This window comes from Leucoraja erinacea, chromosome 13, assembly GCF_028641065.1.
Source record: "Leucoraja erinacea ecotype New England chromosome 13, Leri_hhj_1, whole genome shotgun sequence".
In the NCBI taxonomy this organism is placed as follows: Eukaryota; Metazoa; Chordata; class Chondrichthyes; order Rajiformes; family Rajidae; genus Leucoraja; species Leucoraja erinaceus.
The window spans coordinates 28,766,001-28,877,695 of NC_073389.1; the positions used below are offsets into that span (position 1 = coordinate 28,766,001).

Below are 111,695 nucleotides of genomic sequence, written 5' to 3' on the forward strand. Positions count from 1 at the left end.
CATTTTCTCTGTACTTGAGAGGATATTTAGGGCTCAGGCTCAACATTTCATGCAAAAGACACCACTTCACCAGAACGGAGCAGTCCCTGCCCCATGCTTGTGTCTTTATCTGATTTGATTAACTAGCACGCACACAATAATACATCTAAACCTAAACCATCGCAATACATATTACAATATTCTCCTCTTGAGAGCATGTTAGACTTTTGTACTTTTTGCTGAAAGATTGGCCCAAGTGTTTACATTATCAGTACTGCAACTTGTTTTTTGGGGAGTAAACATTTGTCTGTATGAGTCAATGTACCATAGTCTGTTCCAGCAAGTTCATGAACGGTTCTTTCATTCTGAACCATGTTTACCTTTGACAAGAAAGATCTAGCTGGGACTGTAGAAGAAATTTGTACTTCACAGCAAAAGTTACTGTCAGTTTGGGGGTTGATAAAGTACAAAGCTCAAAGAAGACTCAAGAAACTGCAGTTGCTGCAATCTTGAGTAAAAATCAAAATGCTGGAGCAACTCAAAAGGTCGGGCAGCATCTGTGGAGGAAATGGACAGTCAATGCTTCAGGTCGGAAGCTTTCTTCCGACTGATTGGACTATGGGGGAGAAAGCTGGAAACGAGAGGTGGGAATGGGACAAAACCTGGCAAGTGATAGGTTGATACAGATGAGGGGGGAAATTAACTAGCAGAGTTGATTGAAAAGTGGGTGGTGTAAGTGACAAAGACAGGAGGTGAAAAGGAGGCAGAAGAGTGTCAGATAAGGAGAGACGAGGAGGAGTGAGATATTGCCAGATATGGATGGAAAGGGACATTGTGGAGGGGACCCTGAAGAAGAGTCATCTAACCATTTCCTCCACAGATGCTGTAACACACTGTTCTCCTGCTCGAGTACTCTATTTTTTGTTTAATAACAAAGTTAGTTGAGTACACAGACACAAAATCAAATCAAATATTGGGAAATCTCTTTGATCCCTTATCAGTGTCTGTAAACATTGCCCAAGAGATTGTTTAGCTGCAGCAACGTTGTCCTTTAGCTCTTTCCCACCATCAGAAAGAATTCCAGCTAATCTTAACTGCATTCCATAAATCATTACATTTCATAGTTCTTTGCCCCTTTTGTCAGATGCGAGGGGGATATTTTCACTTGGAAGAGTGTGTACGGTTAGATGTAGGTGAGGAGGTGGATGTTGAAACCAGAGACCTACTCAGCAAATCAGCTCCAACCTGCTGGCTTTTGCATATGACTGCAGCAATTTAGAGTGGCTTAATAACAATCACATGTTATATGAAAAGTTAGGCTGATATTGACATGGATTTTCTACCTTAACTCTGGGAATCAGACTCAGGATAAATGCAAGGATCCATGAGACTGCGGGTGCTATAATATTGAGCAAAAAACAAAGTGTTGTAAGAACTCATCGGTTCGGGCAATATGAATGAATGAATACGTTAATTGGCCAAGTATGCACACATACAAGGAATTTGCCTTGGTGCTCCGCTCACAAGTAACAACACGACATACACTAACAATTAAGAATGATACATAAAATATTAAACATTAATATTAACATTAAAACGTTATAGTTTAAACATGTGAATGAAATAAAATACCAGAGCAAAAGGAGGCTACAGACTTTTGGTTATTGAGAGAGCTGCTACTCGTGGAAAAAAGCTGTTTTTATGTCTGGCTGTGGAGGCTTTGACAGTCCGGAGTCGCCTTCCAGAGGGAAGTGCTTTAAAGAGTTTGTGGCCAGGGTGAGAGGGGTCAGAGATGATCTTACCCTGGCCCTTGCAGTGTACAGTTCATCAATGGAGGGAAGGTTGCAGCCAACAACCTTCTCAGCTGATCGGACGATTCGCTGCAGCCTCCGGATGTCGTGCTTGGTGGCCTAGCCAAACCAGTACCACGATGGAGAAGGTGAGAACAGACTCTATGATGGCAGTATAGAATTGGAACATCATTGCCTGTGGCAGATTGTGTTTCCTCAGCTGCCGCAGGAAGTACATCCTCTGTTGGGCCTTTTTGAATGTGGAGTTGATGGTGGCCCCCCCCCATTTCAGCTCTTTGGAGATGATGGTTCCAAGGAACTTAAAAGACTCCACAGATATGGCTGTGGTGTTGTTGATGGTGATTGGGGGTGAGGGGAGGGGGAGCTCCCTTAAAGTCTACTTTCAATTCCAATGTCTTAAGAGCATTGAGCTCCAGGTTGTTACGAGCGCACTGGGACACCAGATGTGTCACTTCCTGTCTGTAGGCAGATTCCTCCCCATCCTGGATCAGTCCAATCAGGGTTGTGTCATCCAGAAACCTGAGAAGCTTGACAGTGGAGTCTTTGGAGGTGCTGTCATTGGTGTAGAGAGAGTAGAGGAGAGGAGAGACTGCGCAGCCTTGCGGTGCTCCTAGGCTCAGGGTCTGCAGGTCCGAGGTGTGCTTTCCCAGCCTCACATGCTGCTTCCTGTCTGTCAGGAAATTGGTGATCCACTGACAGAGAGATTCAGGCTGTGGAGGAAAATGGACAAATGATGTTTCGGGTCTGAAGAAGGTTCCTGATCAAAAATGTGTCTGTTCTTTCCATCCACAGATGCTCCCTGCCCCACTGAGTTCATCCAGTACTAGGCTTATTGCTCAGTGTATGTTAATTTGTCTAGTGTCTCGCAGGTTCTCTGCTCCCTGTTTGTAACAAAGGTTTCTGTATTGGTATTTATGTTGAAAGATTTGCATATTCTGCAGGTCAGGAATGGCGATCATTAATATAAGTGGGCGCTATGATGGATTTCAGATTAGAACCGCAGTGGTAGAGTTGTTACCTTACAGCTCCAGAGATCTGGGTTCAACCCTGACCACAGATGCTGACTGTACAGATTTTGTATGTTCTCCCGGTGACCTGCGTGGGTTTTCACTGGGAGCTCCGGTTTCCTCCCACACTCCAAAGACGTCCAGGTTTGTAGATTAATTGGCTTGGGTAAAATTGTAAATTGTCCCTCGTGTGCAGTGTTTGTGGTGGAGATTGGTGGCACGGAATTGTCCCTCGTGTGCTGAAAACCAAAGCTAATAAAGTTGTTGCGAATGCCATTCAGCTACACCGACTGATCGCTAGAAACATAGAAATTAGGTGCAGGAGTGGCACGGCCCTTAGCCTGGGCCATTCGATAGATCATGCCTGATCATTTATTACCTGCCTGTCCATACCCTCTAAACTTGGCCAAAGGGCCACAAACTCCCCTTAAAAAGCCAATGAACTGGCCTAAAGTCTACAGAGAGGAGCAGAATACCAGAAAAGAGCTCATTCAGTTTTAAACACCCCCATCCTTAAGCTGTGACCCCTTGTCCTGGACTTCCCCAACATCGGGAATGATCTATCTTTCCCTCTCAGCCCCATTCTCCTGCCTTCGCCCCATAACCCCTGACACTCGTACTGCTCAAAGAGCTGGTTTTCAGGAGAGACAGAATCAAAAGAGAGGTGCTGTTGACAGGCGTCCACATCTGACCCTCGGGATTAACAGGAGAGGGTTGCACATGATGTGCCTGAATATCAGTGACTCGGCAGGAAGTCACTTGAGAGTCACATCAAGAGGTGGCAGACTTTTGCAGCCCACTAGAATGAGACCTATTCACAGAAGACACAAAAAGCGGGAGTAACTCAGGGGTTCAGACAACATCTCTGGAGAAAAGGAATAGGTGACGTTTCAGATCTGAAGAATGGTCTTGACCCGAAACACCATCTATTCCTTTTCTCCAGAGATGCTGTCTGACCCGCTGAGTTATTCCAGCTTTTTTGTGTCTATCTTTGGTTAATACCAACATCTGCAGTTCTTTCCTGCACATCTAGCCTCAGTTGCTCTGCTTTACTCGTGCCTATCAAAGACACCACCTTGCTTTTCCTTTGCTTCTGGTCATCTAGGGTTCCACCAGAGATATTTTCTGAATTTACAATCAGCATGCGGTGCATTGCCCAAGGCAAGGAACAGATGACTAATTTGCTTTAATACAACAATGGAGGAGTGAAGTCTGAGTGTATGGGTACTAAGGTTGAGAACCATGGCCAACTTCCCAGCGCTGTGGAGTGTCACACACCTAGCAACAGGGCATCTCAGGCCTACCACAAATGTCCATAAACAGATTGTCTTTTAATCCACAACCTGAGCTGAACTGTAACTAGAGATCTCCTGCAACTGTCCTGGTAACTACCACACTGTATTTACTCCTGGAGTTGTCTACGCTCCATGTGACAATGCTGATCCGTCAAGGAACAAAGGACACTTAAACGTTTCACCTTACAAAAACATGAGGAATTAAGCCCAGGAAAGCTTCCATAAATATGAATCAGTATCAGATAATGTATCTATTCTTCTGGATCTGGCCTTCGCTGGCAAGGTCACCATTTATTTCTTATCCATATTTGGCCTTTGGAAGGCAGTGGCAGGCCACCATTTTGAACTGTGCATCCTCCTGTTGGAGTGGGAGATTCAGAATCTGGACACAATAACAATAAAGAACTGGCAATATTATTTTCAAATCAAGATGGTGTGCAACTTGGGAGGAACCAAGGTGATAGCATTTCCCTGCATTGTTGCCATAGTCCTTCCTGGTGGTGGAGATCATGGGATTGGGTGGTGCCGTTCAGTTTAGTTTAGTTTAGAGCTACAGTGCGGAAGCAGGCCCTTCGGCCCACCGAGTCCGCACTGACCAATCCCCAAACAATAACACTATTCTACAGACACACACTCGGGACAATTTACATTTATATCAAAAAATCCAACCTATATTTCTTTGGAGCGTGGGAGGAAATCGAAGATCTCGGAGAAAACCCCCACAGTCACGGGAAGAACGTACAAATTCCATACAGACAGCACCGTAGATTGGTTGATTATGTCAAAGAGTCATTATCCACATTAATTTCTATCACCAGTACATAGTGATTCAAGTACTTATCAAGATACTTTTGTGAAAGTCTCTTTTTCTATCATCCACTCAATCACTGCATTTTCCATCTTACCAACTCCTCAGGGTAGCACAGTGGTGCAGCTGCTAGAGCTGCTGCCTCACAGCACCAGAAACACGGGTTTGATCCTGACCTCGGATGCTGTCGGTGTGGAATTTGCATGTTCTCCCTGTGACTGCGTGGGTTTCCTATGGGTGCTCCAGTCTCCTCTCACATCCCAAAGACATGCAGGTTTGGAGGTTACGTTGCTCTGTAAATTACCCCCAGTGTGAAGGGAGTCAATGGAAGAGTGGGGTAATATAGAACTAATGTGAACGGGTGAGTGATGGTCGGCATGGAATTGGTGGGCTGATGTTTAGAGATGTGTTTAGCTGCTTCCATGCTGTATCTCTAAACTATCAATATTGTCCTGCAGTTTAACACCATCCTCCTTGCTATCAACAGCACGCCCAGTTTTCTTGTTACCTGTGAGTTTGCCTTTTGGCCTTCAGCCAGACTTTTTTTTTTGCTTAAGGTTCCAACATCTGCAGTTTCTTGTGTTTCCAGCCAAACCAGTCTCTTCTCATCTTGCAATCTTCCATCTCAGGCAACATTCTGGTTAAAAAAGACACAGATTGGAAACTGATGCGTTTGTTATCCTTTTGTGTTCTATATATTGTTGTGTGCAGTTTCAGCTCTCTCTGTCTCCCTCTTATGGCACCTCTGAGTACATCCCTGCTTCCTCACATTGCAGGGATGCTCAAGATTTATCTATAAGGGTATTTTCTTTTCAGGAAGAATACTACAGGCCAAAGTTGTTCCAGGATAACTAGTTCAGAAGCAGCTCAGATCAGAACATTTATGGCAAATCACATATCATGAATTGAAATTACTGCACATGGCTGGCTCGGGCCGATTTCTATGCTGTGCTCATTGTGAGAACATTGAAGCTGGTTCTGGTGAGAGGACTGCAGTCTGCATTGTATTAATAGCCACTGCTACACGGGGTATTGTCAGAGAGCACAGGCATCCACCTTACTCTTGGTAGGAGCCCAATCCCTGAGCAGAACAGGTCCTATACTCATTCATGAAGCTCATTCCAGTGAGAAAAACTATGTGTACATTTAAAAAAAACACTCCAGCCATCATTCTGAGAATCACTCAATTTCAGAGGTTTCTGGTTTCACTCTATCACAGATCATATAGGCGCAAATTCTAGACCAAACTCAGACATTCTACCAATGGCGGCTCTGTGACTGATAGATGGGCCATCTTACTGTATGCGTTGCTTCATTTGTTATCTCAACTGAGCCCCGTACAGTTCCAATGAAATTGCACACCCCTTATAATTCCATTGTTGTGAATGTGGAAAAATAGTGGAAGGCAATATAATTTCAGGTCCATGTGGCAACTGAATCATCCTACCACAACCAGAGAGCAGCGCTGAACTACTATCTACTTCATTGGTGACTCATGGACTATCCTTGATCGGACATTGCTGGCTATACCTTGCACTAAACGTTATTCCCTTATCATGTATCTAAACACTGTAAATGGTTTGATTGTAAACATGTATTGTCTTTTGTTGACTGGATAACAGATAACAAAACGCTTTTCACTGTACCTCAGCACACGTGACAATAAATTAAACTGAACTGAAACTGATGTGGAAAGATACACGAAACTGCAGTTACTAGAATCTTGAACAAAACACAACATGCTAGAGAAACTCAGCAGGTCAGGCAGCATCTTTAGTTTAGATTGGAGATATAGCATGGAAACAGGTCTTGCTGCCCATGGTCCACACAGACCTACAATCACCCATTCTTACTACTTCTATGTTATCCCACATTCTCATCCATTCTCGACACATCAGGGAAATTTTACAGAGAACAACTAATCTACAAACCCACACGCATTGGAATGTGGGAGGAAACCGGAACACCCAGAGGAAACACATGTGGTCACAGAATCTGCAAACTCCACACAGACAGCACCTGAGATCAGAATTAAACTGAGGTCTCTAGCGTTGTGAGGCAGTGGCTCTAGTGGCCACACCACTGTGCTGCAGAAGAAGGGTTCTGACCCCAAACATATCTGCCCATTCCCTCCACAGATGCTGCCTGACCTACAGAGTTCCTCCAACACTGTGTTTTGATGTGTGAGAAAACCTTGTAGTGTTAAAGGGTCCATGAAATTGCTGTGCTTGTCCTTCTAAGAGCAGAGGTTGTTTTCCCTGTCTAAAGATGGAAAGCCCTGACATGTTACTAATGGCCCACACAGCCACCAGTGCTAAGGAGGTTGTTTTCAAGCATGGTGCGTTGCTCTAAAAGATTTTTTCAACGCCTTTGGTATTGCTATCATCGAGTAAATGTCCAACAGTTGGCTCGAGGAATGCAAATGGTGAAATGGTTTAACAAATTAAGGATTCCTTTTTCCAACAGGCACTTGTAGAGTTTTACAGCACAAAAACAGGCCCTTCGGCCCAACTTGCCTATGCCGACCAAGATGCCCCACACGACCAACCTGCTCACGTTTATCCCATATCTCTCTAAACCTTCCCATTCATGTATCTCTCCAAATATCTTTTAAATATTATTATAGTACCTACTTCAACTACCTCCTCTGGCAGCTCATTCCACATTCCCACCACCCTCTGGGTAAAAAAGTTGCCCCTCAGGATTCAATGAAATGTCTCCCCTCACCTTAAACCTATATTCTTCATTCCCCATCTCTGTGTAAATGACTCTGTGTGTTCATCCTGTCTATTGCCCTCATGATCTTATACGCTCTATAAGATTACCCCTCAGCCTCGTGTGCTCCAACAAATAAAGTCCCATCCTGCCCAACCTTTCCCTATTGCTCAGACTGTCATCCTTTCAATTTTGTGTATATCTTCTCTTCACTCTTTCTAGCTTAACAACATCCTGCCTAGAGCAGGGTGACCAAAAACTGAACTCAATTCTCCAAATGCTGCCTCACCAATATCCTATACATGTAGCCACTTATTAAAGTCAGTAATCACCAGGGTGTTTCAATATCAAAATGGGATATGCAATGTGAATAGAAAATGATCATGTTTCCTGCTGTTGAGATGGTCATTGGCAGGTAGTTCTAAAGAAAGCCCCTCTTACTGCATTGTTGCTTGTCATCTTCTTCTCAGACAGAGCTCCATGGAACCGAGCATGTGGACCACCTGCAGTACAGAGCCATGGAGCAATGGAGGTGGACGCCTACAACAACTTTGCTTGGCCAGACCGATCCTGCAACGCCAACAGAACAATGGGCCTTTATGGCCAGCTGCATGTAAAGCAGCTTTACTTTGAAAATAGCACCAAAACCCAGAAACACTAGTATATTGTCACAGGGAACTAGTTCTACACACTTTGTACTTAATCTTTGTACTTGCGCTTATGTATAGTAATACTTTGCTGAACTGTATGCAAAAAATAATAGTTTCACTATACTTCGGTGTGACAATAAAGAACCAATGAAACATTCTTCCTCCCACTACAGTGGGACAGTGGACAAGCAATATACCCTTGATATACCCAAATTGTAAAATATACCTGAGGTGTCAACAAAAGAGTGTACCATAGCACACTCCTGACCAAGTAAAGCAAACACACTCTTGGATTCAGGATCTCAGAGGTTGTCTTATGGTGCCTTATTCCAGCATTGTTTGTTTTGTTCTATGTTCTATTTGATCAGTTTCACTACCTGCTGTCTTGCTCCAATGCTAATAACCACACACAAATCCCTGCTAGATTAGTTTAAACCACCCGAGTTGCATGACCAAATCTCTCTGCAAGAATATTGATCCCCCTACAATTCAGGTGCAACCTGTCCTTGTGTAGATCTCTTCTACCCCAGTGATTTGCACCAGATATATCCATTAAACTTCCCCTCTCTCATCTTAAAGCTACGCCCTCTCGTCTTTGACATTTTCATCCTTGGAAAAATATTCTGACTGTTTACTCTTAGCATGCTGCTCAAAATGTTTATATGCTCCTATCGAGTTTCCCTTCAACCTCCGCTGCTGCGGAGAAAGTTATCTTAGTTTGTCTAATCTCTCCTTATAACTAGTACCTTGAAAACCGTAACGGCATGGAATGTAGAGGATAAATCAAACCAGTGGGGAGAGTGGATAGAGGCAGTGTAGGGAGCATGGGGGAAAGTGTCTGTCTGTCTCGACTGCATTTACTTACCAGAACATGGTGAGCCTGAATTCCAATTGACTCTCATTAAAAAGGCTTGATTTTATAGTCAGGAGCAAGTCAGTCATTTTTATGAATGTAATTTATTCTGAAAAAAAAATTATAATTTGCACAAAATTATACCCAAAGATGATGCCAAGCAAGGAGCTTGCAAGTTAACATGGGCCTTAATTGTTGTGGCCTGCCTCAATGTTATTTAAAGAGCCAAGCATTGAGTGGGCCATGTTGGTCCACGTAGTCCATCTGCCAACCAGTAGGTTTCTCTTTTAGCTTCCAATGCAGTTATTGTATTTTGCCTGAAACCCCTCAGTAATTACCTCTCCTGACCAACCTAACTCAGCAATCCTCTTAAACCCAAATACATGAGACCTTAAGCACTCTGGAATAACAGCCTGTAGTACCGCACACAACAGAGGCTTCTGTGCTATAGGCTTTCCTTTTGCATATTCAAGGCCAGACCTGCCACTGCAGTGAAGAGCAAACCCTGAGGCTATAAAATAAAATAACCATCAAGGAATTCAGAAGAAACCACTTGAGCCGATGAGTGGTGCATGTGGAGATCTGATACTGAAAATGGCTTAAATGGATATGAGTAGATAAGCCTCTGAGGAGGAAGACAGGAGAGGGCGAGGCTGGTAGATTCAGATAAGTTCCGACAGAGGAGACCCAGCTTTTTGTTAATTGTGTTGATACGTTTGGGACAAGGAGTGCATCACTCTCTCTCCCTGCAGACAGAACAAGGATAGAGTTCCATTGGTCCTCACCTTTCACTTCACCAGCCTCCGTATCTCACATATGCAAGTGGGCCACTCTGCAGCCTCTGCCATTTGACCACCAGTCACATCTTCCCATTCCTCCTGCTTTCCGCTTTGGTTGGAGACTACTCCCTCCACAATTACTTGGTTCACTCATCCCTTCCCAACCAACCCACACCCTCCCCGATACTTTCCGCTGCAGCCACAGATGCAACAACTGTCTCTGCACGTCCTCTATCACCTCCATCCAGAGATGCCAGAAGCTATTTCAGGTTCACGTGCACCTCTTCTAATCTTATCTACTGCATTCAGTACTCCTGATGTGGCCTCCTTTACATCTTCACCGAACACTTGTGCTCTGTCTGCAATGGCCTGCTCAATTGCCCGTATGCTAACCATTTAAACCCCCACACCCCCCTTTCCAATTCCTGCCCTTGACCTTCTCCATAGCCAGAGTGGGCCCACACACAAACTGGAGGAACATTCCGCTTAGGTAGCTTACAACCCCATGGTATGAACATTGAATTTTCCAATTTGAGGTAATAATCCTCTTTTCCTTTCATTCCCCTCACCCCATCCACAAACATTTCTCGCACCATCTTCCACCACCTGGTCACCCTGCTGCTCCTCAACCCCTTTATCCCTTGTATCAGCCTATCATGTGGCAGGCTTTTTCCCCGTCTACATCTCTCTTTTTCTCTCCTCTAATCAGGAGGAAGAGGATCCTGACCTGACATGTCATCTGTCCATTCCTTCCACAGATGCTACCTGACCATTTGAGTTTCTCCAGCACTTTGTGTTTTCAACTGAATGTACAATTTTTACTCTAGGTGTTGTTATTGTCCGGTCTGGAAAGTGCACTCAGTGATGCATTGAATTACACTAATGCAGAGGGAGGTCGCTCCCACACCCAGGCTTATTATTTGAACCCAAATTACTTGTCAGAGAATCATGCAAGCACTGTCGTGAAAGTCAGCTCAGAGTATGTCGGCTGGATGTAATGACTGACTGCAAAGATAAACAATCCCTAGGCACTGAACTTTAAACCTTACTGCACAGTCTAGCTTTAGGAGAGAATGAAGCTGGAAAGTTTTATAGGGGTATTATCCACAATGCTTTGGCTTTTGGGGTTCGTGCTCCCATCACTTGTTCCCACGGAGGCAAATCAACAAGGTCTGTCCCACATGGAGTGCGCAGTCAATTTGCGTCGTGCCTCCGTGGTTCAGCCGTGTACTTTGTTGATAGAAAGCACTGGCTTTTAGAAATAACACCAAATCTCCTCTCAGTTTTCCTCCCCAGTAATGCTGCCCAAGGACTTTTGAGCAGACAGAAACGCAGGAACTTCCTGCTGGAGGAGCTCAGACAAGGCAACTTGGAGCGAGAGTGCATAGAGGAGCAGTGCAACTTCGAGGAGGCAAGGGAAGTGTTTGAGAACGAAGAGCAGACGGTGAGTAAACCACCCATACTATCAATCTCCCTTCGCCGTTCATGTTAATCAGCTCTGGGACAAAGCGGTAGGGTTCAGCTTCCCAATAGACCACATTCCACACACCAAAGCGCCTTCACTAAAACCATCATTAATTAAATTAAGATTATTTACTTACAACTAGCATCAATACATCTGCAACAGCTTATTAATATTGCCTTTAATAAAATATACATTTACCCTTAATGCTTTAAACTTTAATCAATCTTAATGTAATGTGTTTATTTAATTTTCCTTAAACAATTTGCACCAATCTGTAAAATAGTTTCTGCTGCTTGTAATTGTTCAAAGAGTAGTGGAAGGAGAGAATTTTACAGCAGTGACGGAGGCCTTTGTGTGGTAGATTAAAGGTGTTCCATTCGATTTAGTCTTATTCTTCTGCCCTTGTGCATTTAAGTGCCCATTTTCAGTTATTTATTCAGTTATTTATCTTGTATAAACTACTGTGGACTCTACAGCTACTCACAACAAAATCTCTAATTTCCCAATCCTGCAGCATGGAAACAGGCCCACCAGCCCAACACCCATGCTGACCAAGATGCCCCATCTACACTAGTCCAACCTGCCCACGTTTGGCCCTTATCCTTCAAACCTTTCCTATCCATGTACCTTTCCAAATGCCTTTTAAATATTGTTATAGTACCTGATTTAAATACCTCCTCTATCAGCTTGTTCCATATACCCACCATCCTCTATGTAAAATGTTGCCCCCTCAGCCAGAGGTTGCATGTATTGGCCACGATTGGACAATGACATAGAAGCCATGGCAAGCAAATGCAACACCTGTCAGAGTTGTAAAAGCAGGCCTGCCCTATGCAAACATGGTCTTGGCCTTTTCAGAGGATTCATGTGGATTTTTGTGAACCCGAGAATAATAATTTTCTTGTTTTGGTAGATAGCCACAAAGTGGATTGAGATGATACATATAGATACAAACACAAGAACAGTAAGAACAATAGACGCATGGCAATCTGGATTACCTGAAGATTATCAATCAAACAGCTACCCTATGATCAACAGACAAGGAGGGCTAGTGCCAAGTTTAAGGTGTAGGTACTCACATGACAAATGGGTTTGTAGTAAATGCAAATTCTACTACCAATTTAGTGGCATGATTGCCATGAAGGATCGCACTCTTGCCTCTGTCATAAATATATACCAATTCATGTTCCTACTCAAGACTTTATTGCTGATTGGTGTTCAACAAAGCTAGGAATGAAATGGAAAACTATTATAAGTCCATCATTACTCTCAAACAAAGTACTTACTGACAGATTGTGCCATCAAGCATATAAAGAAAATCTGGATAATCATGGCAAAACATTCACAAGAATATTACTTCCTTACATCAGGTAACACTCTTTTCTTTTCTCTCTAGTGGGAGTTCTACAAGACTTACATGGGTGAGTGACTCCACAGAACAAGTTATTAATGACTGTGATCTATATCAAGGTTCTCTCTCTATGCTAACGAGGAGCTTAGTATAATAGTTTATAATAAATCAGCCAAATTTCTTGGACTTTCAAATTAATATATGATTATAGTGTTGACTATAGGTCAAATATGTACCAACTGAGGTAGAGGTGCCCTGGACATCTTTCCGCAACTCCTTGGAATAAAGGAGGATGAGGGGCGATCTTATAGTGTGCAAAATCATGAGAGGAATAGATCAGGCAGTCTCTTATAGACAAAGGTACTGGAGAAACTCAGCGGGTGCAGCAGCATCTAAGGAGCGAAGGAAATAGGCAACGTTTCGGGCCGAAACCCTTCCCCAGGCAGTCTCTTGCCCAGAGTAGTGGCATTCAGACCAGAGGACATAAATTTAAGGTGAGGGAGGAAATATTTAATAGGAACCTGAGGGGTAACTATTTTGCACAAAGAATAGTGGATGTACGGAACGAGCTGCCAGAGGAGGTAGTTGAGACAGATAATATCGCAACATTTAAGTAATATTTTGACAGGTACATGGATAGGACAGTTTTGAGGGATATGGGCCAAAGGCAGGCAGGTTAGACTAGTTTAGATTGGGCATGTTGGCCAGTGTGGGCAAGGGCCCAAAGGTTTGTTTCCACGCTGAAAGACTCTTTTGTTTTGTAAATATTATTATTGTTAATATATTTTTTAAATTATTTTAGCTAAAAAGAAAGGTGACTCCTGTCTGTCCTGGGCAAACTACGATTATCCTGATATTTTTACACCATGGTGATTTGTCTAAATATTTGCCCCTCTATGTCCTGCTGACCATTAAGATGTCTATAGCACGCGTCTAGCAAGATGATGCTGCTTAGATGCTCCATTCATAGCGCCTCATTGGAATTTGTAGCTCTGGCAGAGAGAGTACATTTTATAAGTTAGTTGCATAGATGGGAGAAAGCAAAACAGGTTGAATGGGCATGGCAAGAGTGAGGTTGAATGTTACAATGGAAAATTAACACTAATCGGGTATTTAGTTCAACATATTTTCTATTGTAACTTTTGCATATTTCTGTATAATAAAGCAATATTTGGTTATTTTTATACAATTGGTACCAGCACATTATTCACAAATTTTGTTCTGATTATTTGGTTTATACTTTTTTGTTTCAGTTGCTAGCAATATTACTAACAATCTGTGTAAATCTGCTCCTTGCTGGAATGGTGGGACCTGTCACAACACTCTTAGCGACTACAACTGCACATGTAAGACAGGCTATGGTGGCAAGACCTGTGAGATTGGTAAGACTACTGTAACTGGTTGTCCTCAGAAACTGTCCTGGGAATGAGTTGGTAATGCTAACTGATATTGGAAGTTAATTTAGAGGGGGACATCACTGAAATCCCACTGATAAGGTCCCTGAATCCTATGTGCATTTAAACACCACGTTGAGGCATCTGCACTCAACGCTGAGATATCTGGTCAATCCACAGTTACAAAACTGACCCCTAGCTTCAACCTGCCCTCAGGTCAGCATGATCCAGCAACAGAACCCGGTAATGTAACAAGGTTCAGCAATCAGCTGATTATCCTGCTATTATCAGTCGCCATCCCGCGTCAGATGACTGTCAAAACATTGTATCTTCTGAATATTTCATTCATTCCAAAACGTTTATAAGATACTAAAAACAAACTAGTAAAGATTTTTGATCTAAATTAACCATTGTAAAAATTGGAAAGCAATACATCTATACATTTAAAAAATAAAGACTTTTATAAACAATGTAAAGAATTTAAATTAACAAAGTTATGTCCCTTGGAACTGCTTCTCTGAATGAGGCTGCTGTTACCAGGCGCTTTTGCAGAGTTAATTCTGCCAGGTTCCTCAGTAATAGGCTGCAGAATTTGGGCAATTTTGTTCCCACTGCTGTATTACAATGTTGAATGAATAAATATTCAATCTGGGCCTCCGTCCTGTCCCTTGCTTCTCTCATACTCCTCGACTCACTTACCCATCAAATGTCTGCCAATCTCAACCCTGAAAATATTCAATGACTCAATTTCCACAGCTCTGTAGAGAATTTTTAATGTTCCAAGTGAAGAAATTTCTCCCCCTCTCCGACCCCTAATTCTGAAACCATGCACTCTTGTTCACAAGCCTCACAGTGCCAGAGACCCGGGTTCTGTCGGTGTGGAGTTTGCACTTTCTCCCAGTGACTGCGTGGATTTCCTAGGGGACCTTTGCTGATCGTGATATATACAGATGACCTAGACACAAAAGTGTAGATGGGTTGGCGAGGAATTTTGCTAACAACACCAAAATTGGAGGAGTTGCAGACACTGAGGAAGGCTGTCAGAAAATACATTAGGATAAAGATCAGCTACAGAAATGGGCAGAGAAATGGCAGATGCGGTATAATCTACACAACTGTGGTACTGCACTTTGGGAGTTGAAATGTAAGGGGAAAGTACTATATACAGTTAATGGCAAGACCCTTAACAGCTATGATTTGCAGAGCAATCATTGAGTCTAAGTTCATGGCTCACTGAAGGTGGCAGTACAAGTAGATAGGGTGGTAAAGGTGTATGATGTGCTTTCGTTCATTGGTAGGGGGATTAAGTATAAGAGTCAGGAAGTCAATTTATTGCTCAATTGGACCTTAGTTAGGCTTCATTTTGAGTATTGCATGCAGTTCTGGTCGCCCCCATTACAGAGGTTTGGAGGGTTTGGAGTGGGTGTAGAGGAAGTTTATCAAGATGCTGCCAGGATTAGAGGGTTTCAGCAACAGGGTGAAGTTGGATAGACTTGGTTTGTTTTCTCTGGAATGTCAGAGTTTGAGAGACCTGATAAAAGAATGTAAAATTATGAGGCATAGATAGGGTAGATAGTCAGAACGTTTCCCAGGATGGAAATGTCCTACACTAGAGGACTAGAGAGCATAGCTGTAAGGTGAGAAGGGAAAGGTTTAATGCAGATTTGCGGAGCAAGGTTTTACGCAGGGAGGTCTGGGACTCGTTGCCAGCGGTGGTGGTGGAGACAGATACGATAGTGGCATGTTTTGGGTAGGCAATTGGAAGTGCAGGGAATAGAGGGGTATGGATCATGTACAGGCAGATGAGAACAGTTTCATTTACCATCATGTTCAGCACAAACATTGTGGGCTGAATAGACCGTTCCTGTGCTCTATTGTTCTATGGTCTAATACACACCAACCTACTCAACATTTCTTCATGTGTCACCCCATTCATCCCAGGAATCAACCTAGTAAACCATCTCTAACTTCCCCCAAAGAAAGTGCTTCATCTTTAAATATGACTTTTCGGGTAGCAATAACAAATATATATTTGTATTGGCCATAAGAATGACCTCTCTTATATTGTGAGATCAAGTCCAGGATAATAAACTAACATCTGCTAAGCATAAGAACCATCATCAAGGAGGTTTATATTTTCATATTTAGCATTTTCATACCTTTCTCCTTGAGGTATCCCTAATTTAGAGCAACTGTATGGAATGGAATATTTTATTGTCGCATGTGACAAGGCACAGTGAAATTCTTTGCTTGCATACCCAAGGTATACAACAAGGTTGATCCCAGAAACAGCTTCTCGCTTCAACTCAGTTACTGGTAATGGTAGTTCCTCACTATCTTTGTTCCTTCAAGAAATATCCTGGAAGGCAGTATGACAGGATTCCAGATCACTGACACATGCACGAGCAACATGGCGAGAAGGTTGGGAAATTAACAAAATATAATTCCTGCACCAGTTTCAGGAAAGTCAGTTGCCCTCTGTTTCACCCCTATAGTTCAATTCCATTTGGAGCAAGTTTTCATGCTGCTATTAAGCTTTTTTTATACAGTGGAGACCTGCCAATTCTGCAGTAACACCAAGATGCCTTAGCCTGGGCAGAAGCCCATTTTAAGTGTAGGTAAACAGAAATACCACATAGAGCATTGTGGCTACCTACATTGTGGCTGTCTTGTCCAGATGCCTAAATTTGGGAGAAGTATGAGACTCCAGATTTTGAAAACGTTTGAATCTAACTTCAGATATGACTTCAGTAACACATATTAGAGAGCCATCTGCTCAATGGCAGCATCATGATATATAAACACAAAATAGCAGCAGAAGTCGGACACTTGATCTGTTGATCTTGCTCTGCACCAAGTTCAGTGCCATTTTCTCTGAATCCCTTGATTATTTTAAATTCCACCATTCTACTGATCCCCGGTTTGAATGAACTCAATGGAACTACATTTGAAACTATGATTTTTGAATAGACCCTCCGTCTCATCTAACAAACTTGAGGATTTCATTGTGATTATTATAATCTCTTAATTTACTTTTGAAATTGCAATTTCAGTTTTCTAAATAAATTTCATGATAAATATATTCTTCCAGAAAATGATATGTGTGCATCCAGCCCATGCAAGAATGGAGGATGGTGTTCCAAAGAAGCTACACACTATAAATGTTCTTGTGAAACTGGCTATTATGGTCAAAACTGTGAACATGGTAATGTATCTCGAATACTTTTATGTCGTGCCAATGTTGCTCATATCTGTTCACTTAGAAGTTCAGAGAGACAGGGTTGTACACGCTAGAATTTAGAAGATTGAGGGGGGATCTTATAGAAACTTACAAAATTCTTAAGGGGTTGGACAGGCTAGATGCAGGAAGATTGTTCCCGATGTTGGGGGAAGTCCAGAACAAGGGGTCATAGTTTAAGGATAAGGGGAAATCTTTTAGGATCGAGATTAGAAAAACATTTTTCACACAGAGAGTGGTGAATCTCTGGAATTCTCTGCCACAGAAGGTAGTTGAGGCCAGTTCATTGGCTATATTTAAGAGGGAGTAGATGTGGCCCTTGTGGCTAAAGTTATCAGGGGATATGGAGAGAAGGCAGGTACAGGATACTGACTTGGACGATCAGCCATGATCATATCGAATGGCGGTGCAGGCTTGAAGGGCCGAATGGCCTACTCCTGTACCTATGTTTTAAAATATAGCAGAGAGAGAATTCATGTAAATATGGGTCAACCTGGCTTTGGGAAAGCAATTCAATCACTCCAGATGACTCAAACTCTCAATGTTTCTAACACTATGCACTATTTTCAATTTCCATTTTCACTTGGTCAAAGCTTATAGAAATAAGAACTTAAAGCAACCAAGGGCACATGCAGTTCTTGTGGGGGAGGTGACAAGGAAGGAGACAACAAAGAAAATGCTGGACATTGGTAGAAACAAGTGTCCTAATAATAAAAAAGATATTGCAGCACAGTGGACCTGCAGCAAGCCACGACCTCATGCGGGTACAGTTTGCTAATTCTCCCTGTGATCATACAAGCTTCCCCCAGATGCTCTGGATTCTATCCACATCTCAAAATTGGAGGGTGAATGGGTTGCTGGAAATGTCCTCTTAGTGCAACAGTAACTTGGTTATTTGGATTTAGGACTAGCTTATTCATAGAAGACAGAGGGTTGTGGTGGAAGGTAGATATTCTGGCTGGAGGTATGTGATCAGTGGAGTTCCAAGATATATATATATATATATATATTTAAAAAAAAGATATATGTATATATATCTATATATATATATTTTTATATATATTTATATGTATATATATATATATATTTATGTATATTTGTATATATATATATATGTATTTATAGTGTATTTATATATATGTATATATATATATTTATATATATGTATATATCTATTTATATATATATATATATATATAAATATATATATATATATCTTGGATATATATATATGATATAAATGTTGTTGGATTGATGAGCAATTGTGCTGACGAGCTGTAGATAATGAAGATGATACAGCAGGATATAGATCTGCTGCAGAAATGGGCGGAGAAATGCAGATGGGGTTTAATCCAAGCAAGTGTAAAGTATTGCATTTGGGAGTAAATGTAAGGGAAGAGTATACTGTAAATGGAAGACCCTTATTAGTATTGATGCAAGGAGGGATCTTTGAGTCCAAGTTCATAGCTCATTGAACATGGAAGCACAAGTAGATAGGGTGGTAAAGAAAGCGTATGGTATGCTTGCCTTCATTGTTAGGGGCTTTGAGTGCAGTATGAGTCAGGAAGTCATGTTGCAGCTCTATAAGACTTTGGTTAGTCCGCTTTTGGCGTATTGCATGCAGTTCTGGTTGCCCCATTATTTGAAGGATTTGGAGGCTTTGAAGAGGGTGCAGCAGAGGAGGTTTACCACAATGCTGCCTGGATTAGCTGGTTTCAGCTATATGGATAAACTTGGATTGTTTTCTCTGGAATGTCAGTGGATGAGGGGAGACATGATAGAAGTATATAAAATGATGAGAGGCATGGAATAGGTAAACAATCAGAACCTTTTATCCAAGGGTGGAAATGTCCAACACTGTAGGATACAGCTTTAAGGTGAGAGAAGGATCATGTAACGGATGTATGGGGCATGTTTTTTTTTTACATTAAGAGTGTGAGGGCCTTGAATGGATTGCCAGGAGTGGTGGTGGAGGTATAATAATAATAATAATAATAATAATAATAATAAATTTTATTGTCATTGCACATAAGTGCAACGAGATTTGGGTTTGCATGTTCCATCCGATGTCATACTTAAATAATTAATAAAATTTAGATTTAGATACCCCGAGAAACATGGTTTGTAAAAATAACATTATAACAGTTCAAACAGACTAAAGTGCTGATGTGTCTGTGCGATGTGACCATCCGAGGGAGACAGTCCATGGGGGGCACTCAGCAGGGCCGGTTCAGAGCCGCTATAGCTCTGGGAATGAAGCTGTTCCTGAGTCTGGAGGTTCGGGCGTAGAAGGCCTTGTAACGTCTGCCGGAGGGAAGTAGTTCGAACAGTCCATTACAAGAGTGTGAGGAGTCTTTATGGATGCTGACGGCCTTCCTGAGGCACCGTGTGTGGTAGATGCCCTCCAAGGCTGGTAGCGGTGTCCCAATGATTTTCTGCACTCTGTGGACGACGCGCTGAAGAGCTCTCCTCTCCGCCTCCATGCAGCTGAGGTACCACAGAGAAGCCATACGTTAATATGCTCTCTGTGGTGCAGCGGTAGAAGGTTGACAGCAGCTGTTGGGGCAGACCAGTCTTTTTTAATGTTCTTAGGAAGAACAGTCGTTGCTGTGCCTTCTTGACCAGCGCAGCGGTGTTGGTGGACCATGTGAGATCCTCTGAGATGTGAGTGCCCAGAAACTTAAAGCTGGACACTCTCGCCACACTGTCCCCGTAGATGGAGATTGGGGCGTATTCTCCATTATGTGACCTCCTGAAGTCAATAATCAGCTCCTTGGTCTTGGAGGTGTTTAGTGACAAGTTGTTACGTGCGCACCAGCCCGCCAGGTTCTGCACCTCCACTCTGTATTTAGTTTCATCACCGTTGGTGATCAGCCCAATCACTGTTGTGTCGTCTGCAAACTTGACAATGGTGTTGGTGTCGAATGCAGGAACACAGTCGCGTGTGAAGAGGGAGTAGAGCATGGGGCTCAGTACACAGCCCTGTGGTGTGTCGGTGCTCAGGGCGATAGTGGAGGACAGGTGTGGGCCCACTAATATAGTGACATTAAAGAGATTTTGGATAGGCACATGAAAGTACAAGGAATAGTGGGATATGGATCATGTGCACACAGGTGTGGCATCATGTTCAGCACAAACATGGTGGGTTGAAGGGCCCATTCCTGTACTGTATGGTACTATGTTCTATAAGTGGAATAAATAGGGTGATTGCAGTTATTTACCCAGGGTAGAGAAATCAAGAACCTGAGAACATAGGTTTAGGGTTAGAGGGGCAAGATTTAATAGGAACCGGACGGGCACCATTTTTCACTCCGAGGGTGGTGGATATGGGAAACCAGCTGCCAGAGGAGGTAGTTAAGGCATTACCATAATAGCATTTAAAAGATACGTGTACAGATACATGGATTGAAAGGTTTAAAGGTACATGGGCCAAATGGGACCAGCTGAAATAGTGCATCTTGGTTGACATAGACGAGTTGGGCCAAAGTGCCTGTTTCTGTACTGTATGATTGGTTCAATGACTAACCGCCCAGTCAAATACAGTGAAAGGTGACAAAGCAGCACAAGAGGACCAATAGCTGAATGGTTGACACTAAATCACCATGCCGATTGTTATAGTGGACTAATACAGATCTGTAGAGGCTTATACTTCAGATCTTACTACATTAGGATATCACAATATTATTCTCGCCATTCTAATCCTGTAGAGCCTGAAGCAACTGTTGCTTTCATGCTGATCTCCATTCTTCAAATTATTATTAATAATTTTCATTGTAGAGCTTCAAGGGTATATCAGCCAGCATGGGAAACGATAAGTGGGACAGTATTGTTTTTTGCATTGTTTTCCTCGTGACATGTATCACCTTGCGGTGCGATGAGAGATTATGTTATCAATTGGTTGAATTTCAGGTCCCCAGGACTGTTCATCACATGGGCAAAGCTGTGATCAGTTCTGCAAGTTTCGGCACTATAACTATGTCTGTTACTGTGCCCAGGGATATAAACTTGGGAAAGATAAGAAGAGTTGTGTTCCTGCAGGTAATTATTAATGCTGTTCTGCACATATAATACTACACTGCACACATCAGTGCACAACTCTGATCCAGAGCTGTGGGGTTTAAAGAGTAGAAGGGGGAATCTAACACTACTTCGTGCTAGCAGTTATGCAAACAGCAAAAAATACATTGACATCAGAGACCACAGATGCCGGAATCTTCAAGAAAAAACTGCTGGAGGAGCTCAGTGGGTCAGGCACCGCACACCGCCTCAGTGCAGCAAACCGTGCATCACAATGCCTGAGCAACAAACACGTATCATATCTTGTTGCCCCCGTTCAGCAAACACTGTGTCGTACATTGAATACTCAGTACAGCTTTGCACTGCAAATTGAAACATAATGCAGAGAACCATGCAGTGCAGCAAATACTGGGACCAGGATCGTACCTTGGGTGTTTCAGGATGGTACGTGACCAAACGTACAGTGGGTGGTGGAGGCAGGTTCTCTGGATGTTTTCAAGAGAGAGCTAGATAGGGCTCTTAAAAATAGCAGTCAGGGGATATGGGGTGAAGGCAGGAACGGGGTACTGATTGGGGATGATCAGCCATGATCACATTGAATGGCAGTGCTGGCTCGAAGGGCCAAATGGCCTACTCCTGCACCTATTGTCTATTGTCAAACTCTGAATGCCTGGAGCTCAGTGCTGCTAGTGGGTATCACGCATCCCTGGGTGGCAACAAGGTTGCGATCTCTGTAGTTGGGTTTGTACTCTTTCCCCTATGTCACCATATGTCCCTTATTGGGCTCTGTCCAGTGTTTGTAAATTCTCTATCAGCTGAGTGGTCTCTTCACCAACCCACCCTGCAGATGGGAGCCTCAAGCACACCACTGCTTGGCAAGAATTATTCTGAAGTGGGTGCGCATTGCACATCTCCAAGCAACGTGGCAGGCAGCCAGCAAAGAACGAGCATGAGTGTGTGTACGACCTGTGTGACAGAACAACTTGGAGAAGGAATATATATATTCTCAGCTCATTATTGCAACTCTAACCCCACCACTGACGTCTTTGTGTTAAACAGTGCCTTATCCATGTGGAAAGCTGTCGGTCCCTCTAGCAACTGATGATTCTGACCTGATCATCAGGGCAATCATTGGTGACCAGCTATGTCAAAGGGGTGAATACCCGTGGCAGGTAAGGCTATAAACCTAGTGCACGGTAACACAGATTATGTGACTGGAGTGGTTGAATCTCACCGTAGCAGCTGGAGAATTTAGATTCAAATATTTAAATAACATTTGAACAATATAAACCCATAAGATTGCCATTAAATCCCTCACAGGTTCTCACGAATGTCCATAAGGAACTAAGGATAGACACAAAAAGAGTAACTCAGTTGGTCAGGCAACATCTCTGGAGAACTGTATTCTGGAGAACTATATTGGTTTAGGTTTATTATTGTCACATGTACCGAGGTAGAGTGAAAAGCTTTGTTTTGCATGCTGTCCAAATATCAGATATACCATACATAGGTACAATCAGCTCAATGGAAGTACACTAGATAGAGGAAATCCCTACAGTTTAGATGACCTTTAACTACTTCCTTAGTATAGGGCATGGGAGATGGGCACCAAATGACAGCTCTGCCAGTGGGACCTAATACATGAACCAGCAAATAATTAAAATGTCCCACTCTTAACCTAGTTTCTCCAGATCCTTACACCTGATGTGTTTGGTGCATAGGCTGTGGAATAAGTAATCAGATCACATGGGCATTCAAGCGCATTTGAAAACAATTCAAAATGACATAAGAAATGCAAGTACTTATTAAAATGTGTATGACCAAAAATCACTGATATGATTTAAAACACTAATGCAGATAAATAATTAAAACTATGCTGCTCACCTTGTTTTCTCAGAGCCCAATAGTCACCAACCATGAGAAATCTGCACCAGGTATAAACCAGGCACAGGATTCGAGAGCAGATGCCCTCGGTCTCTACGAGGCATACATAGGGTAGAGTCAGAACTTATTTCCCAGATTGGAAATGTCAGACTAGATGGCATAGCTTTAGAGTCAAAGGAGAAAGATAATGTTTTTTTTATATACAGTGGTGGGATCCTGGGTGGTGGTGCCGTTTAAGATGCTTTTCGAGAGGCACGTGGATGTGGGGGATATAGATAACGTGAGGGCAGTGTGGAAAGGCACCATAATGTCTAAATTGTACCAACAACTGACATTAACCATAGCCTTGAAACTCCCAAACCTGTCCAATGCATTTGACTTATCCATGATTTTCCCTACATTTCCATACATCAGTGCATCATAAGCAATAAGATTTGACTTTCTCGGCTGGGAATCGACTTGATTCCCATGACCAGCATTCAGATTGTTTTGATGTGTAGGGTCTGAGATGGTTTGCATATTTCTACCACAGGTGCTAGTGAAAAATGATGATGAAACAGTCTGCGGAGGTGCCATTCTGAATGAGGACTTTGTGCTGACCTCGGCTGCCTGTGTCAAGCACATGCAATTTTCCACAGTTGTCCTTGGTGAGTTCCTGCAGTTTCCGTTTCTAAATGTTCTAAAAATAAATTATAATTAGATAAAACAAGGGCGACTTCAAAGTAAAATATTTTTTCCCCTAACACTACCTCAACGCAAGTAGGTGCATTAAGAGCCTTTCTGGCTGTCCTGTCATTCAGTAAAATCAGGGCTGATCTCCAACCTATGAGGAAACAATGGACAAACAACCTATGCCCCTGGATACCCAATCTCTGCTGCCTCGAGGGTTTTTGGCCCCCTGTGTGCCTAATCAATGGGCTTTGGCCAGGGTATGCGATACACTTGCCACAAGCCTCACATGAGCACATTAGTGTGAGAATATTGATAATCAGCAGGAACCAGTCAGATCTTTTTTCCTGTAGCCACAACCTATAAATCGGAACCAGCTGCTCTCCAAACTACCAGATTAGAATAATTATCCAAGAGGGTAAATTGGCGAATGAGTAAACAGGAACGAAGCCTGGGGCAAAGGGCTAGTGTTTGGGATGTAAATAGTGTGCACAAAGGAAATTAGATGAAATAACATGGGAAGATCTTATGGATCATGATCACAGTCATAAACATACTGCATCTGCAACTGTATTATAAATGTTACCTGATTGCCAGAATTTAGAGGGCTATGGGCCAATGCCAATGCGGGCAGTTACGACTAGTGTCAATGGGGTATCTTGGTTGGTACTGGCAAGTAGGGCCAAAGGGCCTGTTACCATGCTGTATGAATTAATTGGCTGTGAAACTCTTTGGGGCATCATGAAATTGCAAAGACCTTTGTATAAATACAAGTTCTTGTTATGTCACAGAACAGGATCTTTCTTAACTTTGAAAATATGCACTTCTGATAGATAAACATTTGTTTTGACCATCAAAATAGGAGAGCACAACCTGGAGGAAGAAGAAGGCACTGAACAAGTAATTAACATCAGTCGAACATACATTCATTCACGGTACTCCCAGGTGACCTTCGAGAATGATATTGCATTACTGCAGTTAGAGATGCCGATTCAGTTTAACAACTACACCAGCCCCATCTGTCTCCCCGAGGTCGACTTTGCTGAATTCTTTTTGATGAACTCCGAGTATGGGGCGATAAGTGGATGGAAACTGAAACAGGGTCGTGTTGAGCAGCCAGTTATGCTTGGTGTCCCTTATGTCCCATACATTAAACATGCCAGTTGTGAAGGGGTACAGTCTTTTCCTCTTGTAAATCGAATGTTTTGTGCAGGGTTTGAAGAATTAGAAGATCCATTATGTTCTTTAATCAGAGGAAGTCCCCTTGTAACCAGCTATAAGGGTGTATGGTTCCTGACAGGCTTGAGTTTAGGTGCTGATGAATATAATTGTAATAAAATACCAGTATACACTAAAGTTTCAAGGTACATAAATTGGATTAAACAGATAATGAGGAAAAAGCACACACGTCACTAACTGTACATGCAATATACCCAGCTGAGATGGTGCGCTTTACTCCCTAATGTTGCATAGACAGAGGTACAGAAATAGAGAATTAAAAATAAATTAATTAATTTGCTGACATGTTCTACTGCTGCTTCCTAACTTTGTGAAGAAAACATTGAAGGTGGAATGTAGTTTAAAATCATTCCAGAAAACATAGAACTGTTAATAAAATTATGTCATTAAAAATGTGATTGAATTCACACACTAATATCATTGATAAAAATGTTGACAACTGCGATGACAATTCTGAGGATCATCATACTGCAAATGACATGAGTAACAATGGTGGATACAACAATTTAAATTCTCCTCAGAATTCAAGCAATTATATTTTTATTTGATATTTGTGACCATTAACCTGAGTTTTACCACAGATATTGCATGAATTGGCCAGTGAAATACCAGCAAGAGTAGGAATATTTATCAGTCAGTTCCTTATGGAATTCCTAATCCTAATCTTGGTCCTGGGCAGAGTGGTTTCACAGCATACCCAATGGCCAATATTGACACGGATGCAGGTGGCCAGGTCAGGAAAAGCTGGAAGCATATTCAGTGGCAAGACAGAAACATTTGTTTCTGCATTCAGGAAGGATGTAGAGACGTTGGTGGGAGTGCAGAAGAGGTTTACCAGAATGTTCCCTAGATTAGTGGGTATTAACCATAAGGAGAGGTTGGACGGACTTGGATTATTTTCTCTAGCATAGATAGGGTAGACAGTCAGAACCTTTTTCCCCAGGACAGAATTTACAAATACTGGAGGGCATTGTTTTAAAGTTAGAGGGGCAAAGTTTAAAGATGCGTGTGGTGATTTATTTTTTACTGGAACGCACTGCCACGTGTGTTCTATGTTCTATTCAGCGTCCAGGCACAAACAGCGACAAAAGTTGGGCCAGTGCCAGAAAAACAGAAGTTTGTTTAAACCTGTTGATTTCAAAAATGTTGTCAGATTTGAAAGTTTTAAAATGTTGCTTTCAAAAGTGTTCTGCACTATATTTCGAGAGTGTAACAGAGGACATTTTCTTAAATCAGTTAGAAAATCAATTTGACCACACAATAAAAAACATGTCCGTTTCTATTTTACTGCCTAACCATATTTTAAAGAATTAAAATATTGCAGTTAAGCAACAGAACTGCAAATGGATAGAATTGCATTAGAATTGGATGAGAATGGATTAAGAATTGCATTCAAAAGATTTAAAACATGCTTAAAGATATCTTTAATTTTAAGGAACTGCCCAGAGGCCCAAAAACAAGCGTACCTACGGTAGTAATTTATTAAATGTGGCTAGTTTTGTTGTGAAACCCAATTCCAACATTAAGTTTAGAGCATCTTAGATAAGATTCCAAGTGTCCCTTTTACTGAAGGATGCATATTGCTTTTAGATTTTGATTAGACTTTGATCGAACGCAATCTCTGTCATACAAGTTCCTTTTCAAAATATGTCATACATTCCAGCAGGCACCTCTGCTCAAAGGTCAGGAGAAATTTACAGAAAGTGCACTTTGAGGAATATCAATTCTCTTGCATTTACACCCATTCATTACTGCACCTGTTTAGTGAACAACATTTGAGCTGAGGATTGTAAATTGAATGAGGAATCTTGGTCAGACAAAGAATAAAGTTTAGCCAAAAGGTCCACAGCCAATTTTGTATGGAATTTATTATCAAGTGGGAGTAAAAAATGAGTGCAGGTTAAAAGTAGCTTCCCTATTTCAATTTTTGGTAATCTGAAACACTTTAGATAAGATGGAAATTACTCCTTTTGAAACAATGTATCGAAACTCATCTGTGACAGATAAAGATTTAAAATTCTTCACAAAAAAAGTTTATTACAATGTCTGCATCATATAACACAGTAACAAAATATACATGGTATTATATCTGCATCCTTAGAGACGTACGGAATTACTGCAAGCCGACAATTGAGCCATGCAAGCACTAGCACCCTCAGCTTCACTTCAGATTGTTGATAATGAGACCATTAGCCACCACCATGCATGTTGAGGAATTGCCAGGAGAGAGAATACACAAATGGCTGGCCTCAGCTGGTTAACTCACAGAGGACAGAGATGGGAAAGGGTTCTGTTTACTGACCACAAGCTTCTGATGCTGGTGAGAGATGTAACCCTTAATATGTCCCTGTAAAACAAAGAATGTATGTGACAACCTACACATCATTTAAAGGAAATGGAACAAAGTTGTGCTGATATAGTGCCTTTTGTGACTTCAGAACCTTCTTCCCACCCAATGATCTTTTAAAGTGTGGTCACTACAGTAATGTAGGAAACGATCCAGCCAATCTGCACAAGGAAGCTCCCACAAATTGAGATGCCTGTGACAAGATACATTTTTTAAGTGCTATTGGACAGTGACATTTTGGTCAGGACGCTAAGCAGAGCTTCCAAAGTCTTTACCCAAAGGCATTAAGCGATCATTTACATTTAAATGAGGGGGTCAGAGGAAGCTATACTTAAAATCTCAGTCATAAAATATCACATCAAATAGAGAATAGGCCACAATGCGGCCTAGCTAATATCTTTAATGTTATAGTGTTTCAACAGTTAATTTTATCTCAATGACCCTTTATTTAACACAAAATAAACATTTCAGTGAGGGGAGGTCAGCCAATTCAGTCATACACTCTCTGGAGCATCCAATCCACTTCCCCACTTGTCGTGATCTGGTTTCTTAATATCCTGGAGTAAGGCACAGCCTCCTCGCTGATTTTGCCTTACAATATTCAAAAGACATTTAGACAGGTACATGGATACAAAAGGTTTAGAAGGATACGAGCCAAATGTGGGCAAAAGGAATTGGCTAAGATAAACATCTTGGTCAGCATAGATGATTGGACCACAGGGCTTGTTTCCATGCTCTATGACTCTTTTACCATAATCTCATAATGGCGATCTCATAGGTTCGTGCAGTGGAAGTGGTTCTAATCAGTGCAATAACCATCACTGTCAGGTTGAAAGGATACTAATGTTGCCTGGCTGAAGACCTGCGTTCATGTCTCAGACCATCAAATAATGAGTGGACCTCAAATGTTGCCATGAATGGGAGTGACCCAATCTACCTTAACAAGTGGTAAATACTTTAACATGCAGAGGAGGCAGCCTCTGGACATCTACAATCAAGTGTAATATAATGTAGAAGACTATTTGGCTCATGGTGGCTCTGACAGCACTTAGAAAACATTATCCAATTTGTTGCACAAACTCTCCTCATTTAATTATATTCCTAAAATCTAGGAATAATCCTGACATCTTGTTTAACAATATTTTGCCCAGCAATCGCAAACTGGGAAACAACCTAACCTAAGGTGACCCAATACATACCATGTAGATGAGGTTGGCTATAATACACTGGACTTCATCGATATCAACATCCACGATCTGCATGGATCTAAGAGCAACCAGGAAAGCATCAAGTGGCAGTTGATGCGTTCGGAGTAATAAATACCTGGAACAATAAAGTCAAATTGCAGGTCAATCACTAAAGACAATTCGTGAGAAGACTACAGACATACACATCATATAGCACAATACAATGTATGCTCTGCACTTACACTTTCTTGAAAAGGTTTCTGTAAGTTATTATCTTCAGTTTCTCAAGTATTAGAAAGATTCCACAGCGAATGAAGAAAGCCTCATGCTTCGTCAAAGCTTCATTCAGGAGCAGAAGGTTCCCTTCACTAATTAAAAACAAGACAAAACAAGGACATTACATTTCAAAACTGGATATGTTATTTTTCCTCAATCCATTGACTTCCATTTTCCTGAACCTATGCCTCCCTCAACCATCATCGCTCATTCTTCAATGAGCGTTTGCAACCTTTAACAGAACTGATCAGCCATTTTCCTTCAATGTATTTTCTCCACTGTATGAATGCTTGAGACGGCACTAGTTTGATTCTTTCTCAAAGTATCCAGCTGTCATCGGGGGTCCTCTGCAATGGATTTCTCTACCAACACCTTGTCATCTCTGGAACCCCCCCATGGATCTATCCTTGATCTCGATTTCATCAAACGGGGTGGGAGATTGCAACATTCACGTGGTCCGCCCTGTTTCGACATGCAATCAACCCGACATGCACAATCAAATAGAACAAGTTGTCCGACAACTTTAGGCTGAGCACGACATACGCAAGAAGAAGATGCCATCAAACTCCTCTACTTCCATTTTTCATACTCATTTGTGATGCCATTATTTAAGTTATTGATGTTCTATATGTACCCATTATAACATCCTGATATACCTCTCCAAACTCCTCCACTGCGTGAGCAGAAATGTATATTCGGTCAGGACATTGAGTACTAGAAGGATATGATGTTCTTAAGTTTATTATTGTCACGCGAGATGCAGTGAAAAGGTTTGTTTTGCATGCTATCCAATCAGATCAGATAATTCTATACATAAATACAAATACCTCAAACTAAAGGACAGTAGGTTGAACAAAGTGGAAGATGGAGTGCAGAATATAATTCTCAGCATTGTAGCACAACAGATCTATACATAATGTCTAATGTCCACAAGAGGGTTGAGGGGATTCGGAGAGTACCCTAACTTGTGGAAGGACCGTTCAGAAGCCTGATAACAGAGGGGCAGAAACTATTCCTGACCTTGGTGCTGTGCACTTTTCAGCTTCTGTACCTGATGCCCGACAGGAGCAGGGAGAAGGGGGAATGACCCTGGTGGGTTAAGTCTTTGATTCATTCTTTCTTTCTGTGTCATTCGTAACTGTCACTGCGTCATGTTGTTATTTGTGGGCGGAGCACCAAGGCAAATTCCTTGTATGTGAATACTTGGCCAATAAACTTACTTACTTACTTATGTTGGCAGCTTTTCCGAAGCCACAGAAGGCTGGAGGCCGTCAATGAATATTTTTAAGGTAGAGATATATAGATTATTGACTAGTTCGGTTGTCAGGGGTTATGGGGAGGGCAAGAGAATGGGATTGAGGGGGTGAGTTAGATAAGCCACGCGACCATGATTGAACGGTGGAGTAGACTTGATGGGCCGAATGGCCTAATTCTGCTCCTATCACTTATGAATCTGGTGTAGATAGAAGTGTAGTTAATGGTGGGGAGGCTGGTCTGTGTGATGGACTTGACTATATCTACAACTACAAATCTGCACGTATTTAGAAGGTGGGAGGAAACCAGAGTACCCGAAGAAAACCAAAGCGGTCACAGAGAGAGTGGGCAAACCCGGCACTATAAGCACCCATAGTAAGGATCGAATCTGGGTTTCAGGCGCTGAGGCAGCAACACTACCACAGTGCCAATGTGCTGCTGGAGTTCCAGGCCAGAGAAAGCATCTGCTAGGGAACTGTTGCAGTGGTAAACAAACTGCAGCTGTCTGTGAGGTTGGAATTAATATACGTCATACGCATGGCAGAACGTTTCCTCCCTATCTCCACTTTTAGCAATGGTTCATTCTTCTCAACCCTCTGCTTTTGATGCACTCATTACAATAGTGTGGAGGTATGGTTACCATATCAAGTATTTTGTGTATTTTCCAATTTATGGATGTCTGTACAAATTACCTAGGGATAGTCTACAGAGACCTGACCTCTGAAAACTTCAAAACTTAGATTTTAAAAGTTTTTATTTTTTGTTATGAAATGGAATTCAAGTTTCAAAACATTTAAATAGAGTTATGATATAATTTAACTGAATGACAGCACAGGCTTGAGGGGCTGAATGACTTATCCCATACCTGTGGAAAAAAAAAAATGGATGGTTGATTTATCCTTCAAGAAAAACTCTGAACATGAGGTTATTTGCTGACAATCAATACACAATTCAAAGAATCAAATCTCTTTAAAAATCATACCCAACTGCTTTGGTGACATCAGAAAACTGAAGGAGGTCATATTTTCGCAATAGCTGCACTGTTGGCATGTGACCCTGCAAAACAAGCGCACCATGTTGAGAGAAAATGAAACCATAATCATAATTTATTAACCAAGTATGTTTTGCAACATACGAGGAATTTGGTTTGCCATACAGTCATACCTAAAAAGCAACAAGACACCAAACTACACAAAAATTTGACATAAACATCCACCACAGCGGCTCCTCCACGTTCCCCACTGCAATGGAAGGCAATAGTCTTATCTTCTTTCCTCCTTTTCTCCTGTGGTCGGGGGAGTCGAACCGGGGTCTGCAGTCGGGGCGATTGAAGCCGGAATGAGGGACTGAGAATACAGGGCAGGCATCGGCCTGAAAGGCGCAAGATTGAAATTGCAGCAATGTTGCTGCTGAGATCTTTACATAAGGTAGATGTAACGAGTGGATAAGGTTGCTGTATGGAGAGGTCTATCTTTTGAGCTGAAATCTTCCCCGACTTGAGCAAATGAAAAAGTAAAACAAAATGATAAAAATAAAAGTTTGAAAAGTGCACTCGGAGAGCTCCGAAGGAATTCACATCCAACAAAGTACTTTTCCTGTAGAATGCACATCCCTTGCTATGTCAGAGCTCCAGGACTCTCCCTCAGTCATAAAGGACCACGAAGGGGCTGGAGCTCCATATTTGAGAGCTTGAGCAACAGCCAACGTCACTGTAGTGCATCCATGGGGCTGAGTGCTCGGTGGACAGCACCTTTCAGGCAGTGATCAAGAGAAGGACCAGGTGACTGCCAGGCTGAAGGATAAAGTGCAGGCAGGAAGGTCAAGAAGCTTCTGAAGATATCTTGCTCTCTGGTTTGTTTGTAACTGTTGGGGAAGGGTCTTCCCTTGGGCGAAGGGGAAAGAGGGGCTGCAGCTACAGCCAAAATCATAGAACCATGGTTAAGACAAACAGGTTAAGACAAATATGTTTAGGAACGTTTCAAGCAATTCTTTTATGAGGGGAGCAATATTTCTGGCTCTTCAAGAGGCCAAGTGGCAATGCTGAACCTTGTCCTGAAAAATTAATTAGGCCAAATGCAGCAGGTATCGGTGAGGGAATATTTAGAAAACAGCAATTATTTCAAAGGTATTTTGTCACGTACCAATTAAGGTACAGTGATATTTGTATTGCCACACAGCCATACTAAAAAAACAAGACACTCAACTACATAAAAGTTAACATAAACACCCACCACAGCAGATTCCCCACATTCCTCACTGCGATGGAAGGCAATAAAGTCTAATCTTCTTCCCTAATTTTTTTATTATAAAGTCATCATAACACTCAGTATCAATACTTTAACAACTGCTGTTGCCTCCCAAGATGTACTTGCTGAGCTTTATTATCAGTTCTTCATGAGGTTTACTTACAAGAAGCATTTTCACAGGTAGCAAATAAATCAAAATCATCCGCTTATTTTTCTGGGTGGCCCTGTGGCAATGGCAAAACGCAAATGACAGATATTCTTCAGCTGTAAAGATTGAAAATGTAATGTTTTTAGAAAGCATCACCACTCTACAATGTGCATTACATAGTAGGTTATCTGCTGTTCCTATCTTAAACATTTTACACGATTAATAGAATCTTATGCATGGAATAAATTAACACAATTTGTTGTTTTTTTTAGTTGGTCATTCTAATATGGGACAAATGATTCATTCCTCACCTTGTTTAAAATCACTGTCAAACATGGCTTTCCTTCCAACGTAATACTTATACGTCACTCTTTGCGCCATACTGTATTCATCCTTTAAGCTGGAGCTATCAATTGCTCGGATTAAGGGTTTACACAAATGGAGTTTATTGATCTATAAAATATAAATGGGTAGAATATTGAACTCTACTAATCTCAAGCAGACTTCATTTTACGCTCAGAGAAAAGCATTTATTCATAGAAATACCTGCTACCCAGGGTTGGATGCTAGACACTTGAAAAATGCCTTTAACCAGTCACGCATGCATTATACTCACTGCCATTTGTACTATGACAATTAATCCAACAGATAACTGACCAACAGTCATGTATCTAGAGGTTGGTGAGCATCAACCTATGAACTTGCCATCTAAATAGACAAGAGACAATAGGTGCTGGAGTAGGCCATTCGGCACTTCGAGCCAGCACCACCATTCAATGTGATCATGGCCGCCTTCTCCCCGATCATCCACAATCAGTACCCCGTTTGCAGCACAACAGAATATGTAAACATAGTACATAACGTATTGATGCGCAATAATCCATTCAAGCACACTACATCTTCTGGATATGGGACCATTGGTTCAATTATCTGTTGCATTAGTTGCCACTGTAAAAATGCAGTGCGTCCAATGCATGCATGCACGGCACATTAAAGCCATGTTCCAGGAAGCAGGCAGAAAAGGACAGCAACTGCTGCAGGCTTCCCTTGCTAGGTGCTTGAAGTCAAAGTTCTTCAAGCCTGAGTTCTGCCCCCCTTGAGGAAGACTATACTTCCCCTAGGCCCCTTTGTGGCCTGCTTTCATACCCGACTTTGTTCATGACCCATGACAAGGAGTGCACAGCTACATCTTACTGCAGCTTGCTCTTCCTCCATATGGTCAGCTGCTGGGCACAAAGACAAAGTCCCGCTGTGGCCCAACATCCTAGTATCCCAGCCTAGCCATGTCATTTCGCACTTTACCTCCTTCATCTTATATTAACACAGAGTTTACACGGAGAGCGCTGTTACAAAGCCAGAAATACAAATACGTTTTCTCACCTTAAAGTATATTTTGAACAGCTGATTGACGAGAAACAGCATTCCCCATTTCTTAGAGTCATCGATTCCTGCACGGCTAATTTAAAAAATAATTTGGTAAATTTATTTCTGTCATAAAAAGCTATCAGGAAAACCAGACAATAATCCTACACAGCTGCTTTGATGCTGCACAGGTATACTATGTTGTGTGATATGACATTCTATGGTACATATATTTAGCATCTATAAACAGTAAGCAGCAATGTACTTTGCCACCAGTGGCATTCACCTACCATCCACACTGATGTTTCATAGTAATCATTTCCTTCTATTCTGATGTATAGTTTAGAAGTTTTCATATGACACCACACAAGTCATACTACAGTGCTGCATGAAACCTCATGGTTCACAACGTGCTGCTTGAGGACAGAAAATCTGGAAAAGTTTAGTATGATGATATAACTGTGGAAATAGCCTGAAGCAATTCCACGGGTTAAAAAGGAAACTGCTCTGATAACAAGGACCATTTGCACTGGTTCATCTCCCCTTTCCCAGTGGGCAGAAGATACATAAAGCACATACCATCAGACAGACACAGCTTTTGCCCTGTTATTATCGGACTACTTAGTCTTCTCATAAGCTACGGTCTCGTCCCTATCTCCCAACCTATCTTATTGCAGTCCTTGAGCTTTATAATTTTTTTTTAATCTTTTGTTGTAGTTGTAATGCTATTGTGTTGCAACATTATATTTTGCAGTCCAATAGTAATTTTTCTCTTTGTACTACCTGTTGTACTGCTGTGCTCATGTACAGTATCATATGCCTGGAAAACACATAAACACATTTTACCCCTGTATCTAGCTAGACGTGATGATAATAAATCAATACTAATAACAGAGGCTGTAACTGCGAAACAGATTTGAGATTACCTTTGGCCCCAGTTTTGCATCCTTACCTATTTGTGGCCACATTGGTTTTAAAATCACTGCTCACAGTTCAGACATTAGCTTTTATATGCTGGCCTGAAGTCAGGCCATCTATCACCATCATTATTTAACAGAACTTGTTATTGAAATACCTACTTGTCACTGGCACAAATCCGGAAACAGCTCATCAGTAGTTCTGCAGCTTTCTCCAGCATATCTCCAGTCTTGCCCTTTCCTTTCTTGCCCAACTGTTGGTCAGCCTAGATGCGAGTGGAGGTGGGTAAATTAAGAAAATAAAACTAGTTAACAGTTTTCCAATAATTTATTTCAGGTTATAACTGCATTTATGTCTTTGATGTTAAATGTTATGTATGTCACATCCAGCCTGTTTTTTCTCTAGAGGTGCATGTGTATGACGACATTATATCATTACATTGTGTAGAGTTTATATAATGACCCAGGACCATGTTATAATCCGGTGGTGGCGATTGGCAGGAGGGAGTATATTGGCAGGAGGGAGTCTTGCAATATTGATCCTAAACCACATGAAACACAGTAATCAGAAACCTGTCAGTGCAAGAAAGCCTCCTCCTGATTCCAACAGGAGCCAAGTTCATCACACCTTGGTTGATGCAGTTTCACAGGAGTAGCACTACATTAATTTCAGGGTATTCCAATGGAATGGGAACAAATGGACATTCCTGCAGTCAAAGATATAATTCAAGGATGGCATGTAGTGTTAGGATTGAGTAAAGTTTGTGAAGCTGCAGCTTCGATGAGTCGCCGGGTTCAGTAACCTGAATGCCCAAGAACAAGAGACTGCAAAAAGTAGTGGACATTGCCCACACCATCACGGGTATTGACTTTCCCATCATCGAAAGTAACTGAGAGCTAATGTTTTTCTGTGAGACTGATGGCCAACATGCTAGCCCAAGGGAAAGAGGCAGAACTCCTTGTTGATGTGGCTATTGGGTTTTTAGAGACAGCCTTATGGTCAAATCAGTAATATCAGCTTTGTAATTCCCAGACATCAACAGGTGGACACAAAGCACTGGACTAACTCAGTGGGACAAGCAGCATCTCTGGAGAGATGGAATGGGTGACGTTTCGTGTTGAGACCCTTCTTCAGCCTCTGCATGAGTGAACTTGTCAGTGCAGTGCTCAATGCGAGGAGCTGAGAAATGCTGCAGGTCCTGTAGATTTGCATCTGTCAATCAAATGTCTGTCATGTAACAATGACATTTTCACCTGGACTGAGCACGTGCTTTCACCAGAACCTATGAAACTCCTGCAGGAAAATAGCAGAATAAAGGCTGTATTGCAGTGGATGTTCCAGCAAAGGAGCATCCATTTAAAACAGCTTTGTAAACTTTGCATTACTCACACTATTTGCAAAGATTCGCAGGTCCAGAGCTACTGCATACATAATCGGTAAAGCCCTATGAAGGACAAAAGACAAATGTCAAAATCAAAAATAAACTATCAAAATACAGTAATCTACAACTGCTCCTTCTCCAAGCTCTTCAGCAATTCATGTTTTTTCCCCCAAAAATGGCAGACACTAACTATAAAAAATATTTCCTCCCATTTTTTTTATTACTTTAATCATCCAATTTAAAAGACAATGAGGAGAAATATGGAGGAGTTAAATCTTCCATGGTCTGTTTATTGTCACGTGTACCAATTAAGGTACAGCGAAACTTGATTTACCATACAGCCATACCAAAAAAAGCAGCAAGACACCCAACTACATAAAAGTCGACATAAACATCCACCACAGCATATTCCCCACATTCGACACTGTGATAGAAGGCAATAAAGTCTAATTTTCTTCCCTCTTTATTCTCCGCGGTCGGGGGAGTCGAACCATCCGCAGTCGAGGTGATCGAAGGGGCGATCAAAGTTCCCGCAGTCAGGGCGGTTGAAGCTCCTGCGGCCTGGATCTCCCGAAGCCTGTCCCTAACTAGGGACTGTGAGCTCCACGGTGTTAAAGTCCCCAGCTTCCAAGGTCGATCCCCGACAGAAACCGCCAGCTCCCCGATGTTAAGTCTGCAAGCTCCCACAGTTGTAGCTCCCCAACAAGAGGCCGCCAGCATCACGATGTTAGGCCGCAGTGCAGACGATACAGAAAAAGTTGTATCTCCGTCATGGTAAGAGATTAAAAAAGGTTTCCCCCAACCACCCCCACACATAAACCAAGCTAAAGAACATTAAAAAGATGCATTTAACACATACTGTAAAACAACGAAGGAAAGGACGAGACAGACTGTTGGCGAAGCTGCCACTGCAGCACCACCCAGTGATAATACACCAAAAAATACACGGTGAAATTGAGGTTGTACATTATTTGGTACTAGTTTACCAAACTAACTACTATGTCCCAACTCACTGTGGAGTTTGTGGTAATCTATTTGGCTATCTGATCATGCAGAGCAAAATTACCCAGACGTCTGTTAAGGGTACGGGTTTACAAGATTAAACTGATTTAAGATATTTTTAAATTTAAATAAAGGATCCTGAAACTTTTGTCATTTCTGGCCAGCAGGGCAATATGCTGTGGAAGTGGCTTGAAATGCTCCAAGTAATCAGCACCCACTACTGGCCGTTTACAACTGCCATAACCTTCCTCATCATCACAAGGGTATGACTCTTATAAGTCGGAGTCACAGTACAGAAATGTGCCAGTCAACCCACCAGGTCCGCGCTGACCATCAAACACTCATTATTCTAATCCTATGTTAACTTCTACGACATCTACACCAAATGTGTCAACCAACGGAACATAGATCAAATAAGATTTTTCATAAATCTTCCAGGTGTCCTCTTTGAGTAAACATAATGATGCTTGGTGGCAAAAGGTATTGTAATATTATGAAAAATTAAGAGCTCTGTCAGACAATGTCTGCCTTTCTGTCCTGCAATATATAATTCCAATTTCATATTCCAATCTTAGAGTTTCAGGCTGTCAACCAAGAGTGCTTTACAATTCTTGATGCAGTTTGGAGGGTATAGATTGACCACAACTTGTATGCCACAACTTGTATTTTAACATTACCATCTTGCATCACATCATCGCACATTCTTTCAGCCTTACACATTATAGGTTCTCGTACTTCTGATAGTACAATTGTCACTTAATAATGTACCTGTCAGCCTGAAATATGTGCTCACTCAGAGTTAAACCATGTTACTTATGTGAAACATACCACAAAGGGCAAAAATAAAATCATTGATCTGTATACAAATCTGTATAAAAGATGAGGACAAAAAGATGAGGACAAAAAAAGGACAGTACAGAAACTCAATTCAAAACAGTGATATTAGAAGACATCAAGAATGTCCCAGTTAACAGCTCTGACTTACCAGTTCTCTTCTTTGTGAGCTTGGAAGGCCTTCAAGAATGATGTTTTGCAATTAAGGAAAATACAATTTATGTCATATTTTTTAAATAAACAGAGAACCAAACCATCATCATTTCAATACTAATAAACTCTCTGTGGCAGTGCTTCAATCTGAAGAGGTGGAAGGTTAGTGCACCCACAGTTTCTGATCAAAAAAGAGGGATAACACCGAAATACCAAACAAAAATAGTGGGAAGAAAGGCAAGAAATTAAAATTAATGGTCATAGGCTTTTTGAACAATCATTAATTAGTTATTATAGCAAAACAAAATAAAACTTGTCACTGGACCACATGATAAACTGAACTGACTAGGAAGTGCCAGCAACAGGGTGTCACTATCAGCATTTCCCAACATAACTACCAATAAATTCAGGTTACCCAAAAGAATGGTGGTCTCAAAATTGTTTGTTGGTCTTTGATAGGTTCTTCTTCTTTTTGCAAATGAAACATAAACCAAAGGAATAGTTAGATCTCAAGCCGGGTGTTGAGCAGCCAGGTTGTTGTCTCTGCGTCAATGTCTGCCAGGCCCTGAGCTCCTTTTGGTGGGTGTTAGCACCCAAAGATGACATGGTTGGCTGTCTGTTGTCCTGCTCCGCATTCACAGGCTGGGCTCTGGCGGAGCCCCCATCTCCACATGCTGGCATTGAAACGTCCAACTCCAGTACGAAGTCTGTTCAGCTTCATTCCTTCGCCTCTTGGGAGGTCAGACCCTGGACAGCTTTTATCTGGTGAAGAGATGTAGCTGTGTAATGTAGATGGGGTTGCCTTCCACTCCTGTGACCACTTGGTGGCCATCCAGTGTGCTTTTGGTAGGTTGAGGTGACTATGCTCAGTCATTATATTCTTTGGAACAAATGCCTAGATACTGAATTGCCTAACAAATGATGAATGCAGTACTAATATTGACAAGATCCTCTACAAAGATATACAAAGTTGGGAGAAAATATGTAAGAGCTGCAGTTGTGCAGCGGATAGTGCTGCTGCTGCCTCACAGCGCCGGAGACTGAGGTTCAATCCTGACTACGGGTGCTGTCGGTCTAGAGTTTGCATATTCTCCCTGCGACCACATGGGTTTCTTGCAGGTGCTCCGGTTTCCTTCCACACCCCAAAGACGGGTGGCTTTGCAGGTTAATTGGCCTCTGCAAATTTCTAGTCTCCAGGACCATGCCTGTGGCAAGCGACGACGCAAAGATCTTCATCTCCCGCGGTCTCCTGTCTTGCCCCTCTCAATAACCCGAGATAAATCCCATCAGGTCCTGGGGAGTTATCCGCCTTCATGCTCTTCAATAACCCCAACACCTCCTCCTCCTTAACCTCAAACTGCCCTTGCATATTAGCATTCTCCACATTGATCTCATTGTCTGACATGTCCTCTTTGGTGAAAAAGTGGATGCAAAGTACTCGTTTAGTACCTCACCTACATCCCAAGAATCCAAGCAAAAATTCCTCTTTTTCCTTGAGCAGTCCTATCTTCTCCCTGGTTACCCTCCCTTTTTAACGTAGGTGTAAAAAGTGTTATGATTTTCTTTAATTCGACTTGCCAGAGACATTTAGTCCAGGTTCAGATTCCTAAAAAGATTTCAAAGTTGTGAGCGGTCAAGCTAATTAGAAGAAGAATTATAGGGGAGATGAGGAGGAATTTTGTTTAGAAACTGTCAAGGACAGCAAATTGTAGCAGATCAAAGTATAAAAGATTGGTACAAATTGGGCAAATAGTGTACAACATCAAGCTCTTACGTATAAGAACCCGAGGTAGTAGAAAATGATATTAGGTGAAAATTCAGAACAAAAGCAACACTTTCTAAAAGAAAACACACAAAAACATGTTTCTTTGAATTCCTTTTCACCACGTTTCAGTATTCTGGTTTAAGGATATTGCACTACAAATGTTTGGTATTTATATGCCTCTACAAAATCATGATTTGCCACTGCAAAAGCGCACCTGTGAAGGCAAAAAGAATAAGATTATTCACTGCATTTTACCTCAATCAAATAGCACATGCTGCCTTAGGCCCGATTATTTATTTCTCAGATTTTTTTCTCACTGCTCAAATCTTCCATATACAATTAATATGTCTTGGTTAACAAAGCAACAATAGAAAAACATTTACCTCAAGTGATTATATGATGACCAAAAATCTTGGGTTCTACAGGCAATAATTTAGTAGATAATAAGATTTATAGTAGGGTTATATTTAAAGAGATGTCAGAGAACAGCAACAGGACACGGTGTTAAAGATTATAGATCAGGTGCAGAAATGTGCGGAGAAATGGCAGATGGAGTTTAGTCCGTGCAAGTGTGAGGTGTTGCACTTTGGGAGGTTGAATGTAAGTGGAGGGTATACAGATAATGGCAAGACACTTAACAGCATTGATGTGCAGAAGGATCTTGGAGTCCAGGTACATGGTTCACTGAGGTGGCAGCCCACTATATAGGGTGGTGATGAAGGTGTATGGTATGCTTGCCTTCATTTCTAGAGGCAGCGAATATAAGAGTCAGGCAGGCATGATGCAGCTAAGACTTTGGTTATGCTACATTTGGAGTATTGCATGCAGTTTTGGTCGCCCCATTACAGGATAGATTTGGAGGCTTTGGAGAGGGTGCAGAGGAGGTTTACCAGAATTCAGCCAAGATTAGAGGGTTTCAGCTACAGGGCGATGTTGGTATTACTTTCTCTGGAACTTCAGGGTTTGGGGAGAGGCCCGATAGAAGTATATAAAATCATGAGAGGCATTGATAGGGGAGAGTCAGAACCTTTCCCCCAGGGTGGAAATGTCCAATACTAGATGGCTATAAAGAGCGAGGGGGCAAGTTCAAGAGGTATGAAGATTAACAAATATTTTTGTAAAGTGACAAATGGTAGGTCTCAACGATTCACGTGATGCGTTTGATCTGTTAGATATCACAATAGTGAGCCATGCAATAAAACACATAACAGAGGCAGTTGCTTCCCAATAACAGGAGAAATGGGACAGTGACAAGCTAACATGCTCATAAACACTCATACAGTGACATTGTAAACAATATGTTGCATGGGTACGTGAACAAAAAATATTTCCAAAGAGAAAAATAAGTTGCAAAAAATGTTAATAATAACCGTGAAGTTTTACTTTACCTTAAATGAGCTGCTACCATTTCATCATAAGGAGGTTCTAGGATCTGCTGGCATCTCTCCTCTGGATTTGCTAACTAATTTCAAATACAAAAAAAAAGGTTAATTTGGAATCTCTGAAATTGATTTAAAGTAACCATCTGAACAGTTTGTTCAAAATCAAACAAAATAAATAAATGCATTGTGCAAAACATTGTGTTGGACTAAGTGATAGATGCTTAAACAGCAACTGCTGCTAGATCATTGAATCACTCAATACTTACATCACAAAAGATCATTTGGTCCATCATGTCTGTACCAGAGGAAAACTCTCCAGCCCCTTCTCTGTAATTTTACAATTTTTTGCTCATCATATATTTATCCAATTCCCTCTAAAGACCCGAGTGGAACCTGTCGCAGGAAGAGCATTCCAGATTCCAACCAAATGCTGCGTAAAAAAAGTTTTCCTCCTTTCACTCTCTGTTCTTCTCCCTTCATTGTATAGATAAAGGAACAGATAGGGTGAGTGGACAGAGTCCTTTGCCCAGGATAGGGGAATTAAAAACAAGAGTGGTTAAGATGAGAGGGGCAAGATTGAATACGATCCCGAGGCACAACCTTTTCTCTCAGAGGGTAGTGGGTACATGGAACAAGCTGCCAGAGGAGGTAGGCGAATATTATAAATACATTTAAAAGACACTTGGACAAGTAGATGGTGGGAAAGGTTTAGCAGGATATGGACCAAATGGGACTAGGCTGGATGAAGCATCTTGTTCGGCATTGGGCCGAAAGGCCTGTTTCCATGCTGTATTACACTATACCTGTGACCTCTTATCATCAACCCCTGTTCCAATAGGAACAACCTCCCACAAAACACTCTTTCCAAACAATGCATAATTTTAGATACAAAATGAACACCTATTTTCCAGCACCCTCGGTTCCAGAGCCTTTCTCGATTACCCATTTTTCTTACAATACACTGCTGGCCCGCTTATGACACTCTTCTACGTCACTAAAGGTCCATGGAGTGCCAGAAACTTAAATAAAACTAAATGGTGTGGGAAGGAGGGCAACTGGACAGAGTGACGGGAGAAGCAGTCGACGGCTGTTGACAAATCCACCGCTGACATCAAGAAACATCAGCAGGCTAGAGGGGAGGGAGCCCCACGGTGACTGAGCGTGTTAGCCGGTGGCGGCACCCCAAAGAAAGCACTGTCACCAGGGGCTACACCAACAGCCGTATCACAGGAACAGTGTGGGTAAAGGACTCACTGGTCCACCTTGCGAGTCAGGAGTGGGGTCAGAAGACACAACTCTAAATGGCCACGGAGACAGTGGGATCCAGGGATGGGTCAGCAGGTCCCTCCTCTATATCTGAAATACCTGAGGGGCAACTTTTCACACAGTGGGCGATGGGTGTATGGTCTGAGCTGCCAGAAGAGGTAGTTCAGGCAGGTATTATCACAACTCTTAAAAGACATTTGGACAGGTACATGGTTTAGAATGATATCGGTCAAACACAGGCAGGTAGGACCAGTGTAGATGGGCATCTTGATCAGTGTGGGCAAGTTGGGCTGAAGGGCCTGTTTCCATGCTGTATAACTCTATGACTAATTGAGCGCTCATGTGTCTTAATATGTGTCTTATTAATATGCAATATGTTGCGATTTCCTCTTAAATACCATATCTCCACTGAATTATGTTCACAAAGGAAGCACTTGATCCTACCTGTAACCTACGATTTGCAATGTGAGGATGTTTAAATGATAAAAATTCAGCACAGGATTCACTATCTCTGCTGTCGATGAACTCCAATACCTATTAAAGAAATAAGTAATCAGATGTTAGAAATGTAAGTGTCCATAAATAAGCTCCACACCCTGGTAATTGGATGAAACTGAACCAGAATGGTTTCACATTAAGCAAACAACTCAGCAGGCTAGGCAACTGGACAGACGATGTTTCGGGTTACAACCCTTCCACAGACTAAAGATGAGCCCTAACCCAAAATATCACCTGCCAATTTGCTCCACAGATACACAGAGTTTCTCCAGCACTTTGTTTTTGTGCAAAATTCCAGCTTTGGCTGTTTCTTTTATCTTCTGGTTTCATATTAAACCACATCCATACAAACACTAAGCTTTCTTATTTCCTCCTGTATAACAGTTATTTCAACATCTCATCTGCTGCTTATAACCTCATCACTACCTTCGCTATCTCCAGTCAACTCCTGGTCATCCTCCTTCATTCAACTTTCTGCAGACATAAAGACACCCATAACTGCTGTATAACAGCCGTGACCACTTAATTCTCCCAAATACATTGTCTCCACTGCAATTGAATTCACAGAAGAGATACTATGTCCTAACTGTACCCCTTCCATTTAGCAACATTTTCACCAGGTTCTGATAAAATATAGAACACATTGGTGCAGTAGTAGAGTTGCTGCCTTACAACGCCAGAGACCCAGGTTCAATCCTGACTACGGATGCTGTCTGTACGAAGTTGATATGTTCGCCTTGACCGCACGGGTTTTCTCCGGGTGCTCTGGTCTCCTCCCACATCCAAAGACGTGCAGCTTTGTAGGTTCATTGTCTTCTGTGAATTGTTGAGATTCTGTAGGTGTAGGATAGATAGAAACAAAGAAAATAGACGCAGGAGTAGGCCATTCGGCCCTTCAAACCAGCACCACCATTCAAAATTATCATGGTTGATCATCCAAAATCAGTACCCCGTTCCTGCTTTTTCCCCATATCCCTTGATTCCATAGTATATGGGTGGCTGCCGGTCGGTGGGCCAAAGTTGCTTTTTCCTACGCTGAATCATTAAAATTAGAACACCACCATGGACTTGAGGCTTACCTGCTGATAATTTCCTGGATTATTCCTACTTCCCTTCTTGAATAAAGAAACATTGTCTTCCAGGACTTTGCCCGTGGATGACAAAGACACAAAGGTTTCCTTCAGCAATCTCCTCTCTTGCCTCTCTCAGTAACCTGGGATAGATCCCATCAGGCCCTGAAAGCACCTCAATGCCTTTCAAGTGACGCATCACCACCTCCTTCTTGATCTCAAATTGCCGAAACATATTAGTATACCTCTCAATGTTTACTCCAGTCACTTGCTGACTCCTGGTTAAGCAACGTGTAGGTTTGGTTTACATGCCTGAATGGACACACATCTGGCCTACTTGAGATTTCTGCGTAACTCCATCTCCATCATTCCCACGTTTAATTACTCTGCCAGTTGCATACACAAGTTCATCTGCCACAGCCTTGTTCTGGAATTTCCTCTCTAGACTGCTCCAACTCTCTTTCCTCCTTACACTGCAAAACCCTAGCACGTTGGTCTTCTGCTTTGATATTTCATGTGACTATCAGTTCGTGATTTAATAATGCTCCTGCCCACAAACACAATGAATAGTTTAATTTAGTTGAGAAATACAGCGCAGAAACAGACCCTTCAGCCCATCGAGTCCGCGCCAACCAGCGATCCTACACACTAGGGTCAATTTACAATTTTTACCAAAGCCAATTAACCTACAAGCCCGTACATCTTTGGAATGTGGGAGGAAACTGGAGCTCCTAGAGAAAACGCACACGAACACAGGGAGAACTTACAAACTCCATACAGATAGCACCCAAAGTCAAGATCAAACCCAGGTCCCTTGTGCAGTAAGGCAGTAACACAATAGCTGCGCCACCATGCCGCCATGATACAATCATTGAAACCATGGAAAATGTGTAATAGTGCTGACATTGCTCAGTGACCACTATTAGATTGTCTCATTTCATTCGTATTGTGTAACCCCCAAATCTATTATAGCATTACCTGTTGCAAATACTGATTCACAGTGATGTGTGCCATTGTTGGCAGAATGGCAGTTCAGATACTGTTGAGGTAAAATGACAGATCACCTGAGGAGATATTCAAAACAAACAATCAATTGAAGAATCTGCTGTCACACTGATAGGGATGCCAAATATTATTCAGGTATGAAATACAAAGATTAAATAATATGCCTTCCTTTTATATACAAAAAATATCATACATAAAACATTTGTATTTCTGAGTTTTATATCCAATCACCAATATAACTGCAAAATATTGACTAAATAAATCTGTAGAACCTGAATTATGATATAAAAAAGAAAAGTGCTGAAAACACTTAAGTCAGATAGCATTCGTGGGAGGAGAAACAGAGAACGATTCTGAGCTGAAGTGTCCCGGACCTGAAAAATTAACTTTCTCTTTCCACTTTGGTAGTTTTTCCAGCATTTTCTGTATTGATTCCAAGTTTATTGGACTAGAAGAGGCCAAGATTTGGAAACATGATTTCACCTTAACGTGGCAGATAATTAATTTAAATTCAGTTAACAAATACATCTGGGATTAAAAAATGTCAAATAGTAACCAAACTACATGACCAGAATCACTAACATCACGTAGATTGTAGAACCACACGATCACGTTTAACTCCTATACAGGACTTTAAGATTTGTAAATGAAAGCAGAGTGTGCATGAGCTATGAAGTCACAATAAACCTTTATACTTGTTTAACCACAACTACAGTATTGTGTTCAATTATAGTCACTGAACATTAGGAAAGATGAAGAGTCATTGTATGACTATAGAGGAGATTCACTAGCAGAATTCGAGAGTAAATGAATTTTCATTACATGGATAGGCTGGCGAAGTTTGGGATGGGATAAAGATTTCTGTTAGGCCTTAGACATAGCTGATACAGAAATTGTTCATAATGGCATAAGAACCAGAGCCATAATGAAAATGATCGCCAAAAGAAACAAATTTGTTATGAAAAATAACTTTTCACTTTTGTTCATGCAGCAGGTGGTACAATCTGAATCCAGTGCAAGGAGGAATAGTGGAGACTGATTCAATTGTGGCATTGCCACAGGAACTAGACAGAAACTCGAAAATAAATAATCTGCAGGAACATGGTGAGAGGGTAGATGAGTGAAACCTGCTGGATGTTTTTAAACTGAGCTTGATTGGCAAGTGGTTTCCTTTCCTGTTCTAACCCTCCTGTGATTGGAATTCCTGCTAAAACACATCACTGCCATACATTGACAGCCAGTTTTAGTGTTTGACAACCTCCTGTAAAACAGCATCGGTTGCCTTACCATGCTACAAATATATGACTACAAGTTGTTGTTGTTTATACATACACATACTCAAGTTTATTATTACAGGTCCTCCCCAGGGAGCAAGTCCTTCCCAAGACCTGTTTGTAACCCAAGAGTCAAAAATGTTACTGCCCAACAATATACAGGTTGAACACCGATTTTCCAGCAATTGATGTTCCTCCCACCCTTATAATCTGGACAAAATTACGAGAGCCTACTGAAATTTCCAGAGCAGCCACAGCTGGCATTGCGAGTGGCGAGCACCCTTTCCAGTGTGTCCCTCCGACGTGATAGATTCAATTATGCTCTCAATATTCTCTCCTAACTGTTTCGCAAAGTTAATATAGTAAACCTTTGTTTTAACGACCCCATTATAATAGATGTCAGATACAGTGGACGGATCTGCCATCTCCCCGGCCATTTAGAGCCCTGGCTTCCGACACCACTGCTGGCTCGCACGGTGCTCCAACAAGGCCTTCTGCACCCACCGAAAGGACACAAAGGAGGTGACCCAAAGAAAGCTCTGTGAGCCGCATCAACAGCCATGTCACTGGAATGTGCAGCGAGTGAAGAAGGGCCCGCTGGTGCATCTTGCGAGTTGCGAGTCGGAAGCCAGAGCTCTAAACGGCCGGGGAGACAGTGGGAGCTGGGGATGGGTCGGCAGATCATTCTATTCACATTCAGTTTATTTTATATTTGTTTTATTTATGTTTCTGGCACTCCATTGTGCTTTAGAGACATAGGAGGAGTATCATTAGTGGGCCTGGGGTGTATTATCGTTTCATTATCAAGCGACCTCTGTTGATCCAAAAAAAAAACAGATAATCCAGAAAGGCTACGGAACCGAGGGTGTTGGAAATCAGTGTTCAACCTGCATATTTAAATAGCCAAAGTTGAGGTTTAACTCAATCCATTAGATATTGGCACAAATCAAATTCCCACATATTAGGAGATGCCTGCAGCCCTGCAGTAGCCAGAAAATGCATCCAGCTAGTCTCCAACTCACTTGTTCATATGTATAGGCTGTACAAAAGCCAGGCATTCGTAACCTGGGTAGGGCTCTGCATTGTAAATTACACCTACCATGGGTGAGAAAAGATGTTATTAGGCATAAAGTCATACATCACTGAAACTAGTCTTTCAGCCCATTGACCAAAGTCAATCACACACATCTATGTACTACATCTTATACTAAGCCAGTTTGTTTTCCCCCGCATTCCTATTAATTCACAACCTATACACACCATCCAATTTATCGACCAACGTGAACACCTTCTGGATGTGGGAGGGAAACAAAGCCTCTGGGTGAAACCCACGTCACAGGAAGAACATGTAAACTCCACTCAGACCGGATTAAACCTGTGTCTCTGGAATTGTGAGGCAGCTACACTACTGTGCTCCCCCACAAGAAAATAAATTGCAGGAAAATTGGATTCCTCTGACTGACAGCATAGATTCAATGTACCAAATGTCACAAAGAAAATGAAATAGGAGCAACTGGCATTTAGCCAATGCCCAGATATTACCACCTCCTGCCCGCTTTTCCTGATAAGCAATTTCTTCAAGCTAACACCATAGGTACATTGGGTGAGGAAGCCCACAGGCGTATTGTGTAAACAAAAGCAATGTCATGACATCCATTTAAAACCCATCAACCATGGTGCTTCGCTGAAGGGTGCGTAGTCTGTATCAATGGTGCTGAAGTGGAGATGGGTAAGAGCTTCAAGTTCCTATGGTATAAACATCACCAACAATTCATCCTGGACTCGCCACGTTCCTCAGAAGACTAAGAGTATTTGGCACATCTCCAACAACTCTTTCCAATAGAAATAATTTTATCAAGATGCATCACAGCTCAGCAACAGCTCTACCAAAGACCACTAGAAGTTGCAGAGAGATGTGAATGTAGCCCAGTCCATCACACAAACCAGACTCTCCCTCATCTACACTTGGAAAAGTAGCCAACATCATCATTCACTCTGGGCGTTCCCTCTTCTTCGAACAGCAGATATGAAAGCTCTAAAGTGCGTACCAGCCGATTCAGGAACATCTTCTTGCCCGCAGTTATCAGACTTCAGAACGGTCCTCCCATAAGCTAGAGCATAGGCCCCCATCTCTAAACCGACCTCTGAAACTGCAAAATATTTTCTGCAAACTATTCTCTGTGCACAACCTGTTGTACTTGTGTAGGAAGGAACTGCTGATGGTGGTTTACACCGAAGTTAGATACAAAAAGCTGGAGTAACTCAGCGAGTCAGACAGCATCTCTAGGGAAAAGGAATGGGTGACGTTTCGGGTCGAGACCTTTCTTCAGAAGGGTCCCGCCGACCTAAATGACACCTATTCCTTTTCTCCAGAGATGCTGCCGAACCCGCAGTTACTCCAGCTTTTTTTGTGTCTACCTTCTGCTGTACTTGTGTATGGTTTATCTGCATAACATACAAAACAAAGTTTCTCACCACATCTCACTTGACAATAATAAACCCTGGCCAACGTCAGTGCATACCTGCCACTCAGAGAGGACCGCCGCGGTGCTCCGGCGGCAGCCTAAGCGCTTCACCCGGGACCCACCAGCAGACTGCAGCCGAGGCCTCGGGCTCTTCGCCGCCCTCCGCTCCCTGTCGCCTCCCCTCTGCTCCTCGCTCCTCTGTTCCTCTCTCTGCTCCCCCCCTCTTCCCCTCAGCTGCTCTCTCTCCCCTCTCTCTGCTCCCCGCTCCTCTCCACTCGCCGCCGCCGCTCTCTCCTCCTCCTCCTTCTCCTTCTTCCTCTTCCTTCTTCTTCTTCTTCTCCTCCTCCTCCTTCTTCTTCTCCTCCTCCTCCTCCTCCTCGCCAAATGTGTTCCTCGCCGCTCTCTGCTCAGGGCAAACGGAAGCGCAGCGCCCCAGGGTGAGAGGTCAGGGGTGCGGTTGTTTACTTCCGGCGGGCTGTTGGCTCCTCACGCCGCGTCTGGACAGCGGGGCGACCCGGGGAAGAGGAGGCGCAGGTGAAGGCCGCGGCCGGCAAGACAAGGCAGGGCAGGGCAAGGCAAGGCAGGGCAGCCAGCGCAGGGAGCGGTGCGATCGCTGGCTTGGTGAGGTCGGGCCTGCAGCGCGGTCCCGGCGCAGCCGCCGTTGATGCTGCGGCCGTCGGCGCCCTGCGACAGCTCGCCGGACGAGGAGCGGCGCGCCGATGTCAGTGGCCGCGGACACCCCAAAAAGAGAGTGCGGATCGCCGAGCCCGAGCAGGCGGTGGCTAAAGCGGCCTCGGCGCAGCTGCTCGTCCTGGCCGAGGCCGGCCAGGGCAGGAAACGTGTGCGGCCGGCACAGGCCCAGGCCCAGGTCGAGGGGGACATGGCGGACGACGGGCAGCGGAAGGCCAACTTTTCGGCGCTGCTCGGTCACACCAACGGGCTGAGCCGTGCCGGAGGCAAACCCGCCGCATCCAGGAAGCTACTCATCAAGAACTTTAAAGGTGGATGCCTCCCCTCCTCCCTTTCCCCATGCCATTCCCCATCCTCATCCCCACTCCATCCCCCTCACTATCCCAATTCCAGAATTTTGGCTGTAATTTTTAAATATTTTTGCTCTGCAGCAAAGGATACATTTGGCTGCATTAATGAACAGAATGTGTTTCCTGGTTGTCTTCCAACAGATAAACCTAAATTGCCAGATAACTACACTCGGGACACATGGCAGAAGCTCCATGAAGCAGTTGGGACAATTCAGAACAGCACATCAATAAAATACAACTTAGAGGAACTTTATCAGGTAACATACCACATTGCTGCTATTGGGTTTGTCCATAGAAACTAGGAACTGCAGGTGCTGGTTTATGGAAAAAGAAACAGTGCTGGAATAACCCAATGAGTCAGGCAGCACCTCTGGAGAACATGGAGAGGTGGCGTTTCTGGTGGTGAGATAATGGGGTTCACTTTGCTGCTTTAAGGAATTGAATATAAATCCTGGCCATCTTTCAACAAATAAATTAAAATTGCCTCTAGCCTGACCCGAAACATCGGCAATCCTTGTTCTCCATTAAGTTTGTTCGCCTGTACAATATCTCAGATAAGGTAAAAAAAAAAAAGGAATAGAATAAACTAAAACAAAAATCATTTTATTCATAATTTTACGTAACAGATGCAAAGAAAACCAGAGATATTCCAAATAAATAAAGACCAGCAAGTTAAATGTCAATGGGTTATTAATTTATTAAATGTCAATTGGAAGTTATTAATTTATACCTAGAAAGGCAGAGCTTAATCAAAGATTAATCAAAGTCTCTCTTGGGATAAATCTTGTCTGACTAATGCGATTGAATTTTTTCAAGAGATAATAAAGTGTGTTGATGTGGACATCATGATCACAGTGGTCTATACAACTTCAATAAATGTTGGAACCCATTGACATGTTTACCAATTGGATACAGAATTATCTAGGTGATAAGAGGCAATGGGTGATGGTTCTGTGATTGGAAGCCTGTGCCCCGAGATGTACCAGAGGGGTCAGTGCAACAACAGTTCTTGCTTATAACGTACATTAATGCTTTTGGGTCAATGTAAGTGATATAAGCGTTCAGTGACACAAAAATAGTTGGTGATGTTGATGAAGTGGGTGGTATTAAGCTGCAGAATGATTTTGATCAGACTGGTGGCCCAAGCAATAGCAGGTGATATTTTATCCTGGTAAATGTGACGTAATGTATTTTAGGCAGATTACTAATATGCGGTCATACAAAATGAATGGTGGGGCCTTTGGAAAATTGAGGAACAGAGGGACCTTGATATATATTAACGTCGTCAGATCTTAGGGATTTATTGGCTTCCATTAATTTCCCAATGCTTTATTTTGCAAATGCAAAATATGTCCTATCATTTTCTAATCCACTACTGACCTGCAGCTCTTCATTATTTCTGAGAGGATTTCTGTATCTTCTATAAAGACTGAAATATTTGTTTCATTTTTTTGACATTTCTGTAAACCCCAATATTTATCCTAAGTGTGTGATAATGAAACACGTGGAAAATAATATGAGGATTAGGCAGTATAAATCTGTTTGACAAACATGCTGGAATTTCTTTTCTCCCATCTGTCTGTATGGAAAATTGGTTCTGTTTTTCTCAAGCTCATATTCGACTTTCCCTTTTCTTTGAATGCCTTGGTCCTTTACTGAATTGTGAAATGTTTGCAATCTATGGGTATGCTGTGATCATTGACTACATCCTGAGCCCTTTCATTTTATCTAACACTATCAAGGCTGGGCCACTTACTCAGGATTTGTTTTTGCCTCAAGCGATTATATATTTCTTGAATCTATAGATGATACACACAATGCAGGTGGAACTAAGCAGGTCAAGCATTATCTGTGGAGGGAAAGAACAGGCAATGTTTCAGGTCTGGACCCTTCCTCTGAATTGAAACCATGTATTGACTGTATGAAAGTTAAATTTAGTTTAGTACAGAGATACAGCGCGGAAACAGGCCCTTCGGCCCACTGGGTCCACGCTGATCAGCGATCCCCGCACATTAACACTATCCTACACCCACTAGGGACAATTTTTACCTTTACCAAGCCAATTAACCTACATACCACTGATGATCTCAGAGAAAACCCACGCAGGTCATGGGGAGAATGTACAAACTCCGTACAGACAGCACCCGGTCGGGATCGAATCCAGATCACCGGCGCTGCATTCGCTGTAAGACAGCAACTCTGCCGCTGTGCCACCGTGCTGCCCTGTTGCAATTTAATTCATTTACTTCAAATTTCAGTTGAACCTTTGGTTCCAAAGGTTCCAAAGTCTGCATTATTTTGATTCAAGAAGCTGGTTTCAGATTGAATTAAATCACTTTCAAACCTTGGATAAAATTATATTATATTATGACTATGGTCTCCTTAAGACACTTGGCTACCGTATCATCAATTAACTTAAAAAAAAAAAATCCACAATACCTCATGCCTGTTCCCTTGTTGATTTCTCTGCCTACTGATCTTGAAAATACCCATACATACTCTACCAAGGTTGGGCCTTCACATTCAAGCTATTGATGTATATCACATTCATTAATGTAATGTCTATTATATAGATTAATGACCTGGATGTGAATGTGGCAGATTTTGCCATTTGCAGATAATATGAAAATTGGTAGGTGTCATTGATACTGAGGAAGATAGTTTTACACTACAGAAGAACATTAAATCAACAGGTAATTTGGGCAAAATAATGACAGATGGAATTTAATCGTAAGTGTGAGAGGGATGTTCAAATAAGTCTTGGACACCATGAACGATACAGTCCTAAGGAGTATTGAGAAATATCTTGAACTTTGACGTCCTAGATTCCGATGTGTCCCACTGTACGAGCTAATTCAAGAGCTCTCCCGAGTTAAAAAAAAAAAAAAATCAAACTTGTGGTAAGCACGTAGAATGTATGTAGTGGGTACGTCGGAGCTTGGGACGTCTCTTAAGCGGCTCGAAACGCTAACGGCAGGTACTCTGGAAACGCGGAAAGCTTGGGAAGACTCGTGAAGATTTTTCAACGTTGAAAAATGTCCACCAGAGCCCCGAGTACCTACGAGCGGCTATTACCCTAATTCTCCGAATTCGAATCAGGGGAAACTCTTGAATTAGCTCGTACAGTGGGACAGCCCCTTAAAGGTGGTAACACAGGTCGATAGCACGATGATTTATTCTCCTGGACATGGGGTTGAAGAGCAAGGAGGTTTTGGTACAACTTTATAAAACATCGATTAGACTGCAGCTGGAATATTATATGTTGTTCTGATCACCACACTTTAGGAAGTACATCATTGCATTGGAGTGGGTGCAGAGGAGATTCACAAGTAGATTGCCTGGATGGAATATTTAAGTTACAGTGGTTAGGCTAGGTTTGTTTTCTTTGAAGTAGTGGAGGTTGATGATGACCTGGAAGTGGTGTACAAAACTGAGATGGCTATATTTAAGAGGGAGTTAGATGTGGCCCTTGTGGCTAAGGGGATCAGGGGGTATGGAGAGAAGGCAGGTACGGGATACTGAGTTGGATGATCACCCATGATCATATTGAATGGCGGTGCAGGCTCGAAGGGCCGAATGGCCTACTCCTGCACCTAATTTCTATGTTTCTATAGGGTAGATGTGGAATGTGTTCTTTTGAGCCTCCCAACCCTTCCAAATTCTTCCACTGCTCCCCTTGGCTGTGCATTTCCAGACATAACCATTGACTTTGTAAACAAAAATATTTCCTTGTGTCACTTTAGTTCCTTTACAAATCAACTTAATTCTATATCCAGTAACACAATAGGTGCAGGAGTAGGCCATTCAATCCTTTGAGCCAGCACCGCCATTCAATGTGATCATGGCTGATCATTCCACAATCAGTACCCCGTGCCTGCCTTCTCCCCATATCCCCTGACCCCGCTATCTTTAAGAGCCCTATCAAACTCTCTCTTGAAAGTATCCAGAGAACTGGCTTCTACCACCCTCTGAGGCAGAGAATTCCACAGACTCACAACTCTGTGTGAAAAGGTGTTTCCTCATCTCCGTTCTAAATGGCTTACCCCTTATTGTTAAACGGTGGCCCCTGGTTTTGGATTCCCCCAACATCGGAAACATGTTTCCTGCCTCTAGCCTTAATAATCATATATTTCAATAAGATTCCCTCTCATCCTTTCAAATTCCACAGTATATAAGCCCAGCCACTCCATTCTCTCAGCATATGACAGTCCTGCCATCACGGGAATTAACCTTGTGAACCTACGCTACACTCCCGGAATAGCAAGAATGTCCTTCCTCAAATTGAGACCAAAACTGCACACAATACACCAGGTGTAGTCTCACTGGGGCCTTGTACAACTGCAGGAGGACCTCTTTTCTCCTATTCTCAACTCCTCTTGTTATGAAGGCCAACAAGCCATTCGCTTTCTTCACTGCCTGCTGTACCTGCATGCTTACTTTAATTGACTGATGAACAAGGACCCCCAGATCCCGTTGTATTCCCCCTTTTCCCAACGACACCATTTAGATAATAATCTACCTTCCTGTTTTTCCCACCAAAGTGGATAACCTCACATTTATCCACATTAAACTGCATCTGCCATGCATCTGCCCACTCACTCAACTTGTCCAAGTCACCCTGCATTCTGATAGCATCCTCCTCACAGTTCACACTGCCACCCAGCTTTGTGTCATCTTTAAATTTGCTAATGTTACTTTGAATCCCTTCATCTAAATCATTGATGTATATTGTAAATAGCTGCGGTCCCAGCACCGAGCCTTGAGGTACCCCACTAGTCACTGCCTGCCATTCTGAAAGGGACCCGTTGATCCCTACTCTTTTTCCTGTCTGCCAATCAATTTTCTATCCATGTCAACACTCTACCCCCAATACCATGTGCCCTAATTTTGCCCACTAATCTCCTATGTTGGACCTTAACAAATGCTTTCTGAAAGTCCAGGTGCACTACATCCACTGGCTCACCCATGTCCATTTTCCTAGTTACATCCTCAAAAAATTCCAGAAGATTTGTCAAGCATGATTTCCCCTTCGTAAATCCATGCTGACTCGGACCGATCCTGTTACTGCTATCCGAATGTGCCGCTATTTCATCTTTTATGATTGACTCCAGCATCTTCCCCACCACCAATGTCAGGCAAACTGGTCCATAATTCCCTGTTTTCTCTCTGCCGCCTTTCTTAAAAAGTGGGATAACATTAGCTAACCTCCAATCCACAGGTACTGATCCTGAATCTATAGAAAATTGGAAAATGATCACCAATGCATCCACGATTTCTAGAGCCACTTCCTTAAGTACCCTGAGATGCAGACCATCAGGCCCTGGGGATTTATCAGCCTTCAGTCCCATCAGTCTACCCAACACCATTTCCTGCCTAAAGTGGATTTCCTTCAGTTCCTCCGTCACCCAGATCCTCTGGTCACTAGTACATCAGGAAGATTGTTTGTGTCCTCCTTAGTGAAGACTGATCCAAAGTACTTGTTCAACTCATCTGCCATTTCCTTGTTCTCCATAATAAATTCACCTTTTTCCAGTCTTCAAGGGTCCAACTTTGGTCTTAACTAATTTTTTCCTCTTCACATACCTAAAGAAGCTTTTACTATCTTCCTTTATATTCTTGGCAAGATTACCTTCGTACCTCATCTTTTCTCCCCGTATTGCCTTTTTAGTTATCTTCTGTTGCTCTTTAAATGTTACCCAATCCTCTGGCTTCCAGCTCATCTTTGCTATGTTGTACTTCTCTTTTATTTTTATACTGTCCCTGAGTTCCCTTGTCAGCCACGGTCACCCCTTACTCCCGTTGGAATCTTTCTTCCTCTTTGGAATGAACTGATCCTACAGCTTCTGTATTCCCAGAAATACCTGCCAATTTTTAATCTTTCTGCAAAGGAAAAAAAAATCTATTTCATCTGTCCATACACTTCATGATGTTTGAGGACCACTGTCAATTTTTCTCATAGGAGCTTCTGATCCAGGGAGAATGGCCCAGTTTGTCCAGTCTATCCACACAAACTAAATGTCATGATTGCTGGAATAATTTTAATAAATTTCTATTGCGCAATGCGTGTTTGTGTCTTTGCAAAAGTATGACATCTTGAACTGAGCACAATACTTTAGCTGCTGAACAACCAATTATTGCTGCTAATAGCAAGGTTGTAGAACATGCCCAGCAAACCAAGCTATCCTCATGAAGAGTGGACAAACTGAGCCACAACTCATCACATAGCCAAACACAATGTGTTTTGAAATATAATTAATCCATTTAATCTCAGCCTATCTATTTCCTTTGTTCTAATCACTTCCCCACCTTCCCGAGTACTGACAGGTAATTTGTTTTCTCACATTCCCATTTCTGACGAAGAGTCTCAGATCCAGACCATTAACATACAATTCAGCTGTTTATATTTCAGATTTCCAGCATGTGCAGTTTTCTTTTGATTTTCTCCCAAGAAGCTTCCTTATGGAAGCAGACATTCATGTCTCCTAGTGATATGAGAACCTCATCTATTCACTTTGGTTGCTTAAACCTTCGAATTTTCATCTAAAATCCATTAATGTCAAAGTTTTGAAATTTTGGGGTGAATCCACCTTCAACTTTCCATTGAAAGCATTGATACAGATTTCCAACTGCATGTTCTATTAATTCCCTTAAACCCCCACAACTTGACCAAATCTACCAGGCTGGATCAGAAATATCCATGAACACTGTGGGAAATTAGAGAGGAAATTGTGGGAGCCCTTGCTGAAATTAACCAGTTGCCAATAAATACTGGAGAGTCTCACAAAGGGTGGTGGATGAATGGAACAAGCTAAGCTGCCAGAGGAGGTAGCTGTGGCAGGGACTATTGCAACATTTAAGAAGCAGTTAGACAGGTACATGGATAGGACAGGTTTGGAGGAATATGGACCAAACACTGGCAGGTGGGACTAGTGCAGCTGGGACATGTTGGCCAGTGTGGGCAAGTTGGACTGAAGGGTCTATTTCCACACTGTATCACTCTATGACTCTAGGTGCTGGAAGACTGGAGGGTGGCTAATGTGGTGCCTCTATTCAAGAAAGGCTGCAGGAAAGGGTATTGAACTACACACCAGTGAGCTTAACAGCTATAGTCAGAAAGTTACTGTAGAGTATTCTGAAGGATAGGATATGCATGCATTTAGATGGACAAGGGCTGGTCATCATGGTATTGTTCATGGGAGGTTGTGTTGTGAAGAAAAGTGTATTTTGAAGATATGACCGAAAAGGTTGATGAGGGCTGTAGATGTGTACAGTGCATTTAGACCCCTTCACTTTTTCCACATTTTGCTATGTTACAGCCTTATTCTAAAATTGATTAAATTCATTTATTTATCATCAATCTGCACACAATGCCCCATAATAAAAAAAGCAAAAACAGGTGTTTAGAAATGTTTGCTAAGTAATTAAAAATAAATAACCTAAATATCACATTTACATAAGTACTCAGACCCTGTTCCTCAGTATTTTGTTGAGGCACCTTTGGCAGCAATTACAGCCTCAAGTCTTCTTGAGTATGATGCTATAAGTTTTGCACACCTGTATTTCGGTAATTTCTCCCATTGTTCACTGCGGATCCTCTCAAGCTCTGTCAGGTTGGATGGGGAGCATCGATGCACAGCTATTTTCAGGTCCATCCAGAGATGTTTGATCGGGTTCAAGTCCAGGCTCTGGCTGGGGCACTCAAGGACATTCAGACTGGTCACAAAGCCACTCCTGCCTTGTCTTGGTTGCGTGCTTAGGGTTGTTGTCCTGTTGGAAGGTGAACCTCCGCACCAGTCTGAGGTCTAAAACGCTCTGGAGCAGGTTTTCATCAAGGATCTCTCTGTACTTTGCTTCGTTCATCTTTCCCTCGATCCTGACTAGTTTCCCAGTTCTTGCCGCTGTTAAACATCCCCACAGCATGATGCTGCCACCCACCATGCTTCACCGTGATGAGCGGTGCCTGGTTTCCTCCAGACATGACATTTGGCATTCAGGCCAAAGAGTTCAATCTTGGTTTCATCAGACCAGAGAATCTTGTTTCTCATGATCTGAGAGTCCTTTAGGTGCCTTTTGGCAAACTCCAAGTGGGCTGTCATGTGCCTTTTACTGAGGAGTGGCTTCCGTCTGGCCACTCTACCATCGAGGCATGATTGGTGGAGTGCTGCAGATATAGTTGTCCTTCTGGAAGGTTCTCCCATCTCCACATGGGAACTCTGGAGCTCTGTCAGAGTGACCATCGGGTTCTTGGTCACCTCCCTGACCAAGGCCCTTCTCCCCCGATTGCTCAGTTTGGCCGGGCAGCCAGCTCTATAAAGAATCCTGGTGGTTCCAAAGTTCTTCCATTTAAGAATGACGGAGACCACTGTGTTCTTCAGGACCTGCAATGCTGCAGAAATTGTTTTATACCCCACCCCAGAACTGTGTCTCGACACAATCCTGTCTCGGAGGTCTACAGACAATTCCTTCATCTTCATGGCTTGGTTTTTGCTCTGACATGCACTGTGAACTGTGGGACCTTATATAGACAGGTGTGTGCCTTTCCAAATCATGTCCAATCAATTTAATTTACCACTGATGGACTCCAATCAAGTTGTAGAAACATCTCAAGGATAATCAGTGGAAACAGGATGAACCTAAGCTCAATTTTGAGTGTCATAGCAAAGGGTCTAAATACTTATGTAAATGCTATATTTCAGTTATTTATTTTTAATTACTTTGCAAAATGTTCTAAACATCTGTTTTCGCTTCTTCATTCTGGAGTATTGTATATAGATTGATGGTTAAAAAAAAATGAGTTTAATCAATTTTTTAAAATGGCTGTAACGTAACAAAATGTGGAAAAAGTGAAGAGGTCTGAATACTTTCTGAATGCACTATATATGGATTTCAGCAAAGCATTCAACAAGGTTCCACAGACTAGGCTACAGTGGATGGTTAGATCACTTGGATCTGGGGAAAGAAAATGGAATGGATAGAAAGTTGGCTCTATGGAAGGAAGTAGGTTGATGGTGGAAAGTTATTTTTCAGATTGGAGGTCTAAGACTACTGGTGTGCCTCAGGGCTAGGAGCTGTGCCCATTACCAAAGATTATAGAGCAGAGCAAGATACTCTGTGATAAAAAGCGTATGACAGTATGACATGACGCCATTTTATTGAGCAGCAATTTACAATAATATTAATAAAATTGACAATAATATTAACTAAATATGTGAAGTGATCGATTATATATAACACACTTTTCCCTACAACACTGATTACACCAAACATGATAGAGCGGATCAATCTTTGGAACAGATTACATCAAAGATACTAGAGGAGCATTGCCCACTGCCTCGGGAGCGCCGACCGCGGGCAGACGCTTGAGGCTCTCCCGCCGACCGCCTTCATCTGGTATCGGGGGGGACCGAGAATCAGTCCTGGATCAACTCAGGAGTGCAGGAAACGTCCTCTTTCCCCCAAAGATACTAGAGGAGCCTCTAATATCTTTGCTTTTCCCTGCGACCTGATGTAAGAGCAGATTTGATAACTGTGGAGTCCGTCCCTGCTACCAAAGATGTCGCGTTTGGCATAAACAAATGGCGGCCGTGACGTTCCGTTACGTACTACACGTCAGCCCATTGGATTTTGGAGGAGTGGTCTATCTTGCTCTGCTCTATAATCTTTGCCCATTACTGTTTGTCATCTATATCAATGATTTGGATGAAAATGTACATGACAAGATTAGCAAATTTACAGATGATACAAAAGTGAGTGGTAATGCAGATCGCGAAGTTGTTTGTCAAAAATTGCAGCAGGATTTTGCTCGGTTGGCCAGGTGGGCTGAGGAATGGTTGATGCAATTTAATACAGGGAAATGAGAGGTGTTGCATTTTGGAAAGTCTAACCTAGGGAGGACCTACACAGTGAATGGTATGGCTCTGGGAAGTGTTGTAGAGCAGAGGGATCTCGGAGTGCAGGTACATAGCAGAGGTTGCGAAGCGTTTTTGAAAGTGGGGGGGGCTGAGCGATCACTGATCACTGGCCTTGGGGGTACCCGACAAAGGAGTGGAGTGACCAAGTGGGGGGGGGGGGGGGGGGGTAGGGACTTTTTGAAATTTTATGTGTTGAAATCGTGTTTTAGTGTATTGTAGAAGTATGATTTCAATGTTTTTTGTTTGAAGTATTTTGAGATAATGTAGGGCCTACATGAGATAGGAGCAGGTGATTATTATTTTTATTATTGCTCGACCTCCAAAAAATGGGAGGTAATAATACAGGCCATATCGCCCACCTCAAAAAGTGGGGGGATATATCCCCCATCTAAATGCACTGAGTCTCTTGCCCAGAGTAGGTGAATCGAGGACCAGAGGACAGATCTAAGGTGAAGGGGAAAAGATTTCATAGGAACCTGATGGGTAACCTTTTCCACACAAAGGGTGGTAGGTGTATGGAACAAGCTGCCAGAGGAGGTAGTTGAGGCAGGGACTATCCCAACATTTAAGAAACAGTTAGACTGATACATGGATGGTGTGGCGGGACTAAGGGTCGTTTTATACTCGAACCCCTCGGCACTAAATGGCCTAGTCCCCGGTCCTTATTCTAAAACTGGGTGATCTTCCCCTGGTTTGTTTGTGGACTGCCCCTAACATCCCACGCACTACATTGGTGACCCCGACGATCTTAGTACTAAATGGCCTACCCCTTATTCTTAAACTGTGACCCCTGTTTGTGGACTCCCCCAACATCGGGAATTTTTTTTCTGCAGTTACTGTATGGTTACACTCCCTCCCCCCGGTTCCGTGGCCCATTCATAGTTCCTTAAAGATGACATCGCAGGTAGGTAGGATGGTCAAAAAAGGCTTTTTTTCAGTCAGAGTATTCAGTATAGAAATTGGGAGGTCATGTTGCAGTTATATAAGATGTTGGTGAGGCTGCATTTAGAGTATTGTGTTCAGTTCTGGGCACTATGTTATAGCAAAGATGTCAATTTGGAAAGAGTGCAGAGAAGATTTACAAGGCTGTTGCCAGGACATGAGGGACTGATCTACAGGGAAAAGTTGAGCAGGCTGGGACTCTATTCCCTGGCATGCAGGAGGATGGGGGCTGATTTTTATACATAGAGATGTATAAAAAATGGGAGGAATAGATCAGTTAGATGCACAGAATCTCTTGTCCAGAGCAGGGAAATCGAGAACCAGCCATGTCGAAGCAATGACCAAGAAAGCACACAATGCCTTTACTTCTTTAGAAGGCTTAAGATGTTTGGCATGTTCCCAACAAACCCCATCAACCTCTACAGTTGTGCTGTAGCAAACATTTTATTGGGATGCATCACATGCTGGTTTGGGGACACCTTCAAGACCGCAAGAAATTGCACAAACCATGATTGACTTGGCCACTCAAGAATTTACAATTTTTTAGCTTTGAAAAACTCCTTTGTTGCTTTAGCATTATGTTTGGGATCATTGGCTTGCTGTAGAATGAACTGCCGGCCAATGAGTTTTGAGGGATTTGTTTGAACTTGAGCAGATAGTATGTGTCTATACAGTTCAGATGCTGCTACCATCAACAGTCGTATTATCAATGAAGATAAGTGAGCCAGTACCTTCAGCAGCAATAGATGCCCAGGCCATGACACCCCCACAGATAAGGTTTGGATCTTGGGCAGTTCCTTCTCTCCTCACTTTGCTCTGGCCATCACTCTGATATAAGTTAATCTTTGTCTCATCTGTCTACAAGACCTTTTTCCAGAACTGTGTTTACTCTTTTAAGTATTCATTGGCAAACTGTAACCTGGCCATCCTATTTTTGCGGCTAACCAATGGTTTGCATCTTGCAGAGTAGCCTCTGTATTTCTGTTCACGAGGTCTTCTGCGGACAGTGGTCATTGACAAATTCAGACCTGACTCCTGAAGAGTGTTTCTGATCTGTCGGGCAGCTGTTTGGGGATTTTTTTTAAATTATAGAGAGAATTCTTCTGTCATCAGCTGTGGAGGTCTTCCTTGGCCTGCCAGTCCCTTTGCGATTAGTAAGCTTACCAGTGCTCTCTTTCTTCTTAATGATGTTCCAAACAGTTGATTTTGGTAAACCTAAGGTCTCTAACAGTTCTATTCTTGTTTCTCAGTCTCATCATGACTTCTTTGACTTTCATTAGCACAACTTTGGTCCTCATGTTGCTAAACAGCAATAAAAGTTTCCAAAGGTGATGGAAAGACTAGGTGCTGAGAGCTCTCTTATACCTGCATTAAGGAGGTATTTAAACACACCTGAACGATTGCAAACACCTGTGAAGCCATGTGTCCCAAAGATGGTGTCCTGAAATGGGGGGGACTATGTATAAACATAGCCGTAATGTCTACATGGTGAAACCAAAATGTATAAAAACACTCTTATGGAGGGCACTGTATACTCAATGCCTTGACTGATGAAGGGCAATGTACTGAAAGTCTTCTTGACCACTGTATCTGTAGCATGCAGTATCTTATCCAATGCCTTGCTGAAGTCCATATATGAAACCTCTTTGACTTTTCCCATGTCAAGCTTTTTGGTAACTTCAAAAAACTCAATCTGATTCACAATAGACACCCATCTCCCACATCCTAAACCAAGCTAGACAAAAATGCTGGAGAAACTCAGCGGGTGAGGCAGCATCTATGGAGCGAAGGAATAGGTTATGTTTTTCGGGTCAAGACCCTTCTTCAGACTGATGTGGAGGAGGGGGGGGGGCGGGGAAAAGAAAGGAAGAGGCGGAGACAGTAGGCTGTGGGACAGCTGGGAAGGGGGGAGAAAGCAAGGACTGCCTGAAATTGGAGAAGTCAAACCAAGCTGACTTTTCACAAATGAATTGGTCTCATGGACATGTTTCCATGCTCGGAGTCTAAAATTAGACTCTTAAAAATGTGATTTTTGTGAAGTGGTGGTGTAAAGTTTTGAGCAGTGCCAAACCACAAAAAGTAGAGAATTATCTAGTTGAGATCTTTTCAGCATCACTTAATAAACCATTTCTCTGCACATTACTAGATCCTGTAATTTTGGCACTGTGCTGTTGGGTTGAGCCATGGTTGTGTGACTGTTCATTTGCACATCTCCAGAGCACATTGAGATTGGAATCTGGTTCGTATAATGGATTATTTTGTTTTACACAGGCTGTTGAGAATCTGTGTTCTTATAAGGTGTCAGCAACGCTATATAAACAACTGCGACAGGTGTGTGAAGACCACGTCAAGGCACAGATTCAACAATTCCGAGAATATCCTTCTATTTGGCCATGATTTACTTAGTCCCCCATTTAGCTGTGAGTGTTTTAGCTTGAATTGTGTTAAATCTCAGGTAAGTACAATTGTTGCAGTGAAAAATACATCCATGTCTGCTAAAATTGTTAAAATGTCAGTAGGATACTGTGATTAAACGTGTATCGGTTTTGATCCTTTTTTGGAAAAAAAACTACTTTTTAAATGAACCCAGGTTTCAAATAAGGTTATTTTATTGAAATATTGAGCCGGATTCACTAACTATGTAGAATTTGCTGTGCGCAGTAGATATGTGACCACCGGAAAAGGGAGTAGGCAGACTGTGCAGTAGTCCCCAAGGGCAATTCCCCACAACAACAGAATTACCCTTTGGGTATTGTTGAGGGGGGTGTCCGATCATGGAGAGCAGCAGCAGTCAGGCATGTGGCGCCCAGACCTGGCTCTGAGACACAGCAAGAAAGCGAAAAGCGCCATTTTCATTGGAGAATTCATTAGTTAGGTGGTCACATAATACTGTGTACTGCAAATTCTACTTAGTAAAATTAAATAACCTGATGGGCTGAAGAGTGTTTCCCTCTCTCCCTCTCCCTCCCTCTCTCTTCCTCCCCCTCGTGCACCAACTCCTCATCCATGTAGTCATCTGTATTAATTCACTATTCTCACCCTCACTGACACATAGCACTTGGAGTAATTCAGAGATTACCACCCTGGAGGTCCTGGTTTTTAATCTTTTGCTGAACTCCCTATATTCATTTTGCAAGACCTCGACCCATTTCGTACCTATGTCATTTGTGCCAACGCACGACTTCTGGCTGCTCGCCCTTCCCCTTGAGATTGTGATGCAGCTTCTATGTGACCTGGCACCAGGAAGACAACACATCATCCTGGATTCTTAATTGCTGCCTCAGAATCGCCTGTCTGTGCTCCTAACTAACGTGTCTCCTACCACTATGGCTCTGCCTGACTTCACCCTTCCCCACTATGGCCACAGGGGACTCCAGTATTCTGTGCTTAATCCCTTTCCTGGTGATCACCCTTCTACTTTTCTGCCCCTACCTAAGGCACGTCCACCTCATTGTAACTCCTATCTATGACCTCAATCTCCCGGATGATCCTGATGTCACCTGGCTGTTAGTCCAGTGCCCTAACGCGATCTGTAAGGAATTGTAGCTGGATAGGTGTAGTCCTCTGGCTTCCCACATCCTGCACGAGGAGCATACAACTGCCCTTACCACAATATATACTGCAGTATGCCGTGGTGAGGAAAAAAGAGACTACCTTATCTCGCAGTCATCCTCAGCATCAAAGCCTCTCAAACTAAAACATCACACTTAGTCAACACACTTTACTTGGCCTTTGCACGGCTGCTCAGCCCAAATCTACCTTCCTTTCATACACTCTATAAGGAGCAGTCACACCAAGATGCAAACTCCAGTTTGTATATTAAAGAAGATTATTTTTAAAAGCTTTGGTCCACTAGTTTGTTTGGTGAGTTGAGACTTGATGTCTCAGTGAGTTTGACAAATTAATAATGTAAGACAAAGAGATGGCAGATGAACTAAACTGATATTTTGCATTAGACTTCATTTTTAAGGGTAGCATCCCAGAAATATCCGTGCCTTGGAAGGGAGGCAGGAACTTGGGAAGATTACGAGCACTGGGGAAGTAGTTCTAAATAATTAGTTGAATCTGCCAACTAATGAGTCTCCAGCTCTTGAATGTCCATCCCATGATCTTAAAAGAAGCTATTGAGATAGCTAATATATTTTTGATTTAAGAAATCCCTGAGATATTGTGATGATTCAATTAGAATGGAAAATGGCAAATATAATTCCTTTTTTCAAAAAGAGAGGGAGACAGAGAGCAGGAAATTGTAAGCCACTTAATTTAACATCTACTGCCAGTGTGAAGAGGGCACTTCTATGTGCTTTCTCTATCCAAGGGACCACTGAACAGACTTACTCACTGAGTGAGGCCAGTTGATGGCCATTATTCCCTCGCTCTCCCCTCACAACTGATCCTATCCTACACAGTGATTTTGATCACCTTCTAACTTAAAAACAGTTCAGGTTACAAACAGTTCTGAAGAATAGAAGATAGACACAAAAAGCTGGAGTAACTCAGCGGGATAGGCAGCATCTCTGGAGAGAAGGAATGGGTGATGTTTCTGGATGAGACCCTTCTTCAGAACAGAAAATAATAGAACTAGTAACCCGAGGACTGCCTGCAAAATGTTGGAAGCCATTATTCAAGTCATTACATTTATATATTTAAAAATAAGGTAATCTGGCAATGTCAGCATGGTTTTGTGAAAAGCAAATCAGGCTTGGACAATTTATTGAAGCTCTTTGAAGAAATAACATGTCTCTGGAATGGGTGGAGGTACTGACATTTCCAAAAGGATGTTCCAGGAAATAAAAGGAAATAACATGTTGGTGTGGACAGAGGGCTGGCTAGCTAACAAGAACCAGAGCAAGCACAAATCAGTCTTTTTCTGCTTGTTAAGATGTGACGAGGGAGCATGCCATTGGGATGATTGCTGCTGTCTCAACTGTTAACAACTTGGATGACGACCTGGAATGAGGCAGCAAAGGCAAGGTTGCCGAGTTTGCTACATTTTCTGATGTTAACTATGAGTGGACTTCAGAAATCTGTTAAGGAATGTAGATAGGTTATGTGGGTGGGCAAAGGTCTGTCCTATAGAGTACAATTAATGAAATTGTGAAATTGTCTTTATTGACAGGAAAAAATAATCATTTTCTAAATGCTGAGAGTTAAAGTTCCAAGCTGCAGAGGTTATTTGGGTGTTCTCGTGTATGATTTGCTAAAGTCAGTAAGCTTGTACAGTTAGTAATTCGGAAAACTAACATAATGTTATCATTTATTGTGTGGGGAATTGATGCAAAGATGGGGAGGTTATGATGCTACAATTATATAGGGCATTGATTTGCACCACTTCTGGAATTCTGAGTACAGTGTTGATCTCCTTATTTAAGGAAAGATGTTAATGTGTTAGAAGGAGTTCAGAGAAAGTTTATGGACAGATGGCTGGAATGGCAGGTTGCCTTATAGGGAAAGGTTGAAAGGGCAGTGCGCCACGAGTCTTTACTGTGCTCTGGACTGTTCGACTGTTAACCTTGAGCATTTGAGCTGATACGCTCAACATCTGAATGCACATCATGGTGCTTTATTCTGCCTGCCCCAGATACATAGGGCTTGATTGAAACATTCGGTCCTGAGGGGGCTTGACAGATTGGAAGTGAAAAAGACATTTCCTCATGGGAGAATCTTGAGCTAAGGATTACTGTTTAAACATAAGCTGTGAGATAACCTGCAACAAGGCTTTTTTAAATTCTCGCTGAAGTTCACAGGTCTCTGGAATTCTGAGGACCAGATGTGGAAGTAGAGCCATGGAATATATTTGGGGTTGAAGTAGTTTTCAGCTGAATACATTTAGATTTTATGTTCTTTAAAAATGATGGTGCATGTATAAATGTTGGTGATTCGAGCTGGTGTATTACTAAGGAGCAGTGCCACACTGATGAGTGAAGTCATTAATGAATTATAACATTGTTAACCGGAGTTATTACGATATTGTTCCTTAACTTTGTTTACCACGGATTCACTGGATAGCAGTCTGTTTTTGAAGAAGATTAACAAATGTTGGCAGGATCATTGTCGACAAATGGTAAGTTAGTCCCTCTTGAATACCACACATTTCTATTCTTGGGGAATGTTTGCCCTTGTGTTTTGGAATATAATAATATTTACTTGTTGCATGGTCGTATTTGTTTATATTGTTTCTATTCATCTGCAGATAATGATCCGGAGTATTTTCCTGTTTCTTGACCGAACCTATGTCCTCCAGAGTTCAATGCTTCCATCTATCTGGTGAGTGCAATGCAAAAAGGGCAGTGTGCCACGAGTCTTTACTGTGCTCTGGACTGTTAGACTGTTAACCTTGAGCATTTGAGCTGATACACTCAACATCTAAATGCATGATGCTTTATTCTGCCTGCCCCAGATACAACTAACTTTTGTTAGAAATTAAGGATTACCTCTGGTGTATGAAATTGTTTTCAAAGCAATTATTAAATTAATTGTTCTGGTCATATCTTATGCCATCACTTGGTTAAAAATGCCTCATTCTGGTTTATCAAGTTGAATTATGTATTTAAATGCAAATTGTTAAACCAATTCCTTGCAAATGTGGTTTGTTTGTAGCTCTCAAAAAATGATGCTGATATCTATGGGAACATACCCAAAGCACAAAATATGATGCAGTTATAACTAACTCATCAATGTGTGTAGTTGAAGCCTTGGGCCCATGGCGAATGACGATAGACCCAAAATGCTGGAGTAACTGGCAGCATCCCTGGAGAAAAGGAATAGGTGATGTTTTGGGTCAAAACCTTTCTTCAGACTGAGTCAGGAGGGAGGGTGTAGTGACAGATTTTACTTCGGAGTCACGTGAGTGACTACGTGAAGAACCCACCCAGCGCGCAGGCGCGGCATTACGTCAGCAGTGCAACAGCGGCAGCAGCTGGAGCCAGGCTCTCCAGCTGCAGCATAAAGACGAGACCTCAGGTAAGTGCCTTTTTTGTTACAGAGTCGCGCTAGAGAGAATAATGGCCTCTCGCAAGCGACCAGCCAGGAGGACTGCCTGCCCTACTCCACCCGAGGACGGGTCCATATCGGGACGGCAGCCTCTCGCAGCAGAGGAGCTTTTTCAACGCTCCCGCTCACCCGACACCGAGCCGCCCCCAGTGCTGCAGATTTCAACGCCCCGCACAGGGAGGAAGGCGACACATAAAACCGACCGGCCGGTGTCCTCCGATGAATCGGAGGAACGGGAACACTCTCCCCCACCGAAAAGGGGAGACGCTCGGATAAGCTGCATGAGGCAGCTCCTCGAGCGTATGATTAATGAGGAGATGCGGCATCTCCCAGGAGGACGGGCTTTGGCCTCCTCCTCTCCACACCCTTCTGTACCCTCTATGTTCGAGGGCAGTAAGGGAGGCCAGGACTGGGCTGGCCTATCCCAAGGGCAGGCGGAGGATATCGTCAGCATGCCGGGCGTGCCGGAAGAAGAGCTACTGGGTGTAGTGGGCCGATATGCGGCACCACCAACAACTGGGATGGTGTTGCCACCCAGAATGGCGGCAACTATAAACAGGCTGTCCAACAACCCGCTGCAGGACAAGGCTGTCCAGCAGGCCCTTGACAACTACATCGCGCCAGAAAATTGCGAGGCGCTGAGGGTCAAGACGGTCAATGGGCAGATCTGGAACCAGCTGGGGCAGCAAATAAGGGCTCAGGAGGTCAAAATGCAGCGAGTCCTGAAGCTCCACTCAGCAGCCGTCACCGCCTTTGCTCGGTCCGTTGGGGATGAAGACCTGACCATACCCCAGCAGGATGCCCTCGCACTGATGTGCAGCACCACGTATGAGCTAAACAACCTACGGCGGGACAACATCAGGCCTGCCCTCAACCCAACATATGCCGGCCTCTGTAAAGCTCCAGCGCCCGAACGACAGGCGCTGCTATTTGGTGCGGATCTGGCCAAAAGGCTCAAGGAGTTGGAAGGAGTTGTTGGAAGAGGCGGCAAAACCAGTAGGCCTCATGCGGGAAGGGCAAGGACCGAGCAGGGTGACGACACCCAGTTGGCCGCCCGCCTCGGCAGCCACCAGCAGATACCGAGCTGGTGAAAGCCTGGTGACCGCCTCCCACTACCCCCAGTGCTCTTTTTTAGAGCGGGGCCCAGGGCGGAGCCGTGGGAAGATGCGCCGCCCCACCGCAGCACCAACACGGACAACCTTGGGCCAGACCCACCGAAAACGACCCCACAAGTGAACATGGAGGTAGGTGGGTCTGGTTCCTGTCAACATACACAGACAAAGGGTGTAGTATTAACAGGGGGACGTTTGAGGTTCTTCAAGCATGTTTGGTGCTCCCTTACTAACAATCAGTTTATACTCAACAGTATTAGTGGATACAAAATTGAGTTCAAACCAGGCGTAGAACCGCCAGTTCAGCACATGCCCCAAAGGGTGTTCCTTCCCTCGGCAGTTGAGAAGGTCGAAGGACAAGCTGAACTTGATCGGCTCGTGGCTAAAGGCATCATAGAAATGACCACACACGAGCCGCAAGAATTTGTATCAAATATTTTTCTCAAAACCAAAAAAGATGGTGGATGTCGCATTATTATTGATCTGACATCACTCAATCAGTCTGTTGAGTATCAACATTTCAAAATGGAGACATTTGTCACTGCCAGACAACTGATCTCCAAGGGATACTACATGGCAAGCATAGATATCAAAGATGCTTACTATTTGGTACCCATTCATAAAGATTACTTTAAATATCTGAAATTTATCTGGAGGGGCCAGCTATGGCAGTACCGAGCTTTGCCCAATGGTTTAACGACAGCTCCCAGACTATTTACGAAAATTCTTAAAGTGGCCATGAAGAAATTGAGAGAACTAAAACATTTAGTAGTGGCCTATCTGGACGATGTTCTCATATTAGGAAGAACACGGGAACAAGCTGTCGCAGGAGTGTTAGCCACTAAACAACTCCTTGAAACTTTGGGTTTTATCCTTCACCCAGATAAATCAATATTGGAGCCTACTACTAACATGGATTACTTAGGCTTCACTATTGACACGATTCACATGACTGTCACTCTGCCCAGAAACAAAACAGTTTCACTCATTGAAGCTTGTAGCCATTTAATTGCTACACCGCAACCTAGAATACGGCATGTAGCCAGAGTTATTGGCTCTATAGTAGCAGCATTTCCGGCTGCCCAACATGGGCCCTTGCATTATCCAAATCTACAAAGAGCAAGGACTCATGCATTACGCCTTCATAGGGGGCATTATGATCGCAAAATGGATTTACCCGCTGAAGCCAAATCAGAACTTCAGTGGTGGGTTGACAATATTTGGCACAGTCACAGTCCTATCGCCGTAACCAATCCTAACATAACCATTGCAACGGATGCCAGTGATTTAGGCTGGGGAGCTACTAACTCCATAGACAGCACAGGTGGCAGATGGACTAACTCAGAGGCATCGCTACTACAATCACTGGGCATTAACTTTTTGGAAATGCTCGCCGCCTTTTATGGGCTAAAAGCATATGCATCTGATATGCGGCACGTGCATGTTAGAATTATGATCGACAACACTACGGCAGTATCTTATATCCAGCACATGGGTGGCATTAAATCAGTATCATGCGACAAATTAACTGCTATAATCTGGCAATGGTGTGTCGAGAGACATATTTGGCTATCAGCTGCCTATTTACCAGGCAAGCTAAATTTAGTGGCGGACACCAGGTCACGAAAATTCAACGACAACATCGAATGGATGTTGGACCCAAAATTATTTGCTAAAATTGTCAAGCAATATGGTACGCCAGATATAGATTTGTTTGCGTCTAGGTTAAATCACCAACTACCCATGTATGTGGCTTGGGAACCAGACCCAGAGGCAGCAGCGGTAGATGCCTTCACGCTGGATTGGGGAAATTTCTTTTTCTATGCTTTCCCTCCCTTCTGCCTCATCAGTCGGGTACTCCAGAAAATTCAGGCAGACTCAGCCTCTGGCATTCTGGTCGTGCCCGACTGGCCTACCCAACCATGGTTCCCAATGTTCCACGACATGGTGGTAGAGACACCAATGGTCCTTCAACACCACCCCCAATTATTGACTCACCCGGTAACTGGCATTAGCCATCCATGCCACCAAAAATTGAAACTCCTGGTTTCCAGATTTTGAACAGGCCTTACCGGGGATTGGGGTTATCAGACAGAACAATCACCACCATGTCGGCATCCCTGCGAGTTTCCACCAAGAAACAATACCTGACCTTCATCAGGAAATGGGAACAGTACTGTCTGGACGCAGGGACATCCTACAAGACGGCTTCGATCTCGGATGTGCTGGAGTTCCTGGCCCACCTGCACCATGATCTCAAGATGAGCTACAGTGCCATCAATACGGCTCGGAGCGCACTGTCCGCATACCTCATGCCGATAGAACAGCATAGTGTGGGATCCCACCCTCTGGTCATCAGACTCCTTAAGGGGATCTTTAATACCAAACCCCCTACACCTAGATACACTCACATGTGGGATGTGAGTGTAGTTCTGACACACCTTCGAGGTTGGCCTCCGGTGGGATCCCTGAGCCTGGAACAGGCCACTTATAAAACCCTCATGCTCATGGCGCTTGTCTCAGCTCAAAGGGTTCAGTCGCTCCATCAGCTAAATCTGAACTACATGGTGACCACCCCAGATACCATTACTTTCACCATGCCGGGGTTGGTAAAACAAAGTAGACCAGGTACATCAAACTCCCCGTTGATCTTCCGGGCTTACCCTCCAGAACCTAGGCTGTGTGTGGTGACCCACCTTCATCATTATCTAGACACAACCCAAACGCTTAGAGGGAGAGAGAAAGCCTTATGGGTTAGCCACAGAAAGCCTTTTGGACGGGTAACCAGCCAAACATTATCCAGATGGTTGAAACAGGTCCTCAGCATGGCAGGGATTAACACAAATGTTTTTAAATCCCATTCAACCAGGGCAGCGTCCACCTCAGCGGCGGATAGGATGCAGGTTCCCCTAGACCACATCCTCAGAGCAGCGGGATGGTCAAGGGAATCGACATTCCAACGATTTTACAAGAAACCGCTGATGGAACAGGACGTCTTTGCGGATACCATTTTAAAAAACCGCAAAGTTATGATTTAAAGCCCATGGGAGCTATTTTTTGTTATAGTTAATAAACATTTCTTTTATAACTAAACAAACTTGTTGGTCTCTAGCTACCACTTCCTCCCTCGATGATCTTTCGGCAGTGAGTGATATAACTGTTACACGGTTTGAAATCACAGACCTTTGAAGTCTTCACGTAGTCACTCACGTGACTCCGAAGTAAAATAGTAAGATTAAACGAGTACTTACCAGTACGAAGTTTGATCTGTATTTTATGAGGAGTTACGATGAGGGATTACGTGCCCTCCGCTCCCACCCTCATTATATAGATCAAATTCGGACTAATGTCTCGTTGGTCTTTACTATCTTTACTTCAACTAGTGTCTATCTGTGATTCCACACCGCTGCTTGGAAGTATGCCGCGCCTGCGCGCTGGGTGGGTTCTTCACGTAATCCCTCATCGTAACTCCTCATAAAATACAGATCAAACTTCGTACTGGTAAGTACTCGTTTAATCTTACTATTTTACATCGTCTCAAGGATTTAGTCCTGATAGTCACTTTAATTGATGACCGAGGATCAGAAGGTAATGTAAACGCACTCACGAGCTCTCCACGAGACATTCAATGCCGTTGAAAGATAAATCTTCCAACAACAGTCTCTTGATAAATAATTTCTTTATTGTAGTAGTACAAACAGTAAGATAATGAGATGAAGGTTTCTTCTTGTATAAGTACATTTCAATCATACTCGTGGTCATGCTCGTGCATGGTCAAAAACTATGTCTCTCCCACGACCTTCATCGAACTAAACTAAACCTCCTTGGAAGTCTCCGCGAGAATCCCCGCCACAAACACGCCTCAGACTCCGTATAAATCCCACCCACACAATTACAGGCAGATAAAATTTAAAAGGCAACTGGTTATAGTTATAACTAGAGCCAGGATGTTTAGGCGCTAAACAACTCTGAAATAGGCAGGCAAAAAGACAAAATAAAATTGCAAAAAAGGCATGAAAAGGCACATTGACAAAAAAAAGCATAAAATAGGCATGTATTTACACCCCCAAAATATGGTTAAAAATGATAATATAAAGGTATTCTACATTAAATGACCAAAGTTGCCTGGTTGCACATTTTTTCAAATTATCTGGCGTTAAATTATGCCGCCGCTCAGACAGAATATTCTTCAGTTGTGAAAAACTTATTTCTACCTCAGCTGAGGTCACTGGTGCATACCCAAAACAAGCTACAGACTATATTCATGTCGATATATTGTGCATTACAACTACGTTTGAGAACTTTAGCTATATTTTGTATTTCTTCAAGAACTTTGTTAGCTAAAATCACTCTCACATTTTCCTTGCATATCTTTACCTACATCGTCAGGAATTATACGGATATCGTCAGTTACTTTGTTGAAAACCTGCAAGTTTTTCACTAATGTTTTGCCACATTTGTCAAGGGAAGTGATAGCTTGTGGGATGTTTGCAAAATTGGAAGCAATAAACACAAGATCGTGGTGGAGGAACTTTTTCTGCATGATTTCACTGACGATCCTGACTGCAGCAGATTCCTCTTCAAAACAGTTGACAAATTATTTTATGTTTTCGAAATTTGCAGCATAGTAGAGTACAGCAGAGAGCCATGTACCCCACCTGGTCAAAACGGGCTGAGGAGGTATCGGATTCTCGGGTGCCATTTCCTTGAATATGCTTTGAGGAGGATTTTCTTGACATTGGAAACTAGGCGATCGACATTTGGAAACAAACTATGTATGTGCTTGACAATTCTATGACGTCCTTGAGCTAAGCATGTCAAATGCAACATTTTGGGGGAATAAAACGTTAAGAGCACGAGCAGCTTTTTTCATGTTCGGAGCTGCATCAGTCACAAACAGAAGAACATTCTCGTGTTTTATATATTCTGGCCAAAGATCAGCAAGTGAAGATGTAAACAACTGAGTAATAGTTGAGCTGTTTGACGTCTCCAAAACCTCCAATGGCAACAAATACTCCTTTGATGGTTGACCTGCCTCCAGTGTACCAATGACCACATTGGCAACATATCTCCTCACAACATCGGATGTTTCATCTATTGAGATCCATATTATGTTGCATGCAACTTCAACTCTAATTTTCTGCACAACAATGTTGAAGTTGATGTCAATATAATTTTTCCGTAATTATGACTCGCTTGGTATATGTTCCTCTGTGTATTTCTCGAAAAAACTGAGAGATTTGTTTTCCAATTTTCAAATGGAATTCCAGCATCAATGAATGCCTTGCAGAGACCACTCGAAAACTCAGATTTGCGACTGGAGCCAGCAGTAAATGTAGGGAGGCGACAAGCTTGGGTATTTCGCTTGTGTAGTCCACACCCCAGCGATACCAACATTGACTTCTCTAATTTTAGATAGCCCTTGTCTTCTCCCTCCTCCCCCCTCCCCCTCACCCTTTCCAGTTCTCCTTCTAGTCTTACTGTCTCTGCCTCTTCCTTTCTTTTTCCCAACTCCCCCACCCCCTCCTCCACATCAGTCTGAAGAAGGGTCTCAACCAGACACCTCGCCTATTCCTTTTCTCCATAGATGCCTCACCTGCTGAGTTTCTCCAGCATTTTTTGTCTACCTACGATTTTTCCAGCATCTGCAGTTCTTTCTTAAATAGATCTTGGAGAAGGTTGAACCAGCAGGCAGCGGCAAAAACGAATGAATGACCGACGGTGACGCCCCCGGTTTCGCCCCGTGGTGGAAATTTTCTTGTAAGTTATACTATGTTAACACGTTAACAATAACATTAATATTAATGTGTTAACGTAGAAAACGTCATTGAAATTGACGGCGGCAGCGACCCGACTTCGGAGGTTCGGCCGGGGGTCCAGTAGACGACATCGTCGGGAGCTCGCAGGTTGCAGGTTGGTGACCTGTTTTTCTGGAGCTCCCGTGGCAACAGCTTCTTCCGCTGGACTGGAGGGTGGCATCTTCGACCACCTCGGACCGCGGAGATTGAACCGGCCCGTTCGCGAAGTACGGTTGAGCCACGGGACTAAAGTATCATCACCCGGTGGGGTTCACAGCATCGGAGGCCTGGATCGCCTCAGCGCTGAGGGAGAACAAGAAAAGAAGAGACAAAGACTTAAGATTTTTGCCTTCCTTCACAGTGAGGAGGTGTCTGGTGAACTTACTGTGGTGGATGTTAAATTTGTGTTTATTGTGTGTTTTGTTACTTTATTATATGTATGACTGCGAGGCAACAAAATTTCGTTCAGACCGAAAGGTCTGAATGACAATAAATTATCCAAGATCCAAGAAATCACGGTACAACTAGAGAAAATAGCACAACCTTTGAGCAAAATGGCAAAAAAAAGCTGATTTAGCCACTCGATCGTGAAAAAGGCATTATCCTGGTGAAATCATCAAAAAAGGCACATGGCATTTATGGCAAAATCTAGTTATAACATACTGAGTTAAGCTAATTGGCTACTACAGAGGGAAACTAGAGGTATGAAAAGGTTCAGAACAAATCGGAGCCGGCGCTGATGACCAAGGAAAGGTGGAGCCCGCAATGTGTCCATTGTTGGCTTAGAGTAACGGAGGGATATATGGGTAAGAACAGTGGAACTGGCAGGACGACTAAGGTGGGGGAGGGGCAGAGAGAGGGGGAATGCATGGTTACTTTCTCGGTGACAGTGGAGGAGGCCCAGTACAGAAAGGTCCATATAGGAATGGAAAGGGGAGTTAAAATGCCTGGCAGCTGCGAGATCACGTAGGCCACGGCGGACAGGGCGTAGGTGTTCAGCGAAATGATCACCCACACTGCACTTGGTCTCGCCGATATATAGGAGTCCCCACTGAGAACGATAAATACAGTGGATGACATTGGAGGAGATGCAAGTGAACCTCTGCCTCAACTGAAAGGACTGTCAGGTGTCCCTGGACAGGGACAGGTGTTGCATCTCCTGCGGTACCTGGGGAGGAGGTAGGTTGGATGGGAAGGGATGTCCACCAGGGAGTTGCGGAGGGAAGTTGTTTCTGTGGAAACGGGTGGAGTTGTGAAGATGTGACCAATGGTGGGATCCCGTTGAAGGTGGGGAAAATGTTGGAGGGTTATATGTTGTGTGCGCCGGCTGATGAGTGAACGGTGAAGACTAGGGTATCTCTGTCCCTGTTGTGACTGAGGGGAAGGGGAGCAAGAGCAGCGCCACGGGATACCAAGGAGACATGTGAGGGCCTCTCCTATGATAGAAGGGTGAAGTCCCGTTCCCTAAAGAATGAGGACGTCTTGGATGTCCTTGTATGGAACACCTCCTCTCGGGCACGGATGTGGTGGAGACGGAGGAATTGGGAATCGGGGATAGAGTCTTTGCAGGAGGCAGGGTGGAACAAAGTGTAGTCTGGATAGCTATGGGAGTCAGTAGGTTTGTTCTAGACGTCAGTCGATAGTCTGTCTCCTGTGATGGAGATGGTGAAATCAAGAAAGGGGAGGGAGTTGTCAGAGATAGTCCACGTGAATTTGTGTGTAGGATGGAAATTGGCAATGAAGTCCATGAGTTCTGCATGGGTGCAGGAGGTAGCACCTATGCAGTCGTCAATGTAGTGGAGAGAGAGCTCGGGGATAGGCACTCTTGTGCTCGCAACACTCTTGAGTACATTCTAGACGAGTGCTTCTTAAACTGGTGATGGTTCACCCAAGAGCAAATGAAATTATTTTGGGGTGAATGAAGGGTGAATGACTTAATTTATTGAGATATTTATATATATTTTTACACCAAAAAATGGTTAGTTTTCCAAGAAAAAAACTGCAGTAATCAAAGCCCAAAAGGGTAAGACGGGGCTGAAGCCCAGTGTTTAGACGTTCGAATGTTTTTTTTTATCATTCTAATAGCAGGGTTTTCCAACGCCAGTGGTAATATTCCCGCCTAGTTTTCTTTACATATTTTTAGGACGTTCAAAAATTTGAATAAAATAAATACTTAAGAAATTGGTTAATTTATTGCTCATGTGACAAAATAAATTATATATAAAATTATACACAAGGGAGAATAAGACGAAAATTACCAAAAAGTAAGAACATTTAGTCAGGGGAATGAAATTTTGTGATAAAGACTCCAGGGTGAATGACACTGAAATAGTTTAAGAAGCACTGTTCTGGACCACCACTTCCATTTAACACTGATGGGGAATAAACAAAAACGTACCTTAGAAAACAGAGGGGGAAATGAATTTATTTAATTATTTTAAATTATTTTTTTAAATGTTAACTACCTAAAAATCCATTCAGATTTTCATAATTAATCCGGGAATATAACTTGTTGCAACAGAGCTCTAAATTCAATTGATCATGCCTTTTATATGCTGAAGAGAAAACTGAAGGGGACTAGTCCCCAAAATAAGCATAAGCTGATGCAATACAGGCCTGGCAGGACATCACCAGAGAAGACACCCAGCAACTGGTGAGGTGCATGAATCGCAGACTTCAAGCAGTCATTGGATATGCAACAAAATAGTAAACATGACTACTTTCATTTACATGACATTGCTGTGTCCCAAACATGATGGTGCCCTGAAATGAGGGGACTATGTATAAACATTACTGTAATTTCTACATGGTGAAACCAAAATGTATAAAAATTACTTTTATTAAAATCTGACAATGTGCACTTTAACCACATGTGATTTGTTTTTCTATTTCAAATCTCAAATTGTGTAGTACAGAGGCAAATAAATAAATGATGGGTCTTTTTCTCAAACATTATGTCCGCAGTAGGGGGCGCTGCTCTGGCAGCAGCCATGTCAGCAGCGCGTCAGTTTTTTCAACCTTTTAAAAAATTTTTTAGCATGTTTTAAAGTATGTATTTAATGTTCCTTCGTGTGTTTTGTGTGGGGGGGGGGGTAAGGGGGAAACCGCTTTGGTCGCCTCCTCCAATGGGAGGCGCGTTTTTCCAGGTCGCCTCCCCCGTGGGCCTAACATCAAGGATCGGCGCAGCCTTTCCCGGAGACACGCCCGGGGCTTCAGCGGCGGGCACAGCATGGACTCTCGTTGTGGAGTGGGTGAGCCCTCGCTGGAGGGGAGCGCTCCGTTTCGCTGGCCCGGGGCTGCTGGCAGCCTGAAGCCGCGGTCTGCAGAGTTCCAGCTGGCGCGGCGTCTACAGCCCTCGTGGGGGACCCGGGGGAAGAAGAAGCCATCACTGCCGGCCAGCGGCCAACTTCTACCGCGGGTCCGGCATGGACTCACCATCACCCCTGGAGGGGAGCTTCGACCGCCGGCCCTGCAGTCTACGGTGCTTCTGACTGCGGCGGAGTCTTTAAATCTCGACCGATCGGCCTACACCATCTTAAAGCCGCGGTCTCCGGTGAGGAAGAGCCGATCCTGGACTGACTCTGGACTCTGGTCCTGTCCACGAGGGGGAAATGGAGGAAGACTGGCCAAATTTTGTGCCTTCCACCACAGTGATGAATGCTGTGGTGGATGTTTGTGTTACAGTTTTATTGTGGTTGTGTGTTCTTTATTATTGTACTGCTGCTGAAACCCAAATTTCCACCGACCCTGGTTGTGTGGCAATAAATTATATCTAACTGTATATCCATGCAGCAGGTCCTATTACCTACCCCATGCTCTCGATATTTTTCTAACTTGAGTTTCATGTCCCATGAATTAACCTTGTCCATTAGTCAATCAATCAATCAACCTTTATTGTCATCTTGCAAGCAACAGTTGTACAGTGCAAAATGAAAAGATGTTTCCCAGGGAATAGCGGAGCATCGCACATGAAATTTAAAACATATCACACATAATAACACTAAAAACAATCCAGTCCCTGATGGAACAGTATAAATAGTTAAAAGCAGGTAAAACACAACGTTAAAATACAATAAACCAATCATAAAAATGTCCGGGGCAGCTGATTTGAGTGGCCAGTGCCAGTTATTAAAGTGGCCAGTGCCAGTTATTAAAGTGTCCATGCCAGCCGCAGAATCAAGTGACTGAGTACAGAGTGACTGTTTAGCAGCCTCACAGCCTGTGGTAGGAAGCTGTTTAGCAGTCTTGTAGTCCGGGCTTTGATGCTTCGATATCTCTTGCCTGATGACAGGAGATCCAGGTGTATGTGGAGGGGGTGCAGTTTGTCCTTAGCAATTCTCTGAGCTTTTTTCAGACAGCGGCTCTGGAACAGTTCTTGTACCGAGGGTAGGGAGACGCCAATGATCCTCTCTGCTCCCCTCACTACCCTCTGCAGAGCCTTCCTGTCCGAGCAGTTGCTGGTGCAGTACCACGTATTTATGACATTTATTATTGTCCTTGTGGTTCTCTACACTTATAAGTGTTTGTATGTGGTGAAATTATGCCTTGTACACTCACATCCAAGTCATCAACATAAATAAATTGTCTTCATGCTGACTCCTGGGCACAGTCATTACTGTATATGCTTACCTCCAGTTCTGGAAAACAACTGTTCACTACCAATCTGATTCATATCACACAGCAGTGTGGATGGAAACTTGCCTTGTAATGCGTGTGAGAGAAGAAGTAGAGATTATCAGGGATCGAACATGAGATGTGCGCTTGGTCAGGGTATTGAATGAGTACCTCGTCTGACTTTTATACAAAGAATTGCTGGTGGCATCCCCACAAACAAATTGACTATGTGGTTTCTGAGTTTATCATTGACCTTTTTTTGGTCTGGTATAAAATTTTCACTTTTCCAATCCACGAGCCCCATATTATAGATGTTTGGAAGGCAAAGATCAATGTGTTGGGAATTTCACCCATGCTGCCCTCAGCACCAACGATGCAATATATCTGAGTGAGGTGGTTTACTGCTGGCATCTCTGGTACCTCTTTATGACATTTTGATTAATTCCGAATTTCAATGACACGTACCTTTGCAGGGAGTCCAACTGCATCTTGTTGTCAGAGACTAATGTATGAAGTACTCATTTAATACCTTGATTATCTGCTTCATCTTCATGTGTTTATTTCCTGAACCACTCCATATTAAGGTTTGGAAGCCGATGGAAACATTTTCGATTCCTCATTATGTTTACTGCAACTTTTTTATCGGGACTAATTCGCTAAACCTGCTGTGAATTTATGCCAGAATCAAGGAGGTACACTTTGAGTGTTTCCCTACTGATTTAATGAAGATGGCTGAGAGAGACTTGCAATGCGATAGACTATATATGCATCTACGTGTGTTAGTTATTCCAGTTGTCCAAAAATGATAACAATCTGTGCTTAAATACCCTCAGGGATATAGGCTTGGAACTTTTCCGAACCCACATCATCAATGACAAAACTGTGCAAAACAAAACCATTGATGGAATCCTTCTGTTAATTGAAAAAGAGAGAAATGGAGAGGCTGTGGACAGAAGTCTGATACGAAGTTTGCTGAGTATGCTGTCGGATCTGCAGGTAAGAAAAGTTTGAATCCTCAAATACATCTTTTTTTTCCTCAGAAAGCTCAACGTCACACTTTGCATCAAACAGGTTTACCAGGAATCGTTTGAACAAAGGTTTTTGGAGGAAACCAATTGTTTATATGCAGCAGAAGGACAAAGATTAATGCAAGAGAGGGAGGCAAGTAACATCTGTAATAAATATTCCTAACTGGCACTTTGTTTGGAACCAATGTTAATTTTACTTTTATGTTTCAAATATAGGTCCCAGAATATCTTCACCATGTGAACAAGCGGCTAGAGGAAGAAGCGGACCGAGTAATTACATACCTGGATCAAAGCACGCAGTAAGTAAATACCTTTGCTTTCCCAGTGACGTCTCTGTCAGAAAATACTTTGCTAACTACTGAGAAAATTGACAAATCTCTCATTGGACTGGGAGTCCTGTCTTTGTTAACATTGTAACCAAATTTATTTTGAAAAGAGCAATCCTTTATGTAAATGAGATTCGGGATCGCATTGTGATGTCATAAGCTGCTAAGTGTCAGTGCATGCAAGTGAATTTTGTCAACGTGGGGTTTTGTAAAGTTTAAAATGTGCCCTCAATGCAACCCGTTCCCCCAACGCAATATTCCACCACTCACCCATAGCCCCCAACTGCGCAAACACGGCTCAATTTCCCCTCATCCCCCAGCACTCCCATACTCTCCTCTTCACCCTCCTTCTTTCCCCCTCCTCCTCCCCCCCCCCTTTCCCTCCCCTTTCCCCTACCCTTAGTCCCCCCCTCCCTCTCAGTCCCCCCCTCCCTAACCCCCCCCCCCCCCCCCTTGACGTCATTATGAGGTGGTATTTTTTTTTTATGTAAATGGATCCCATTGTGATTTCATTGTGGGGTGGAACATTGCTGATGGGCAGTTTATGTAAATGAGATCCTATTGTGATGTCATACTCTGCTAACTGCCAGTGCAAGTTCAAGTGATTTTTCACAAACTGGATTTTGTAAAGTTCAAAATGTGAATAACTTGTATAATATACCATCAATCTGAACAAAACTTGATACGACACACCACAGGACAATGGTGAGTAAGGTGGTCAAAAAATTGTAGCTTTATCGTGTACCATTTTGGCATAATTTCAGACATCACAGGCACACAGACATAGAAACAAACAAGATGAGGCTTTTAGTAATATAATAATATATGTAGATTTATCGATTGTTTATTTACAAAATAACATATTTGGTATTTTTCAGAAAATGGTTGGTTGCCAGTGTTGAGAAACAGCTCCTTGGTGAACATCTGACAGCTATTCTTCAAAAAGGTAAAGGGAATCAAAAATAACATATATAATTTTCTGAAACGCATCCTGGCTTTGAAATGCTACGTACACTATGTATGCTTTTTGACTCGCTATGACAATTTTATTGATTTGATGGTAATTCCATGGTATTAGTCATACGCCATGGAAACAGGCTTGTCAGCCCAACTTGCCTACACCGACAAACACTACACTAGTTCCACCCTCCTGTGTTTGGCCCATATCCCTCTAAACCTTTCCTATGCATGTACCTGTGTATATATGTTTCTTAAATATTGTCTCAACTACCGCCTCTGGCAGTTTGTTCCATATACCTTGCACGCTTTGTGTAAAAATAATAGTTGCTCCTCAGGTTCCTATTAAATCTTTCTCCCCCTCACCTTAAACCTAATGTCCTATGGGTCTTGATTCCCCTACTCTGAGTAAAAGACTGTATATTTACCTTACCTATTCCTCTCATGATCTTGTATGCCTCTATAAAATCATCCCTCATCCTCCTGTGCTCCAAGGAGTCCTAGCCTGCCCAACCTCCCTTATCACTCAGGCCGTCGAATCCTGGCAACATCCTCTTCAATCTTCCTTGCACCCTTTCCAGCTAAACAACATCTTTACAGAAACCTTTACCGGTCATGCTGCTGTCCTCGACCTTCATAAATTTTCACTGATCCAGAACTGTCACTCGTGTCCAGTCCAATCCAGGCGACTATTCATTAATCTGCATTGGTGATCATTCCACTGTTCCAGAATTGCCGCTAATATGCATTCCAAGCAATCATTCAACATCATTGACTACCACCCCCTAATACCATAGCTTTATAATTCTTGTGAGGCAAGAACATGAGGGAACTGGGCAAGTGTATTCATGCCTTATTCCCTCACGTTCTTGCCTCTCCATATCTCTGCCCCACATTGCAACAATTGCCATACTCGGTGGCTGTGCTCTTCTACCATTTTTTATCATCGTTGGCACCTATGTGCAAACCCTACCATTTTGACTTCCCTGTTTAAATCCTTCTGCCCCATCATCTTTCTGACTCTGTGCCTGTTGTTTCCATATTCCAGCAAGCTATTTGTAAAACTTGATGTTGATCGGAATATAAGATGTTCTTCAATTATATGCAGCTTTATCTTTGGTTCTTTTTTCAGGTCTCAATCATCTGCTTGATGAAAACAGAGTTGCTGATCTCACACTACTTTATCAGCTGTTCAGCAGGGTTAAAGGTGGGCTACAGGTCCTTTTGCAGCACTGGAATGAATATATCAAGGTATTTTAAGTTTGGAAATAATTTGGTTATATTGAGACGATTGGCCTTATTTGTAAACAAAGTGTTGAATTAGAATCATGGAGATGCAAGGGACAGCAGATACAGTTGGATATAATGGTGCAAGGCCAATGGTACCTCATCTAAAATTTAAAAAAATCATGCCTCATAGACCAGGAGATGAGGAAAGCTCTGGACTATTGTATGTAAACAAATACATTTTAGTGTTCTTGATATGGTTCTACCTTTATATCATCACAACTTTAAGAATATATAGTTGAAGTCTAATAGCAGGAGTGAAGTTTTATGTAAACCATCCTTGATCAGACATAGTCACTACCATCTTATCTCTCTTCATAAGAGAGATCAATTTGCCTGTTGGCAAACTGATATCTGCAGACTAAACACAGTAGAAATAAATCTATTTTCATCTAAACCAGAAGGCATGGAGATCACATTTCCTTTTGATCAATTCCGATTAATTTCCCTCTACTAACACTCTCCTCTATCTGGCAGAACTTGTCCTCACCCTCACAACTTCTCTTTCGCCACCTCTCACGTTCTCCAAGTTAAAGGTGTTAAAGCACAAGCCCCAGCCATGCCTGCCCTTTTGTCGGTTACATCGAACAGAACTTCATACACTGGAACCTTCCCCCTCTTCTTTCTTCACTACATCAATGACTGTGTCGTGGGCACCTCCTGCACCTGTGCAGAAATTGTTGATTTCATTAACTTCGCCAATAACTTCGACCCTGCCCTCAAATTCTCCTGGACTATCTCTGACGCCTCTTGCAAAGACAACATCCCGTACTCTCAATTCCTCTATCTCCGCCGCATCTGCTCCCAATATGAGGATTTCCATTCTAAGCCATCCGAGATATCCACTTTCTTTAGAAAACATGGTTGCCCCCGTCGTCATAGATTGTTCCCTTGCCCACATCTCCTCTCTGTCTCCCAAGTTCTGCTTTTGCTCTTGCTCTATTTCAAGACAGAACAAGGATAGAGTTCACCTGATCCTCACCTTTCACCCCACCAGTCTCTGCATCCAACACATCATCCTCTGATATTTCAGTCACCTCCAACATGATCCACCACCAGTCACATTTTCCCATCTCCACCTCTTTCTGCCTTCTGCAGAGACCGCTCCATCTGCAACCCATTAGTTCACTCATTTCATCTCTGGCTTCTGTAAATTGAACCTAATGTGGAGGGGGTGGATGAGAAAGTGGATAATATAGAACAGTGTGAACGAGTAATCAAAGGTTGGCGTGGACTCGGTTGTTCGAAGGGCATGTTTTCACGCTGTGTCTCTAAACTAAACAATGATTGAATAGTTATTATACTTGTCTGGAGGATATGAGAGGCATTCAGTCATCCAGGCTGATAGAAGTTTTGTTGCTATGGAGAATGTTTAAAAATGCCCTTTTTTCAATAGCCATGTTTGTATAGCAGCTTTTAAAGGTGGTAAAAATATAATTTGAAGGTCAGACAGAGCTGCAGATGGACAGTGGCTCATCTTTTACATATTGTGGCAGTTCATCATGACATTTTATGTGAATTGCAACATTATTTGACTTCTAATTTCTAAAATGATAAGGAAATGTTAGCATATATTTTGAATCTTTAGCATGTTTCACCTACTTATACTGCGTCCTCAGATTTATGGGCACGATTTCAATTTCTCTATATTAAAGTAAGATTTATTTTACAGACCTTTGGCACTACAATCGTGGTTAATCCTGAAAAAGACAAGACGATGGTTGAGGAGCTGCTAGACTTCAAAGATAAAGTAGATCATATCATCGAAGTGTGCTTTCTAAAAAATGAAAAGTTTATTAATACAATGAAAGAAGCTTTTGAGACTTATATTAACAAAAGGCCAAACAAGCCTGCTGAGTTGATAGGTATGAGCTGATCATATTGTGTAACACAATAGATTTAATGACTGTGTCAATCATTCTTAAAATAATGCTACGAAAATACTGACACTTTGTTCTCTGATTTTAATACTTTATATGCATTTTTTCTCTTTCGGCTACCACCTTTCAATTTGATCCTGACGTTGTTGTAGATATTGAGTTTTATCTTCTGGAACACCGTGGCCCATTTTGCAAACTTGCCATTGTCAAACGTAATATTCTGAATGCATGCATTTAAAAAAAGAGCAAATTTGTCACAATATTCACCAGTAGCCCTATCCACCACTTTCACTTTACATGGTTAAAACATCTTTTGTGAGCACATTTCCACTTTCCAGCTTTATATTTGAGCTATCCATTAAGCTGGTCACTCATTTACATTCGCCACTGTGACTGCCCAATCCTGCCCCCTTAACATCGAATGACTATGTCCAGACGTGCTCATATGCTGTTAACACCCTCATCCATACCTTTGTTATTTCCAGACTAGTCTCCAAGCATAATGTTAACTAATCTGCTATGTACAACTCATCGAAAGGTATGAGGGTAAGCAAACATTTCCTGTCAAAGTCCTCAAAATCAGGCCCAATTCACCTATAACGTTTATGCTCTAAAATGCTCTGTTATTTTCAAATGCCTCCAGCTCTCTTGTTCCTCCAGCCCTTGTTATTCACTGAATTGAATCTTCATAATTGATTACCATGTTTGGCTTACAAAGCCTTCTGCTCTAGAATTTTGTCCCTAAATTCTCATCTCTTCCTTGCTTTCATTTCTTAAGATGCTCCTTAAACCCTACTTTATCAGTTATTGGGCCACTATCTGAATAACTTGCTTTGTGAGTTTGTATATCAAATATTGGTGTGCAAGGTAGCTCTTATCATTTGCTTTCTGGTGATATGTACGTACCTTCATACTTGTGGGTTGTTTGATTATATTTGAACAATGCATGGTTCTTTCAAGAACGTAAATTATTGTGAACCATTTCTTTATTCTAACATTTTTATTAATAGTGATATTCAGGACATAAACATCCAGAATTCCTGGAATATGTTCTCTTTCTCTCTTTACAAGTCTCTTTGCAAAGCATTCTTTCCAGTTACATGTCTGGACCATTCAGGTAGATAGGGTAGTCAAGAGGCTTTTAGCACATTGAGTATGGAAGTATGTTACAGTTGTGCAAGATATTGGTGAGGCCACATTTAAAGTATTGGGTTCAGTTTTGATCATCTAATTACAGGTAAGATGTCATTAAGCTGGAAAGGCTTTAGAGAAGATTTACTAGGATGTTGCCAGGACTCGAGGGCCTGAGCTACAGAGAGAAGTTGAGCAGGCTCGGACTTTATTCCTTGGTGCACAGGAAGATGAGGGGTGATCTTACAAAGGTCTATAAGATCATGAGGAATAGATATGGTAAATGCACGGTCTTTTACCCAGAGTAGAGCAATCAAGAACCAGAGGACATAACTTAAAGTGAGGGGGATGAGATGTAATAGTAATCTAAGGGGCAACTTTATTACACAAAGAGTGGTAGGTGTATGGGACAAGCTGCCTGAGGAGGTAATTGAGGCAGGTACTATCACAATCATTAAAAAACATGTGGACAGGTACATGAATAGGGTAGGTTTAGGATATGGGCCACATGTTTGAAGGTGAGTTTAGTGTCGATGGGGAATTTTGGTCGATGTGGGCAAATTGGGCTGAAGTGCCTGTTTCCACGCTGTATGACTGACTCATTCCTGTACAATCCTAGTTACAGTTCTAAATAGAAGGGAGGCCATTGTGTTTTACTAGTACTTAATATAAATCTTTCACATGCTGTCAATTGTTCAAGTGCTTTGTAGTTTAAACATCTTTTAATTGAATTTAATTTGCTCCTAGCCAAGTATGTTGATTCCAAATTACGAGCTGGTAACAAAGAAGCCACCGATGAAGAACTGGAGAGAATGCTGGATAAAATTATGATCATATTTAGATTCATTCATGGTGAGCTCTTCTCGTTGATTTACGGCCATATTGTTAGCCCTCCGCCACAAAAAATAGTTATTTTTTAACGTAAACATTGGTTCTTCCAAGGATAGAGAATTAATTGCCCTTGTGGGAATAATATGTGACTCCTGCTAATGCCGAAATGATCAAGATGACTGCTGCAATTTTATTTCTCTCATACTGTGTTTAATTAGAAAGTATTTTGAAAATGCAGCTGAAGGATTTTTTTTTACAGGTTGCTCATGTCACCTGTATGTAAACAAGGTATCATCTAGCTCTTAACATAATCACGGTATGTTTTAATTTATTCTCAATATGAGGGCATCACTGACGAGGTCAGCATTTCGTGCTAGTCTCTAATTGCCCTGTGATAGTGATGGTTGGCCACTTTTTTTCAACCACTGGCAGAAACCTAACACAAATGAGTGGCTTGCAGGCCCACATCTGAGTGCAACATTTTATCAACCACGTTGTTGTAGAACTGGAGTGGCTTTGAGGCCGCAGCTTCCTTAAAGCTTTGTGTTCTGTAACAACCATATAAAAACATTGTGGGTTCTTTACTGGCAGGATTTGTTTTATTTCCAGTTTCTGTCTTGAAACCTCTGAATTATTAGTCCAGACATGTGTTTTACTGGTCCAGGATAATTAAGGGAACAATATGTAGAGACATGTGAGCAGTATGCAGTGGTGCATTTTGCATTGCTTTGTGCTTTCAAACCCTGCACTCCAACCACCCTCTTTTCTTGGAACTACTCGTGCAAATGCTCCAAAAGGGCAGAACTGCAATTTGCTATGAAGCCTCCAGGGCTGAACATTGTTTTATTTCTCTTCAACAGGAAAAGATGTATTTGAGGCCTTCTACAAGAAGGATTTAGCAAAACGGCTGCTAGTGGGAAAAAGTGCTTCAGTGGATGCTGAGAAATCGATGTTGTCTAAACTGAAACATGGTATTTTTACGTGCAGTATGGTCTTGATCCGATCTGTAGTACCCATGCATGTGAGAAAATGTCTGGAGTTCTCTGACCAGTTCTTGCTTTGTCTTGACAGAATGTGGTGCTGCATTCACCAGCAAGCTAGAAGGGATGTTTAAAGACATGGAGCTTTCGAAAGATGTTATGGTGCAGTTTAAGCAGGTAATCTTTCATGCAAACAACTTTTATAAGGATCCTTTCACGTTATCATGTCTCCTCTCTTCTCCCTTGGCCTGCTATGCTCTGATTTTTGTTATCTGTTAATTCAAAAGATGCAGATGTTGCTGACAAGGTCAATATTAATCGCCACCTGGGTGGTTTGCTGGGCCATTTCACGTAAGAATCTGGAGTTGTATACAGGGCAAGGACAGCAGGTTTCCTTCACTACATTTCATTGGTAAATTAGTGGGCTATCACAATCACGACAGCTGAAAATTTCAGAATGTTCCAGAATCTGAATTGAAATTACGCTATTACCATGAAGGATTGTGAAGTCCTGAATCCTGAGCATCCTTCCACACCTCGAGTTCAGCAATAATACAAACCTAGAAGTGTAATGTGAACTTGGGGAATGAACTAGAGCTGACTGTTTCACTGTGGACTTTGACACAGCTGAACTAGACTGTCTTGACTCCTGTGTGGGGAGGAATAGCAGATGCTGATTTAATCCAACTCCGAATCAGACAAAAACTCTCCTTGCAGCTAACATCACTCAATCCAGGGAGTCTTAATTTCCTCTCCTATCACTTTGTTAGTCAGTGAACATACAGTGCCCTCCGTTATGTTTGGGACAAAAACCCATCATTTGGTTATTTGCCTCTGTACTCCACAGATTTGTAATAGAAAAAAAATCACTTGTGGTTAAAGAGCACATTGTCAGATTTTATTAAAGGCTATTTTTATACATTTTGATTTCACCATGTAGAAATTACAGCTGTATTTATACATAGTCCCCCCATTTCAGGCCACCCTAATGTTTGGGACACATGGCTTCACAGGTGTTTGTAATTGCTCAGGTGTGTTTAAATGCGTCCTTATGCAGGTATAAGAGAGCTCTCAGCACCTAGTCTTTCCTCCTTTGGAAACGTTTATTGATGTTTATCAACATGAGGACCAAAGTTGTGCCAATGAAAGTCAAAGAAGCCATTATGAGACTGAGAAACAAGAATAAAACAGTTAGAGACATCAGCCAAACCTTAGGCTTACCAAAATCAACTGTTTGGAACATCATTAAGAAGTAAGAGAGCACTGGTGAGCTTACTAATCGCAAAGGGACTGGCAGGCCAAGGAAGACCTCCATAGCTGATGACAGAAGAATTCTCTCTATAATAAAGAAAAAAACCCAAACAGCTGTCTGACAGATCAGAAACACTCTTCAGGAGTCAGGAGTGGAATTGTCAATGACCACTGTCCGCAGAAGACTTCATGAACAGAAATACAGAAGCTGCAGATGAAAACCACTGGTTAGCCGCAAAATAGGATGGCCAAGTTATAGTTTGCCAAGGAATACTTAAAAGGGCAACCATTGTTCTGGGAAAATGTCTTGTGGACAGGTGAGACGAAGATTAACTTATATATCACAGTGATGGCAAGAGCAAAGTATGGAGGAGAGAAGGAATTGCCCAAGATCCAAAGCAACCTTATCTGTAAAACACAGTGGTGGGGGTGTTATGGCATGTATGGCTGCTGAAGGTACTGGCTCACTTATCTTCATTGATGATCAACTGCTGATGGTAATAGTATAATTAATTTTGAAATGTATGGACGTTCAAGTTCAAACAAATGCCTCAAAACTTATTGGCCAGTGGTTCATTCCACAGCAAGACAATGATCCCAAACATACTGCTAAAGCATCAAAGGAGTTTTTCAAAGCTAAAAAAATGGTTGATTCTTGAGGGGCCAAGTCAATCACCCGATCTGAACCCAATTGAGCCTGCCTTTTATATGCTGAAGAGAAAACCGGAGACTAGCCCCCAAAACAAGCATAAGCTAAAGATGGATGCTCTGCCAATACTGGCCTGGCAGAGCATCACCAGAGAAGACACTCAGCAACTGGTGATATCCATGAATCACAGACTTGAAGCAGTCATTGCATGCAAAGGATATGCAACAAAATAATAAACATGACTACTTTCATTTACATGACATTGCTGTGGCCCAATCAATATGGTGCCCTGAAATGGGGGACTATGTATAAACACGGCTGTAATTTCTACATGGTGAAACCAAAATGTATAAAAATGACCTTTAATAAAATCTGACAATGTGCAGTTTAACCACATGTGTTTTTTTCTATTACAAATCTCAAATTGTGGAGTACAGAGGCAAATAAATAAATGATGGGTCTTTGTCCCAAACATTACGGAGGGCATGTATCCCCTTCCACCTTTACACAGACCAATATTTCCTTAATTCCTTATCTTTAGATATATTTCAGAATCACCTGGAACACATTATCAAGGGATTTGCTAAAGTTCACCCACATCACTACAGCAATTTGACTACTAGCTATTTCAATTTGAAATCATGGATGAGATTGTATCGCATTGTATCCAGTGTCCTGAAGAAGACATGGTGGAAGATGAAGACCATAGTATGATGCAGACCAAGTGTCAAGAAATACTTCATGGAGCACTCCAGCCTGTGGGCATTTCTACTCTGGCACTTCCAAGGCAGAAGTTTGAGTTGAAGTTCTATGTGCAGCATATACCAATTTTCACAACTTGGTCTTGGGCCATTGCTAGTGTGAGGCAATTTTCACCTGCTGCAGTCAAGTTTATATTTATACACGTTCTTCTAATGTGCAATTTTTTTTCTCTATCTTCAGTATATCCAAAATCAGAATGACCCAAGTAGGATAGACCTTACAGTCAACATTCTGACGATGGGATATTGGCCAACATACACACCCATGGAAATCCATCTTCCCGCTGAGGTAGGTGCAGTTCATTAAGTTTTTATCAACACTTCCAGCCCTGATTTATTAAAGATAGAAATGGCAAATTTCACAATTGCTTATAAAATCTATATATAAATGCCATTCCCTGTACCAAACACTAACATTGGGGATGATTATGGTTAATACTGAAGAAGATATTAGTAAACTTTCAAGATAGGACAACGTTGGAGGAGGGGATGCAGCACATTACAGATGCCAGCTCACTAACACATGTGAGGACCAGGCTGCTCATGAAACTCAGGGAGGAAGGGAAATAAGAGGCAAAGTGAGAGAGGGTGAAAAGGGACTGGCAGCAAATATTAATGAGAATTTGAAAAAATCTGTTGGTGTATGAACAGTAAAAATAATAGTAAGTGGAAATGGCAATATTCTGAAAGTGAATTCACGCAGAGGCAGAGGGGGTAGTTGATCTAATTATTTTACATCAGTCTTCACTAAGGAAGAAGATGCTGCTGTAGTCCAGAGGGTCAAAGGTGTTTAATTGGTCCGAATTATAAAATCTAATGGCTGCAGGGGTGAAGGATCTCCTGAACCGCTCCGTTTTACAAGGCAGGGAGAGGAGCCGGTTGTTGTTCCGAGTGCTCTTTCGACTCTCCAGAATTACATGGAGGGGATGCCCGGGGTTTTTCAGGATGACCTGCACCTTGTGCCTCATACGCCTCTCAAGCACAACCATCCCAGAGTCTACTCTCCCCTCCAGCACTGAGCTAGTAAACTAGACAATAACAGTGCAAGCCAATGTTTGTTGTGCAAAGTTCATAGTGGATAAACACAAAGTGCTGGAGTAACTCAGCGGGTCAGGCAGCATTTCTGGAGATTAAGAATCGGTAAACCCTTCAAATCCTTCAGATTGAAAGTAGAGGGGTGGGAACTGGAGGTAGGAAAGAGGCGGCAATTAGGAACGGTGAAGCCCATAATGGCCCATTGTTGGCTGGGGAAGAGGTGATAACGAAGGGGAACTCATGCTGACTGAACTACTATGAGTATTCTCGTTCTTTAATTTGTCCCATCAATCCTACAAACGATTATAATTACTAAAATGCTAATAACTAGTAATTCCTGGTTGAAGCTTGATTCCCAGAATAGTAAAAAGCCCGTAATCATAACAAAATCAGATCTAAAGTGCTTCCTTTTAGTCCTTGTCTAGAGTCTTTAGGCTCCAGTAAGATGCGATAAAATATTTTGACTAGTTTCTAGCCTTTGCTTAAACCCTGTCAAATACTACTGTGTAGAATTCAAAAACGAAGTGGGTTTTTAGACCGTTTTCGCAGCCAGAAAGTGTGTTGGTCATGAAAGAAGTAGAGGTTCCCTCACTGGTATTTTTTACTTCTCTGAATTTGGAATACCTCCGTAGAACAAAAAAGGAGACATGGGGACATTTACTGCAGGTGTTTAAAAAGCATTGGGAGTTTTGATAGAGTAAATGGTTTCCTTTGGCAGAGGTATTCGCCTGGATGTAGTGTAACTAGCGGAAAAATCAGGTGGAAGATGACAACTTTTCTATGCACCAAGTCATTATCTGGAATAGAAAAGATGGTGGAAGCAAATTCAATAGTAACTTTAAAAAGAGGTTTGGATAAATGCTTGAAGGTATAAAATGTTCAGGGCTATGAGCAAAGGGAGGTTGCATGGGATTAATTGAGTAGTTCTATGAAAGGTCTAACAGCGGGCAGCATGACCACCTCTGCAAACAGACAGAATGTCGAATCCCTATTGCATAGTCACATTTACATATGTGATTTTAGATGGTGAAATTACAGGAGGTATTCAAGATGTTCTACCTCGGAAAACACAGTGGAAGAAAACTGCAGTGGCAAGCAACATTAGGGCACTCGGTTTTGAAAGCAGATATCAAAGAGGTAATTGTTCAATTTATTTTTTAACGTGCACCTTTCAAAAATAATGGAGGCGGTGGCCTACCTAGATTATCTCTGAGATTGATATGAAAAATGGTTTGGTGATATGATATGAATAGAAATGCTTCTTCCAACAGCAGACCAATTTAAAAGGAGTATTTATGTCTTTTATGCAGAATGGATTTGTCATAAAAGGACTAAACCTTAAGAGTTATAGAATTGTACCTCAAGGAAATGGGTGTTCTGGTCCAACTTGTCCATGGTGCCCCATCTAAACTTGTCCTATTTGCCTGCGTTTGGCCCGTGTTCCTCTAAACCTTTCCTATCCATGTATCTGTCCAAATGTCTATTCATGTTATTTAACTAATGCCTTTACATCGTCCAGTGAGAATGTGGAGAGAATAGAAAATAAAATTAATATGTGAGAGACATGGATGTGCAACCGCTGGAATTTTGAATGGATGACCAGAGAAATTAATTGAGGCTTTAGTCAAGAATAAGAAGGAAGAATGTGACGGGTAAAAGCAGCTGGGATCAAGTGTATCCCTGGAGGAATGCTGTTCTGGAAGTGGAGAGGACACTTAAGAAAGAAATAAGGAAGGCAAAAAGAAGGCAGGAGATGGTTCTGGCAGATATTATTAAGGATAATCCAGAGATTTTATAAGTACACTAAGGAAAATAAAAGAAACCAAGTAGCGAACTCGGTGAGTAACTCAGGAATCAAAGCAGCCATTGCTTTGTGGAGCCACAGGAGATGGAGAAGGTTTTCAATGAGTATTTCTCCTCTATTTTTACTATGGAGAAAGACATGAGGACCAGGGAACTTGGGGCAGTCAATGGAAGGGTCTTGAGGGCAGTTATGCGCCTGTCCCACTTAGGCAACTTTTTAGGCAACTACAGAAGACTATGCAATCGCCACATGTTCGCGTGTGGTTGCCGGGGATTTGCCTTCATGGTCGTGAGGAGTTCCCGCATTCTGGGAACTAGTCGCGGCCTCATTATTCATGTTGAAAAATTAGCGCTGACTAGAATGAAGCCGCCATGGAGAGTAGCGAGAATTCTCGTACCGTAGGTGGGTCACCAGGAGGTCCTAGTGGGTTGCCAGGAGGTTGAAGGTTCTCGTGGGTTCTTGTAGGTTGTAGTCGGTGCTGACCGGTGAATTGGCTCATTGGGGGAAAAAACCGTAAGCAGTAGTTTTCAGAACCAAGGATAACCGACTGGTGATGTTAATGTCTGCTGAGCTTCACAGCCATGTATCACTGGCTTCTTAAAGGTTGTCTGGCTTTTTAAAAGTTTTCTCTCCCCCTCCCTCCCCCCCCCCATCTTTTAAAGGACTTACCGTACACTATGCTTTAGCCATGTTAATTACAGCGCCAACCTTCCTGTTCATCGCGGTGTGTGCTTTACACCGTGTGAGTTTCAGACAGCGCTTCCCCCGCTTTTGACAGTTGCCGTTACAGTTGCCAGTTTTTCGGAACAATTGCCGGCAGTCGCCTGAAAAATTGCCCAAGTGGGACAGGCCCATAAGTATTACGGTCAAGGTGGTGCTGAATGTCCTGATGAGTATGAAGGTAGACAAATCAACCGGGCCTGATCAGATGTATCTGAGGACACTGTGGGAAGCTAGAGAAGAAATTGCAGGTGCCCTGAAATTTATGAGTCATCATTAAATACAGGTGAAGTGGCAGATGACTGGAGGGTGCAACTGTTAGCCTCTATTTAAGAAGAGCTGCAAGTAAATGCCTGAGAACTATAGACCCGTGAGCCAAATATCTGTGGCAGGCTAAGTGTAATGTAGGAAATGTTGAAAACAATATTTTCATAAGAAGGGCGGCACGTTAGCACAGCGGTAGAGTTGCTGCCTTACAGCACTTACTGTACCAGAGACCCGGGTTCGATCCTGACTACAGGTGCTACCTGTAAGGAGTTTGTACGTTCTCCCCGTGACTCGCGTGGGTTTTCTCCGAGATCTTCGGTTTCCTCCCACACTCCAAAGACGTACAGGTTTGTAGGTTAATTGGCTTGGTACAAATGTAAAGTTTGTCCCTAGTGTGTACAGCATAATGTTAATGTGCGGGGATCGATGGTCGGCGCGGACTCGGTAGGCTGAAGGGCCTGTTTCCCCGCTGTATCTCTAAACTAAACTAAACTAAACTATGTAGAGTAGGAATTTAATACAAATTAAACGCAGGTATAGTAATTTAAGGAGCAGGCAAATGGCAAATTGTATTTTGTTGGCAATAGTTTGGTTTGCAAAGGGTAATCTAGCTGCATTTACACAGTGACAGTACTGCTTGCAGTTTTAGTGTTTGTATCCAAGGAAGAATATATTTGAAAAGCTCCTGGACATTTGAAATGAAAACAATGCGAGAAACGCTCAGCCAGTCAGGCAGCATCTGTGGAGTTATTGGTCTAGGTCATGATCTTTATCTTTATCAGAACTAACATTCTGGATCTTTCTTCTCCTTGTTTCCTATCAGCCAGTTTCCCTTCTCCTTGCTATGTTTTCACCATCCCTACTGACTTTTCTGATTTTACATGATGCATCCTCAAAGAGCTCAGTTTGTCCCGGTATGTTTTCATCCTGATGAATTTCAAATGCTACCTGATGTTGAGCTCTACTTGGTCTGCTTTTGCCCTCAGACCTATTTCTTTGGCCTGAGCTCTTCCATCCCCCTCACTCTCAGGTTCTGAATTCCTGATAGAAAATAGGTGCAGGTGTAGGCCATTCGGCCCTTCGAGCCTGCACCTCCATTCAATATGATCATGGCTGATCATCCAACTCAGTATCCTGTACCTGCCTTCTCTCCATACCCCCTGATCCCTTTAGCCACAAGGGCCACATCTAACTCCCTCTTAAATATAGCCAATGAACTGGCCTCAACTACCTTCTGTGGCAGAGAGTTCCAGAGACTCACCACTCTCTGCGTGACAAATGTTTTTCTCATCTCGGTCCTAAAGGATTTCCCCATTATCCTTAAACTGTGACCCCTTGTCCTGGACTTCCCCAACATCGGGAACAATCTTCCTGCATCTAGCCTGTCCAACCCCCTAAGAATGATGCACTTGGCCTCTTGCCATTTTTCAAATTGGCCATCTGAATTTTTCCACTGCTGTTCCACTCTATGTCCCTCTGAATAGCAGTTCTCCACTTGCCTGGATGGGTGCATTCCAATTCCATTCAAAGTAGGACACTGCAAAGCAACATGGTTGATTATCAACTACTAACCCACATTCTCATCCTCTTCCAGTTTTGTATTGTGTCCACATTGTTGCCAGAGGCTAAAGCTCCACAGCACATCCTAAACCCACAATCTCTACCACTTGGGGTATGGGGCATAGGTTGAGTTTAGTTTAGTTTATTGTCACGTGTACCGAGGCACAGTGAAAAGCTTTTGTTGCATGCTAACCAGTCAACGGAAAGGCAATACATGATTATAATCAAGCCATCCGCAGTGTGCACATACACGGCAAAGGCAGTAATGTGAATAATAGGCAGAAGTGAGAATTAAACCATGTTCATATTCCCTTCCAAGCTATTACACTATTCTAACTTGGCCAAATTTATGCCATTCCTTCATTGTCAATGGGTCCAAATATTGAACCTCCCTACCTAAAAGCAAAGTAGGATTATCTTCGCCATGTGGCCCGATGCCAATTAAAGTTCCACAATAAATTGATATTATTGATTTTGCTTGGCTTTATATTTAGTTTGAGAAATGGTCTCTTCCTGCATATCATTACTTAATTGCTAAAAGGAACTCGGTGGTTAAGATGCCATCTGTGGAGGGAAATGTGCAGATGTCATTTCAGGTTGGGATCCTTCTTCAGGCGGTCTATTTTTTATCATGTACGTGATCTTGTTTGTCTTATGGGCCTGTCCCACTTACGTGACTTTTTTGGCGACTGCTGGCACCCGTCGTAGATCGTTGCAGTTCGCCGAAATTTTTCAACATGTAGAAAATCCAGAGGCGACCAGAACAAGGTACAACTCTTTGCGTGATGTCGACGGGGTGTTGCCTGTATGGTCGTGAGTAGTCTCAGTCGCCCAAAGATTCGTAGCGTCTTTCTGGTCGCCGTTGGATTTTCAACATGTTGAACATTTTCGGCAACCTGCAACGACCTATGACAGGTGCCGCCAGTCGCCGAAAAAGTCGCGTAAGTGGGACAGGCCCATAAATAGTTTTTTTTTTAAATTAATTTGGGTTTGTTTTGCTCCCATTCAATCTTATCTTTCTTCAATGTGTGATCCAGGGTAAAAAGGAACTGCAGGTTTCACTTTTCCAGACCTTGGTGTTGCTTATGTTCAATGAAGGCGATGAGTTCAGTGTGGAGGAAATCAAGACTGCAACTGGTATAGGTATGGTAATAATTTAATCAATCTTGTGCAGATAGTTATTAATGAATATGATATAGTTGGTATTACGGAGACATGGCTGCAGGGTGACCAAGGCTGGGAGCTGAACATCCAGGGATATTCAATATTCAGGAGGGATAGACAGAAATGAAAAGGAGGCGGGGTAGCGTTGCTGGTTAGAAAGGAGATTAACGCAATAGAAAGGAAGGACATTAGCTTGGAGGATGTGGAATCGATATGGGTAGAGCTGCAAAACACTAAGGGGCAGAAAATGCTAGTGGGAGTTGTGTACAGGCCAACTAACAGTAATAGTGGAGTTGGGGATGGCATCAAACAGGAAATTAGAAATGCGTGCAACAAAGGTATAACAATTATAATGGGTGACTTCAACCTACATATAGATTGGGTGAATCAAATTGGCAGGGGTGCTGAGGAAGAGGATTTCTTGGAATGTATGTGGGATAGTTTTCTAAACCAACATGTAGAGGAAACCAACGAGAGAGCAGGCTATTCTAGGCTGGGTATTGAGTAATGAGGTAGTTAGCAGTCTTGTTGTGCGTGGCCCCTTGGGCAAGAGTGACCATAATATGGTTGAGTTCTTCATTAGGATGGAGAGTGACATTGTTAATTCAGAAACAAGGGTCCTGAACTTAAAGAAAGGTAACTTTGAGGGTATGAGACGTAAATTGGCCAAGATAGACTGCCAAATGATTCTTAAAGGGTTGACGGTGGATATGCAATGGAACGCATTTAAAAACTGCATGGATGAACTACAACAATTGTTCATCCCAATTTGGTAAAAGAATAAATCAGGGAAGGTAGTGCATCCGTGGATAACAAGGGAAATCAGGGATAGTATCAAAACAAATGATGAAGCGCACAGAAAAAGCAGCCTACCAGAGGACTGGGAGAAATTCAGAGTCCAGCAGAGGAGGACAAAAGGCTTAATTAGGAAAGGGAAAATAGATTATGAAAGAAAACTGGCAGGGAACATAAAAACTGACTGCAAAAGCTTTTATAGATATGTGAAGAGGAAAAGATTAGTTAAAACAAATGTAGGTCCCTTGCAGACAGAAACAGGCGAATTGATCATGGGGAACAAGGACATGGCAGACCAATTGAATAACTACTTTGGTTCTGTCTTCACTAAGGAAGACATAAATAATCTGCCGGAAATAGCAAGGGACCGGGGGTTAAATGAGATGGAGGAACTGAGTGAAATTCAGGTTAGCCGGGAAGTGGTGTTAGGTAAATTGAATGGATTAAAGGCCGATAAATCCCCAGGGCCAGATAAGTTGTACCCCAGAGTACTTAAGGAAGTAGCCGCAGAAATAGTGGATGCATTAGTGATAATTTTTCAAAACTCTTTAGATTCTGGAGTAGTTCCTGAGGACTGGAGGGTAGCTAATGTAACCTCGCTTTTTAAAAAGGGAGTGAGAGAGAAAACCAGTCTAACATCGGTGGTAGAGAAAATTCTGGAGTCAGTTATTAAAGATGGGATAGCAGCACATTTGGAAAGTAGTGAAATCATTGGACAAAGTCAGCATGGATTTATGAAAGGTAAATCATGTCTAACGAATCTTATAGAATTTTTCGAGGATGTAACTAGTAGAAGTGGATAAGGGAGAACCAGTGGATGTGTTATATCTGGACTTTCAGAAGGTTTTCGACAAGGTCCCACATAAGAGATTAGTATACAAACTTAAAGCACATGGTATTGGGGGTTCAGTATTGATGTGGATAGAGAACTGGCTTGCAGACAGGAAACAAAGAGTAGGAGTAAATGGGTCCTTTTCAGAATGGCAGGCAGTGACTAGTAGGGTACCGCAAGGCTCAGTGCTGGGACCCCAGCTATTTACATTATATATTAATGATCTGGATGAGGGAATTGAATGCAACATCTTCAAGTTTGCGGATGACACGAAGCTGAGGGGCAGTGTTAGCTGTGAGGAGGATGCTAGGAGGGTACAAGGTGACTTGGATAGGTTGGGTAGTGGGCAAATTCATGGCAGATGCACTTTGGTGGCAAAAACAGGAAAGTAGACTATTATCTGAATGGTGGCCGATTAGGAAAAGGGGAGATGCAACGAGACCTGGGTGTCATGGTACACCAGTCATTGAAAGTAGGAATGCAGGTGCAGCAGGCAGTGAAGAAAGCAAATGGTATGTTAGCATTCATAGCAAAAGGATAAGAGCAGGGAGGTTCTACTGCAGTTGTACAGGGTCTTGGTGAGACCACACCTGGAGTATTGCGTACAGTTATGGTCTCCTAATCTGAGGAAAGACATTCTTGCCATAAAGGGAGTACAGAGAAGGTTCACCAGACTGATTCCTGGGATGGCAGGACTTTCATATGAAGAAAGACTGGATAGACTCGGCTTGTACACGCTAGAATTTAGAAGATTGAATTGGGATCTTATAGAAACTTACAAAATTCTTAAGGGGTTGGACAGGCCAAATGCAGGAATTTTATTCCAGATGTTGGGGAAGTCCAGAACTAGGGGGTCACAGTTTAAGGATAAGAAGGAAGTCTTTTAGGACTGAGATGAGAAAATCATTTTTTACACAGAGAGTGGTGAATCTGTGGAATTCTCTGCCATAGAAGGTAGTTGAGGCCAGTTCATTGGCTATATTTAAGAGGGAGTTAGATGTGGCCCTTGTGGCTAAAGGGATCAGTGGGTATGGAGAGAAGGCAGGGATGGGATTGCGTTGGATGATCAGCCATGATCATATCGAATGGCGGTGCAGGCTCGAAGGCTGAATGTGCATTTTTCCCACATCAGAAGTGTCATAGCAATGCATATTTATGCCAAGGCCAGGACAATCATATTTTGTCTGATCTTTAGCCAAAAATAGATAAATAAAGTTTTTCTTGTTCCATCGGAAGCATCCAAAAAAATATTCCCTGGTCATTGTAAATGCGTAATTGTATCTGAGGCATTTTGGTGGATTCTTTCTCTTACATACAATCTAAATCAGTTAGAGGTCTCCTGCAGAAACTCGGTGCACAAGTGTTCCATTTCTTTGTGGTTCATGTAGACCAAATGTACTTAAAGTGGACACAAAATGCTGGAGTGACTCAGGAGCATCTCAGGAGAGAAGGAGTGGGTGACGTTTTGGGTCGCGACCCTTCTATTTTAACCAGCATCTGCAGTTGTTTCCTACACCAAATGTACTTGTCAGGTTCATCCAAATATACCTCAAAATTAGAAATTAAAGTTATCTCCTCTTTGGGCTACAAAGTGCCTCCTGTACAAGTTTTGGAGAAACTAGGATAAAGTGCGCATTCTGACTGCTAATGCTAACTTGTATACCAAATTTCAGATTTTTAAGTTATGTTAGATGTAATATGTAAATTCAAAGTTTCATTAAATATGTTTTACTCTCTCTTGTAGAGGACAGTGAATTAAAACGAACATTACAGTCTTTAGCTTGTGGCAAAGCTCGTGTGTTGAACAAAGCTCCAAAGGGAAAAGATGTAGAAGATGGAGACAAGCTAATCTTTAATGATGACTTCAAGCACAAACTGTTTAGAATAAAGATTAACCAAATCCAGATGAAAGAAACTGTATGTATTTCTTCCAATACTGTGACGTTACCAAAAATCATTTTGATTCATAGTCATTTGCATCGTTTATCCCAATGACTCTTGACATTGTAGTATCTTTGGAAGTTCAGTTGCATATATTTCCTCAATTTATTTTTTAAAAAGTGGTGTATTACATAAAACATTTTTGATAAAAGCCATTTCATTAATCAAAATGGCTATTCGAATGAATTGAGTATTTTGATGCAATTTGCATGGAAAATGGCACACTATTAGTTATAGAGAAAATCAAGGGCAAGTACCCAAGAGAGTCAGTAGCTTTAGAGTGAAAGTTAATAAGTGGAATGATGGTAAATTGAAGAATATCTATAACATTTTGACATTTTTCAGGTTGAGGAGCAGACAAGCACCACCGAGCGAGTGTTCCAGGATAGACAATACCAAATCGATGCTGCTATAGTCCGAATCATGAAAATGAGGAAGACACTCAGCCATAACCTCCTTGTTTCAGAACTCTACAACCAGTTAAAATTTCCAGTAAAGGTAATTAATTTTTTCAAGTAATGCACTATTTTGGGGAGCAAACACATAGCAGGTTGTCAGAAAATTGGCTGTGTTTTTCCCGTCCCCGGACCTCTGAAGCTCTTTGCTCAGAAAGCTCGAGACTGGGGATCAAAGTTGTGCAGCACTCAAACAAGCCCTTCAGTCCATTGTGTCCATGCTGAATCTGTCAGTACTCATATATACTCATAATACCAGGCCAACGGGATCCCACCACTGGCCACATCTTTCCATCTCCTCCCGTCTGCTTTCTGCAGAGGCCGCTCCTGCTGTAACTCCCTGGTCAATTCTTCCCTTCCCGCCCTAACCACCCCATCCCCAGGCACTTTCCCTTGCAACCGCAGGAAATGCTACAATTGTCACTTTACCTCCCCCCTTGACACCATCCAAGGACCCAAGCAGTCTTTCCAGGTGCGGTAGAGGTTCACCTGCACCTCCTCCAACCTCATCTATTGCATTAGCTGCTCTAGGTGTCAGCTGCTCTACATTGGTGAGACCAAGCGTAGGTTTGACGATCGCTTCGCCCAACACCTCCGCTCAGTTCGCAATAACCAACCTGATCTCCCGGTGGCTCAGCACTTCAACTCCCACTCCCATTCCGAATCCGACGTTTTTGTCCTGGGCCTCCTCCATGGCCAGAGTGAGGCCCACCGTAAATTGGAGCAACACTCATATTTCGCTTGGGCAGTTTACACCCCAGCAGTATGAACATTCTCCAATTTCAGGTAGTCCTTGCTTTCTCCTCCCCTTCACAGCTCATTGTGTCCGCATCTTCCTTCTTCTTCTTCCCCCCCCTCCCCCCCCCCCCCCCCCCCCCCATCCTCACATCAGTCTGAAGAAGGGTCTCAACCAGAAACGTCGCCTATTTCCTTCGCTCCATAGATGCTGCCTCACGCACTGAGTTTCTCCATCATTTTTGTCTACTATCAATACTCATGGTATATTCCAGGCCTCCTCTGTCCCGGTGTTTCAAGTGCTCATCTAAATATCGCTTCACTGTTGTGAGAGTTTCTGCCCTCACCACCCTCTCAGGTAGTCATTTCAGATTTTGTCTGGGTGAAAAATGTTTCCACAATCCCTTCTAAATCTCCTATCTGTGTCTTCTGGTTATAAAGACTGCTAATGTGTAGAATTTCTTGCAATCTATCCCCTCCATGCTCCTCATAATTTTGTTCCTCTTAAATACTGGGGCAGCGCGGTGACGCAGTAGTAAAGTTGCTGCCTTACAGTGCCAGAGACCTAGTTTCAATCCTCACTGCGGGTGCTGTCCGTGTGGAATTTGTAAATTCTCCTTGTGACTGCGTGGATTTTTTCCAGGTGTTTCAGTTTGTTCGCACATTCAAAGGACGTACAGGTTTGTAGATTAATTAGCTTCTGTAAATTGTCCCCAGAGTGCCAGATAGAACTAGTGTATGGGTGATTGCTGGTCGGCGTGGACTTGGACAGAAGGTCCTGTTTCCGTTCTGTATGTCTAAACTAAACTTAATGGAGTCACGGCTCAGTCTCCCCACACCAAGGAAACACAAGCTGCCTTTTCACCATTTAATCGTACTGATTCACTGCATGTAGAAACGAGGAACTGCAAATACTGGTTTGCACAAAAAAACACCAAATGCTGGATAACAGTGGGTCAGGCAGCATTTCTGGAGAACATGGAAAGCTGACGTTTTGGGTTGGGACCTTTCTTCAAACTGATTATGGCGGTGGGGGAGGGGTAAAAAGCTGGGAGAGAAGAAAAGCAGGGCAGGTGATAGGTAGACACAGGGAAGGGGGAGTATTTGATAGGCAGATGGTTGGAACAGAGGCTAGAGATTAAAACTAAAGGTCTGAGACAGCAAGGATTGAAGCCAGAGGAAGGAATGCCATTGAAAGGGAAGAAATTGGTCCGAGTCCCAGTGAGCCACATAGAAGGGGAGGGGGGAGATTGTGAGGATTACCTAAAATTGGAGAATTCAATGTTCATACCGTTGGGCTATAAACTGCCCAAGTGAAATATGAGATGCTGTTCCTCCAGTTTGCGTGTGGCCCCTCTGGCAATGGAGAAGACCCAGGACAGAAAGGTCAGCAAGGGGATGGGAAGGTGAGTGGGAATGGTTAGCAACTAGATGATCCAAAAGGCCTTGATGGACCAAGTGCAAGTGTTCAGTGAAACAATCACCGAGCCTGCGCTTGATCTTGCCGATGTACAGGAGACCACAAAGAGAACACTGGATGTAGTAGATGACATTAGAAGAAATGCATGTGAATCTCTTTCTCACCTGGAAGCACTGTTGGGGTCCCTGTTTCAGTTGTCAGCATCTGCGCCTGTAAGGTGGGCCCTGTGACTGTTCGTTCTGAATTCTCGGGCTCATGAGTTGAAATTTTAAAGGGAATGTATGTTTTCAATCCTAACATGTTCCAGTCAGGCAACAACTTCAGAATAGGTTGACCTAGTCGACAGAGTTCAAAAAAGATTGCGGGGAAAATATTTTCATGTTATATGGACAAGTTGGATAGTCAGGACCCAGCTCCTAGTTTAACAAGTGCTAGTGGTCTCAACAGTTAAGCTGTATTACAGAGATGCTGACATATTTTTGTGCACAGTGGTACAGCCTGCTGTGCTGTACAACTCTGGGGTGGAAGATTGCAACCTTCACGTGGTCCGCCCTGTTTCGACGAATACAATCAACCCCGCGTGCACAATCAAATAAGATGAAATAGAACAATAGCTGTGGACGCCATACACAAGAAGAAGAAGCTGTACAACTCTGACTGAGCTGAAGCTGCACCACATGGTGTAGTCTCTGTTGCCGAGAAGGGATATATTTGCTTCCAAAGTGCAATATCAAACCAGCTCCAAACCAAACTCTAAACGTTCAGTGCTCCTAATAAGCTGCTCTCTGTTTTTTATTTTTGAATGTAATGTTGACCACACTAATGATATTAGCTTCTTTGGGAGAGTAAGCTTTGAGATTACCTTATTCCAGTTATTGCTATGGATTTGACAGAGGAAGTTCTTTACATAGCCAGCTGGATTTGAATATTGTTAAGTGACCTAATCTTTAATTATTTTTGTTCTTCACCTCTTCCTTTTTTATCGATCTTTCAGCCTGGAGATCTGAAGAAAAGAATTGAGTCTCTAATTGATCGGGATTACATGGAGAGGGACAAAGACAATGCCAACCAGTATCATTACGTGGCCTAATGTACAGACCAAGACTTGATTCTGGCACTTGACTCACCGACAGAAAGGGCACTGATTCTGTCTGTGCCCATTTTGGATTTTGTTTGGTTCTGCACCACCCAGCCAAAGGCTCTTGTGAAGTGTCGGAAGGAGTGGCAACCTGTTTTCATGCAGCTTCCAGCACATGCCTTTGTTTCCTGAGGATCATTTCTCCAGAAAGTGTGAAAATGGCACAGGAATAAATGCACTTCCCTTCAAATGGCTGAAGACTGACTATTTTGTGTCTAGGCTCACTCGATTTCTTGTGAAACTCGCATCCTTTTGGTTTAGACGTAATTGTCTGCACGTCACTCCCCTCATTACTAGCAGCCTGAAATCTGTTGAGAGAGCTCTATTAATATATAAACATGCAAGATACCCTCAGTACAAAATGTTTCACACTATATATTGATCTTTGGCTTTACTGCAGCAGTGAATTAAAAAATATTTTTGATCTGTGAAACTGGCATTTTTATTTTTTAAACAAGCAAAACAACTGATAAAGCAATCAACTTTATGCAATAATGGCCTCATCTGTATACCTGGTCACCAGTGCATGTCGCAGGATAACATTTAGATGGGGTTTTTTTGCATGTATTTGTGTGAAAGGAGAAATGTTACATCAAAATAGAGGTAACTTTTTGGAAAATCTTAAAAGTGCCAAAGACTTGAATGTCAATACATATATTCCACTAAAATCCTACCCTGTAAAATTCTTGTTGCTGGAACAGTCACGATAGGCCCACCGTTTGATATTTGTTTTAGCTTCAGTAACATCTTCATCACCTTCTGCCAATTGGCAATTGATACTTCCATTGCTTTTTCAGAGTAGTTTCTCTTTTCAGTGATGCTACCTGTTCAATTATTTACTTCTCCATTGATGGCCCCCACAGATGATCTTAAAACTTTGCAGAAGTGTACATAACAGCAGACTGCATTGTACAAAATATACAAATGTTCCTTTATATTCTTCATTGTAAATTGTTCAGAAAGCTATCTAGTCTGCTAGACATGGGCATCTGAATCTTGTTTTGTGATAACTTGTTTCATATTGTAAATATGTTACCTCTGTTCATGACAAAAGTCATCCTGAAATTAGTAGGACTTTTTTGTCTTGTGATAACATAAAATGATTTTCTCCTCTGGGCCATGTATTTTTTGAGTTCCATTTGTATAATGTCTTAGTGCTGATGTCTTACATTGTGGAAAAAGTTTAAGTATTTATATTGAACAATTAAAATTGTGTCATTTTTTGGAAATGGAAAATAGTGCAATTGGGCCAAGTCCACTTCAGGTTTTAGTTTTTAGAGATTAAACATTTTTCAACCTCTCCTCTAACTATTTAAAAGATTTTTTTAATCAAGAATGTGATGTTCTTAACTTGGGGGTATGCCTTATATAATCCAGGAGATTATATAAATTATTAAAATATATCTGCTTGTAAAGGATATTTGGTATTTAACAGAGAGCAGTGGAGGCCAAATCACTGGATGGATTTAAGAGAGAGTTAGATAGAGCTCTAGGGGCAAGTGGAATCAAGGGATATGGGGAGAAGGCAGGCACGGGTTATTGATAGGGGACGATCAGCCATGATCACAATGAATGGCGGTGCTGGCTAGAAGGGCCGAATGGCCTCCTCCTACACCTATTTTCTATGTTTCTAACCCAGGCACTGGATAAGAAACAATCTTTTTTTTAGCATTATCTTTCTTGTACATCATGTTACTGTGTAATTCACCTTTCTTCTCACAGCTGCAAAATCTTGCCTTGAGGAACTAGGATATGAATGGATTCCCCCTGCCCTGGTGACTAGTCCAAGTGTGAACTGTTGCCACAGCAACCAATGAAGACTTTAGGATGTTGCAGACAGGCTGATGGAATGGGTTAATTGAGAGCATATGAACATTGAAACTAAGAAATGTTACGTGCTATATTTTGTTGGAGGAATGAGTAATGGCATTGTTCTAAAAGTAAAAGAACAGATACCTATGGAATATGTGTGCATTGGCTGTTGACTCTCAGCAACCAGAGAAAAACGATGTAGCATCTGAAGATGTTTTGATGAACCTTCATTAAACACCAAAAAAGACACAAAGTGGTGGAGTAACTCAGCGGGTCAGGCAGCATCACTACAGACGCCGAATCTGAAGAAGGGTCTTGATCTAAAGCGTCACCTATCCATATTCTCCAGAGGTGTTGCCTGACCCGCTGCATTACTCCAACACTTTGTGTCGTTTTTTGTAAACCGCCATCTGTAGTTCGTTGTATGCACTTTTATACAACCACAAGATCAGCCACAACCAGAGTACATGTTCATTTATTAGTGAATCTTTGCCGGAAAAATATAGCTTTAGAGGTCATTCAAATGAGTTACTAAAATGATCCAAAAGATTGAGAACTTTAATATTAATAGACTGAAAATACTGGGATCAGAATTGCAAGAAGATTGAATGGTGTGATTTTAAAATCATGAGGACAGCAGATAGAAAATGGAAATCAAAAACGGTGGATGCTGCAAATCTGAAGCACCCAACAGGTCAGGCAGTGTCTCAGGAAAGAGAAGCCGGTAATGTTTCAGGTTAGAGATGTCAGTACTAGGAAGGAGAAAACAAATCAGTTTTCTGTTGCTGTGTAGATAGGGGATGAATGTGCACAATAAAAGGGACTCTTGTGAGATGAGTCCAAATGGTGTGGGGTGTTGCAGGTAGCTAGAGCAGCAGTCACAAATACAATGCTAGGCCAAATTCAACCTGGCAAATGTGCTGGTGGAGAGGAACCAGTTGTGAGCCTCTGTTCATGGAAGAAGTGGCAGGCCCTCAGATCCTCCGGATGCAGGATGGAAATGTGGTGAAATTGTAGGTTCAAAATGAAGATAAACTGGTTGGGATCGGGCAATTGAAAATAAAAGTATCAAATTGTTATGGATGTAGGTAGGAATGGGTGGATGAGAGTGGAAGGATGGAGCCATGACAGGAAGACATAAGTTCTATGAAGTATGTGCCGGGTAAAGTAATGGGACTGTCCAGACAGTGATGATTGTGGTTCTTGGACAGGGAAAGGGTTTGGAAGGTTAGAAACTAACAGGAAGACATGAGGAAATTAGATAGGTGATGGTGCAAGAGAGAGTGACCTAGTGTTCAATGATGGGGTCAAAGATCAGAGGGAGATGGGAGGATGCATCTGAGAGTTACTGTTCACTGGACTACCACAGCACCACCCTTGGCAGGTTTCATGAAGATGTGTGGCTTTGGTATCAGTAACGTGCTGCAATTTCAACAGGTTAGAATGAGCAAGGGAGTGGAAACCCAAAGGCAGTCAGCAATGACTAGATCGAGAAAAGATGAAAACTTTCAGAAGAAAGGGTCAACAATCAGGTGCAGGAGTAGAAGTGGTGAATGAAGAGTTCAAAATCAAATTCGGCTTGGAGATCACTAAGATGGCTGAAGAAGCTGACGTGATCAGAAGAAAGGGGAAGAAAGTTCAGTATGGGGTATTGGGATTCCAGAACTGCTGAAGTTCACAATCTTTGACATCTGAAAGGAAAGAAAGAAGTCATCTTGTTGCAGCAAATGTGGCAGGGAAATGAAGTAGAAACGTACACCACAATACCTTTGAGATAGAATTAGTGTCTTTGCAGAAGAAACTCTAGTGCATGTCAATGCATTTGGTCTCACCCTTTTGGAGGCATTTGCTTTTTGTTCTACCTATTCTCCCCATCTGCTCTCCGAATTAAAACTCTCTTTCCTGGTTCTGTTGAAGAATAGACTAAATCTATACCTCTCTCCACATATGTTACCTGACCTAGCTCATGTTTATATCATTTTCTGTTGTTATGCTTCCTACGTCCGGCATTTGTAGTTTTTTTTCTCTGAAATGTTACGTTTTCCTTCAGGTCAAGAACAAATGGAGAAAAATAGAAAGCGATTGACAGAAGGACTTATTGTGACAGATACATTTATGGAAAATTAAAAAAAGCTTGAGTGGTTGGGCTGAAGAACTGCCAGATGTGGTGGAGGAGGCAGATTCAATTGTGGCATTCAGAACAGAGAGAATCCGCTGGGCTACAGGATGCATAGAATAGCTGGAATGTTGTTGCATTGTACTGGTATAGATTCAATGGGCATATAAATTTCCATTCTAAACAGTGTTCTGTCATCGTACCATTGGCAATAGAGAGGTGGGGTTGCTGCAGATTTTGCGAAGCTAAGCTAGGTCAGAACATACATAGTGAATGGCAGGATCTTGTGGGATGTTTTGAACAGCAAGATCTTGGGGTAACCGCAGGGATCTGCAGATGCTGAAATTCTGAGCAAAATACACTGAGTGCTGAAGGAACATAGCAGGTCCGGCAGCATCTTGAGTTGAGACCCTTATTCAGATGTTTAGCTTTTCGGGGACCTCTCCAGTTCTGCAGAAAATATGAAAGCTTGAAAGCACCTACCACTGTCAGTAAGAACTGATTTTTTTCCTGCAGTAAAACCAAGGAATTGATTTTGACTTTAGAAGAGGAAGGCTGAGAATCCACAAACGTGTCTTCATCAACATGACAGTGGTGGAGAGAGTCAAAAACTTTCTGGGCCTGCATGTCGGTGAAGATCTGTCCTGGACACAGCACATTGATGCAATCAGAAAGAATGCCCATCAACACTGCCTGACCTGTGGGTGCTTCAGATTTGCAGCATCCACAGTTTTTGATTTCCATTTTCTATCTGCTGTCCTCAAGATTGAGGAGCTTCTATATGCCAACAAATACTCTCATGAACATCTACAGGTGTACAGTAGAGAACAGGTTGACTGGTTACATCATGGCCTGGTTTGGCAACTCAAACACCCAAAAATGAAGATTGCAAAAATGGTGAACACTGCCCAGTCCATCACGGGTACTGACTCCCCACCATCAAAATAATCCACAGGAATCCCTGCCTCTAAAAGGGGGTATTGTCTTTGGTGTTACTAGAGAGCATGACTATGCTATTATTGTTTGTTTGCTTTTTATTTACTGAACTTGTTTTCAGTTTGTTTATTATGGTGTTTACAGAATATACTCTGTATATATGTTGTGCTGCTGCAAGTAAGAATTTAATTGTTCCATTTTGGGACTTGACAATAAAATACTTGACTTTTTTTCTTATCAGAATTTTGTAAGAGACTCATATGTTACAGAAAATTCCCAATTTCCCAATCTACAGCCCTTCCAAGCAGTTGTAACACTATATTCTGTTATATTCTGTTGGTTCTCTTTTTAAAATATCTGATAGACTGATGTTTGGTTTGATTGTACTCGTGTTTGTTATTTTTTCCTGAATAGAATGCAAAACAAAGTTTTGGATGTTCACGTGACAATAATACACCAATATCAAAATAAGTACAGTTCTGGAAAGTGGTGAGACAGATAGACAGTGTGGTGAAAAGGCATGCCTGCCTTCATAGGACATGGCAATGTGTATAGAAGTTGGGATGCCAAAATGATAGGAGTTGTAAACAACAACTGGTTAGACCATACTTGTAGAGTATTGTGTGCAGTTCTAGTGGCAATGTTTTAGGAAGTATATGATTAAGCAGGATGGGCGCAGAAAAGATTCACAGGAATATTACCTGGATTGGAGGGCTTGAGTTATGTGGAGAGACTATATAGGCTGGGACTGTTTTCCATGGAACAATAGAGTGACCTTGTAGAAGTTGATAAAATTATGATAGGTAAGGTGGATGGTCCATGTATTTTTCCTAGTGTAGGGTACATAAAAAAATAGAACAGTACAGCACAGGAACAGGCCCACAATGCCGAAAATGATGCCAAGTAGCTGATCCATATTCCCATATTCCTTGCACTTTCATGTTTTTCCAGAAGCCTCTTCAATGCCACTATTGCATCTGCCTCCACCTCCACCCCAAACATTTCATTCCAGGCCTCCACCACTCGCTGTGTAAAAACCGGCCCCGTATATCTCCATTTAATGTTCTCCCTCTCACCTTATAGCCTTGCACTCTACTGTTGGACATTTCCATTATGTGGAAAAGGTCCCAGGGTAATCTAACGCTAGTGGACATAGGTTTAAGTTGAGAAGGGAACATTTTGAGGGGCAACATTTTCACATATGGAGTGCTGGATATATGGAATGTGCTGCCAGATGGGCTGATAGAGGCAGGTATAATTACAATGTTTAGAAGGCACTTAGTCAAGTGAATGGATTGGAAATATTTATGGGGATATGGGCCAAATACAGGCAAATTGGATTAGTCTAGGTTGGCATCTTGGATGGCGTGGACAAGTTGAGATCATTGATCACTGTGATTTCAGACAAAACAGAAAAAGAATGAGAAATGTAGAAATAGGGAACTGCAAATGCTGGTTAACAAAAAAAGAGACACAGTGCTGGAGTAACTCAGTGGGCCATTCAGCATCTCTGGAGATCATGGATCGGTGTGCTTTCAGGTCAGGACCCTTCTTCAAACTGATTATGGTGGGGAGGGGCAAGAAAGCTGGAAGAGAGGAGGGATAGGACAAAGCCTGTCTAGTGATAGGTGGATATAGGTGAAGGGAGTGTTTGATAGGCATATAGTTGGACAAAGGCCAGGGATGAAAAGACAAAAGGTGTGACATAAGGATAGAAGAGTTGCAAATTGCAAAGCCAAAGAAAATACTGTCGATGGAGAGGGTTGGGGTGAGGGGAGAAATAGGTTCGATTCCAGGTGGGGCACAGGGAGGGGGGGGGGGGGGGGGGGGGGGGGAGGGAAGCAGAGTGAAGGGAAGGTTGGGGGGGGGGGGGTGGTTACCTAAAATTGGAGAATTCAATGTTCATACCCTGCCCCGCAAGATGGATCAATGATACAGTTCCCCCAGTCCTAACTTTTCACCCCACAATCTCTACATCTACACATCATTCTCTGACATTCCTGCCACCTCCAACATAATCGCACCACCGGTCATAGCTTACCGTCCCCACCCCTTTCCCCCTTCCCCAAATTCCACCGCCCCACCCAAACCACCCCCTCCCCTGGTACTTTCTCCTGAATCTGTTGGAGATGTATCCGCTGTCCTTATACCTACTCCCTCACATCCATCCAGGGAACCCAGCATGTGGCCTCCTTTACATCGGCAAGATCGAGCATGGACTCGGCAAACACTGGCATGTGGTCCGCAGGGACCTACTGGACCTCCCGGTTACTAACTGTTTCAACATCTCTTCCCATTCCCATACTGACCCTTTCTGTCCTGGGCCTTCTCCATTGCCAGAGTGAGTCCACACACAAACTGGAAGAACAGCACCTCATATTTCACTTGGTAGCTTACAATCTAACGGTATGAACACTGAATTCTCTTAATTTAAAGTAACTAGCCAACCATCCCTTTCCTTTTCCCCCCCCCCCCCCCCCCCCCCCC

The 111,695-nt window shown here is 42.5% G+C and overlaps 3 protein-coding genes across 4 annotated transcripts; 2 read left to right on the forward strand and 1 right to left on the reverse strand.

Annotated features, from left to right (window-relative positions):
• Positions 1–10,840: 10,840 nt before the first annotated feature.
• LOC129702765 (coagulation factor X-like) lies at positions 10,841–27,279 on the forward strand. The gene is made up of 9 exons (XM_055644714.1): positions 10,841–11,067; positions 11,181–11,341; positions 12,759–12,783; positions 13,967–14,095; positions 17,199–17,312; positions 21,255–21,383; positions 22,422–22,534; positions 23,779–23,893; positions 24,778–27,279. The coding sequence occupies exons 1-9, from the start codon at positions 10,971–10,973 to the stop codon at positions 25,329–25,331; spliced, it is 1,437 nt and encodes a 478-aa protein (XP_055500689.1). The 5' UTR covers positions 10,841–10,970; the 3' UTR covers positions 25,332–27,279.
• Positions 27,280–27,338: 59 nt separating this feature from the next.
• On the reverse strand, positions 27,339–49,328 carry pcid2 (PCI domain containing 2). Of its 2 annotated transcripts, XM_055644716.1 has the most exons (16): positions 49,045–49,328; positions 47,545–47,617; positions 45,222–45,307; positions 43,120–43,209; positions 41,416–41,489; positions 40,174–40,241; positions 38,261–38,300; positions 36,282–36,336; positions 35,054–35,157; positions 33,993–34,068; positions 32,924–33,065; positions 32,628–32,728; positions 31,201–31,274; positions 28,931–29,056; positions 28,701–28,824; positions 27,339–27,501 (listed from the first exon to the last, which is right to left on the reverse strand). In XM_055644716.1, exons 3-16 carry the CDS (start codon positions 45,255–45,257, stop codon positions 27,412–27,414), a joined length of 1,200 nt encoding a protein of 399 aa, XP_055500691.1. In that variant the 5' UTR covers positions 45,258–45,307; positions 47,545–47,617; positions 49,045–49,328; the 3' UTR covers positions 27,339–27,411. The 2 variants fall into 2 exon arrangements, with proteins under 2 accessions (XP_055500691.1, XP_055500690.1); XM_055644715.1 differs by lacking the exon at positions 47,545–47,617 and having other exon boundaries at positions 49,045–49,327.
• A 52-nt stretch (positions 49,329–49,380) lies between these two features.
• Positions 49,381–105,461, forward strand: LOC129702764 (cullin-4A-like). Its single transcript, XM_055644713.1, has 20 exons — positions 49,381–49,988; positions 50,169–50,284; positions 63,152–63,255; positions 66,872–66,944; positions 67,074–67,147; positions 80,231–80,393; positions 80,469–80,558; positions 80,642–80,724; positions 81,630–81,697; positions 82,841–82,959; positions 84,668–84,860; positions 86,754–86,858; positions 87,698–87,808; positions 87,909–87,994; positions 90,660–90,767; positions 92,537–92,650; positions 96,902–97,007; positions 100,400–100,572; positions 100,942–101,094; positions 104,201–105,461. The coding sequence occupies exons 1-20, from the start codon at positions 49,652–49,654 to the stop codon at positions 104,294–104,296; spliced, it is 2,472 nt and encodes an 823-aa protein (XP_055500688.1). The 5' UTR covers positions 49,381–49,651; the 3' UTR covers positions 104,297–105,461.
• The last annotated feature ends 6,234 nt before the right edge of the window (positions 105,462–111,695 follow it).

Bases quoted from the DNA above. Each gene is read 5' to 3' on its own strand.
- LOC129702765 (XM_055644714.1), top strand. From the start codon at position 10,971: ATGAAGCTGGAAAGTTTTATAGGGGTATTATCCACAATGCTTTGGCTT. The intron at 12,784-13,966 runs GTGAGTGACTCC...TTTTTGTTTCAG, and splicing joins GTTCTACAAGACTTACATGG to TTGCTAGCAATATTACTAAC. The intron at 23,894-24,777 runs GTGAGTTCCTGC...CCATCAAAATAG, and splicing joins ATTTTCCACAGTTGTCCTTG to GAGAGCACAACCTGGAGGAA.
- pcid2 (XM_055644716.1), bottom strand. From the start codon at position 45,257: ATGGCACACATCACTGTGAATCAGTATTTGCAACAG. The intron at 35,158-36,281 runs GTGAGTAATGCA...ACTCGCATCTAG, and splicing joins TGCGAATCTTTGCAAATAGT to GCTGACCAACAGTTGGGCAA. The intron at 29,057-31,200 runs GTATGATTTTTA...GTTTTTAATTAG, and splicing joins GATGTCACCAAAGCAGTTGG to TGAAGGGAACCTTCTGCTCC.
- LOC129702764 (XM_055644713.1), top strand. From the start codon at position 49,652: ATGCTGCGGCCGTCGGCGCCCTGCGACAGCTCGCCGGACGAGGAGCGG. The intron at 63,256-66,871 runs ATATCCTTCTAT...AACTTTGTTTAC, and splicing joins CAGATTCAACAATTCCGAGA to CACGGATTCACTGGATAGCA. The intron at 97,008-100,399 runs GTATGGTAATAA...TCTCTCTTGTAG, and splicing joins CAAGACTGCAACTGGTATAG to AGGACAGTGAATTAAAACGA.